This window comes from Canis aureus, chromosome 14 (assembly GCF_053574225.1).
Source record: "Canis aureus isolate CA01 chromosome 14, VMU_Caureus_v.1.0, whole genome shotgun sequence".
Taxonomy (NCBI): domain Eukaryota; kingdom Metazoa; phylum Chordata; class Mammalia; order Carnivora; family Canidae; genus Canis; species Canis aureus.
Window position 1 is genome coordinate 43,496,250 of NC_135624.1, and position 144,179 is coordinate 43,640,428.

Below are 144,179 nucleotides of genomic sequence, written 5' to 3' on the forward strand. Positions count from 1 at the left end.
TCATGCTTTACCTGAGGAGAAGATTGAGTTTTCAGACCTCTCATGGTCCTTCTCATGGTCACTGAAGTCATCCAGGTGATTTAACCTTTGGACATGGCAGTATTATCAGGTACCTAAGAGGAGCCCCGACCTTCTTGACATGTTCTTCCCTATGCCTAGAGTGTAACATCAAAGTCCATAATAATGAATAAATGAAGTTACAATAAATTTTTGCCAGTAGCTTAAGAGAAATAATAGTGAGAGGGCCCACTTTCCCTTCCACCCCTTGGATTCTAGAATCATGCATTTTGAGTATGGAAGAAGAGCAATATCATTCATTGGCCACCAGCTTAGGACACATGACATATGCTATTCGCAGCATCTCAGCTTCACAAGATGTCCAACAGCTGACGCACCTGTCAGTGACTCTTTCCACTCTTTCCACTCTTCTACAGTATTGGCCCCATGGAACAGTAGAAAAACTTACTAATGGGCGCATTGGCTAGTGGACATCTTGTGAAGTGTTGCTCATTGATGCTGGGGTATATGAGAAGAGAAAGAGAATCCCATAAAAAAGCAGCTCATTATCTCAGTTCTTTGTGTACAAAAACGAGTTCCTCGGACAGAGTGGATTGCAAAGGATATGAACATGGCAGCTTGGGTTACTTGAATGGCAGAAAATAATATTTTGCTTCCTATGGATGTTATGAGGACTAGATAAAACAAATGAAGAAACAAACTTGGTTACTCACACATGCTAAATATGGGTTACTCATTATTGTTGATGTTGTGGGAGGGAGAAGGGAGGTCAGATGAAAGAGAGTGAGAGGAGGAGGGAGGGAGATGATACAAGAGGAGGAGAAGGAATAGAAATCTTAAGTATAAAACAAGAGGAGGAGAGGAGAGGAGAGGAGAGGAGAGGAGAGGAGAGGAGAGGAGAGGAGAGGAGAGAGGAGAGGGAAGGGTAGCTTTGGACCTTCAGCAATTAGGCTAAAGTTTATGCAAGGAAGGAGATCTCCAAGATTTTAGTCTGGGGCAGCCCCGGTGGTGCAGCGGTTTAGCGCCGCCTGCAGCCCAGGGCATGATCTGGAGACCCTGGATCGAGTCCCACGTCAGGCTCTCTGCATGGAGCCTGCTTCTCCCTCTGCCTGTGTCTCTGCCTCTCTCTCTCTCTCTGCAGCTCTATGAATAAATAAATAAAATCTTAAAAAAAAAAGATTTTAGTCTGACTGAGTCTTCAGATTCTTTAAACATCGAAAGGCCATTAATTACATTTCATTAGATAACCAATACCTAAAAAACAAGGCTATACAATTCTATAACTTGAGACTGTAAAATAGGAGAACATAGCCAACAATTGAAGTTTAAGCATTCTTTTCTAATTGGACAGAGTCTAGGTGCTGGAAAATATTTGCAGGTCTGAGTGCTGCATGAGTATGTTGGAAGTACTGACAAGGTATAGGGAAAGCCCTTGCAGAGTGGGGTCATTGGTTTGTCTGCTGTAGGAGATCACTGTGGTTCAGGAGTCGGTTAGCAAAGTGCAGTAAATCTAACTGACGTAGACTAACAGATACGCTCATGTGGGATGCTAGAGTAGATGTGAGAATGCTTGCCCTGTGGCTTAGCGCCATAGGACCTCTGAAATCCAGATCGAACTCACATACAGACCTAGAATACTGGATTGATGAATCCTTCAAATAACATATCATTGAATTCAGAAGAAAATCATTTAACAATTAGCTTGGTAGGTAGTGTTTTTATTATTAATTATTTAATTTCTTAAATCTATTTTTTTTTAAATTCATTTATTTATTCATGAGAGAGAGAGAGAGAGAGGCAGAGACACAGGCCGAGGAAGAAGCAGGCTTCCTGCAAGGATCCTGATGCGGGACTTGATCCTGGATCCCAGGATCACGTCCTGGGTGAAAGGTAGATGCTCAACCACTAAGCCACGCAGGCATCCCTATTTCGAATGGAATATATATATGATAATGATATATTATATATAATAATACTATATATAATTAAATATTTATATATAATTATATATGATTATAATATAATTATTAGCATATTCCAGACTTTCTAATCATTTATTTATAAGTCTTATGAACAAAATTAATGATATTCCAAATGAAGTTGAAAAATTCAGTCACACAGTACTTAAATTTAACCTAAAATGCTAAGTTAATAGTTAATAGTGTTTTCTTTTTTTCTATTTCTTTTTTTTCCCTTGAGAAGTCCTAAAGCCCTGAGATATAATTCTAAAGCATTAACTAAAATTACATATTGTTGATTGTGAATGAGTAGACTATCCCCATGCCTATTGGCCAAAAGTGTAAGATCATGAGGTCAAGAGCCCTGCTAACTTCTGGTATGAAAGAAAGAGCCCTTTCCCTTGAATATTGAAACAGGCATCCTCAGTTTGCTAACGTCAATGATGGTAGCAGCTAACAGCTATTAAGTTCTTAGTTCATGCTACATATTTTTATATGTATCACCATAGTTCATTCTAAACAACGCCCCATGGGTTCATACAGCTATGATTACCAATTCACAGAATAGAGAACTGAGCCTGAGACAACTGGAGTCCCCTGCTCAAGAACATCCACCTGAGCTCATGCTCTTAGCCACGATGCACTACTTAGAGACTTCGGAGTAGTCTTAGGGACTCCTGGGTGGCTCAGTCGATTACGTGTCTTGCCTTTGGCTCCTGGGTTCGAGCCCCACATTGGGCTCCCCCCTCAGTGGGGAGCCTGCTTCTCCTTCTCTTGCTCCCCATGCTTGTGCTCTCTCTCTCTGTCAAATAAATAATTAATTTTTAAAAAGCATGCTTACTCAGCTCTGGCTGCATATTTTGAAAAGAATTTCTTATTCTTCCAGGAAATATTTATGAAATGTATTCTTTAGTTATAACAAGTGTACAGGCTGAGAATGCCATGACTTAGCATTGGGGTACGTCCTGGGAACTTGCAAAGACCAGCCTTCCTGAGGCATTTGAGCTTCTTATTTTTGTCAGATATAATATCTCTGCATGCCATATGTGGTTGGGTCATCATATGGGCCAGCTAAGCTATATATTTAGAAAGACACACAGGTTAAAAACGTCAAAGCGTTTCATTAAGATACTTTCATAGTGTCAGATGGTCTGAGGACACTAATACTAAGTTCTGGAAGAGAACTTACTAACCTAAAAGTGTATACGGAAAGATTCTGGGATAGACTGACTTTAGATCCTGGCTTAAGTAGCTGGTTAAGCTGAGCATTAGCAAGCTACTTAAATTCTTGATGTCTAACTTTCCTCATCTGATCAACGTAGATGACGATACTGCTCTCTTCTGTAGGGTTGTTAGAGGATTAAATGGGTCGATATATTTAAAGCACTGTCTTTTGCATGCACAACATATTTTCTCTTAATAGTAACACAAATATTGTAGCCACTTAAGAAGATTCCAGAATTATGAGTGCACTGCAAAAACAAAGCCATTTAAATATTATTAAGTGGTATAAAGACAGGGCTCAGGGGAGCTCGGGAAAGGAGAAACCGAACCGAAGAAATGTGGTAGATGAACAGAAAGGTAAGGTTTGGTTAAAAAAAAAAAGGGAAAAAAAGAAAAAAAGAAGAAGCAGCAGAATTTGATGGAGAAGAAGGCTGTGAGATACTTAGACGTGAACCTGAGTGAAAACCCTCTTTATGACTTCATGTCATGCTGATATTCATGTTACGAGCTGCAGGCACTTTGCCAGTGGGGCCCAACCTCTAAATCATTCTATTACGGTGGCTGGAGTCACACAGCTTCTCCTGCTGAATCTACAAGTTTATGATAGCTTATCTCTGCCCTTTACAGCACACTGTTAATGGGGTCAATTCTTCATGCCGGGCAATACTTTTAGGTCCTCTTAAAAGGATGTCAATCTATCCAAGTTTTATACTCATGGAAGTCTACAAAAATTTATAACTCTTTTCCTCTCGCACTCTACAACTTCATAGCAATCCTACGAAGAGAATAAATGAAGGAAAGAGACAATTTGAATTATGGAAAAACAGGCGGTTGAGGTCCCGTCTTTGTAAAACACACTGCCAATATCTAGTTACATTACATTAGGCTCTGTTACAACAAAATGTTTTAAGAAATCTATTAACTGTTGAATTTAATCCCAATGACTTAAGTGGCGAGTAACATTGCTGCAACAAACATTCAGGAAAGATAAAGTGGCAGAGCCAAGATACCCATCCTCTTTAGTCTCTCATTTTTCTATGATTGCAGCCATTACACTTTTGCTAAAGGGGGATGGAATTAACTGAATAACCTGTATACTGTCCTCCTGTCTCTTATGGATTAGGATCTTGACATATTATTTCTGTAAGAGATTTTCTAGGGAAAATAAGAGAGTAAAAAATAATAATAATAATCTGAAAAATCTTCAAGTTATAGACTTTTGGCAGCAGGGTATAAAAACAAATACCATCACCACTAATATTACTATGAATACTACTACTACTACTACTAACAGCTAACTTTGAAGAGTCCTTGCAATGTACCAATACAGCCCTAAACATCGTGCACAGTTACATAGCAACCTCTTTGGTCGTCACAACAGTCTGATGAGGTGGGAATTTGTATCAACCCCGTTTTTCAGATAAGGGAACAGGAGCACCAAGAGGTCAAATAGCTTACCTTATGGGATCTAGCTAATTGGTGGCAGAGTCAGAATTCGAACTCTGTCTCTTAAGCCCTAAAACCCTTGCTTTTAGAAACCACCACATTTTACTGCCTCTAGAAAATAGGCCTAATCCAGTTAGCGTGTCCTGTGCACCTTGTCGATCGATCCTTTGTCGTGACAATACCCAAGTGGCATTATTAAGTGGCTTCCTGGCATTATTAAGAGCTTCTTGAGGCTAGATCTAGATCTTCCACCTCTGTTTCCAGTATCTTTCGCAGTATCTGGTAAAAAACAAGACATCAACCCGAGCTAATAGGTTGTATAATTGATGTTCTTTCTGTATATAAGGGAGCCTTGCCTTAAATTGTGTGGGGCTTATTTTATCCAGGTATCTTCTCATATGCTACCTCTATGGAGGCAACTTCAAAAACTCTGGGTCACATTGAAAATTAGCCCCCAACACTTTGTTATGATACAGTTAATTCGATTATTCAAGATACGTTCAAAGAAAATCCCTATATAAGCAAATGTCATTAAAACAATCTGAAACTGTAGAGGAGTGGTATTTAATATTCCTTGTATATGGTAGACGTTGTGTTGACCTAATCCTACTTTGATAATCTTAAGGAATAGTTTAAAAATGAAATGCAATATGTAAAAATTAACACCATTAAAGAAACAAAGCTTGGTGCTATCTTATATTTTAAATGTTGTTAAAATGTGATTTACTGATAAGGTACATTAGGAAAATAACAAAATATAATTTCACACAAAATTTTATATGTACATATGTATATAATTATGCGTCTAGAACTAATGTGAGCTGAGAGCTGTTATTTTAATCAAAACTTGCAATTAAAGTCCCTCATACTGCCTAGAAAATCAAAGTTTTATTCCTATACTTTAATTTTCTTCACTAATTGTTTTCTCACTTCAATGATAAATCCATCTTCCAGTTGCCTTGGGATGTAATATTCACTCAATTTTTCTTTCACATAAAAAAACCCCAAGAATTATATTCATACACATATTTAACAATGTCAGTGTATTCATTCTAAACAGCCTTATTTACATAAACCAACTTTCATTACCAGGCCTGGAATACATTCATTCATTCACTCAATTATCCTTTTTATTCTTCATTTATACACTAATTCATTAATCCAGCCATTCAACATTTAATGAGCTTTTTCTGAGGAGACATATTAATAGAAATTAAAATTGTATTAAAAAAGGATCATAAAGATGTGTTTGAAGCAGAGTATGAAATTCAGGTTGTTAGAGTGAAGCCCGAGCATGGAAAATGATCCGTGATGAGGACTGACAGGGACCGAGAGCCATATTACCAAGGACCCTGCAGGCCTTAGTGAAAACTACAAGTATAGTACTGAGTTATAGGAGATACTATTACAAAATTTTCCTCAGAAGAGAATGGCCTGGCCTTTAGTTTCAAAGAATAACTCTAAATGTCGTGTGGGGAATATACTGATTATATATATATATATATATATATATATATATATATATATATATATTTGGCTAGGAAAAACAAGAAACGATTCTGAAGATAATAATAATAGAGCAACAATAAAAATATCGGAAAAAACTACATAGTAAGAAAATCTATGTATATTAACTTGATTATCACCACAGAGTTAGCCAATTCGGGTTTACAAGCATAGCCCTCCACACCACCACGTCTGCCCAAACTTCAGACACCAGCCACAAATGAGGAGGTCTCCAGGGTCACCCTCATTTCTGATCAGCTGATTATAAAGTCAAGAGATCCTATAACCACACTCAGTTTCCATAATTGTTTAAAACAATTCACAGAACTCAGGAAAGTAGTGTCATACTACTCAGGATTCCATTTTTATGATACCCGAAGGATACAAGTCAAAATCAGACAAAGGAAGAGAAACAGAGGGTGGAATCTGACACTGAAAGTTTGCAGACACAAAGCCTAGTTTATGTCGTCAGGGAAGTATTGCCCTCCGGGCGTTCGTGTGTGGTAGCACACACACGGAGTATCGCCAGTTTAAGAAGCTCACCATAAATTCAGTGTCCGGACATTTTATTGAGGCTTTATTATATTAGTTTGATTAATTAAATCACAGTCCACGTGGTGCTTGAGCCCCATGCCTCCCTAGCAGTTAGGCTGGCATCATGGGCCTTGACGTCCCACTGCTACACGCCCATGAATGGTGACGGAGAGCCCTCGCACTGAGATTGTCAGAGGCAGTTGGCCCTCTCTTTAGTTATGCCATTAGCATTAATGATCAGATATGGTTTTATAGGTGCTATATATAATAAAGTCCCTCCTCTAACTCAGGAAATTCCAAGGGTTACTTACTAGGAGCTGGGACAAGGGCCAGATTCCTCTTTTGTTAGGATTAATTCTTGAGGAGGATGGCAATGGTGATGATGATGATGATCCTAGTAACAACAAAAGCAATCCTAATAGCAAATGATTAAAAAGCACTTACTACACACTCAGGAAATTTGCTTGTAGTAACTTGTTTATTTTCATAATAGTCCTATGAGGCTACAGTGTTCACATTACAGCTGAAGAAACTGAGGCCTGGATAAATGAACTTGCCTAAGGCCAAAGATCAAGAAGGTTGTAGACATAGGGTTGAAACTCTACGAAACGGTCCTTAAATCTATGTTTGTTTGTTTTTAAAGATATTTATTTATTTATTTATTTATTCTTTTATTTATTTATTTATGATAGTCACACAGAGAGAGAGAGAGAGAGGCAGAGACATAGGCAGAAGGAGAAGCAGGCTCCATGCACCGGGAGCCTGACGTGGGATTCGATCCCGGGTCTCCAGGATTGCTCCCTGGACCAAAGGCAGGCACCAAACCGCTGCGCCACCCAGGGATCCCTTATTTATTTATTCATGAGAGACACTGAGAGAGAGGCAGAGACACAGGCAGAGGGAGGAGCAGGCTCCCTGCATGGAGCCCGATGGGGGACTCTATCCCAGGACCCCAGGGTTACGCCCTGAGCCCAAGGCAGTCACTCAACTGCTGAGCCACCCAGGTGCCCCTAAATCTATGTTTTTAAGAACATTATGCTGCCTGTCTAAAATTGAATCTGGAAACAGGATGTCAGCATCAGGAGACAGAGCTACATAGGAAATGGGGGCCAAAGGCGCTGACCTTCTAAGATCCTACACTTCTGAGCTACAGAGAATGGTCAAACCATGAAAGAGGCTCTACACTGACTGATGCCAAATGCACGATGATTAAATTCATTTGGATTTTTAATAGTATCTTGATGAGTGTCTTGTGGTCTGGTCAGCTTTCTTTCACACCCCTCAAAACCACTATTTTATATGTTCTCCATACTCCTCTTAATGTGCTCAGATATAGCAATCACAAGCCTGTTTTCCTGATTTAAATAGGAGAAATGAATTCTGTGATCTTTAGATTTTTAAAACAATGCAACTGCTTTTGAAAAGAGTTTGAGATGCCACATTCCAGTCTCATTTGGAAACAGCCAATTTCCAAATTCCTCAGTTTACTAAAAGCAAACTTAGTTTATCTTTTCTAGATTACTCCAGGACCTAAATATGATTGGGGATGGGAGTGGCTGAGAAAGGAGGGAAGATAGAGATTTCAAAGCACTGATTATATAATTCAGAGTTCTACTTCCTATCCTTTATTCCTTGCAATCTGTACACTGTCCCTAGGAAATTTCTCAGATGCTCATAGTTTTAAAAACAAACTTTAGTTTTATTTTTTTTAATATATATATTTTTTTTATTTAGAGAGAGAATGGGGGAGGGGCAGAGGGAGAAAAGAATATTTTTCAAGAAAATTTTTGTCAAAAAATTTTTTAAAGATTGTATTTATTTGAGAGAGAGAGAGAGAATAAAAGAGAGCAAGCATGAGTAGGGTTTGGGGATGAGGAGAAGAGGGAGTGGGGCAAGCAGATTCCCTGCTGTTCAGGGAGCTCAAGTGGGGCTCACCCAGTACCCCGAGATCATGACCTGAGTCAAAGTCGGACCCTTACCTGACTGAGCCCCCCCGCCAAGAAGAGAATCTTAAGCCGACTCTGCACTGAGCATGGAGCCCAAGGCAGAGCTTGATCTCATCACCCTGAGATTACAACCTTGAGATCACAATCTGAGCCAGAACGGAGTCAGATCTCTTGTCAACTGACTGCGCTACCCGGGTGCCCCTAAATGGAAGCTTTAGTTTTAAGGAAAAAGCGACAACTCCTGACACTTATCAGCTGATATTTGTCCTGACCGAAATAACTAGACCACTGTTCCCTACTTTAACATAAACAATTTCATAGAATATCAACATCAAACGAGATCACTGGGTGACTGATGAAATGAGACAAAACTAAGAGCATTTTGTAATCATGCTTGAGTGTGGACAAAAGCTAGAACACTGTGCAATCACAAAAAGGACCAAACACACCCCTTTCTGGGCTAACGGGAGTGACCGCTGCTTCTTTGCCGGTTAGCTCTAGCACCGTTCCATTCCTCCTACCTCGTAGATAGGAACGACTAAGGTACTCAATCATAGACCTACCTTGCTTTCTAAAAGTGCCAGGCCCGGAACATACTCTTTGTACTCTGTCTAAAATTATTGCACACAAGATCTTTTAAAATATAAAACAGAATAAACTTTAAATCTGTAATAACATCACTTTCCAACCCCTAAGTCAAGCCCTTTCTAACGCCCTCTCACTGACGACTCCACATTTCCCGTGGTGCATGGTTTTCTTCACCGCACAAGTCAATGACTCAACCGCATCTGATGACAGATGTGTTTCTTGCGGTCTTTGTCACATTGGCATTGACAGTCTGCTAACCTTCCAGCATTTATCTCTAGTTTAGTATTCTTTTGTAAAAGCCAGAACCATCTATCAACTGTCTACTGTTCAGTCACAAGACTTGTTTCCCAGGTAGTGGATAATTCGTGAATTCCAAACTGAAACATTATATGTCTCCCTCACTTGCATTTTTAGCTTTATTAGTTATTTTCATTAAAGACACTACTTTTCACCAAGCATTTTTTGACTGAGTGTGTTTTATTAGAGCAGGTTTAGGTTCACAACAAAACTCAGGGGATGGTATAATGACTTACCACATATCCCTGGCCACTACACATGTATGACCCCTCCCATTATAACAATGGTGCCCAATAGAGTGGTACATTTGTTACCATTTATTGAACCTACATTGACACAACAAAATCACCCAAAGTTCACAGTTTACATCAGGGTTTGCTCTCAGTGTTATGTATGGGTTTGGACAAACATATAGTGACATATACCCATTATCGTGGCCCACCAAGTTTTTGTTTTGTTTTGTTTTGTTTTGTTTTTTTAAGACAGAATTATTGGAGTCATTTGTTGCTCTCCAGATTGGCACTGAGGAAATCCTCAGTTCCAGGAAAACCAGGAACATTGGATCAACTAAGACTGACTTACACTTGCTAAATATCTCTTGAATATAGATAGTTCCTTTATAGCAAATGCTATCATCTGAGTCCATACCTCTCATATCTCCTCTGTCTCCTAGGAACTTTCTTTCTTTTTTTTTTTTTTTTTTTTTACTTTTCATTACTCAGGCTGAACAAAATAAAGGTGAAATCAAATTTCAGTATTTGTATTTTAGTATCCTTCATTCTCCTCATATGACCTTTAGAATGGCATCCAAAAGCCTCTTCATCTTCGATAACAGCATCAAGTGCTGGCAAACTACAGCCAAATCCAGCCAGGCTGATTTGGTAAATAAAAAGTTTTATTGGAATCCAACCTCATCTATTAATTTAGTTAAAATCTAAGACTGTTCTCAAGCTACAACCATAGAATTAAAAAGACTTCGTGGCACCCTGGCTTTTTATAGAAAATATTTGCTGATCACTACCACTTAAACTGTAGTCCTCAAACTCCTGCCAGTCCATTAAGTGTGATAAGACAAATACAAAAAATTAAGAGGAAAGATCTAGAAACTCACATAGCAATTTGACAGCATAATTTCATGTCTGTTGAATCTAATAATTTTAAAAATAGTAATACTGTAAGATTTTATTTTCGATGTATTTTTTGTATTTATTCATATTCATTGTTTTATTGAAAAATAATTTGTTCCTGAAGGACCGTGGTGCATGTGTGCGTGTGTGTTTGACTATGTGTGCAGAGGGAGAAGGGATGCTCCTTCATATTAGGTAGTTTGAGAAGCATTGCTCTCTGGCTTCTGTTATGTCAGTCTTGTATCATTTCTCCCCCCAGCTTTTGCATTGCAGTATTTCTGGACTTTCTTTTCTTCAGTGGACCATTCTCTTCTTTACTTCCAGATTTCTAATATTTTATTCTCCCTACTAGAATCTCCTAGTCTCCTTCCCACCAAACTTTTAATCTAGCCCAGTACTTTTCAATAGCAACTAAAATATACCTTCTTCATCAATGTTTGTCTTTACCTCACCAACCAACTAATGCAAATTAAGGGAAGATTTCCTTCAATTCATTAAAGTCAAAAGTCAAACAAGTCAAAACAATTCATTAGTACTTTATACATACACCTTAGTAAAAACAATCACACTGAAGATATTCATATGATGACTACTGATTCCTTAGTAGATTGTGGATTTGTAAGTTTGTGAGAGTCAGGCAAAAATTATTTTGTTCATCACTGTCTATCCGGAGTCCTATCATTTAACACATATTCAATAAATATTTAATGAGTAAGTGAGCAGTTGAATAAGTGGAAGGCAAGTTGTGGAGGTTCAGTGTCTGGCCAAGGAAGAAAAGGAAAGGGACACAGACCCTGAGGCTTCTAGGGAAACAATCTTGGGCCGAGGCCATGGAGGATGAAGGTGTGGGAGGGAAATACAAAAACAAAGCCCATGATTGAATGGATGGGTTTAATGGCATAGAATGAAACAGAAACAGTTAACATGAGAGTAAAGAAGGAGGGAGCAGTTGCAATAGTGTTATGTCAGAAGTAACTTTTTTGGATCTCAAAGCATAAAAGCCAAGATATTTGGTTAATACCAACACAGATAAGCATTTACTATGTGCTGGCCACTGTTCTAAGTGCTTTTCACACGTTAATTTACTTAATTATCAAGCAATGCCATGACTAAATATCATTACTCTTTCTGTTTTATAGATGGGAGAATTAAGGCAGAGAAAGGGCAAGTCAAAACAGTTATAGCCAGGGAGCTCTTTCTTCCCACAGGTCTTGTCCCCATCCTTTCATAAACTACCTTTTGCACCAGAAAACAAACAAAAAACAGAGTAAGAGCCATAATTGTTTGAATCAACTATCTGGTCAGATACTTAGTGGGTTCAGACAATGGAAATAACTCTAGTTTTAAATCTTCCCAAATTGACTTCTATTTGGACCTACTTTTTCAAAATAAAACAAAAAGTCTTCACTCCCCTTCAATCCATCAAGTGCTTTCACTTATTTGTTAGACATCATCTGCACCCATGTGCTTTCTGACACCTTCAACGTCTTCATCCAGCTCACAGTCATCCATATTACTGCTCCCCTTGAAGTCCTCTGGGGGTCATTTGTGCCTGCCCACTGGATGTCCCGGTACCCAAAGAGGCGGGGCGAGATGGGTTTTGTATGATCCTTTCACTAACTTGTGATTCTAAATAATTTAAATAGTTTTTAGAACTGTGCTTATTGGTTTTCAAAGGCGTAATTTATTCAATTTATCTAACTTTATGTGCCCACAAATTAATGACACTTCATAATTGTATTAAGATATGCAGACTAAGATATTAATGACAAAATCATAACTAGTTTTGTTAGACCTGTCACATCTAAATCAATAAATATTTCATAGCATTAAAGAGAATCATTTGCTACTCCTCTGTAAATCAATTAATAGTGATTATTTTTATTAAATTAATTGAATTGTTATATTATACAAATATATATGTACATATTACAAACCAGTCAATAATGTTCATGAGAGTATTTCTTTGCCAAATTATTGTAATTTTATTCTCCTTTTGCTTGTTGAATTATTTCATTTGGAATATGGAAAAGATACAGAAAAGTTATGTTAGTCAAGAAAAAGAAGTGTACTTGAGCTTAGAAATTTAGCTATTTAAAATGCTTTCATATCTCCCAAGTGGCAATTAATTCTGATACATTAGAGGAAAAATCCATCTTCACATTTTCAGAAATATCCTTGAAAACAAGTTTAAATTTGGATATCGATTCCTCTAGAAATCCATCCTGTGGTCTTCAGCTGTAGGTTAGCAGTCCATCCTTTGTGCTTTTTCCTAGTTTCCCTTTTAAGGGCATTTATCATACTTGTGCAAGATATTGGTGAGATGTGAGTGTTGCAAGGGAATATTAAGTCACTACTCCTGTGAACAGATTAATTTTGATTCAGATAACATCTATCTCTCCTCAACATGGCCTATGGGGAAATGGCAAACAGAAAACACAGTAGCGGCTTTTTCCTAGCTGACCCTGAGCCACAGTGCCGATGCAGAGCACTATACTGAGCTGAACTGGAAGACAGGCAATAATTCAGAGGCCTGAATGCCCATAGTCTGCTGGAAAGATGAAAGTAAAGAGAAGATTTCTGTCATGGCCCAAGTGAGCTTCAGGTGAAGAAGATTGAAAATAAAGAAGAGGAGAGGTGTCTTGAACATGTCCTAAATGTATTCATTCCTCTCTTGTAGAGTGAACAAAATGTGTTGCGAGATTTCATTTCGCTAGATTTCAAAGATTTGTCCGTGGGAAAGAGACATGGTCCCTGCTCATGGAGCTTAGTCTCCTGGTATTGCTATAGCATGTTTGCATCCACTTAACCTCAAGTTCTCTGAGGACATGATTCACATTTCTCCCGTTCACCAGGCTGCCTCAGCATATGGTGTAGCGCTTCAAACGCAGCAGGTACTCAGGGCACATTTGCCAATTTATCGTGCAGAATATACTGGGTGCTAAGGCCCATGTGCTCATCGTTAATAAAATATTTATGAATATTGGACTAGATTGAGTCTGAGGGAGTCTGCTGCAGATGTAGATAGGTACAGATGTGTCTGTGCAGGAAGTTGCAAATGTAGCAAGACACTCACTCGCCTGGTTTCTCCTCTGTAGTGCTCCCTGGTGGAAAGTCTATTCTCAGGTTTGTGAGCTTTGGCTGGGTAGACAACCTTAGGTTACATACAATAGAATTTTTATGAGGCTGCTTTGCTGCACATGAATATACATTCAAACTATTAACAAGTATAGGTCCTTAGATTCCTGACAAATTTAAAAATTAATTAAACAATGCCAACCAAATAGGATTTGAACTCTCATAAATAGAATCTTGGTCCACATTAATAACAACAAAACCTGAAAAAGTGGAAAAAATTAAAAAAATATATTTTTTCACTTTCGTGACTTCAAAGAATAGATGACTGCAACAAACACAATAGTATTTGATAAGGCATCACTAAAATCATTGAAATACCATCACTCAGAACTCTAATTTAAAGGCATTTTGTTGAACCTTCCACTAAGGTGAAATGGAATGCCACACGTCTACTGTATCCTTCCCAACTTTATTTTCTTTTACGTTGGAAGAATATTGTACTACTCTTGGGTAGTAAGTTGAAGAAGAAGAAGGAGAAGAAGGAGAAGAAGGAGGGGAGTAGGATGACAATGAGGACAAGGATGAGGATGAGCAGAAGAAGGAGGAGGAGGAAGAAGAGAGGAGGTGGAGGAGGAAGAAGAAGAAGAGAGAGAAGGAGGAAGCATCAGGACCCTAGTATGATGGACAGAGGTTGTGAAGTGTCACCTGAAAACATTAGTCTCACTTTCTTTTTCTATAGTACTGGTAAAACCCTTTAAATAACTGAAATATAAGCTGGGAAAAAAAGGAACTCTGGGGAAAGAAATTAATAAAGAAAATCTTTTATCTTGATAGAATGCAAGTACCTACTGTCTAGAGCACAGGAGTAACATGGAACGATTTCCAATCTGTTTCTTGTATAACATACAAAGGCGGAAAAACTAAATGGCCCTATATCTGCTAGTGCCATTTACTGAAAGCAAACTGAAACAAAAGAGGTAAATATTGTTAAAGCAACTTGTTGAAATTCAATAAAGAGTAAAATATGAGTGTTGTCAAAGGGACAATATAATTGAATATGGATTTTAGGTAACTCTTTGACAAACATTTTACTTTTTCTCATATCAGATATTTTAAGTGATAATAAATATGATCATGTGATAAATATCGATCACACAAATATTAAAAATAGGAGACTAAATTTATTGAGAACGCTTCATCTTAAGAAACATATATCTTTATGTTTTTGTCACTCTTGAGTATGCATGGTTTACTTTAGGAAAGATTTTTAAAGGAAGAAAAGATTAGAAGGTAATGAGTGAAATAAAATCGGTTTCTTACATATAGTCTTGCTGCCACAAGAAGGGAACGATACTGCTTCATGTTATTAGCACAGTTTACTTCGTGAGGCACTTCACATTCACAGCCTCACCACAATTTCATGACAAGTAGTGGCCTAATCTTGGAGATAAGGATGGAGAGGCCCAGAGAAATAGTGACCTGTAAGTAGAGCACTTGGTGATGGTGCCCAGAGAAAAACAAAGTGGTGTCTCATTGTGAGAGAGACCAACTAATGGGGTCTCTCAAGATCCCAACTAATTAGCAGTGTATATTGAATGCTCCTTCGTTCCCACAATGTAAAAATACAGCAGACTAACAAAAAAGGTCAGTGTCTATATTCCAATTCACCATCTTCCATCTTCTGCCCTAAGGAAATGAATAGACTTGACGTTTTAAAGCTTTCCTCTTTTCACATGGTACTACAAAATAAATCTCAGAGACATTGAGTCTAGAGAAGTTTCTTATCCTTAAGATCCTCAAGATGTGTTGGAACAAGTCTTACCAAGGGATCAGTGTTTCCCAGACTTTGCTGTCTACCAGAGTGATATGCAGAGCTTAAAAATTCCCAATGCCTTGGTGGCACCTTGTACCAATTAAATAAGAATGTCTGGGGAGAAGAGGCATTAGTACTTTTAAAAGATCCCAATGAAGATAAGTTCGGGAACTACTAAAATGTCTCAAAGAAGTGGTTAATCATACGTGGACCCTGGGTCACCGTCTCTGTCTCTCAGTGTCTTTCAAGTTTCCCTAATGATAAAAGTCATCTCAGACTCTACTGAACAACTGATCACTCCCAACTCCTCTCCTGGAGATTCTGATTTAGAGGGTTTAGGGAGGATACCTAGGAATATGTATTTTTAACAAGAATCGTTCAGTGACTCTTAGCTCAGTGAGGTTTAGGAAACATTAAGAGATGATTATAGTAGAGAACTTATTGGAAGCCAGTACCTCTTCTGAGCAAAAATCCCCACAACTGTTATGCTAATCAGTTGTTACAGGTGCATATTGATCTCAGCAGTTTTAATCCTTTTCCAACCTTCACATTGTGTCCATATCACCCCAGACATCATAGGACATAAGAAAATATTTGATTGGAGCACTTGGGTGGCTCAGTCAGTTAAGCATCTGCCTTCAGCTCAGGTCATGATCCCGGGGTTCTGGGATCGAGCCCCACATTGGGCTCCTTCCTTAGCAGGAGCCTGCTTCTGCCTCTCCTCTCCATTCTGTGTTGCTCTCTCTCTCTCTCTCTCAAATAAACTTAAAAAAAATCTTTAAAAAAGATAATAATTGATTAATGAATGAATAATACTTATACTAATTACATCATTTTTCATCCCGTTCATATTGTGTTGTGCAAAAATTACAGCATATCGTTCACATCTACTCTGTATCCTCAGACAAAAATATTAATAGCATCTTTTACAGTCTTATTTTCAAGAGGAATAAAATGAGAAAACAACTACAATCTCATGAATGGGAAGTTCTTTCTTCAAGGGAAGAAAATTACAGCAATTTTAAGTATCAAAATGCTTTATTACTTGCTTTTTAATAGATGAAAACTTTTGCTACAACTCTCAGGTGTTGTCTTTCAACAGTGTGGCTTCACATTTGCGAAGTTGAAGTTGTGCTTTTATCCAAGCTGTAACTCATAGCAACCTACTGTGCCCAGTGATTCTGCAATAAATAAATTTGCATATAATGATTTCTCTGAATACAAAAACCTTGATTCTCTGTTGTTTTCCAGTTCAATTTCATTACATTCAAAATTGATTTTAATACACTCTATGAATGTGCTAAAATTATCCAGCATTTTAAAAACTCAGGATAGAATGTGTTAAATAAGTCACAGAATTGAAAAGGACCTGAAGAGACATGTTTCCAAAGAAGACATACAAATGGCCAACAAACGCATGAGAAGATGCTCTATATCACTAATCTTCAGGGAAATGCAAATCGAAATCACAATGAGATACCACCTTACATTTGTTAGGATGGCTAGAATCAAAAAGGATGAGAAATAGCAAATGTTGGCAAGAGTGTAGGGAAAACAAACCCTCATGCACTGATAGTAGGAATGCAAATGGGTGCAAGTCCTATGGAAAATAGCATAGAGTTTCCTTAAGAAATTAAAAATAGAATTATCATAGGATCCAGTAATTCCACTCTTGGGTATTTACCCAAAGAAAACAAAAACACTAATTTGAAAAGATCCACACACCTCAATGTTTGCTGCAGCATTATTTACAATAGTCAAGAGATGGAAGCCACCCTGGTGTCCATCTACAGATGAATGGGTAAAGAAGAGGTGATATGTACATATACAATGGAATATTACCCAGCCATAAAAAGAATGAGATCTTGCCATTTGCAACACCATGGATGGGCCCAGAGGACATAAGGTTAGGGGAAATAGTCAGACTGAGAAATACAAATACCATCTAATTTCACTCATAGGAGTAATTTAAGAAACAAAGAAAAAAGAGACAAAACAAACCAGAGACTCTTAAGTACAGAGAATGAACTGATGGTTGCCCGAAGGCGGTGGAGGGGGGAGGGAGATGGTTGACATACATAGATGGGGTTCAGAGTACTCTTAGGATGAGCACTGAGTAATGTAAAATTATTGAATCATTATATCACACACCTGTTATGAATTATTTTTCTTAGTTATATCATGTAATGTATTTCCTATAACTAAAAGCCAAAATTGTCAGTAAGATATTTCGAGAGACTTTTGTTCCAATGGCTTTTGATGAAGAAGGCAGATAACTTTACACGTTGTGTTTCCAATGGTTCATAAAAACAGGAAAATAATCACCAAACTCCAGCAGATGCTCCTGCCAGAGTCCTTTAAATACCTCCGAAGGTGTAAGCCTCTAGGGAGGCATAGACAGTTTCAAGAAGGATGATTGAAAGTGGGGTTGGTGTGATTTTTTTTTTTTTTCAAAGAAGTGCAGCTGTTCTAGGAGTTTCACACACACAAGTGAAAGGAATATTGGCGATGGGTAATTCTCACCTTAAATCTACTGAGAACATCTTCAACGAGGCTACCTGGAATTCAGGGAGAAAGGATTAATATATTTTTCCTGGGCTCCAGGCATGAATCATGAGGAGAGATTGCCACCTGGTGCAGTTTGATTCTTTCCTGTAAAAACACCTGGTTGGGCAGTGGCCTAAAAGTAAATCTGAATGAAGTTGGCTTCTAGTAAACAAAGGGGAGTGGTAGTCCAGGAGAAGGAAACAGGGTCTCCCTCCTGGGGAGTCGCAATCAAGAGAGGGAGGGAGCGGGTGGGGAAGCTCTGTCAGCTTCTCATGCAGAAACAGGCAGATTCCATCCTCAAACAGGTTTGGAGGACATAAAGCCAATTTAGCAATCCAGGCGAGGAAGGGTGTTCAGGCACCAACCCTCATCTCTCTCGGCCAGAGCTGGGCCCAAGAAGAATCGGAGAAAGAATCCTTTTTTTTTTTTTTTTTAATTAAGATTGAAATAGTAAACAAATATTGTAGACTGGGTATTCTAAAGTCTTCATTTAGACTATATTTTAAAACTGGGAATGACCATTGGATTTCCTTTTCCCTCCTTATCACCAATAAATTCATGGAGCCTACTGGGATCTATGTGACAGGAGGGGAGAAATTTCCTCCTCTATAAATTTTCAAAGGAGCATTGGAAAAAAAAATGCAGTCGTATTCTTCTCATTTCACAAATTAGGTACTTTTTGAAAGACAAAAACTAGAAAAATATTTAAAAAGTTGGTAGAATTTATGGGAAGAGTATTATGGAGAATTTTAGCTTTGTATATTATTGCTACTTTTCTAATTATTTTTGTTAACACTTGATTTTCACATGGCTTTGTAATTTTAAAGCGTATGAAGATATTTTTAAAAGGTAGACTAGGTGAGTAGCAAAAGGAATAGAGGGACGTGGTTGTATTTAAGGAACGATTGACTCTATAGCTTCTTCTTTCATGTTTTCCTACCTCAGTTGATAGGAAAATCCATTGACCATCCCAATGAACTCTGTAAGCTCTGCTTTACCCCGTCACTCCATACAACCCATCACCAATTCTTACTGATTGTACCTCCTAATATTCCTTCAAAGAGATTTCTTTCTCCATATTTTTGGTACTTCAGTCCCAGATCAGGCTCAGACCTTCAAATCTCATATTCAGGCTTCGAAATATGTTTCTTGACCGTTCTCCACCATCACTCATGATGTCTTGCCCCTCTCTCCTGTAATCCATCCAAATGTAAAATAAATTTCATAAAAAGAAAATGTGACCAGTGCCATTCTCTAGGTTAGGCCATTTCAGTGGCTCAGTCCAAAGAATAAAGTCCACGCTTGTTAAAATGGCTTCCAATACACCATTGCTTCATAATCATTTGCCAAATAAATGAGCAAACCAATCAACAAATGCATGAAGACGTTAATCTCTGGGTTATACAATACATTCAAAGACATCATTCCTCTTCGAGCATGATGTGGATTCTTGGCAGAGCAAACCTTCTGCGTCCTAATATAATGATCCTCCTAACAATCTGTCTATATATGCTTCTTTCATAATGAAAGAAAACCATTGACAACCTTCTGAATTTTATATACAGAAAATATCATTATGTAGCATATGTTTAAGAGACATAAATATCAAAAAAAGAGACATAAATATCTAATTTATCAATTTGGTGATAATTCTGCTGAGGTTTAATCCATAGAAAATATATACACTGAATATTGTTTTCCAGGGGGACAATTCTCCAGAGCTATTTTTAAGAATTAAGGAGGACTCTCTCTAGTTAAAGTCATTTATTACCACAATTTAATAATTTTAAGCAGTAATCTCTAGGATAACTCTAGGGGGAGTTTCACTTATGTCTTTAAGTAAGAGGCAGCATTCATGATTATGTCTTAATTTTCCTATAAAAATTCTTGCAATGTAGGCTGAATAACCATTCATCAGATCTCTATAAAACTTAAACCAATCCTAAGAGTTATGGTCCCTGAATCAAATTGGCTACACAAATCATTTAAACAAAGAGGTTTCTGGGGGGGAGGGGGGTTAAGATGGTATAAAGTGGTATTTAATATTGAGTAAACTGAGAGATAAAATTGTATTTTTCCTTTCGTACTGATCTGTGGAGTTGTTTTCCATCTAAATATATAACATGCATGATATAGTTCACGTACACTTTTACTTAATTTTTGTTTTATTTGGTTTTGTTTTTATTTGGATAATACAGCCAGGCTGTTCCATAAATAGCCTTTTTTTTTTTTGCTAAGGCCTGGGATGAGTCCACCCTTACCCAGGAGGACTATGTATTTTCTTTGCCAAGACATCGGTTTCCTCCTGACTCCCTGCCCTTTTCTTGAATCTTTTAAAGGAATCTTCTGTTTATTTTATTTGTGACCTCTGAGGGTTTTCAAATTTTCCAATATTTGTCATTTATACTTGACATTTTAGTGTGTAGTTTTAAATTAAACTCTAAGATTGATGAATATTGTTACCCTCCTGGAGAACAATAAAGATTCTTTTTCTTTTTTTTTTGAAAACTTTATTTATTTATTTATTTATTTATTTATTTATTTATTTATTTATTTGAGACACAGAGACAGAGACACAGGCAGAGGGAGAAGCAGGCTCCCTGCAGGGAGCCCAGTGTGGGACTTGATCCCAGGACCCCGGGATCACACCCTGAGCCAAAGGCAGATGCTCAGCTGCTGAACCACCCAGGTGTACCAATAATAAAAATTCTTAAAACACTTTTCCTCTAATAACTTCTTCATTAATGTTAGGTATCCACGATTTAATTCTGTCTTTGTTTTCATGAACTCCACAAATCATTGTGGTTATTCTTAAATTCTTAAACAAAATAGTTTGTTTAGACTTAAGTGTTTGCTTAACACCTGAGGAAAATTTTGCAATTATTTTTCTTTCATGATTATGCTTTTTCTTCAAATATATACTGTAGATATTTCTTTACTGTAATCAATTGGTAGTAAAAGTTTTAAATTTTTGCTCATCCGTACCTGTTTGATTTGACTCTTGTTATAGAATATGCTATAGAATTGTAGGTTGTTGGCAGATATTTTTGTGTAGCACTTTTAAAATAAACCCTACTGTATTCTGGCTTCTAAACCTCTTGTTAAGCCAACTGTTAGTCCAATTTTAATTCCTTTACAGGTAATTTGCCTTATTTCTGGATCCTAAAATTCAGTATCTTTGGTGGCCTCCAACTAACATTCGCCTAAGTGTGGACATATTCACATCTATCTTGCTTGGGATTCATGATTTTCCTGGTTTAGATAATCGGTGTCTTTAGTTAATTATAGGGAAATTATTGGCATATATATTTTAATGTTGTCACATCTCCTCAAGGAATCCTGTGTGGCTTTAGGTCAGAACTTCTAAAGCTATCCTCTGTGTTTTTTAAACCACTTTCTCAAATTTTCCCTCTCTTTGTGTCTCTGGGTCACCTTCTGTGTAATTTTTTTTTTTTTGAAATCTATTATCCAGTTTGTTGGGATCACATTCTTTTTTATCAGCTGTGCCTTACCTATTTTTCATTTTTAGAAATAATATTTGATTTCCTTTAATTTTGTCTTTATTCCTTCTTTTCATTTCTCTAAAGTATATGAAATAATCTTATTCTTAAGTTGTTTTGTCCATTATATTATTTTCTGCCTTTGCTGACCTGATTCTGTAGTCAGTTGATTGTGTTTATTCCTATTTATAAGGGCTTTTTTTTAAATAAGGGCTTTTAATTTTTTTCATTATATTAGAAAAAATTAAGAACTTTCTACTTGTAATTTTTTAAATGAGACTTCTTAAAGGACTGAGTTTAAAATAGTTGCCTCCAGAAAGGATATTTTGGTTGCTGTTTCCCAGACTACTGAGAATAACAACTTCTAATTCTCAAATGTCCTTTTGGCCACATATATTGTATGAATTCTGACCCCAAATTTTTGTTAAGTATAGACTTGTCATTGGGAAATCTTCTGAGAAATTATTTTTGTCGTTCCACTTTACCAGAACCAATGGTGGTATAAGCGTGTACTCCAAGCCACCATCTCCAGTGAGGAATTGTTTTCACTCCAGAAGGTCAATTTATGATGATCCAAGCTTTATACAAAGCTCTCCAACCCAATCTCTCACTGAACTGAGGCCACACAGATTTTGTACACTTTTTTCCCCCAATATATGGTCAAACTCACGTACTCTATAGATGTTCCAGTCAATGCTAACTTGTTTCCCTGTATTAACATTTTGTTATTTTTACTGTTCAAGGAATATTAAATTCACTACAAGAGCTAGAATGGTCTTTGGGATTTAATATTTGACAGAACACAGATAAGGAACATATTAATTTATAGATTGCTGACTGATAGGAAGAAAACATCAAAGATGATGGTTTTTCCTGTCCTATAAAAAAAAATCACTGGTTTTGTTTCTAACCTGGGAATCTTATTCTGACTTTAAAAAAAAAAAAAAAATCCACGTTCACAGCACCCGGGTGGTACTCAGTTCCGTGTCAGACTATTGGTTTCAGCTGGGGTCATGATCTCAGGGTTGTGGAATAGAGGTGTGAGTGGGGCTCTGCCCTCCGTGTGGAGCCTGCTTAATCTCTATCTCCCTCTCCCCATCCCGCCCCACTTGTGCACTCTCTCTCTAAAAAAAAAAAAAAAAAATCATAAATACTGCATTTCAGTGGTTCCTTCATTAATGATGTGAATGCATTTTTATATGTGGTCATCTGAATTTGTATGGGAATCATGTTTTCATCCGTTTGAAAATGATATTTTGACAAAAGCATCCTTTCCATTTCATAACTCAGGAGTTTGTTCTTTGTTTTTTGAGGCAATTACAGTAACATTCTGTTCCATTGCTTCAAGGAGAGAAGACTTACACAACACGACACAAAACAAAAATAATAGCACAACATGTCACTTTGCTTTTTTTTACAGCAGCATTCTCTGGTAACGTTTGTTGATCCTACAACAGTTTATTGACAAACACTTAAAATTTTCCTATCAGAAAAAAGAAAATTATCAAGGAGAAGGACCACACTAAAGAATAACAGAGCTCAGTGCTTTTGCTAGCTTTGAAGTGCAGTGTTTAAGATCACCAGGGTAAGTAGATTAAAGCTATGAACAGAGCCCTGGTTTCCTGATTTCTTTTCAACCATAAATTCATTATAAGGGTTTTTAAATAGTGATTCTGGATTTATCTGAAAGCATAAGACTGTTAAATTTTGAGTTACCTTTCAATATGATTATTCTCTAAAGTAATGTTTTATAACACTACTAAATACAGTATTGGCTCTCTTTCTGAAGAGCGAAGCATCTAATTTTATTTGTGCAATGCTTATGCCTTTCGTAGGAAATATTTTATGTCCACAGTAACTACCATATATTGAAAGATGCTTATTGGTTGCTGCTCTTGCTACATTAAAAAAATATTCCTGTGAGTCAGCTTTCTGGTCTACTAAAAGCCAATGCTTTGGATATTGAAATGTTTATGACACTAAATGGGGTATTTTGCTGCAACTGATTAGATCAATGCATCTGTTGCAGGTTTTAGATCATCTTCTTTATGACAGATTTATTGAACAGCTCAAGAAACTTGGTATGAGGACACTTGAATGCATCGATTCAACTGGAAAGTAAAGTGTGAAGTTGCAAGCCTTAATTCTGATGGCATTTAAATAGGAAATGAAACTCTTAAAAATACGTAGGAAGAACGAAATTTTAAAACTTCTATTAGCTACCACATAATTTGCTATATTTGTTTAGGCAAGTGTAGGAGCGATATAGTGGCTCACCGAGATTTGATTTTATTACTTAGATGATTATACTTGAGCTTCATTTAAATTTCTTTCTCTGCACTTTGTAACTTTCTGTCACATGAACTTTGTATTACTATCTATGCTTTTCCGTGTCTGTACTAATTCTAGTTTTCCACAAAAATATTTGGCCATATTTTATTATCCTAATTTGTTTTACCCTTCAGTTTCCATAGTCTATAAATATTTTAGTTTAGCATAATACGTATCCTATACTGATGTAAGCCATTCTAGCTTCTTTGAATGTCTGACTCAAAGACAAAATAGAAAGGAAATCAAATAAAGATTAGTGCCTATGAAGCATTTTTATTTGAGCTAAAGACATCAACCTCATAGTAGTAATAAAAGCTCTTCATGATTAGATTTAAGAGTACAAATGTGATTACTTGCCAAAGTGTGATTCCCAAGCAAGCAGTGCTTGACACTCACTTTTGGCTCATTACCAAAAACCATAAGAACAAGGCATAAACTAAACATTTTGGAAAGGCTTAGTGGGGTCAAGGTCAAAAAGGTTTCTACAGGTAACTTCTTGGAATAGCAATGAAAAGAGATTAGAGAAGCAATGAATAAAAAGGAGCATAACTGCAATTGTAGCGTGACTACCACTTTGTATTTAATCTCCTAGAATTTTAGGCTCCTTCTGTCTCTCTTGTCAGGGGCCGTAGAATAAGGCTTAAAGAAGCTGTGTTGAGACTGGCTGGCTTTGAGGCACTGCCCCATGACTTACTGCCCGTGAGACACTGAGCATGTTACCTAATCTTTCTCTCCTTATTTTCTTCATCCTTAACGTCGTGAAACTATTACGCACCCTGCAGAGTTACATGAGAATTAAATGAGGTATTAGGTATTTGCTAGTTATCAGGGGCTGTTTGCCAAGTATTTCTGGTTTTCTCTCCTTCTGGGAACATAATAGGATTGACTTTCCTGGTCTCTTCCTGATTGTCATGGGCTATATAACTTTTGCAGAGGCACTGTTACCTCTAGGCCAGAACATATCATTGCTCATACAAGCCCCAACATATTTTCCTTTGCCATGGAAACAGACAATATTTTTATTTTTTTTTATTTTTTATTTTTTTGCAATGGACAATATTTAAGGTGGTTACTGTTCTGTTATTCTTCGTCCTTGAGTGACCATAACAACTGAGGGCCCCTTGAAAACTCATGATGAACATGCAAAATAGATGAATGACAAACTTCTGCTGAGTTAAGCATCCAAGTTTTCTTACTTTTTATCACCAGGTAAACTTCTCCTACCATGACTAATAGGACTATTGATAGCTAAAAGTGTGTGATCCCATTGAAAAACCCTAAATGTGGCATTGACATAGGGACTTGTTAGCAGGTAGTGAAGAAACAATTATCAGATGCTAGAAGGGTGGAGAGCCTTCTTCTGCAGCGCAAAATCTCTTAAAATTGGTTTCCACAATAACGTGGAGAGGATACAATGTCCCTAATGAGAACAAAGTTTTAAGGAAAGAAGTTGAAAAATAGCATATTTTAGACACTGTTGGTTATATTTGACAAGGCATTACAGCATGGAAAGAAAAAAAAAAAGCACAATTTGACAGAGACTAAAGAGAATAGAGAGAGCCCAGAAATATGGAGACTTGCAATAGTCAGAGGCAAGACCAGAGACTCCTTATCATCCACTTGTTAACAGTAAACTGAGAATTCTTTTGAAAAATTGAGACCAATTAGATATCGTTCATTTTACAGGAATCAAATCAAAGTACGAGTAGCTCTCTCATTGTTAGAATCCCTAGTTACGTTAAAGCCCCTTCCCAAAATTCTTTCAGTTAAACGAAATGGCTGGGGAAGGGATGAGGGAGACAAAGTATCTGCAATTAATTTGGAAGTAACTACCATTGTGGCTTCTGGAACAAGGAGGAATGAAATGTGTGACCCCTGTTTAAGTTTTGTACAATTTGTGCTATAAGGGAAATCATAAACCTGGGCTAAAAAGAATTATTTGTTCAAGACATAAAACAACATAAAACAATCCTTCTACAACATAAAACAATCCTTGGGTTCCCAACTTTCTAGGCATAGAAACTAGGCCCAGAAAGTTGCACAGCCCCCTAGAATAGCTTAATCTCCAACACTGTAGATGTGGTAAGGGAGTGGAAGACTTGCATTGGAAACAGAATTTTTCCAAGGTCGTCATAAACAAAAGAGTGAGATGCCCATCCCAGAAATAATACTAAGAGTACAGTTGAGAAATAGTCTACACCTCAAGGGTAGGGAGTCTTCACAATATCTGCCCAAATTTTTTAATTCCTGTAACCAAAACCTGCTGTGTCTTCATTTTTATCCTTCCAGATAGTATTCTTTGGAGTTATCCTGTCCTTCTACAACAGCGGTAGATGGTTTTGAAATTGCTCTCGAGGATCCCTGCCCTATTGATACTCATGCCCTTGTAGATTCCTCTCTCCCAATTGATACTCATGCCCTTGTAAATTCCTCTCCCCCTGACTGATGACCGCCTTCTAATAAATAGAAGATGGAAAAAGTATTTGGATATTAATTCCAACATTAGATTATAAAAGAACGAGACTTCCATCTTGTTTGTGCTTTCTCTTGTCTTTTCACTTGTTAATTTACACTACTATATATATATGTGTGTAATTTTAATAATCTTAAAGGTTGATAGAATCAACCAGCACTTTTTCTGAACTAAAAGCTTAAGCATCATCTCTCAACTGCTACTCACATGCTAGCTTTATTGAAGTCAGATGCCATGTTTATAGCTACTGTACAAAGCTCTACGTGGTAGGGAGTCAATGGAGATTACCATCCAACAGCTTGAAGGAAAACAAGACCCTTGGTCCAATGACCCAAAATGAATGAATGTTTCCAACAATCCCTGGGTGAACGTGAAAGTCATCCTGTCACTAATGAAACCTTGAAGGCTGTGTCTTGCTTGAGACATTGGAGCTCATAAGACTCTGAGCTAGAGAACCCGGTTAACTCATTCCCAGATTCTGGACTCACAGAAACTCACAATGAGATAATAACATTAAGTTTTTAGTAGTTTGTCATTCAGCAATAGATAACTGATAGATTTTGTATAGCAGGTGTGTAAAAGGCAGATTAATGATCTTTTAAATCACTATGTTTTCAAATCATGACATGCTCCATCTAGACTTCTCACGGAAACAAGTGATCATTTCTCAGAAGTGCTAAACTTTCAATACAGTTTCATTTTTGAGTGAAAATTACACTGTTAGTAAGAAAAGGAATAAAATAAACAATAAGAAGAGAGGACTCTGGTAATCAATAGATCCATTAACCAAATATTTTTAGTTCTTTCTTCTTCTAGGTGCAAGGCTGAACTACTTCTGATTCTAGACATCTATAGAGAGATAATGAAGCTATAAGACACTTGAAACACAGAATTTCTTTTCCTTTATGGTTCCTATTTAGCAAAATACCAATCTATACCTGAAATTTAATAATTTTTAAATAAATTTCATACAAAACTATTCTAAATGGAAATATAAAATTGTACAATTACTTTGGAGGAGATTGAACAATTTAGTAAAGATAATCCCCAAAGACCCAAACAATCCAGCTTCTAGATACCTATAGTTTGTTCCTGTTTTGAAGATAATTGGCCCCTGACAAATCTCCCATAGAAAAAAAATCTAAATAAAAAACCCAATGACCATTTTATTAAATACTTAAGAAAGTATTCATATGGTACAGAATTTCACACACTTAACAACAACAAATATACAAAAACACAAAAATCCACCAAGTATTACAAATTTTGCAGATAATCACTGATAGAAGTTAACAAAGAATAATTTGATAAGATGATATAATGCACCAAGTTCTAACTAAACAATTGCATTAATAAATCATGTGATTACCCTCAATTGCTCTATTCAGCTGTATTAAAAGTGAATTGAATCAAAATTGTTTCTTAAAAATTTAAAGACATGACTCATACCTCAAAGTTACATAATTTTTAAAACTTTTATGGAGTAAAAATCTTACAAGGGAAAAAAATCCTGTTTTGTGGGTCTCTTATAAATGTTTCTTTTGTTTTCTATTTCATTTCTATTTCTATTTCATATTCCACCCATCTTATAAAACCCTTCAATTTTGCTTAGGTATAATTTACTTCTCTTTTCTATATTTTTCATTTTAATGAAAAATGCCTTTTAAATGCATTTTAGGTCATGAATTTAAAGATTTACTGGTTAAGCTGCATTCAGTATGTTTTGATAGGTAGTGCTTCATTAACATTCATCTAAAAATATTTTGCATTTCTTGTTGTTATCTTCTCAAATCCCATAGTTATTGTAAGGTGTGTTTTTTTCCCATTAAAACAAAAATGTTTAAGTATGTTTCATGCTTATGTTAAATATAATTTAAAATATATTTTTATGGCTGCTGTTTAATTGTCAAAAAACTCATATGTGTGATGAAATTATTTGAAGTTTTATTGAATTTTAACCTAAACCTTAAGGAATCCATTTATACTTAAACATCATATGTAGTCTCTATGTGCTGCTAACATGCATACATTTATCCATGTGTACATATGCAACTACACATATATCCCCCCATATTTCACAGTTTTACTGGTATTTGCTGCATGATATATTCATTTCTGATAAAAATGTGTCAAAATATGTCATTATATGGCATTCTTAATTTCATTTGTTCTTCCATAACTTCCTACTTTATATATTTGAGGCTTTTTTTTGCAAAATACATATAAAATATTTACTTATAAATACCATTTCTGAATTTCTCCTTTTATTGCTATGTATCCTTTTGCACACATTTGTGATCATTGTATGATATATGTTATTTTTATCGCTAATTTACCTTATTTAGTAAAAGTTTGCCAGGCATATTTTAAGCCCATTTATATGAATAATTTAGTGTCATTTATTAAGTCTGTTTTAATAGAACATATAGATATATAAGTAGACTTACTTAGCAAAATGTATAACCTATGTATTTTATTGGAGTTTTTTGTTCTGCTTATGTTGATCGTGTGTGTGGCAGTCATGGTGGTTGCTGGAAGAGAAATTGCTTTGGGTAACATAGTTGACTGGTAACTCCCAAGTGCTACATGTCAGGAACTACTTTGGGATTCACTTCATTACTCTTCCTCTAGACTGGTCCCAGTCAATGACTGCATGTGGTACTGTGTACTATTGTGAGGCCATCTCTGTTCAACAGAGAACCACTACAATGGACAACTCTTTCTGGAAGGTTCACTAAGGCCCTGGTCAAGACTTTTTCAGAAGTACCTTATAATCTATCTCTTTTCCAACATTATCCTCCTTTCACATGTTTTGGTCTTCAAACTAAAGACTTTCCTCTTATTCTTCACAGCAATTTCATAAGTAAATCTCTTGTATGTCTAATCTTATTTAGGAATCAGCTTTTTACATGATGCAAACTGACAGGTGATACAGGTGCATGGAGACTTATTTTTACCTCCTAGCTTGTGCTTTTTAAACCTATTATTTATTTGCTTGCTTATTTCACCCTTTCCCACTTCTGGATGGATTGATAACGTTTTCTATATTACATATATTTTCTACCTGTATTGAAAAGCTATGACAAAGACTGCTATTTTCTCCTAATTTCTGTTCTTCTATTCTTTAATAGTAGTGTAAACTACAATTTTTATCTGGCTGTGTAATATACCCACTAAAGAGACAAAAGAAGAAAGAAAGGAAAAAAGAAGGAAAGAAAGAAAGAAAGAAAGAAAGAAGAAAGAAAGAAAGAAAGAAAGAAAGAAAGAAAGAAAGAAAGAGAAAGAGAAAGAAAAATACATTTCTCAGCTCCCTCTAAATTAGAAGTGACCTTGTGACTGTATGCTGAGTAAAAGGATATTACTAAAAGTAGTAGTGAAAATTACCCTCTCCATGACCCAGAAGAAAATAGAATGAACAAACTGAAATGAAAAGACAATAATCTTAAATTACAAAGATGCTGACTAGGGCAGCCAGGGTGGCTCAGCGGTTTAGCGCCGCCTTCAGCCCAGGGAGTGATCCTGGAGACCCAGAGTCAAGTCCCACATTGGGCTCCCTGCATGGAACCTGCTGCTCACTCTGTGTCTCTGCCTCTCTCTCTCTCTGCATGTCTCACATGAATAAATAAATACAATCTTCAAAAAAAAGATGCTGTCCTAGATAAATATGAATTAAAAGGACAATAAAATCACAATATCTAAAATAAAATCCTGAAAAGAAATGAATAGCAGAAAATAACACGCACATTTTGTCAAATGCAAGGTAGACAACAAATCTGAGAATTGAAACCTTTAAAACTCAGAAGAGTGGTAGATAGAAAGCATAAGAATAAGATAATAGCTGTAAAAAAAAAGAGAATAAAAAGTGGCTACTTCGCCTAAGAAGTATAGGTATTCACCTACAGATAAAGCCACAACTCAGAAAAGAAAAAGAAAATGATACTATGTTTCTAGAAAAGTATTTTGAACTAAAATTTGAATATTTGAATAGGAAGTATTTTCTGCAACATCATTTGATAATGTGATATGTCTATGGATTGCCTAAAACATTTTTGATTTTAAAAAAGGAGAAATAAAACTATCTTCAAGATAAACATCAATGTGAAATAAAATTTCTATGACTAGATATTGGAAGATGATGAAACATATACTGCATAATTGAAAAGGAGAAAAAATTTGACTCAAGAGTTTTTTATCTAGCCAGATTGTATATTTCACTTGCAAAAGCCATTTTAAGAACAATCAGATATGATATAGCTCACACCTATGTAACCTCCTTGGAAAAAAAATCATTATATATATGTATATATACATATATATAATGATGCAATCCAGAATGCAAAGGAAAGAAAACCAAACCAAGATCATAAGAAATGAACACAGGGCCAGAAATCGCAGGCACTTAATTTTGAATATTCATTTACATCTAAGAAATTTTTATAGCTACAAAGTTGATAATATCAAAGCCCAGAAGTCAGAAGTGGGAGAAAATACAAGTTGCCTGATATACCAAAGAGATATTAAAAGACTCTTGATGATTTTCAGGAAAACGTAGTCTGAAAATATACCTTGGAAATCTTATAGTCCATTAATCTATTCAATCAAACAATACTAATGTATATTTATTATGTTCTTATTAAATGCCAAATAATGTTCAGTTGCTAGAAAGACCAACATAAATAATATCAGTTTCATGCACTCAAAAATTTCACAGTTCAGTGAAGAAACTGACATAAGCAAGTTAATTATAAAGCAGGATATAAATAAGCACAGGAACTAGGGAACACCGACGAAGAACACAGAGCTTTTTTTGAAGGTGTCTGGGGAACTGAGATTGTAGTAAACAAAATTGAAAAAAACATTTACAAAATAAACATAAGTTAAGCCAATGTCGGTAGTGAGCAAAGTAAAATTCCAGGTAAAAGGTATAATAAAAAAATACATAGAAGCAGGAAAGAGCATGGTAGAGAAAACAAAATGAAATTGTTGATTCTAAATGGTCAAGGGCAGAGTAGCTAGAAATTAAAATGGAGAGGATAATCAGTGGAAGGTCTTGCATTTTTTTTCTTTATAATGTCCATTATCACAATTCTGCATAGATCTAATGGAATAAGACAGTTCACAAATTAAAACACGTTGGCAAGAAAACAATAAGCATAATAAAAGATGACAGAAGTAAGCCTGAATACATCAACTCAGAAAAAAAAAAAAAAAAACACTCAAATACGTTAAAATGCCAAAATGGGTTAGCAAATACAATCTAACTTCAGACTGTATAGAAAGCATAGCTAAAACAAAGTATTGTGGAAGCATAAACAAAGAATGAGTGAACAGGAAGATATCAAGGAAATGGTGACACAGCAAGAGTGGAAACGTTATTTTTAGATGTAATAGAGAATATATGTGAATAGACTAAAGAGTCAAAATCAGCCCTTGGAACAAGTGAAATATGTAAAGGAAACTTGAGAAAGAAAATTATGGATGAAAATTAAAAGTAAGAACTAAAAAATAATCAACAGGAAGCAATAGATAACTCTAAAAACTATTATCACAGACCCATACTCTATGATAATCATTTTCCTCAAATTTTAATTATGAAAAAAAAAACTAGAAAAACACAAATTACTTGGAGGTCAGGAATAAATACACAAATATACCCATTTATGCTTGTTACTTATAATTCTATCTTAAAAATTTTGAATATCAAAATGAATTGATGGAATGATGAAAAATTATGTCATGAATCCTTAATGTCCAAATCTATATCTCAAGACAGACCTCACTCCACGAATAACAGATCCAATTGCCCACTAGGGAATTCCTTTTACATTCCCAGAAGCAATTCAGATCCTATTTGTTCAAGATGAATTTGTTCCCTTCTTGTCCCTACACATCACTCCCACCCAAGCTCAGTTCCCTTCCCCCGTTAAACACAAAACTGTCCTTGTTTTACTCACTGAAGAGAATATCACTGACAGATGTTCTGTGCACTTGGTTTTAAGGGAGGAATTGCATCTCATCACTATTTTACCAATAGTGGCTGTCATAATTGACCGATATATTAGAAAAGTTTTTGCTCAAAACTTAGGTTAACTATTAGAAGGAATTTAAAATGGTAAAAACTTTTTTTTTCTGAAATTTTGACACTTGACTAACAAAAAAAAATGTACGCATCCTAAATATACCATAATATAATAAATGTGACGACTCAAATATGCTATAACTAGATGTGAAACCTTACATTGCTATCAATAATCACATATTAAAGCCCTTGCTGCCATGTATTGCCAAGTTTAAAGAAAAAAGGATGTTTAAATATATTTATTTGTATGTGTATAAGAATTATTCTTATGATTGTACATGTTTCTCCTGCTGTCTGAACATAAAGTGTCTCTATGAAACCTTTCATAAGGCAAAAAAGAGCATAAAGCAAAGAAGCAATCACCATGAATCTGTAATGGAAGCTTTTTTGGGCATTCCCAGACCCCAAAAATAATCTCTCATAGGCTTTTCTGATACCTTAGGATACATCTTGTTAATAGATGTGTAAAAGGAATGAAGGTAAAGCACAGATGTTCACAGACACAGTTCGAAGTTAGGGTGGCTTGCTGATGAGATGCTGAGTGTAGGTCCAGGGGAAGGACCTGGCGGGGTGTTCTCACACTCAGGGTCTGCGCTGCCTCTGTAACAGTCAGTCCTCTGCAAAACACGCTGCAAAATAGATGTTGAATACGATTTTACTTTTCACTTTTTTTCATAAAAGCAAAAATCCCCCTTTGGACTTTTTAGTTAGCGAAAATAGATACTAATAATATAGGTCTTTTGTAATCATGAAGTGGCTTATTGTAAAGTTTCCAAAAAAGGGGGGGGGGGCTGTATTAAACAAATTCTGAGTTCTGACAATGTGCCAGACATTGATGTGTGAGACCCAGAACCCACCCTTGGCTTCAGGCTCCACTGGGTATCACTTCTTAGCTTTGCGATGATTTGTTAAGGAAATGAATGATATTTACATTTAAACTCATTTTTATGCCTGCATGATTGAAACCTGAGTCCTCTTGAAATAGTTCTTACTACTTTAGCATTTGGGCGACAGAATGAGTCTGCGTCCTGATTGAATATTGATAGACTCATATAGTCTTAGATCATTCTTCATTCAAATCAGATTGACTGAGGTTGAATCCATTTGCCACCACCCTCTAGATCTGAGCCTTGTACAAGTTCTTTCCTCTCAGCTTCTTTCCTCTTCAGAAAATAAAGGACTAAATAAATTTATATTAGTGGAATCATAGGATTTTTTAATGAAATCATGTGAGTAGTCACTCCATCACCTATTACATCATGAATTCTCAGATTATATTATTTTCAAGACTTATTAACTCTTAGAAGAAGTGCGGTGGAAAGAATGGAATAATGAGGAGAAACAGGCAGGAAGTATGGATGAACTTTGGAAATAACTTTGAGGCACATGGAGTATTGGATTCCGCGGTTGGGGGATTGGGGACGACATTACCAAAAATTCCTTAGAGCAGATGGATTTGGCTTTGGCCTTAAAGACAGGATTTTGCTCTGTGAAAGAGTGGAAAACGGGCATTTTCAGGCACAAGTATCGTTTTTGTGGATACAGCTATGGCTAGATCATATGCCCATGTGGGGGAATGTTTTATTTTAAAAAGGTGGTTTTATGAATCTTTTTGGTTTAAAAAAGACAATGTTTATGGTATTGTTAGTGGAGGTATTGGCTTTTCTTTATTTTTAAGGTTTCTCTTCTTGCCTCCCCTTTTCCCTTTCTTTCTCCACCCCCCCTCCCCTGCCCCCTTGCCCTAAACTAAGGCTAAGTCAGTTAGCCTAAGACTAAGACTGTCCTCTAAATTAGCCGGGGCCTGGATGCATCAGGTTAAAAACAGACAGATTAATTCACCTGGTTTGTAGTGCTGCAGTTTAAATTTATGCTCAAAACTCTTGTGGGTATGGAATGTGTGACGAGTTTTTAGCAATATAATTTAAAAGATTTGGTAAATAGTTCTTGCTCAGGTCTCATAGCCCTTGAATGCCTGGTCACTCCGGATTAGTCCTGACAAAAACTTTGACAGCATCTTAAGGAAAGGACCCCAGGGCTCTCCCTCCCTCTGGTACAGTCTAAGAGAGGTAGCCTTGTTTAGAAACAAGAACACTTGCAGAATTGTCATTTCTCCCATTGTGAGATGAAGCACATTCTTTTTAAGGGAAATTTTCACCTTCCATACAATGGCACTCCTCCAACTTCAGCTTCTTCTCCATCTGGGGCTGTGCCTTCTTGCAATGGATGAAATGACCCTGGAATCATTTGCATGTTTGGGACGGGAGGCAGCCTCCATCGTGGTGTCCCATGGCCCTTGCCTCCCGATACTCATGTCCTTGTCTAATACCCTCCCGTTGAGTGTGGACTGGATTTACTGACTGCCTGCTGCCAAACAAAATGTGGAAGTTATGGGACGTCATTTCTGTGATTAGGATATTAACAAGATCATGGTCTCCGTTTTTTGGGCATCTAACTGAAAGTGAAAGGAATGGGGCAAGAAAAAGGCCTGGTCCCATCATGGTAGGTAGGAGAAGTAAAATCCCTGAAGAGTGGAGAGCAGAGACAGGGGCAGGCAGCACTGTTACTTCAGGAGTAGGTTTAATTCTGAGCATCTAAATGTGGAAGACGATAAAAAAAAAAGTATCTTAATTTACATTTTGTATACTTGCACGTCCTATGAGTGATGTAGTCTCTCGCCATTTAAAAAGTCAATATATTAGCTTTTGTAAACCTTAGTTCTCTCATCTGTAGAATGGGGATCACATTGGCTGAACCCACCGTAAGATTTTTGTGAGGATCAGGTTAAGCAACGTGTGAAGAAACACATGGCACACTCAAGACTGATATGGAAATTCATCTGAAGCTCAATAATGGACAATGTGTTGTGCTAGGTAATGTTTATTGGATTATTTCCAGTCTGCTTACCTCAATTTCCATACAAGGCAATTTCAAATACCCTGTTCCAACTTTGCCTTCATCGTGTCTTGGTTAGTAAAGTTAAATTTAATTCCATTTGCTTCTGTGTTAGAAGTGCAACCTTATCTTTATCCCTGTGTGGAAGTTCATATTAATATGTAATGCCTGGTAGCTCAAAACTCACAGCTATATGAAAGGCTGGAAATCTTTAATTTCGTTCTAGACCTTGATGCTATATTGATGCCAGGGCTGTATGCCAGCCAACTGTGACAATTATTTCTGTTTAATTTTCTAATTTCAGTCAGGACTACTTAGCTTGCCAATGAAGTCCATCAGTGTCAGAAGCCAAAGCAGTTACTTATGAGCAGTAATAGCTTGTAATAGTTGCTTTAATGCCCGGGGGGAAGTAAAAGCTTCTATGGGCTCTTCAATAATTAATACAGATTTATTTATGAATTTACTAAAGCAAAAAACACATGGGGCCTAGAAGAGGGGTTGGCACATGGTAGGTACCAAAATGTTTGTTGACAACATATGGGAATAAATAAATAACTGAAAGCTAGGGCATCTACATGCATTATTTTCTAAATGGGACTCTCTTTTTTTTTTAAGATTTATTTATTTATTTGGGAGAGACAGAGAGAGAGAGAGACAGCTTGTGAGCAAGGGAGGGGCAGAGGAAGAGAGAGAGGGAGTTTGAAGCAGACTCTTCACTGAGCACAGAGCCTGGCATGGAGCTCGATCTCACAGTCTGAGATCACGACCTGACCCAAAACCAAGAGTCAGATGCTCAACTGACTGAGTCACCCAGGTGCCCCTAAACTGGGATTTTCTTGAGTCAAAGAGAGATCTATCAGTGAAAGTGACATAAACAGATCCAAGGTGAAACAGGATGTAAATTCATGCTCATAAATATGGTACTTTCTGTAGTCCATGCCTTTTAGTCATCAGATAACTGTGCTTTATGAAACCCAAATAATTAAATAATATGGACTATTCCCTTTAGAGCTAGTGGTTACTCTGAGAACTCAAAAATTGACAGGTAAGAAAAAGATGTGGGAAACAGTATGGAGGTTCCTTGAAAAGTCAAAAATAGAGCGACAGTATGATCCAGTAATATTCCACTACTGGGCATTTTCCCAGAGAAAACAAGAAAATTAATTCAAAAAGATATATGCACTCCTCTGTTCCCTGCAGCATTATTTTTAATAGCCAAGAAATGGGGACGGCTCAAGTGTCCATTAATAAATGAATGGATAAAGAAGATGTGGTACATATATGTTCTTTTAATATTAGCCATTAAAAGAAAAATGAAATTTTCATATTTGCCATGACAAATGTCATGGGTATACCTAGAGAATATAATGCTAAATGAAATAAGTCAAACAAGGAAGGACAAGTACCATATGATTTCACTTATATGTGGAATCTAAAAAACAAAACAAAACAAAAAAACACACAGGCTCTTCAACACAGAAAACCTGGTGGCTATCAGAGGGGTGATGGGTGGGGATTTGGGTGAAAGAAAGAGAATTGAGAGGTACAAGCTTCCATTTACAAAATAAGTCACAGAGATGAAAAGTACAGGGCAGGAATTGACATTTATGATTTTCAGGTGTTCCGGCTTTCAAAGGTAGCTCTAAATTTATTATGTAGAACAACATGATGATCATCATTGTATGAAATGAAAAAAAAATTTTTTTTGAAAGATTTTTTTAAATTTATTTATGAGAGAGAGAGAGGCAGAGACACAGAGAGAGAAGCAGGCTCCATGCACGGAGCCCAATGTGGGACTGGATCCCAGGACCCTGGGATCACGCCCTGGGCTGAAGGCAGACACTGAACCGCTGAGCCACCCAGGGACCCCTGAAATAAAAGTTTACCTGAGTAAATTGAAAGATCAAATTGGCTTTATTCAATGATTTGTGAACCAGGCAGGATCCTATCTAACAAATAGAAAGGAGCTTCATCAAGCTGCAGAAGAGGAAAGGCTTTTAATGGCAGAAGGGGAGCACACAAAAAAGGAAATTATTAGCACAGAATGCATTGTTTTAGACAAGGTTGCCCTCCCAAAAAGGAAGGAAAGAGATATATCAGTAGATTACCCCCCAGGGCTGACTAGGAAATTTGGGGTTGGCTGATTCAAAACCACATTTCTGGGAGTAGTTGAAGCTGCAATTAGGTTACATAGTAAGTCTTGGTGGGCTTTAGCATCAGTGACTCCATTTGGGACTGCCGTCTCCTTTTTAACAATTGTAACTGAACATCATTGAAAATATCTAAAATTCAACTTAAAAACAATTTATAGAGAACTCGACTTCAAATCTTTGGGCAGTGCACGCTCACGGGATGAGTGAAGCATAAATCTTCAAAGCCATCTAAACGTTTTGCACATTTTCATGATTAGTTAAATCAATTTGAATATAGGTTTCCAGGGGCTTGGTAATCAAATTATTCAAAGAAACAACTGTTCCAGATAAAAAAGAAAATTTAATCTTCCACTACAGATGTTTATTTGGGGTCTTTCCTGATCAATAAATTTCATTCCAGGAGAAATAATACACCCTAATTAGTGCTAATCCTTATTTTCTTTTTAAAATATTGCTCTTGTTACACAATTTATACATTTGATGGGTAAATTTGCAACTGAAAGTTAGAGGGCTGTGTTGATTTGGGGTTGAACAATTTGCGGAATACAGTTATTTCGTGACCATTTTGGTAAACTGCAGCCAGGATATTACCTAATTATGGAGCAGTCCGAAACTCTGCTCCTAGAGGGGAAGGAAATATGGCACCGTGGGCCTTTAAATCCTGAGGCTCTACAACTAAAATCACTGGCACTATTGAAATAGGCAGTGGAAATTCCACCACCTGCCACTTCATGCTTACAATTTCAAGTGGTTTCCATATTTTAATTATGAAAGGCAAGTACACGTAGAATTATCAGTGACATTAAAATCTTATTTTGTATAATCAGCTGCGATCACAGTTTAATGATACTTTCCTCCTACAGCAAATATGACTTTTTTTTTCAAAGTCTCGATTCCATCTCAGTTCAACGGACGTTTCTATTGCTGCCCACCTTACTTTTGCTTTTTGACGTCATACCTTTAATACAAAGGGACATTAAACATCTTTCCAGAGCAACTTATCCTACTCATCACATTTTAATTATCCAATTCCTTTGTTTTGTAACAGGCAGACTGTACTGCTCACGCTTATTGCAGTCGAGGTATCCCCACACTAATATTTCCTCGGAGTGTTATCTTCTATGGTACAGAGGAGCTCAAACTTGGAGTTATTTGCGGGCCCTGAAAATTCTTTCTTGAATTTTCTTTTTTTTTTTTTTTTTAGATTTTATTTATTTATTCATGAGAAGAACATAGAGAGAGAGAGAGAGAGGCAGAGACACAGGGAGAGGGAGAAGCAGGCTCCATGCAGGGAGCCTGACGTGGGACCCAATCCCGGGACCCTGGGGTCACGCCCTGGGCCGAAGGTGGTAGCGCTAAACCGCTCAGCGACCCAGGCTGCCCTCCTTCCTGAATTAAACATGCCTCAATGGAGTTACTGATATTGAAGGTGTATTGATGATTTCAAAGTACTGTCTTCATTTTAAACTAAGTCAACAACAAAAATCAGCTGGGCAACTCCTCTAGTTAAGGCCTTATTTGGCACTTACAAATTAGGTGCTATTTGAAACATTTTATGTACTAAACCATTGGGTGACAAACTACATCTCAGGAAGCCAACCCAACCCCACTGCTTGTTGCTTGTTTTTGTAAATAAAGTTTTATTGGGACATAAGCACCCCATCAGTTTTCATACAGTCTATTGCGGCTTTTACACTGCAGTAACGGGGTTGCCTCGCTGCCACAGAGACCCCAGGTCTAAGGAAGCCCAAAATATTCACCATTTGGTGCATTGCAGGAGTTTGCCATTAGAACTTTTGATCTCCTGGGCATCGCTCTCACCCGAATTTCTGTTTTAAAGATGAAGAAAATGGGCTGATGGGAGGTTAAGTAACCTGTCCAAGGTCAGACGCTGCTAGGAAATGGGGAAGCAGGGTTCGACCCAGGCAACTGGCTCTGCAGTCCCCATTCTCAACTCCCCTGACCTGCGCCTCAGCGGGGAATTGTGTTTGCTGCCTATGAAGGAGCAATTATTCAAACTTATTTCTGTCAACAGAAATTGGGCATTGACAGTGTTCTCCCCAACATATCAAATGCCTTGCCAAAGTGAGCTGATACAGAGCCTAAGGTTCAACCTCTGGTCACTTTCTGTTTGTAGAGATTTCAGACAGTAAAATCCCCCCCTCCCCTTTGTACTACAATGCAGAACTTCTCCTAGGGAGTCTGAAGAACTTGATATGAATGTTATGTATGGCGTGGAGTTGGCCAAAGACAAATAACAACAAATAAAGAGATTATAGAGGGATTCTGCGTCCTCAGATGTGTTCTTGTCTGTCCTCTACAGCAGTCACAGGAGGCATTTGGAAAATGACGCTGATTAGAGGAGATAAGAGAGCATTCTGTCATCAGGACCAGAGTTTTAGATAATGACTATCACTTTTTTGGGGGCGGGGGGGGGCTTTATCACTATTAAAACCATTCATCCAGACTCAATCCCTTTGGAAAATTAAAATTTTGCACTAATCAGAGCAGGTTTCCTGCAGCTGCCAGTGCATGATGGACTCCCCAATAACAGGCGGACGGATGTTCTTTTTCACACTTGGAGCAGGGTTCCCATGGCAACACTCCCTATCTGCACTCAAATGAAACTTCTCTTTTTCCCTTCAAGATTTTTTTCCCTTTTCTTCTCCTTACCTACCTTTTTTTTTTTTTTTTTTTGTCAATTAAAAATAAGTACCTTGATCTTTGAGAGGCTAACACCCCAGCTCCCCATTTGCCCCAGAGGATGTCTAGAGGGAAAGCAATACAGGCGCCCACACACAGGGACACGCACGACATTTCACTGGACGCTGACCCTCATCTTTATGACATTGCACGAGGAACAGTCAGAACTAGCTGTGGGCTGGGAGGATGACTGCGAGGGTTCAGACTTGATTCGGAATGAGCAACCTGGCCCAAGGTGGGGCCTGTGGGTTTTGCAAGCAGGCAGCAACAGTCTAGGGATTCTGCGGCCTGAGGGTGACACAGGTCATGGGGGCTGCGCTGCGAGCTTGCTGTGCTCTGCACAGCGGTTCATGTGTCGCCAAAGCAGAGGTCCTGGGGGCAGGGCCTGGCCTCTCCTAAAGGCCTGAGCCACTTCTGGTGAACATCAAGCTCCCTGGAAGAAATCCAGGCCATGGTGGATTTGCCAGCATGGGTTTCCCTAGAAAGTAATCAAGAGAAAAAAAAAAGAGAGAGAGAGAAAATAAAGACAAAGAGAGAGGGGGGAGTTAGCTGATGGATGGAGAAGTTAGGCCTTGCGGATACCAACCACAATGAATAAACCACAACCAAACGTGGCGGCGTGGGCCTTTCCGTGGGTGGCTGCCCACCGGGCCCTCCTGCCACTGGCTGCCCACCCGGGCCTGTGCAGTCTCTGCTACTTGGCAGAGCTCACTTCCATCTTCCAACATGTGTGTTTCTTTTCTTCTCTATTATCATTATTATATTTATTGAGAATGCACTTGTGGAGACACTGGCTAATGATAAACATGGAGCTTCGATTCTGCATGGCTTTGAATATTTTCTGAGGATTCACGTCTGCTGCATCACCCCACCGAGGCATGGTTGCAGGAATCTCACGGTGATACTGGGATCTTTTATCTACCGTGTGGGAAGCGCTGGGTGGCGGCTGCAGAGGCCTCTAGACCAGCAGCTTGAGCCGTGGAAGCCCCGGCGAGGTAGCAGGGCCCACCCTGATGCCCCGGCTGAACGCGGGCCCAGGGGAGGACCCAGCTCAAGACAGCCACACACCCTAGCTGCCCAAGGGGTTACCTGGTACCATAAAAGGAAATTCCATACGTTTCCATCCACCCCCTCCCTATGCAATCCCCCTTGAACTGGATCCCCACCCCGGCCGGCCTCAAGGCCAGCTATCTCTGGTTGTCCCCCCTTTGGCTTCTTCACATCACATTCAACAACCTTCCAGCTCCTTGCTTCTGCCCCAGGCGAAGTCTTGCACCCCCTGGGCTGCAGATCCCCATCAGATGGGGAGACCTCATCAGGCGCCAGATTGTCCTGGGAGCAGGGGCTCCTCGGTGGCTGTGAGCTTGAAGGAATCAGTGGTACAGATGGGGGGAGGGGGGGCGTGCGTTGTGCACACGCTGTCTCCTGTCCTCTTTGCTGCCCACCAATGAGATGGATATTTGGCCCATTTTATAGATAAAGAAACAGATGCTGAAGAAGATAGAAGTACCTTGTATCCTCAGGAAGCTGCTGGAAATAGACTGCAGCTTAGAGGATTTCAGGTATTTTAGTGAGGGGGCGTCCGGGGGCTCCGTCGGTGAAGCGCCTGCCTTGGGTTCAGGCCATGACCTCGAGGTGGGACCCAGTCCTGCATCCCGCTCCTTGCCCGGCGGGGGCCCTGCTTCTCCCTTGGCATCAGCCTGCTGCTCCCCCTGCCTAGGTTCTCTCTCTCTCTCTCTCTCTCTCTCTCTGTCAAATAAATAAATGAAATCTTTAAAAATATATATTTTAGTGCAGGGACTCCTTACAGAGGTGTGAGAAGAATCAAAAAACTTAAGTTCCCATTAACTGGCAGAAGCAGGCAGGCAGTTGGAGCCCTGGGCGCGGCCTGGTCAGGCTGCTCCTGGAGAACAGGCCCCGCGGTCTCGCGACGGCCGCGGTGGGGACCGGGTGCTGCCTACTTGCAGGCTGGCGAAGGGTGGGCCCCAGTGACAGCACCCGCTCCTGTCCTATGGGAACCGGGGGGCCCAGTGCGTGACAGCAGGGGCGACAGCCCACAGCGGCCACCACGGGCAGGGGCAGGCCAGGAGCCTGGGCCCAGCTCGTGCAGCCCGTGGCCTGACGTGGCGGCCTGCACCTGCCGAAGGAGCTTCCCCAGGCGGCGACCTGCACCTGCTGAAGGAGCTCCCCAAGGCGGCCTGCACCCGCCGAAGGAGCCTCCCGAGGCGGCAGACTGCACCTGTTGGTGCAGGTGCTTCCAGAGGCGCCCAGGACTCAGGGCCCATTAGACGACGATCAGGAGCTCTTCCCAGGGTAGTGGCCCCTCAGCCTCCGCCCCCGGCCCCCAAACTGTTCCCAAACACCAGGGGCCTGCACCCTCTGCCCTCCACCCGGCAGGTGCACAATGGCCCCTCCTCTCCCCCTGGGCCTGTGCCCCAGCTTTACCCAAACCACCATTTAGCACCAAAGATGTGCCAAGAATTCCTGCTTGGCCTTCGCCTTCGAATCTGACATCTTTCCCCCTTCAGCTCACCATGAACTCTTCCTCCCGGCTCTCTCCCTTTCCCTCCCGACGGGCGGTGGTGTCCCCGGGGCGGTGGGGGTGGGGTGGGGGGGTAGGGACACCTGTGGGGGGACCCGGGGCGGGGAGGCCACTGGGGGGACCGGGGCGCAGAGAGCAAGGACACCTGCACCCAGGCTGGGGGCGCTGCTATCCTGGGGTGTAAGCTTGGGCCCCACAGGACGGATGGAGGTTTCTTAAAAGTCAAATCCTTAGGGCAACCGAGGAAAGCAGCAAGGTCAAAGTACCGACATCCGTCTTTGGAAAAGGGTCCAAATCTTGTCCTGGAGGCCTGAGCCCCACCCGCGCTCTTTCCCCTGAGGGCCTCAAGGAGCGGAGCCTTGGGTAGGCACGCAGGCGGCCTGCGCTTCTCTCCCTCATCCCTAAGCGGGTGCGCCCACTAGCAGGGGGCCCAGAAGAGGGCACACGGAGGCTTGGAGGGGCAGAGGCCGGCTGGGGGCAAGGAAGTCACTACAAAGGAAAGGAAAAGGCGTGTTTCAGAAAAGGTCGCCTTCCCCTGGGGTGCCCTCCTTCTCCTCCTGGGGATGGAGTCCCTGGGCCTAACCTGGGAGTCGAGGCTGGCGCTGCCATTCGTGTGGGTGTTGTGCTCGGTGGAGCCCCACTGGGGGCCTCCCGCTGGGGCCTGCTGCTTCTTTTCACCAACAGTCTTAAATATATACCAACCCAGCCCCCAAATTTGTGAGATCAAAAGAAATTTTTTATTTTTTCCTTTTTTTTTAAAGATAGATAGATTGATTTGAGAGCGAGAGAGCGCGAGCACAAGCAGGGGGAGTACAGGCAGAGAAGCAGGCTCCCTGATGCAGGGAGCCTGAGGTGGGGCTGGATCCCAGGACCCTGGGGTCACGACCTGAGCTGAAGGCAGGTGCTTCACCCACTGAGCCACCCAGGTGCCCCGAAAGACACTTTTCTAAACCCTTTATATAGGTAGAAATAAAATTATGTGCTGTTCAACCGCACAAGAATAAAGACAGAATTCTCTTTCTATGCTCTGTAGAGAGGATGCTATTATTGAAATCCCCTCCATATGAAAAGTGTGCAGGAGGGATAATGTAAGGGAGAAACACTGAAGACACAGTTAACACAAAAATATGCTTTTACTCCCCCCCTATAGTTGGTGATATTTGTGGCATTTGTCGTGAACATTTCTTTAAGAATTTGTCCTGTGTCCAATTTAGTGATTCAAGGTTTCGTTTTATTTTATTCTTTTTTATTTTTTTAAAATTTTTATATTTATTTATTTATTTATTTATTTATTTATTTTTGATTCAAGGTTTCCACGCAACACCTGATGTTCGTCACGGCCAGTGCCCTCGTTAGTCCCCATCACCTACCTCACCAACCCCCCCCCCCTTGCCCTCTGGTAGCCATCAGTTTGTTCACAAGGAAATGTTGACTCACTGACTTGTATATTTGAAGCTCCTATGACTGTACGTTAACTAACTGGAATTTATATAAATACTAAAACAAACAAATGCATTGCAATCGGAAGCTTATGGACGTGTAGAATTTTTGTAGAGAAAGTGTTCTTCAGAGCAAACCCATAAAACATTTTAATTTTTTGAATAATAATAATAAAAAAGACCCCGTCCTCTGTGTTCTTAAAATGCATGACTTAGTGTGGTTTCAATGTGAATCAGTACTTGCTTTCTTACCTGATTTTGTGCATATAGTTTTGTATTCTTCTTCTTTGAGGGGTTACTCACAGTTTCAGGCCTCTGCGGACATGAGGCACCCCTCCTCCTGAGCGAGCCCACACGGAACAGAGGGACCCGAGGGTCACAGGAGGACGTGAACGGTGACCAAGAGTGAGAAAGACACAAGGCCAAGCCTATCATCCAAGGTCACGACGCCACGGAAGAGTGAGGTCAGGGGTCAGACCCCAAAGTCCCTGATCCTAGAGCACTTGCTCTCTCCTCCCATCTCCCTAGAGCTCCAGGAGAATAGAGAAAAATCACTGGGACTGGCGGGGGGTGGGTGGGAGGGTGCGATTTAGATGGTCCTCCTTTCGGTTGGTCTCAAAATGGTAACATCCGATCGTTAGTTTTAGAGCCTATGAGAGGTAGTAAGATTTGGAGGATCATGAATTTAAAAAATGAAGTTATCAGTGTCTTTTAATCTCGGAACAATTATTTTTTATTCATTGTATGATCCGCATGGCTAATAGCTCGTTTCTGAAATAATTGGTTAACTGTAAACAAATCCTACGTTTTGAGGCTATTACTGATTAATAAAGGGGGATGATTATTTTCAAAGACATTCTTTGACGTAGCCTGGGTTTAAAAAAACGAGTCTAAGAAATGTTCAGAGTAGAATAAAATAAAAATAAATTACCAGTCGAGGTTTATTGTTGTCCTTCCCCTGTCTGAGAGCAGCACCGCATCCTGACACTGGTTCTCAGGCAAGCTACATCGTGCTTTCAAGATCTTAAATTCAGGTACCACGGAACATCGCCTCCAGCTGTATATTCTGAAACACGCAGGATATTCCTCTCATGTCATGACTGGAAAAAATGCACATACTCTATGGATGAATTTCTGTGGATCTTATTTCCTTATTTGGGGCGTCTCCTTGGAGATAGTGATCTTTGGCACTGTAAAAAAGATAAATAAATAAAAGTAAGGCTAAGGAGAGCCAAAAGGAACATCTGCTAATGGCTCACGTGCCTGAATTCAGCGGCTGGATTATGCCCGTGATAAGGGTCATCACTTCCTGAGCCGTGAGAACTCCTACTTCACCTGCATGCATTTAGCTCCGTTATCAACCCAGGACGTATAAATCGCATTTACAGCTACAATAGCAACTGAAGCAAAATGATGATTGTACCTAAAACAGTACAACCAGGGATCACCATGGTTCTGAAGGTCCTATGGAAAGGAAATAAGGCGAATTAGGCTATTCGTGTCTATCTGGATGGTCTTCTAGAGGATCCCATACCCTTTCACATTTCATGGACCCCCACATGAGCCACGAACAATAGGAAGGCGTCACAGATGCTTCACACACCTGGCAAAGACGTCTTCTTTTGCCCTCCTATCCATCCTCCTTTTCCTTCCCTAGTATTAGAAACTTTGCATTTTAGCTAAACACACAGCTGCCCCAGAACAAAGCCAATGCGTCTCAGACTACATCGCAGCCACGCAGCTGCCCTTGGAAATATGTTCTTATCAATGAATGAGCTGTGAGTGGAGCTGATGTACGCACTTGGCAGAGGTCAGAAAGGAGCCCCTCATGTCAAGCAGGGGCCTGTGTCAGCCAATGACGCAAGCGGTTAAGGTACTGCAGCTAGGAGTCCAGAACCAGCTGACATTCCAGGATTTGGTGTCGCCTCAAGTACCAGGTTCTTGGCCATGCTTCTTCGAAGAATGAAGAGGGAGCCCAGATGAAGAGTGGTGGGCACCAAAGCAAAGTTCATTGAGCTCCTAGAGACGGAGGGGAGTCCAGGAGGGTTGCCCTATGAGCTTCCAAGTGTAGGGACTTCAGTGGGGTCTTTTGTGGAACTCTTAAGCCACCAGGATGTGCTGAGTCAGGCCAATCAGGGCTTTGGTCACATCTCTGTCTACCTATTGGGTTAATGTCCATGTGCTGATGGTCCTTTTTCGCTGACATCTGGGCGCTGAGGTCCTAACTGCTCCTTTTCTGTGACAGTGACAGATGCTTTGTGGTTAGTTTTCTTGTTTTAGGGATCTCTGGGTGGCTCAGCAGTTTAGCATCTGCCTTCAACCCAGGGCATGATCCTGGAGACCCAGGATCAAGTCCCACATCAGGCTCCCTGCATGGAGTCTGCTTCTCCCTCTGCCTGTGTCTCTGCCTCTCTCTCTCTCTCTCTCTCTGTGTCTCTCATAAAAAAAAAAAATGTTAAAAAAATTCTCATTTTAGGATGTTTTGCCAAAGTCATTTCTGCACAGGCTGCAAAGCAGAAGGCCAGGGTGGTCCTGTCCAAGCTGTGGTGCAGGATGTCCATGCTGTTTGATCTCAACTGTCCCAACTCCATGCTTCCTTGTTGGGAACCCGGGCCCTGACTGCCTAACTGTGCAACCAGCTCCTAACACTGACGCCCTACAATTGGTTAGGGGAAAAACCAGAGCACAACTTGGACAGGGGTTCGAGCCCAATTAAATCCCTTTAAAAAGGAGAGGATTTGGCCAGCCAACCGTCAGGCTCTTGAGACCTGACCCTTCTGTGTCTGACCACTTAAAAAACGCAACTGCCGCTGAAGGCTCTGCTCCATCCACCTCCAAATGGAACCAAGGTCCTTCACTGCTTGAACGTAAGAAGCAGCAAGTGCCAAGAGCTGACCCGGACCAGACGGAGGTCTTATCTCGACTGTGCACCCATAGACTGACTTCGGATCTGGGTCATTAACTCCCTGCACCCTCCTGTCATCTTGTTTGTTGTGTGGCTTGTCCTCTGTCCCATTGCGTGTGCTGTGTAAGAGGCCGAGCTTAACCACACGGGGAAATGTCATTGCATTTGGAATCCTGGCCCTGCTTTATAATTGTGACTTGACTTTGCTTTATGACTGAATAGAGCTGACACTGTGGAAAGACACAGGTCGTGCTGTGGGTCTCCACAGTGCACTCATGACACATCTTCTCCATCTTGACTTCTTGACTTGACTTCTTGGAGCTTCTCTACTGAATTTAGTAGTGATCCACCTTAGACCATGTAGACAAGACCTTCGTTTGAAGAAGGGCAGAAAATGGAATGCACTTGGGACCCTATCACATCAAGCCTGGATTACATAACTTTAGGCTATTAGGTAAAAAAGAAGTGAGCTTTTCTCTTGTAAATTAATCCATTATTTGTTATATTTGATATAGCAGCAGAATCTATATTCTATTAAAAAAAACTTTCATGATTCTGGTTAAACACTTTCAAAAATATGTATTTCTACTCTTCTCAGAAAGGGACTTCCTTTAAAATCCCCATTCCTACTTAATCAATTATTCTAAACCTCTTGTAATCAAAACAGGGGATCTCTACTGTGCATGACTCCTAGATGTCTCTCTAATTATAATATGGAAGTAAAATAGTTAGTTAACAACTCTGAGTTGCTTACTATGTGATAGGTACTATGCTAGTTACTTCAAACCTATGAACACATTCAGTCCACACAGCAATCCTGTGATAGAAAAGCTATAATTATCTTCATTACAAATCTTTTGACCAAGATCACATAGCTTGTAAGTATTTGAACCAATATTCAAATCCAAAGAGTTGAAGCCTGAAGACGCCAGATCTTACAGACTCTTTAAGGGCCAACTGTGTACATTCCTCTCACCTTTATATTCAGCTTGAGTGAAGTCAGGTTCGTTACTCAATATGTGTCATGGTGGGAATATTTATATCTCAGAAATCGGGAAATGTAACAAATCAGAGGTGTTTTGTTTCTTGGTTTCCTTTGGAGAACTGCAAACCACTTATTTAAAAAAGCAGAAAAAATCGTCTAAAATTTTATATTCAAAAATGATCATATTCTGGCTGGAGATACTAACATCTGAGTATAATTACAGCACAGGATAATATAAGAATATTATAAAAATTATACAGAATTGAGGGAACAATTTAGTTTAAGTACGCCGGAAAAAAAAAAAAAAAAAAAAAAAAAGACAACGGAAAAGTGGCATCTGAGCTAGACTTTAGTTCAAATATGATGAAGAGCTGGTATTAAATTTTCTGTGTGATTGTGATAGAATGATTGAATATAAGGGAAATCTTCAATTCTGTTTGTTCTTACATATTAAGATGTGTGACAAACTTAACTTTCCACTTAAGAGAGTGGTTATCTGTGCTTTATACGTATCGAGTACCTTGATAAGGTTTCTTGCTCATAAATATCTTCATCACTTCCTGATAGTTTCAACTTTAAAGATTAATTTCTAGAGTACTGAAGATTCCTCTTATTAAAATGCAAATATATCTGGAAGTCATTTTAATAGAACATCTTATCAGTTATTGGTTCTGAAGCTCTGACTGATTGGTAGTCCACAGAACTAGCCTCCTTGACCCTGGACTGTAAATTCAAGATAATCAGCACTTTAGAAATAATCATGACCTTGGTTTAGTATGGAAAGGGAAACTTCAATCAATACTTTAATGTCTCACCTTTTTTTTTGGTCTCATTTCTAATCACTAATTCAAAGTACTTAAGTCCAATGGCATTTCTCCTTGTCAAGCTTACATAGAACAGTTTATACATTCGGTAATGAAGTAAATTCCATAGCAACAATATGTATTTTAGACTTCATATATTTTGTGTTTACCTGATTAATAAGTTAGTTTTCAGTGATGACACTCAGTCTTGATATTTCTTAATATTTACCTGAAATACACGGCCAGTAGATTGTTATCATGTTTTGCTTTGACCGGTCTTACTCTGATTGCCATGTTTCCTTCCGCTGGTCTGTGACTTGGATCTTATTTCTGTTAGCTTGCTGAAAGTTGAAAAGTTGATTCCTAGCTTGCTGACCTGAGCGTCTGTACATTGCCTACTTCTGAATTTGCCATTACCATGGTCCTTCAACTCTTGGGACATACTCATTCTTTGCTGGACTTTCCAGAGGGTAATTTATCCACTTCTCAGCAGTCATCAAACCAGTGAGACCTACCCTCCATCATGTCTTGATTCCTCCTCTACCCTAAAGCTAGTTTTGTGCCTTGGGGCTGGAAGCTGAGTGGCAATTTCAATTTCTTAGCTAAGAAGACCTCCCGTTTTAGTTTTCCCCAGTGCCTACTCAAACCTAAAAAAAAAACATGATATTGGTCAAAGATGCCAGGTAGAGGGAATAAACAGGACAAGTGAATGGGATGGTGATACAGGCAGCAAAAGAATGGAAGTGGAAAGAACTCTTGAAAGCAAAGACCATTTCCTACTTCAAAATTTTGCCTGGTCCTACATTCTGCCGAAAGTACTTTGGAATAATCTGCAGCATGCTGTTTTCTAGATGTTAAACAGCTTCCTCTCACTAGTATGACGGAGGGATGAACAAATATGGACAAATGCCTCTTACCAATGGAGCTGTGCAAGTGTGAAATTGGCCACCTTATACACATAAATGTCATAGCAATATACAGCCTCTCAGTTATTGTGCCTGCATGGTCCAAGAGATACTTGACTTGGGGCTTTTGGTCCAGTGGGCAAAAGCCACTTAAACATTTTGTATTTCAGGTAAATTACTGTAATACCCCAATTCACCTTTTTTTTTTTTTTTAATAGGACTAAAATGAATGAATATGCGCTATTTTTCAATTTGTCTTTTGGTGCAGTCAGAATGGGTTGACTGCCTATGAAATAATTTTTTAGATTCACTAAAAAATGAAAATAAATTTCATAGCAATGGCCTATTGTACACCTTTGCAAGTTTTTATTTTGATGGATCAGAATATTGAACTTTAGAATATTGAGTGGCATTTGCCATTTGCCTCACTGAAAGAGAATAAAATTTGTAATTTTTTTTTCAATCTACTTGTCCTTTATGACATTAAACAATATTTTAAGGGCCAAGAAGTATTTTCAGCTTCAACTTTTTAGGAGACAATAGCAAAGAAGAGAAATTGTTTAACTAGTTTTGTTTCATGTTTGAATGTTTTGAATAGTTTTCCCTGCATTTGTTCAATTTTATGCATCTACCAAATTTTATTCATCCACTTGCCTATTTACGGATACCCAGCTGATTTTAAATCTCAACTACTGAAATTTCATGACAATGGATAGCCTTTTATGAACAACCTCAGAGACCCAGGCAAAATTCCCTCTGGCACCCATACTGAGGAGTAGCCTTGGTAAAATGATAAAATTTACAAATACTTGATTTCCCTAAATGGTGATAGATTTCATTATATAAAAGCTTCACTCTATTGCACTCTTGCCAGCACTACATAAGATTCCCATTATCCCACATTTTTACCAATAATTGGTATTATCAACCATTTAAAACAACTTTTTTTTTTAATCTTTTGCCGATCTGATCGGTAAAGAGTCCTTTCTGTTAATTTTAGTTTTTCTTTCTCTAATTACTAGTAAGGCTAGTCATGTGGATTTCTCCATCTAAAATTTCTGTTTTCTTAAAATTTCTGTTTTCTTAATATTTTATTTCTCCATTTGTACTATATTTATTTCTGTCATTTTGGTTGTTATTGTCGATTTACAGGAGCTCTTTGTATATTTTAAATATTCCATCAATGTTTAGTTATCAAGATATTTTTTATTTATCAAAATATTTCTCTCCCAATCTGTCAGTCACTTTCTATGAGTTTGATGTGCTAGAAATAATTGCTGCTATAGTTTGAATATTTATGTCCCCTCAATATTATTTTGAGATCCTAACCTCCAAAGAAGATGGGATTAGTAAGTGGGGCATTTGGAAGCTGCTTAGGTCCTGAAGGTGGAGCCCTCATGAAGGGGATGAGTGCTCTTTTAAAGAGAACCCAGAGAGTGTGTAAGCCCCTTCCATGATGTGAGGACACGCAGGAAGGCCAGTTATGAACCATTAAGAAGGCCGTCACCAGAAAGCAACCGTGTGAGTGCCTTGACCGTGGACTCCTCAGCCTTAGAACTGTGAGAAATTAGTTTCTCTTTATAAGCCACTCAACTTGTTGTATTTTGTTAGCAGTCCAGACAGATGGAAACATTTGTCTTTGTGGACCTTTGCTGATGTCTTCTGTGAAAGCATGTTGACCTGACCTGTCATACAGGTTACTTTTAGTAGCAGAGAAGCAGAAGCTACAGAAAAAGCACCAGAAGGAGAGGTTGAGAAAGAAAAGCCAGAGACAAGTTAGTTCAGAAGCAAAGAAGTAGATTCACTAAAGGAAGGATGGTACATGAAGAGGTGCGTGAGGCTGACTGCCTGACCACAGGCTCATAGGTGGTGTTAGGAGTTAGTTGGACAGTTAGGGTGTCAAGGCCAGGTCCCCAGCAAGGAAATGTGGAGTCAGGGCAGCTCCAATAAACCAGCACTGACATCCTGTTTTGCAGTTTAGAGAGGACCACACTAGTACCCAGCTTTGCAGCCTTTGCAGATACGACTTCTGCAGAACAGCCTAAAATAAGAAAATTAACCATAAAGTACCTGTCACTCTTATAGGCAAGGGGCAGTTAAGACCTCAGATCCCAGATGTCAGCAAAAAAGAACTATCAGCACTTGGACATTAACCTAATAGGTAGACAGATATGTGACCAAAGCCCTGATTGGCACGACTCAGCACACCCTGATGGCTTAAGGAAACTTTACCTGTTCATTCTTCGAAGAGGTGTGATCAAGAACCTGGGCACAAAGGGGACACACATTGCCACTGGATCACTGGAGTTTCTACTTGATATGAATACCCGTGAGTGAGGTTACACTTCTTGAATCTGCTGAATGAATCTCTTGTTTTCTAGCTTTTCTATGATTTACAATAAGATATCAACAGAAGTAACCAAAATCTGTATCTCTTCTTTATAATTTGAAGGAAGTGAAGTACAAAACTCTACACCCCAGAGCTATGTCTCCACCACCACACAACAGGCGTGTTTTATGTGACACGATACACTCCTTTATAATTGTTAGAACCTTCAGGAGAATTCAAGACCAAAAGAAATCGACTTTGATGGGCTCAGAAAAGTGAATTAGCCAATTAGAATGCATTAGTATGTTTCTCAGAATTTAATTCTCAATCAACTATATAATATCAGACCTATGTAATACAGCAGATTGTTTTCTTCTTTTTAGGAATTTGCATAGGATTTCTGGCAATCAATTTTAAGGTTCTATCCTTATATCCAAGGACGTGACACTCATAGCAATCATAAATACAAAATTGCAGCTGGCAGTGGAGTCTATTATGTGCCACAGACTCTCTTAGAACAATTGTTTATTAACACATTTGATAGAGTGGAGGCAAAGCAATAGCTTGCAGTGTGATTTTTTAAATCCAGAATCTTCTACTTACGTTTAAACTTAATGAACTCTTTGGAACTAATTGACTTATATCACTAAACATCACATCATAATGACAGCCTCATTGGAATAGACTCTCTACAGAAAGTTGTTTCAGACTTCCCAAGGCATCTTTGGAGCTATCAGTAGTCACAAATTCAGTTTAAATGGAACTTAGTTATTGAACAACATCAACAACAACAACAACAACAACAACAAAATATATATAGCTAAAAAATAAACCTTGTCAGATAGTTCACATTTGAAGAAGAGTTTATGAATCAAAGTAAACACGATTTTTTAAAACTAATATTGAAAAGTCAGTTGGCTACACCCATGCTTTTGGCACAAGACTCTAATATTTATGAAAGCTACTAGAGCATTGTGAATATGAAGTAGCACCAAGATCCAGATCCTGCAGCTCCTTATGTCCCTAATATCTTGGGGTTAGGGGAAGGCCTTTGTACAAGTGGCTTTGACAGTTCGGAGGCTATAACAGAAGATCATAAATTGGAGCACTTAAATAGAAATTTATTTCTCAGTTCTGGAGGTTGGTAAGTCCTAGGTCAAGGTGCCAGCAGATCCAGCATCTGGTGAGAACACTCTGAGTTGGGAGAGCTGTCTTCTTATTTTAATTTCACATGGTGGAAAGAAAGATTCTTTCTTTTCTTTCTTTCTTTCTTTCTCTTTCTTTCTTTCTTTCTTTCTTTCTTTCTTTCTTTCTTTCTTCTTTCTTTTCTTCTTTCTTCTTTCTTTCTTTTCTTCTTTCTTTTCTTTCTTTCTTTCTTTCTTTCTTTCTTTCTTTCTTTCTTTCTTTCTTTCCTTCCTTCCTTCCTTCCTTCCTTCTTTTCTTTCTTCTTCTTAAGACAGAATCACATTTTATTTTTATTTTTTTTAATTTTAATTCTCATCTCTTTCATTTATTATCAGAACATCAATCCCACTCAGAAGGGCTCCACCTAATTACTTCTCAAGGGCCTTACCTCTTAATATCATTACACTAGCAGTTAGTATCCAATCTATTAATTTTGGTGTTGGAGGCAACACAAACATTCAGTTCATGCAATAGAGCTAATTATCAGATGACCATCAATGATGCTACTGCAGATGCCCAAATTATATTAGTTCATTGAAAAATAGAGTTAATCATATACAATTCCATATACTATTTCCCTGGAGATCCTGATTGATTCAAGATGTTTAATATGCTCTATTAGTAAGATTAGTAAGATAATTGAGTGGTAAAAGAAAAATATATACAATATAAACCACCAATGTTTTGCACTACTTTATCCATGCTTCTCTTATTCTCCCCACTGAGTTAAAACACTACTCATCGATGTAAAAGAAAGAAACAAATTAAACATTTTGTAGAGACACTTCAATATTATACATATATATAAGAAACATCAGTTTCCTTTAAAAAGTTATTTAAAGCTAAGGTCCTTCATTACCAGAGAAAGGACATATTTTAGGATTCGAATTCTCAGCATGAGAAGGCTGCCCAAATGTCCAATACTTATTGGTGTGCAGGTGCAGCTTTAACTGTTCCATACCAGAGTGGTTCTCACAACTGGTGCTCCTCACTTTAGTGTGTTTGTATGATACTGACTCAGGAAATGGTAGATGTTATTGAAAGACTGACTGCTTAGTCTAATGAAGAATAGCCTTATATACAAAGCAAAACAAAAATCATCAGACCAGCTCTTGTGCTGTTATTTGAGTCAAGATCAAAGATAAGGCAAAGATTAAATATGTCCTTGGGTCATCAGCAAAACCTAAGAACTAACTTTTTAAAAAATTATGTGAACAAGGGTTCTTTTTTCTTCACAACCTCGCCAACATTTCTTATTTCTTGTCTTTTGATTCCAGCCACTCTGACAGGTGTCAGGTATCATCTCATTGTGGCTTTGATTTGCATTTCCTTGGTGATTAGTGATGTTGAACATCTTTTCACGTGTCTGTTGGCAAATTGTATGTCTTCTTTGTAAAACACCATGGAGGTTCCTCAAAAAAGTAAATCTCCTCCCCTTTAAAAAAAGAATTGATAATTTATATTTTATTTCAGTTATATTATAGGATTTTCCAGGAATTATTTATAATAATGCCTTAGCTAAAAGATTTTTATTGTGATGTTATTAAAAAGTCCAGAAGAGATTTTAGTTCCTATGAGAATAGTTGTTATAATTTGTTCAGATTTTTAAAAATCTTTTCATGGAGCAAAGCAATGAAGACTTAAAATTTCATATTAAATATTCTCATCTGTCCTAAAAAAAAAATTATGATTGTGCCAGAGTCCTCAAGATAATATGAATTGATTTTAATCTGAAATGTTTACTGTGCTTATCCTGGCTCACTTTGCCACGTATGTGTTATTGGGCACTATCTTAGGCACCGTATGACAACAGGACCATTAGATTGCCAAATACATACAGGAAGGAAAGGAGTAATGTTACATTCTAAAATTCCTATACTATCTACTTTATAAACAATATTGTAATAATCTCTCAGGGTGGCTAAAATATTTAGTTTAAGAAGCTGTGATTCTAGGGACACCTGGGTGGCTCAGTGATTGAGCGTCTGCCTTTAGCTCAGGGCGTGACCCCAGGATCCCAGGATCGAGTCCCCCATTGGCCTCCCCACAGGGAGCCTGCTCCTTCAACTGCCTGTGTCTCTGTGTCTCTCTCTGTGTCTCTCATGAATAAATAAAATCTGAAAAAAAAAGTTGTGATTCTTTTTATACAACAGATCTCTTTTAATGCAGCAGATGTTTGCTTCTTTTTAGAAATTTGCATAGAATTTCAAATTTGAGCCACCCAGGCTCTCAGAAGTTGTGATTCTAGGGAGCTCTGGAATGTACATCTCATTTTCCCTCTTGAACAAAAGTCTAGTTTTGGTTCCCCCACCCCTTCTTGATCCCAGTTGAAAAATGATAAGGAATCAGAGTGAAGTCCTTCAGTAATTTTTATCAGTAAGAAACTATTATGCTGAAACATTCATATGCTGCCTTCTTACCATTGCCACAAGTGCCACAATGTATTTGTAATCAGATAAAGTTGGGACGTGTGTCATTCATTACTGCATTTGTATTGGGCATCTACATTAGATGGGTGATAGGAATAAACAGTGGCCAAAAACTTGCTCTATTTCTATCCTGGAATAATTGAAAATGCAGTGGGAGAGTATCCTGGAATGAATATTGTTTCCCCCAGATTTATGTCAAAACAGATGTGAATTTATTTGGAAGTAGGATCTTTGCAGATGCAATTGGTGAAAATGAGGTCATACTGGATTATAGTGAGCCCTAAGTTCCACCAGTAGTGTCCTTATGAGAAGGCTATGTGAAGATACATAGCAAAGAAGGTCATGTGATAATGGAGGCAATAAAGTGGTACATCTACACACCAATGGATGCCAAAGGTTGCCAGCAATGCACATCAAGTTAGGAGAGAAGCATGGAGCAATGTTATGGACTAGATATTTCTATATCCCCTCATAATTCATATGTTGAAATCCTAACCCCCAATGAGATAGTATTTGGAAGAGGGTCTTGGGGAAGTAATTAGGTTTAGATAAGGTCATGGAAGTGTCATCCAAATGACAAGAGCATTGTTTTTATAAGAAGAGAAAGGCATTAGTCTTCCTATCATGTGAGGCTATAGCAAGAAGATCACAGTCTGCAAAAAAGGAAGAGTATTCTCACTAGACAAGAGGTTGGCCAGCTCCTTGAACTTAAACTTTGTAGCCTCCAGAACTGTGAGAAATACATTTCTGTTGTTTAAATCACCTTTTATGATATTCTGTTGTAACTGTCCTAACCAAGACAGACACTGGCACTGAGAAGTGAGTGTCTGTTTGAAAGCAGAAAATGTGAAAGCAGCTTTGAAAAAGGGTAATGAGTAGAAGCTGGAAAAAAAATTGAGATGCATGCTAGGAAAAGCTGAGATTGCCATGGAGTGACTTTTAAAAGTGACTCTGATGAGAGTTTTTTTCTAAGGAGGTGTTGTAGGAGTGGCTTGGTTCCTAGTAAAATGCAAGAAGAAGGAAAGGAATTGAAGAAGGAACTGTTCAACAAAGAATGAGAACTTAGAGATTTGGAAAATTTGTATCCAATCCATATTGCAAGAAATTCTTATTTGCAAGGATTTGCAAAATCTTGCAGAGAAAGCATTCTCTCTCTCTCTCTCTCTCTCTTTAAAGATTTATTTACTTATTTGAGAGAGAGCAAGAGCATGAGCTGGAGAGGCAAAGGGAGAGGAAGAAAGAATCTCAAGCAGACTGCACCAAGTGGCAGGATGCAGGGCTCCATCTCACGACCCTGAGATCACAGCCCTGAGATCATGCCTTGAGCCAAAACCAAGAGCTTAAGGCTTAACAGAACTATGCCACCCAGGTGCCCCAAGAAAGCATATTCTGACGAGAGCATCAAGGGTGTGGCTGTGCAAACATTTAGGGGATTAGTATGGATGTGACCCACGAATGTCATGAGCAACCCTAGCAGGAATGGAAAGGTATTGAACTGAATGGAAAGGTATTGAGATAGATTGAAAGAAGGCTGTCACACTTAGACTTTCCAGGACAAGGTGCTAAGATTATTGTTAGGAGTTAGTTGGATAGGTAGTCAGAGCCAGAGCCTCCAGCAAGAAAATACGGAGTCAGGACAGCTAAAATAAAATAGCACCAACATCCTGTTTCATAGCTAAGGCAGGACTGCACTAGTATTCTCTTTTGCAGCCTTTGCAGAAATGACTTCTACGAAACGTCCTAAAATAAGATACTTAAACACAGAAGCATATGTCACTCTCACAGACAAGGGGCAGTTAAGACTTCAGCCCCCAGATGTCAGAAAAATTACATATATTATTTTCAATAATCTCTAGGCTCATATTTTATGTAGAATTGCAATATTTTAAAATAGTAATTCTCAATTATCTCTTTTATTGCTTCTTATTTCAGTGACACAACCAGAATGACACAAATCAATGAAAAAATAGAAAATGAAAAAAAAAAAATAGAAAATGATGAGACTATAGACAAATTTTTAAAGTTCTAGGCTAGCTCTAAAACCCATGTAACTTATTTAGATGATATGTTTGAATATTAAACGTGCAAAAATTGCCTGATTTATTTTCAATTTGGTGTCTAATTTCAATTGAGAAAAATAGTGCCAGAGAAACTTTATGAGTTAGCTATAATTATCTAATTTATTTTATTAGCTGAATATGACTGTGGAAAATTTAAATAAGACACTTAAAATAGTTACTCTAAAAATATAACAAATTAGCATGACAAATAGCTTTTCTACAGCTAGGCAGGGTGGCTGCCAGAAGGACTTCCTTTCCTGTAGAAGGATTTTCCCAAGAAGTTGTTCGTTTCCAACTAAATTCTGTGCATTTGAGCAAACTTTGGTTGTTTTTCATCAATAAAAACAGACATGTATACTTTATTTCAAATTGTCACAGTCTCATGGTTTCCTAATTGATGTATTTTAGTTTATAGAAGCAGTAGAAATAAAGTCGGAAGAAGGTCAACTTTTTCTCACTCTTGGTTAAGAAATTACTGAGACTTGTTAGTTTTTCTGTGACTTGAAGGTATTCAATCCCATGGGGTTAAGGCCACATTTATTAAAATTGATTTTTATGAATAAAAAAAATTAAATAGGGCATAAATCCAAACATTTTCAGAGATCTTTCAAAAAATAAAAAGAAAAAGAAAGAAGAGCTAAGAAAGACACATACAAAAGGTAAGGAATAATAGATAAATCCACCTAAAATAGAGGTCTACAAGAAAACTGGAGAACAGAGAACACGAGATAATTTAATATCATAAATTTATATTATATATAAATAGGGAAAAATATAATCAAATCCATCAGAGCCATCTCCAGAGCCCATTATGAGCACAGACTCAAGTGGAGTCTTGGTGAAAAGAAAAGGCAAAAGTCTAATATATAACAGATAAATACATCTCAGCAAGAGAACAGCTTGCCATGCACTGGGAAATACTGGGATCACAATCAAGAACTGATAGATCAAAGGACCAGCTTCTGAGAAATCCAAAGGCAAGTTCTTGAAGCGCACAAGAACAGAAGCAGCATGTTGCTTGGAATGAGGAGACCAGGATAGGACTTGGATGCTGTATCCCTTTGATATGTAAAGAACAGTTATTAAATAATAGAAATTAAGATTAAGAAAGGAAATTCAATTACAAGGTTAGAAGGTGTACCAACCTTCCTAAAGAAAGGTGCCCTTGAATAAAACAACCACAACAAAAAGCTAGTCATTTACTAGCTTAAGTTGGGTTTCCTAGATGAAATGGGCCCAAATGAGAATCCCTGTGCAAGTGAGATGTGAAATGAGTGGTCCCAGGATAAACTGGAAGGAAAAAGCTTCAGAGCACTGGAAGGAGACAGGAAGAAAAGCATGATCAGGAAGGGGAAGATGTTAAGCAAGGCTGTAGTTTCAAGTGATGTTCATATTCATCCCATCCTACAGGAACTCTGGTGCATAAATGAACCATAAACTTATTGTATCCCTTGAGGGTACTGGTTTGCTTGCTGTAGGTCTTCACAGATCGGTCATTGGGTTAGCACGGGGAAATGGCAATTTCCAGGTGATACAGCTCCAGTTATCCGAGAGCAAGCCCCTTGGAGAAATTTGAAAGTGTGAGGTATAAGCAGCAATACCCACAGCGCCTAAGGGAGGATGCACCCAATCAGCAAAGAGATTCTATGATATCTAAGCAGAGCACCGAGAATGGCTACTGCAGCCAAATCCCTGACCACTCTCTACATAAAAGTGTATTGAGACATTTGAATATAAACAGGAAGTAAAAACTAATAGAAGATAGATCGAAATATTTTAGCTGATGAAAATGCTTTCCATCAAACAACAAAAAGCAGAAGAAAACTATGACCACAACACTTGAATAGAATTAAATATCGTTTATCAGGCACTTACAGATAAGAAAAAGTAATTGAACACATGAATCAAAGTTTATAACATAAGTGGAAAAAACCCTCAGAATCTGTGAAATGAGAGCCCATTTAGACTCAGGAAAAGAAATGGGAGAAAGAGAAAAAGTAACTTTAGAAAAATTAAATTATAAGGTGTCAGAATAAAATACATTTGACTGAAGATATAATAATGAAAAATTACATGAAAATATCTCTGAGAACAAAATGAAATAAATAAAAAGGTGAAAAGATTCAGACAAGGCAATTGATGCAGAGAACAGGAAAGACAGTCTGTTGTACATATAATTTTAGTTCTTAAAAAGCAAAAATAATGAGGCAGATGTAATACTTAAAACTTTAGTTCACAAAAAAATTCTGGAAATAAATGACTCAATTTGAAAAATCACCATATACCTGAGACAAAAATGTACTAGAACAGAAAGTTATGAGAAACAGACTAATAAAACTATTAGACTTCAAACATTAAGAAAAAAAATTGACCAAGTTGCAAAAGAAAGGACACTGGATTTTCTTCAACTTCTCAGTCATATTTTAAAAGCAACCAAATGTGGGCCAAGGATTTTATAGTGAGCTACGTTGTTCTTAAAGTATCAAGTACATAGGAAAATAGCTTTAAATATACAAGAGCTCAAGGAAGACTGTCTCAGGAGGCATTCCTAGGAGGAGGAATCGCTGTTAGAGGAGAAGCTTTATTCAAACAAGAGATTATCAAACACCACAAAAGACAAAGAAGTAGACTTGGACAAATGAAGATATAATTTTAATTTAAGTACGTTGATTTCACATCACGAAATGCCAAAATAATAAATAAATTTCACGTCACAAAATGCCAAATAAATTTGGAATGGGTTTTGCTTCAGAGCTAGAAAAGTGTATTCTAAAGTTTAAATTTAAAAAATAAATAAATAAATAAATAAATAAATAATAACATGCTACTAGCATAACACAGAAGGAACTGGGGGAAAAAGAAGCATTGAAAGAGCTCTGTCCATAGAATTAGTAGATTTTGAACATATTATAAATCCTCAATTTAAAAAAACAAAGTGTAGGGGCACCTGGGTGGCTCAGTGGTTTAGCATCTACCTTTGGTTCAAGTCGTGATCCTGGGGTCATGGGATAGAGTGTCCCTTAAAATATGGGAAACACAAAATCGCACTGTGATCATCTTTCCCAGCTACTAGATTGGACACAGATTGGCAATACCCTGTGAGGAAACAGGGACTCTCTTACACTGATGGGACTTTAAAATAGTGTCTTTCTTTGGAGGGACGTTCAGCAGCATATAGCATTAAGTATGTAAGTATTTATCCATTTACTCAACAATTCTGCTTCTAGGAATTGAATTCCATCAGTTTAAAGCAACAAGAAACTAAAACGACAAACATTATGTATAATGTTAATCATTTTGAAATTAGTTATAATAGCAAAAATGCTGAGAATATCCTTAATTCTCATGCGGAGAGCAGCTGACTCATCTGTCCTTTCTGTACGTCCTTTTGTCCACAATGGCGTACTATGTGTCTTTATTTTATTTATTTATTTATCTACTTACTTATTTACTTATTTATTTTTCTATGTATCTTTTAAAAAGAAAAGAAATATGAATATTTTGTGTTTGTGTGTGTGAAGAGAGAGAGAGAGAGAGAGAGAGAGTTTAATGGTTTAGAATAATGGATTTAGCAGATTTTGACAGACCAGAGATGATAGATTAAATAGATGATAATAGATTGAAGATAGATATACAGATAGGCAGGCAGGTGAATAAATGGATAGACACATGAGTGAATAGATCTATACATCTATATCTATATTTATTTTGATATCTAGAAGGGTGACCAAATGGGCAAAACATGAACCACTGGTGAACCTCAGCAAAAGGTCTAGGCGTATTAGTTGTATTTACTTCAAATCACATGAAACTGCAGATATTTGAGCAGTTTTAACCTATAAAAATAGCAGTTCCATAGAGTTCAGCCGAGGCAGAAGGGATGCTCCTATACTTTTCACCTAGTCCACTGATGTTTTTGTAAATTAAAAACAGTCTTATATGCTTCACCTACCCAATTCTTTCAACTTTTCCACAAACAAAATGTTGCAGACCTTAACAAAAATGCATTTTTCTCAAAAGGTCTGAATATCCTTAACTCTATGGGGGGGAAATAAAGAGGGAAGGGAATCACAGTTGTAAAGGACGGGCTTTGTCCTATGAGTCCTTCGAGCCCTTACCTTGATGTATAAAGGGATGATTCAAAGGAATTAAGGGACATGGGTAAGTTTCTATACTTTGAAAAGTTTATGCAGCTAATAAGTGACAGGAAACTCTTCCCATAGAATCATGAATAGAACACGGTTCTCTATTAATTTTTGTTTGTGGACTGGAAATTAAAGGGCTTGATGATAGAAACCTAAAGCTGAAATGACGTTGGGAAATTTCCGCAGTCATGGACAACCCAACCTGTAACGGCAATCATCTAAATTTTTCTAAATGCGTTCCAAATTCATTTTATGCAGTTTAACTTTTCATCTATTGATCTTAGATTATATCTCACATATTTCTAATATTGAAAGCAAGTCCTTAACTGATGCGTTGTTCTGGGTGAAAAGTGCTCTGGTGCATCCTCACTGGCCGTCTGCTTTCCCGGCCCTTCTTCCTCACTTCACACCTAGGATCCTCAAAGTACACGTCATTGGCCTCTAGTCGGAGAACGGCAGTCTGCTGATCAAACACTCAGTGTCATTTACCATCTGGCAAATTCTTCCATGGCTTACAAAGTACAGTTTCTTTTCTTGTCATCAATTTCTCAGTGTCAGAACTAGATCTTCTAGGAATGGGGAAAAAATATTGCCGTTCGCACGGAATCTCAAGTGTCAAACAGAGAATGTACATTTCAGCCTATTTACCAAACTTGTAAAGTTTTGAGATTCTGGAAATTCTCTTTTAATGTACAGGTGGCTAACTGGTGGGTGGTGCAGTAGGAAAAAGAACAGAAAGAGAAAAGCAAGGTCGTACCATCCAGAACCCAACCCAGACCTTCAGCACTTTCTCCGCATGGTTGGGGTTACTAGAATCTAATAGGTTATATCTAAGGTTGTAAAAAGCCTTACTCAGATAAAAACCCTTACTCTTTTTAACGTTGTTTATATTTAAAAAGCAGAGTATGGCCGGAGATCTATTTCAAATGCAGTAAGCTTCATACTGATTTTGATGTGTCTTGAAGTTGAAAATGATATGCACATTGAGAATCTGCAACTGGCATGTTAATGTTGCATCAGCCAACATGGGCACTCATGATGCAGAGACGCAGGCAAGGGTCAAGACTGGGAAGAAACGTCCTTGCACAAAGCCTTAAAGTCATGGCTCCGGGTAACATGGAGAAAGTTGAGGTAGAGAGACATACAAAAACCTGAATATTATCTTCTTGTAAAGGAACATCCTGGGATGAGGAGGGATTGATCTGAATTTAAAGTTCCTTGCAGAGTGACGGAAGAGGTATTTGATGCATCAAGACATTCTAAGGGAACAGTTGCTCTAAGATAAGTTACAGACTCATGAAAACACAACCATTTCATCCCAGGTGGTTAAAAGGACCCTAGTTCTTGGCTGTGCAGCCAACATGGGCAGTCCCTTGTCTTTAGGAAGCCACTTTTCTCTTGCAGCACATGATTGCTCTAGAGAAGCCTTCGGGAAGTCATGGCTGGTTGCGCGGATCGCTTTGTTATCTGCAGATTTGGGGCTTTTGTGGAGTTCTGGCCTTTTGTCATCATTTGTGTTTGTTTGGCTGCTTTCGGGGCCGGCCCATTGCTGTCTGCCAGGCCCGGTGTTGACAGTGCTCCCTGGCGTTACTCATGTTGGCTGCAGAGTTCACGTTCTCACATATAAGGGTTCTTCTTCCAGGGTAAGACTTGCAACAGCCATGACTAGTTCCTAAAGTATTAAATATGCAAGACTTGAAATTTTAAGGTGATCCATTGACATTAGTTATCAGGAATAGTATTTTTTTTTTAGAAAAGAAACATCAGAACCGACACAATTTTTGTTCCTCTTCAGTTGCTTCCACTGAGTGATAAGGGGATTGTCGGTCCTGGAGAGTCAGCAGCTCTGTGGGAGCAGTCGAGAGGGCCAGGGGAAGCTCTAGTTTTAGGTTCTAAAGAAGCAGCTTCCTTCCTGAGGCATCTCTTATACCCCCAGGAAGCTCCTAAAGTGCTCTTCCTCCTCCAGACCATCGCCCTGGTCGGTGCCCCTGCTCTCCTCATCTCTTAACAGAACTATAGTTCCTCGGGAGCCCAGCTCACACCATGTAGTTGCATCCCTGAGAGATAGAACCTAGACATGTTAATTAATATGAGCTTGGCAATGGACAACCGTTTGATGACTTAACAAGACATTTCAGTACCCTTGTAAAACATTTGATTAGGTCCACAGTTTTCTAAATTACAAGGTAAATGGTCATGCTTTTGAAGAATCCAGAAGAGCTCTATCTTCCTTGCTTTTGTTTCCTATTTCCCTCTATGCCCTGAATACGTGTGAACTTTCAGAAAAAGTTATATTTTCCTTGCGTCACGTGGATATTCTTATTAGAACTTATAATTAAATACCTCTTCGGCTTTGTAGCTAAAGGAGCTTGAAGCCATGTAGCAGTGTACCCAATTTCCATTAAGTTGTCTTGCTCACAGCTTTTAATATAAACAGAGTAACATATTTTCCTCCGGCAATTTGAATGAGTTTTCTTCAATTTACAACTTCAAGAACCTGTATATGAAATTCATATATGACCTGCTTGCTAGTCTGCCATAAATCCAGAGTTTTCTAAGCAATTTAGATTTTATTTTACTTGACAACTAAATTTTATTTTAATTTTAAAAGGTGTTAGCGAGGCTGTTTGACTACTCTTCAAAAAATTTTATGCATGCAAGATGTTATGATTATCCATATTAAGGGAACAAGTTCACCAAGATACCATATTCTTGGTATCCAATTAAATTAAAAACAAAACAAAACATGTTTTATACTTTCATTTCTTTCATAAAAGAGAGTTCTAAGGAAATACTATTTGGAGCTAGCTTATATTAAGGATAAAAATATATCCACAAATTATTTTAAAGTTTCATTTACAAATGTGAAGATTTTATTGAATTCTATGTAAAACTTGAAGATCTGCCTACTATTACAAATCGCTTAAACATGTTTATTGAATGCCTACTATGCAAATCATAAAAGTACTAATTCTTACAAGTGTAATTTTTTCTGACAACTAATAAAAAAACTGAATGTTTTTGTGTTTTATTTATTTTAAAATAGAATGTCCTGGAATATGAAAACCAAAATTTATTTTGTAATATATTATTCATATAAGCAATCGATTAGACACTTATCCTTTAAAATTGAATAAAATATTTATAGCATACTTGGTTCAAAATGTTTTATAAATACATAGATAAATATGTCTTAGAAAAATATTAGGGTAATACTAATGGAAATAAATCTTACGTGGACCTATTTCCAGGAAATGTTTCAAAAGACCAAGTAGTTGAATAATTTGCCCATGGATGTCTTTATCATTTAGTATCTTTCCTTTTTTCCTCCTTGGTAAGTCAGCTGCCAGTCCCAGGTTAAGATTGAGAAAAACAATCTCCTGGGAGTCCTTGGGTGTTGAGTATATTGGTCTCACTCACAGACATATCTGAAAATTAAGGCAAACTTTCTCTCTTCCCTGCTTGCTGAAATGAAAGGCTAGACAACTTCAAAGTACATGTCTACTTTCCTTTCCAGGCAATCAAGAGGAACATCTTTGTGAAGATTATGCTGCATTTCCCAACCTTGGATTATTTGATAAATCTATGAAAATTGTATACATTTAGAAGATTTTTCAAAGCTTAGCATAAAGTATCAAGATGCTTCATAAAACACAGTATCTTCCTTAAGCACAAAATGCTAAAAGTGATGAAATTACAATGGACTCTGGGATAAGGCTGCACAAAAGATGGAGATAAGCTCAACAATATCACCCTCTAAGTAGTTTCCTCTGCTTATAATTCAAGTTTTTTTCTTCTTTTTTTAAATTATGAAATTATTATTCATAATAATAACAATATTTAATGAAATATGAAAGTTAGTATATCTGGAGTTCATTATAACATTTTGGAAATTTCTCTGGGTTACTTTTAGCCTGTTACATGCTTATTTCCACAGTGGAAGATTTCATGTAGACAGTCAGGCTTCCACCTAAAGATCTAAGGACTGATCGTTCCCATTACTGCCAATGCAGAATGCTGAAATAAATTATTTTTATTTAAGATGGAAGTAGCAAAGTTTTAGACCATATGACAAAGTTCAAAATGTACGGTGGTATCACAATTAACTCCAGCCTAGCTACTAGGCTGGATAGAGTGTTGTTCAAAAAAGCAGTAAATATGACTCTAGAAGTGAGTGTGAGAATTAAAGAAAAAAAATTATAGAGAAAGAGTATGCAAGAAAATCCCCCCTCCATTAAAACTGCTCTTGAATATCTTTTCTTCCACTCTGACTTTCATCTTTAGGCTGACACAAAAGTATCAGTAACTTTAGGTTACCACAAAAGTTTTTTTTTTTTAAGTTTTATTTATTTATTTGAGAAAGAGACAGAGAGAGAGAAAGAGTGAGTAGGAGGGAGAGGGAGAGAGAATCTGAAGCAGACCCAGAGCTGAACACAGAGCCCTACAAGGGGTTTGATCTCACTACCTTGAGATCATGACCTGTGCAGAAACCAAAAGTTGGATGCTTAACAAACTGAACCAGATGCCCCAAAATATTTCTTTAATATTTGCTTTAAATGAAGTCACACAAGGTTTCTTTTTTCTTTTCTTTCTTTCTCCTTTCTTTCTCCTTTCTTTTTTTTCTTTCTTTCTTTCTTCTTTCTTTCTTTCTTCTTTCTTTCTTTCTTTCTTTCTTTCTTTCTTTCTTTCTTTCTTTCCTTCCTTCCTTCCTTCCTTCCTTCCTTCCTTCTTTTTTCTTTCTTTCTTTCTCTCTTCTTTCCTTTTTTTAACATAAGGGACATAAAACTCAAAAAAGTCAAATAATTTGACAAATATATTTTATGAAATATTCATTTAAATTATCACCATCTCATAAAAACCAGCTCTCTTGAGTTTGTAAGAAATATCATGAGTATTTTTTACCACTGGAAAAACAGGGTACAACTGAAGATTAAATAAATATTTGTCAGTCACACTATTTTCTTCATCTTTGGTACTGGGATATTATTGTAATCTATCACAGGGTCTGTACAAGTCACTCTTTTGCAGTGGAATTGAGAATGCAAAAGAGGAAGTAGAAGGATAAAATAAATAGTTGGAAGAAGAACTTAAAAATATGAGATTACTGCAGGGAAAATCATTCAATTACTTCTTCTAAGGACAAAGAAAAAATAAAATGACATTTGAGATTTAAATCTGAAATTAAGACAATATTGAGTGTTTTTATGGAGCAGAATAATATGCCAAGATGGTGCTTTAAGTCCCTTTCTAAGGATTCCTTAGGAGTGAAAAAGATTGTCAGGCACCTATTTTAGGAATAATTTTGCCTAAGATGCAGGAGATAGACTAAATAACCTCTCAAGGTCCCTTTGTTCCAATCTTTAAATAATTATTTAAATGAAATCAAGAATTAAATGCCTGCTTTGACTTGCAATATCTCGGTGCACTGACCTGGGCTTTGTAACTTAATATCTATGAGTACTAATCTATTTTAACTAGATAGGAACAGAAAAAATGAATTGCAAAACATGTTAATGAGATCAAAGATCTCAATATATCTTGCATGGTTCCAAGACCCAGAGGTCAAAATCCAGAAGGAGGAGGAGTGAAGTGGAGGAGAATGAAAAGGAGGAGCTTCATACAGAGTTGAGCTTTTAAATGCAGATGCTGTGAATGAGGGCTGAACCTAATTATATTTCACTGTGTACGTGATGAAAATGCACCCTTAGTTGAAAACCCTCTTTTCTATGGGTCGTTATAACTGAACAAAGTTACATTTCAACTGAATGAAGATTTTATTTCCTTATTGTGACCTCACAGTAGCCACTTCCAATTATAAAAATTATCGTCTGAATAACAGTGACAACTCATTAAAACTGCCATCCCTACATGAATAAGTACCACTAACTTTTATTCATATCCTTCACATTATCAAATACAGTTTTTTTTTTTAAAGTATAAGATTTCGAGATTCTTCTTTAACCGTCATTCGTATCATAGGCTGATACTAAAAGAGGAATGAAAATTCAGTTTGGGGAGATGAATCTGTAGTAGACACATCAATTTATAATTTCACATTAAAAAATAACGTTGGTGATGCTTCACAATTTGATTCTTAGATTACTCTTCCTTAAATCAAACTGACTTCTCTCTTTTTAACTATTGTGTGAATAGTTCCAATGATAAATTATAACGTAAAAAAATTAAACAGAATATCCAGAAATTGAGAAGTTGTAGGGAGGAGCAGATACCTGAAGAAGCTGTGCACAGAGTATTAAATTGATTTGCCTCTGTTTGCACTCAAGTCAATTTGGTCACCTGTAGGTATGCACATGCGTGCGCCTATACCTGGGACCTAAACACTGTCGTTAAGGATTCTCTTCATAGTGGGGAATCTGGGGGGCTCAGGCGGTTAAGCCTCTGACTCTTGATTTCGGCTCAGGTCATGATCTCAGAGTCTGGAGAGAGAGCCCCACATGGGACACTGACTCAACACGGAGTCTGTTGGATATTCTCTCTCTCTCTCATTCTCTTTCCGCCTCCCCTTTCTGAAAAATTAATATATCAATCTTTCCATAGAATGTTCTCTAAAAGGACAAGGACAACATCCTTAATCCTTTAATCCCTTAATTCTTAATTTCAATTCAACTTCCTAGTTGCCTGCCTGGCAAGAATTCTGCTTTTCTAAAAAAAAAAAAAAAAAAAAAAATTTCCTCTCTCTTCTAAAGCTTCCAATATCTAAATGTCACGTCATTCCTTCATTTCTACTGTTCCCTAGACCTGCACTATTCACATCTACATCTCTTGCCTTCATTTTCTTTTGCATAAACAGATTTCTACATTCTTGTAGCTTGAATCTGCTAGCTGATAGTTTGCTCTGGGCCAGAAACTGTTCCGAAGCCTTACGTGTATTATCTTAATATTCGCAGCAAGTGTACTATTTTTCATCTATGGCTGAGAAAACTGAGAGGCAATAGTGTTTATTTAAGTAACTGGGGTGAGGTTACCAGCTTGCAAGTGGAGGAGCCAGGATGGAACCGTGGCTGAGTCGAATTCCTTGCTCCACGGCTCATGGCCCTCCTACCACCTCCTTCGAGAGCAATGCAAACACAGTTTCAGTAGAAGGGTCGAAAGCTCAAATTTGGCAAATGACTGGCCGTGAGTTGTAACTGTGAATCTGGAAGAGAACAAAGTTAATTTCCTGGATTTGAATCAAAACCACCGAGCTGGCAAATCTAGGATAATGCTTTCACAGGTTGCTCTCAACCTCTCTTCTCAAGATCTCCTTTGTTATTATTTTCACCATTTTCTGCTCAGTGGTCACCGTTTCCGATATGTCTCTCTTTGCCCATCCGCAGTGCTTTATCTCACTTCCTAGACCTTTTAAACCGCTGAATTCTCTCACCTAAAATTCCTGAAGAAGGTGAGATGATTTTAGCTCAGTCTCTGAAATTATTTTTATTATTGTTTTGAGAGTCAGTGAGGCCTGGAGATTAGAACATTGGATTTGAAAGGAAAATCTGTGGATCAAAAAGCTGGATCTGCCATCAAGTGCTGGGTGACATTAGGGAGGTACTTCTTAAAAGGAACTGTCCATCTATAAAGGACAGGGAAAACTAGCCTACTTCACAGGACTGTTATAACTTTCGAATTCGACAGAGCACACAAAAGCCACTAGAATAGTCATAAAGTTTTAGAGCTATTCATATTGGTCTTGTTATCCTGCCATGGGTTATCTGTGCTATGTGATCGTGCTGATATTAATCTGTTTTAATCTTTGTCAAAAACCTACCATCTGAAAATATTGGTTTTTATAAATGTGTTGCATCAGGGTATTTAAAGAATTAAAAATATGTGTAAGCCTGAAGTACTCTCATTGCTGTTTCTTATAATGGGGACAGTAGTGAGATAGTAAGATGGCCTTTAACTCGCTCTCTACGTCTGTGGTTTGTCTAGATGTGGGTTGGCTTACGTCATTTGTTTACTGGAAATATGTGGAAGAGTTGTTAGTTCAGAAACTTAGTTTGGTTTTCAGAAATATGATCTGAAGTTGCAAAAAGCCAAAGTTAAGTGAATTAGCCCACAAATGGTACTATTAGCACGCTTTCCACTATTACGTTGTAGCCCAGGTGGAACAATTAACAACTGCTTCGAACACTTTTACAGGTGTGTTTTATTTATGGGTTATACTCGATCGCAGCTCAGTCACATTACCGTGCTATTCAAGACCAATTATCCTGAGATACAGCGAACTTTTAGACCAAATTGAACCATCTGTTATATATATAAACTCTGAATTCTTCGAAATGTTTTCAGCTCAGAAAAAAAAATGAATGTTTACATTTACTGAAAAATGTTTGTGATTTGCAGCAGTCATTTAAAATCTGTTTCTATCAGGCTGTAGTGTATATGGAGTAAATGCATTCAGGAGTGTGCTCTGCGCTCAAATAATCTTGTTTCTTGGTGGAGGAGTAGTAGAGAGATGTCAGTCCTAAAAGTTTGAGCAATTGGTAAGAACATTGCTATAATCAAGCTCACTTCGAAATTTCTACCAAGACAGACACATAAACAAATACCATGTACGGTGACAACTGTCAAAATTGAGGCAGATCTAAAGAGCCCTGGTGCACAATGGAGGGTAGCATGGGTTTTGGTTGGAGTGGTGAAACAGGAAGCTACTGTTTAGCGCACAATCCAGCAGGCATGTAAGAACACAATCCAGCAGGCATGCAGAAGAGCGTGGTCTTCTGGGAAAGGAAATTAATCTAACGTGGAGGAGATCAAGTAGGACCATGCCAGAGAGTGAGCCTTGTGTTTCTCCCAGGGCTGCCGTTCAATGAGGGAATCCACCCTGTGGCTTCGCTGTACTGATGTTCCTATTTTCTCAGTCCTTCCTATGTGTCTAGAGCTCCAGGAGTCTCTTACTACGATTCTTTCTTTCTTCTTGTCTCCTAGCCTGCAGCCTCTGTTCTTTCCTAACTGATTTCTATCTTTTTAACCACGTCATTATCTTAGCCTAGCATTACATCAATTAAAATCAACTGCCTACCACCCTTCAGTAACCGTTCAGAGATGGTTCTCTGTTGGTGACATCCCATCTATCTCACTTTAGAGTAATGCTTGTCACTCACCTATAGCATCCACCGTACTGTAGACTCTGGGAGGGCAGACATCAGATCGGTCTTGTCCACAATTGCAATCCCGCTATCCTGAATGACGTCAAGCACATACCAAACTCTCAAAACATTAGTTTTAAAATAAATGCTTGTTTATGTTTATCTTTCCAATTGATTCAACTTTACATTCTTCCTTTCATAAAAAATATCTATTTTCTCTCCTCTTGTTTCTTCTGTTTCCATCCTAGTCTGATGGATTTAGCCCACCAAATTCTCATGTCTCATAGCTTAAATTATGTCTTAATTGAGATGTGCATTCAATGCTATGGGACTCTTTCTAAATTACTGTTTATTTGTTCATTTCCTATCCTGATACACATTAACCAATTTCCCTCCATCACGCCAGTGGGAAGGATTTGAATAGAAGCCAAGGAAGATTTTTTTTTCTAATAGTCTTCTGTGAAATACTTCAGGATAATCTTATAAATTCTAAACACACACACATCCTTAAGTTTCAGTAAATGGTCATAAATGAATGAGAATAACATAATCTGCTGTGCCTGCATGTTATATTAGCCATCTCAGGCTTCTGTAATAAAATACCAAAAACTAGGTGGTTTAAACAGCAGATATTTATTTCTCATAGTTCTGGAGGTTATGGAGTCTGAAATCAGGGTGCTAGTGTGGTTGGGTTCTGGTGAAAGCCCTCTTCCTGGCTTGCAGACTCTGCCTTCTTGTTGTAGCCTCACAGAGCAGAGACAGAGAGAATTGTGTTTTTTGTTTGTTTGTTTGTTTTTGTTTTTGTTTCCCTGTAGGGGCACCTATGCCATCATGAGGGCTCCACCGTCACTATCTAATTGCCTCCCAAAGTCTCTGTTTCCAAATACCATCACATTGGGAGCTAGACCTTCAACATATGACTTTTAGAGGGACCCCATTCAGTCCATAGGACATATTTATATAAATCTCATGCGTGTGAACATACATACATATACATGTACTTTTTTCCTATGTTTGTACATTATATTTGTGTTAGTTATGTGTCTAGAACAGTGTGATCAGTGAACCCTTTGGAGTCTCTGATATATATTCAAGGGGTCTGTTGGGTTAAGACTACTTTTATAAGTCAAGTAAGACAATGATGTTTTTTTCCACTTTATCAGCATTTGCACTGATGGCTCAAAAGAATGACCCATAAAAATGCAGATGGTTTAACATGAATCATGACTGTAGTCTTGGTATGAGGAGATGCAATTGAGTCATGACCTGAGGAACTATTTTCTCATAGGGTACCAAAAAGAACAACTGCCATAAACTGGTTAATTACATTTGGGTAACTGAGCAGATATTTTGCCAAAAAGGTATCAATTAAGCCTGTCACTTCAAGGAAAATAACTGACAAGATTTATTGCCAATGATAAAGTTCAAATTTTCAAGCAAGTTAGAATTTTGGAAAACTTCTTTGCATCACCATAAGCCTGACAGCTTCAAGATTTTCTGATGGGTGATTTTATTAATGAATGTGATTTTTTATATTGTTGTAATGAAGTGGGTCAGCAGTTGAAAAACTTGCATAACATATTGAACCAATATTTTCCGATCAATAAGTGATGTAACAAAATCAGACATGGGCACAAAATTCATTCAAAGTGCAAAAATAAAAATAAAACCAACCTGTAAGGAACTACTACAGGTTGAATTTTGGTGCAGTATCGAGGAAAAACACCCATAACATTATTCTCTTTTCTAACAGTATATCAGTAGGGGCAAGATATTATTCGTAGACATCCACCAAAACATATTGAAATACGTTGACCAGAAGGAAATGTAAGTATTAGCTGTCTTGAATTAATTCAGATATTAAAGAGAAATACAGAGATAACATACAGTACTACTCTTCTCAAAAATTTTTTGGTTTGGAAAATGAATTTTTAATAAAAACAGTATACCTACAGGTAATGGGTTTCTTATTGTTATACTTAAATAAATTAATTAACAAGTATATGTTTAAATCTCTCAGTTTTAGTCTCTAAAGCAGAAAATATTGTGAGGTATAAGCCCCAAAATAGAAGTTTTTGAGATACTCATTACTTTTTAAGAGTATAAAGGGTTTTTGTGATCAACATTTAAAGAATCTCTAGAAGAAATTTGACTTTGTGCTAAATCTAACAAACAGAGCACTCATACATTTTATTCCACTGCCAAGAACTGCAGAATTTAACCAAACTCCTGGGGAAAAATGAATAGAATATTCTTGTATTTGCTCATTATCTTAACTGAATGTATTTTATTCTCTCTTTTTTCGCAAATTTTCCAAATCTTTTCTAGCCACTCATGTCTACCATCTGTATTTCTAAAATGTGATCAATATTGCTTTTTGTGTTTGTGTATGTGTATTGGTGCGTGTGTGCATTGTGATTATTAATCCAAACTCTTTCCCAATTTTCACATACTTTACACAATTCATTAGACATTTGGATCTAACTATTGCTGACATTTAAATATTTCAGGGCTCTTGGCCAAAGTTTTCTTAAAACATCAACTTTACTGTTCCTGGAAAATAAAACAGTAGCCTAGCTACTGTTGTTTTTCTTCCTCTTATTCTCTTCCTTACTTTAATAATGCAACCCATCCCTTCTTACCCACAACATGGCAGTGTGCTAACATTGCTAGCCCACTATGAACATGACATTTCCTGCGTCCTATGAAAATTTTTGTAATTTTATATATCTCTACTCATAGATAAAATTGTAAACTTGAGAATCACAAAAAGATAGGAGAGAATAGAGATGATCAGTTTAGCCTTTTCTTTTGCAAAATTGCTTTCCTAGCTTTTCTGTGGCTGGTCTCGTGGTTTTTTTATGCATAAAATTCTTCACATTGTGTTTTCCTACTTTAGTTTCTTTTTTTACTCATTTACCTTCTCCGTCAGAAGATTTTTGGACCATAGATTACATCTTCTTCCTCATTCAATTCCACATTCTAGTACAGAACCTGGGATGTAGACAGAATTCCATAATTATCACCATATTCCATAAAGAAATGGTGAAACAAGAATTGAATTGGATCATCCAATATCAAAGCCAATATTTTTTTTTTTTTTGCATATTTTTATGGCTTTTATTTCCTGAAACTTTCTTGGGTTCTGTTGGGCTCTTACCAGCCACAGGAAGAACCTGAGAAATGCACATTAAACACATTAATAGGGAGCCCTGGATGGCTCAGCAGTTTAATGCCGCCTTCCACCCAGGCCCTGATCCTGGGGTCCCAGGATCGAGTCTCACGTCGGGCTCCCTGCATGGAGCCTGCTTCTCCCTCTGCCTGTGTCTCTGCCTCTCTTTCTGTATCTCTCATGAATAAGTAAATAAAATCTTTAAAAAACAAAAACACATTAATAGAATCTCAGAAGTCAGATACTATGTGAAGCTCTCTCAGAAAACACACATTGCATTCACCTCTAAGGCCTCTATAAGCTAAACAAAAAATTCCTACTGGATTAACATTCATCTTTTTACTCTTTGCTTTAAATATTGAAATTAGATCTGAATGACCCCCAGTGTTTTTTTCCCCCACAAATTTGCTTGCTGATGCTAAATTAATTGTTGTAAAGCGACTAACAATTTTGTGTGTACCTCTTTCTTATGCCTTTCTAATAGTTGTCTTCTAGGCTTTTTCCCCCTTTTTTCAGGAATATCTGTGAACTCCCAACATAGTCCTTCAACTGACAATTATTAAGATATTCATAGTATGTGAGAATTTTTATACTAATTACTGTGCAAAAATTGGGGAAGAAAGATTGGCACCTCACTTTCCACCAGAGTCCTCAACCTTAGAGTTCCTTTCAAAAACCTTGGAAATTTTAAAATCCTCTGTCCAGTCCATATTTCAGATCAATTAAATTGAAATAGTAGTAGATATAATTCTATGATGAGTATTTTTAAAGTACCCAAGTGATTCTAATGTTCAGTTAAATTTGAGAATCTGGAGGTATGGAAGGAAAGATAAAAATTACCATCTTCTGTTCAATATCTAAGTGGAAATGTAGACTATGGGTTTCAATTCAAGCCTGTCTAGCTTTAGAAATATTACACCTTTCTGCCACTCAGAGTGAAAGAGAGAAGTGAGGGACAGAGATACCTATAGTATCAGGTAAAAAGCATTAAACTTAGTAAGAGAATAAAAGAAAAAAATATTAAATAGCTGTGTATGCGCTATTGATTTGACTATTTCACAGAAGGCTCATGGTATAGTAAGTTTTTATTTTTGGTGACATACTAAAAGAAGAAGAGAGAAACTAAGGTAAAAACAAAGAAGGGAAATATTTTCATGTATTTATTGACATTTTGAGTAATTCTGTATGGGAAAGAAAAAATAAACTAAATGTGGATTATCTATAAAAGTCGGATCTAGAGACTCTTGGGAGTTAGTTCTGTTCAGGCTGCTGTAATAAAATACCACAGATGGTATTTCTAAACAATGGAAATTTATTTCTCACAATTCTAAAGGCTCAAAGTTCAATAGGGTGTGAACATGGTCGCTTAAAGCGCTCTCTTCAGGCTCAAGACTTCTTATATCCTCATGCAGTAGAAGGGCCTAAGGACTTCTGTTGGGTCTATTAAAAAAAAAAACAAAAAACAAACACTAATACCATTCATGAGGGCCGCAACTGTGTAATCTAATCACCTCCCAAAGACTCCGCCTTCTAACACTATCGCACCGGGCACGAGAATTCCAGCATGTGAATTCTGGGGCAACACAAACATTTAGACCAGAGCATTAGTTGCAGAGATTGGAGATTTCCAGTAGGCCAAAATTCTGCCTTAGAGTAAGGAGAGATGTCAAACTGCCTATATGATTGAAGTCATCTTTAGGGAGGTAATGGGCTAACAGGTGGAATTAGGTGGCAATGAACTGAGAAATGGGGGCAACTTGAGAGGGGGAGGTCTGACGATGAGAGAAGAAATCTACCATTGAAGAAGAGCACATATAAGATGAACTTGACAGTGTTGTGCTATCACAGATGACAAAAGGGAGTGATAATTGGATATTACTTGGTTTGTTGACAAGATAGTGATTTGTAACATTTTGTGATTATTGTAGTATGAGAAAAAAATTGGGGGTGGGAGTTTGACAATATTCTTAGGAATTACTAACTTAAATATTACTAACAAATAATAAGTAGACAATTCTATCAAAAATATTTACTGTCAAGGGAAAATAGAACATGGTAACCTAGTAAGATAGCGTGTTGATGGAAGAAAGTTTTTAGGAATTAAGGAAATCATCTTTATTTTCTTTTATCTCTCCCCCACATACATAATTATGTTCATCTGCAGCCATGTATTATAACCATCACTTTTATCCTCTCTTTGTACACATGAATAGAAACTCTATTTTATTTCCAAAGCAGCTTGGATAAGCCCCATGTTTTTAACTTGCTTGTTTCTATGTAGATTTTCCCAAGTAGGCTATGGACTTTTCAGTACAAGTTCTGTGTTTTATTAACCTCAGCAGCCATAGAAACTCATCAGAGATCAATAAATGCCCAGTGACCTGATTAATTATTTATTATATGTCTTATAATTATTTCAAGTGTTTATTCCAGATAAGTGTTCACCAAAATGGTGAAATGAAAATGAGGAAAGATGCTGTGTTTCTGTTTTTCTATTTAGATGCAAAAAAGTGCCGTGATACAGATTATAAAAGGAATATGGGGTTGGTAGCACTCAAAAACATAAAACAATATTTTTGATAAACTATTTGTCACTTCTAATCTACATTTCAGTGTTCCCTAAGCTACATAATAAATCTAGAGGTTCTATTGCCTTAGATATTGGAACTGCTAACCTTGGTCTCTCAAGAAATGGCATTCTGTAATAAAGCTTTTTTAAAAACATTTTATTTATTTATTCATGAGAGACAGAGAGAGAGGCAGAGACACAGGCAGAGAGAGAAGCAGGCTCCATGCAGGGAGCCTGATGTGGGACTTGATCCCGGGACTCCAGGGTCATACCCTAAGCCGAAGGCAGACGCTTAACCGCTGAGCCACCCAGGCATCCCTAAAGGTTTTTTTTTTTTTTTTTTTGTAAGATTTTATTTATTTATTTTAATGAGAGAGAAAGAGAAAGAGAGAGAGCACAAATGGGAAGGGCAAAAGGAAAGGGAGAGAGAATTTCAAGCAGGACTCCAACATGAGTGGGTAGCCCAACTTGGGGCTCGATTTCATGACCTTGAGGTCATGACCTGAGCCAAAGCCAAGAGTTGGACACAACTGACTGTGCCACAGAGGTGCCCCACAAATAAAAAAAGGTTTCGAAAAGATGATTAAAAAATGCTTACAGATGTTTTAAAAACACACAAAAACACTAATGTAATGCAATGCAGTATTGATTCTGGAAATCTAAAAAACAAACAAACAAAAAAAACAAACCCTGAAGTCTCTTCATGTTGACAAGGTAGCTTCAGGGAGGAGCTGGCTCCAAATGACTTAAACTGGTATTACATTTAACAAGGGGGAGAGAGATCTCTTGGTAGAGATAGATTTGGCAAGAATTTATAAATAACAAGATGACAGACTCCTAGATTGATGAAAGAATACTGGAAATGAGGCAGCAGTGTCATCATCATTTACCATCTGCTCCTCCCCATATGTGGTTGGATGGAACATGACTGAATTGTGATAACTCCCATGAGCATTAAGTCTAGGACACTTGTATGGTCCTTACTTTTAAATATTGTAACTAAGAGAGCAATGGACTCTATGTAGAAGTTTACAATGCACCCATGATCTATTGACTGGGGTTGTTTTTGCATTAATGGAAGAATTTAGAGAAAAATATTATATTTGAGGTAAAATCTATATCCAGCTTTAAAGGCTTCCCTTAGTGACTGGATGTGGACTGTTCTGCACAGGACCACTTACAGTAAAGGTTAGTTGATTAAATACTTTCAAAAGCAAACAACTGATTGAAAGCTTTTCTATGGGCTGGAACAAACTATTCTCATTTCTGTATCCTCAGGACTCCAATTTAAATTAAAATTACAGAAGTCAAATGTAAATATTTGAACAAAACGAAAGTTATGATAACTGTGGTGTTTGAGAAGGAACACTCTTCCCATTATTTTTGCTGCAGGATGTACTAAAGTGATGGGAAAAGTTAGTGATTGTCAGGGCAAATGTTTCTGGAGGTGAAGAATTGTGGGATACAAGATTTATGATCATGGCAGGGCTTGATGACCAGCTGGATGGATACAAGGGGAAAGAAAAGCAGATCATCAAAGAGAAGGCCAAGTTTACTACCACGCAGTAAGCCATTACATGTGATTAAAAAATGATGAGTTGTTCTAGTTTGAAAGCAAAAATATATGGAGTCTGTTTACAAGAAAAAGTCTGTTAAGTCAAAGTGAATGTCGTGCTATCAGGGTGCTGTAACCAGAAGCTGTCTAATGCGATGACAAATGTCATTTGACTTCCTGGGTTCCCAAACTAAGCCCACCCCTTATCAGATGTGTGACCTTGAGAGAGTTGCCTGACCTGTCTTTGATTCAATTTCCTCATTTATAAAAAAAAAACTGTCTGTTCCATTGGCTTGTCAGGATCAAAGTTTTAAAATCCTTGTAATGGATTTACTTGAAAATCTAGCCCAAGGAGGTACCCCACACATATTAACCATTGGAGCATATTCTCATTTTCAGATCAAACTCATGGAGATGTTATTTCCTTTACTTCCTATAATCTTATTTAGTCTTGAGCGTCCACTTTGCTTAAGAGCAGAGTTAAATTAATCTGGCCCGCTGCTTGTAAACTCAGTAATTTCAGTAGAGAATGAGTCTTTGATATTCAAAAACTATCTTCTGTCTTATGGTGGTTTGTGCTGCTGAGGTCAGTCACTCTGTATCTCCCACTCTTAAAAACAAAACAACAACAACAAAAAAACCCTCCATTGCTTCTCTAATGGGACAGATTTAATGTTCTCCACCCAATCCCATTTTGGTAGCAATTAACCAGCTGTGTAAACTCTTCACCAAAAACTCGAGACCCCTTCATGATCACTGGTCTCCATCAGTCCATCACAACCAGAATGATGGGGGCTTTAAAACCTCAAATAATCATCATTCTTCTCCCACTTTAGTACCATGATGGACACATGGCTTCTCAAAGAATCTTGGAACCCCTCCAGGTTATAGCACGGGAATTGAGATAAAAGTCCTGACTGCTCTAGAATTTACCCAAACCGAATCCATGTGAAACCCTTCTTGGGGACATCTGATTATGCCTGTTCCTATTAATCATATCTCTGTCTCTGGGAGGGGAAATCCCTCTTTTTAGAGAAAAAAATCACTTTTGCTTTCTCTTCTCATTGTGGTTGGTAAAAAAAGAGAATCTGATAGACATTCTTTTTCCAATTCTATTTTAAATTTTATGAAAAATCTTGTGATGCAAAAGATGTATGTGCCTCCAGACTTCCTGCCTCAGTACCTTCAGTTTTCATGTTGTTCAAGCCAAAACTCTTGGATTTATCTTATACTTCTTTTCGTTGTCCACCTCTTTTATCCAGTCTGTCACTAAATCTTTTTTTTTTTTCTTTTTCTTCTGAATATACGCAGTATCTGGCTGGTTCTCAACTTTCCATCTTTATACTCTAAACTGTCCCCTATCTTGACCACTACAATGTTTTCTAAACTGTTACCCAACTTCCACTCTAGCATATATTTAGTCAGTTTGCTACCCTGCAATCCCAATCATCTTTTTATTTTTATTTTTTTGAGATTTTATTTATTTATTCATGAGAGACACACAGAGAGAGGCAGAAACACAGGCAGAGGGAGAAGCAGGCTCCATGCAGGGAGCCTGACGTGGGACTCGATCCCAGGACCCCAGGGTCCCGGGATCATGCCCTGAGCCAAAGGTAGACGCTCAACCACCGAGCCACCCTCAATTGAGGCAACCCTCAATCATCTTTTTAAAAGCATGGTCAGGCTGAGTGATGTCCTGGGTCAGACTCCTCAAGTAGCTTCAGATTTTACTAAGAATAATAGTTGAAAATCCCTACTTTACCAGTGTTCTCACAATGGCTGCTCTGTAGACCCTCCCTTTTTCTTATTCAAGTCACACCAATCTTATTGCTGCTTCTTAAACACACCAACTACTAGCTTCTGCACTTGTTGCTGGAAACTTCCTTGTCCAAATAGCTACAAATTTCACCCTTCACATCCTTTAGGTCTTGCTTAAATGCCACCTTATCAAAAAAAGATTGTTTTCAATTTCTTTATAAAATAGAACCTTCTCATTATATTCTTCATCCACTTATTTGGCTTTATATTTCTTCATGGTGGTTATTGCTTCCAGACATGATTTATTGTATGCTTTCTTGTTTATTGTTGTATTCCCTCCACTATGAAAGTTCCCATAGAGAAGGATTTGTGTCTGTTTGCTGACTGCTACATCTCCCCACAGTACAACAGGCACACTTTAGGTTCTTAGCAAATATTTGTTGAGGGAATGAAATGCTCCTTGAATGTCTTACCTCTTAATTTTCAAAACCATTTTTCTGAAACTATAACCATCAAAACAGTTTTCTCATAAAAAATACTGATGGAGTTCTTACAAGCCAAGATACCTTAGTTTTCAAGACACATAAAAGTTTAAAGAAATCTGTTTTAGAAGTTCTAATTACTATTACTTTTAAGATTTAATGAGTTTCTACTTGTCTGGCATAATCTGAGCATTAAATTTAGTGCTAACTCACTAACAACATATGCTATTTTATGGTCTTCTATTCCTGGGACAAATAAATTCTCCAGGGGAAAAAAAAAATGATACCTCTAGACCACTGCAGGAAGGTGTGAAAGGCAAAGTGAAAAAAAAAAAAAAAACAAAAAACAAAAAACAAAACAAAACAAAAAAAACACAAGAAATGAAAGGTTTCTGTACCCTGAGAAGACTGTATGAGATTGAGGAGACTGACCCCTCCAACCTCTCCCCTCCCCACCATTTACTAGAGGAGACTCCAGTTCCTAAGGTCAGCTTTCTACTGCAGGAGAGATGGAAAAAGTGCCAAGGAATGAGCAAGAATGAATCCCTGATGCAGCAGCTTTTGATTAAAAAAAATATATATATATTTTAAATAAAATATATTTAAATAAAAAAATATTTAAATATATTTAAATAAAAAATAATATATATATTTATATATGCTGTATTCTCTCTGAGGGACCTCATACAGTTCTGACTTCTTGCGGTGCATAGAACTTTTAAGGATAAAGGCATATGTTCATTCAGGCGGAAGATTGATGATTACTGGCTGAAAATAAGCATATCTGAAACCATAGGAGTCCACCACTTAAAATATCTAATCAGAAAAAATCCTGGCACTGTCACAGAAGTCCCTAATTAGCTACCGGGTGTTTGAGTCCAGTATCAATGTATAGAGAAGTGACGATCAGTCTACCTGAAAATTTGCTGGTGTTTTATTTCATTAATATATCTCCCGTTATGCTTTAAAGCCAACTTGGTTTCATTTTTTCCCCCTTCTTTGTTAATAAACTGTGATTGTGCCTTGTAATGAATATACCCGTAAACCATCTGGCAGTTGTCTCACGGCTCATTACGTGCTATGGGCCACTCTGAGAAGCTGCCTCAGGTGACATTTTAAACTGGTACATGCAGAGAAAAATCGCTTTTTATTATTGAGATCAAATTTTGGAAAAAGCAGAGCTCTCTCCTTCTTCTTGCCATCAATATCTAAGAGGAAGACGTGGTTAATCAAATGATAGGCCAACCATAGTTCTCATTTGGGGGTTCTGAATGACAATTCTCTGCATGTACATATCTATATGTTTTTACATGAGCCAAGGAGATAATGTTTTACACACTAGGGCTGTTGTGATTTCTAATACAATTTTCATTTCTTAATGATTGATTATTTCCATATTAACCTCATTGTTTTATAGAGTTCTGTGAATATTTCATAGGTACTAGGAACTTGGCATTCTGACAGTCTTCTTGGGATAAAACTGTGCCCTGGAGACCTCATCACCACAGATTTTTGGAGTTGGAGTTTCTTTCCAACACATGCTACCACATTTTCCATTTTTTTTTTAATTTTTATTTATTTATGATAGTCACACAGAGAGAGAGAGAGAGAGGCAGAGACACAGGCAGAGAGAGAAGCAGGCTCCATGCACCGGGAGCCCGACGTGGGATTCGATTCCGGGTCTCCAGGATCGCGCCCTGGGCCAAAGGCAGGCGCCAAACCGCGGCACCACCCAGGGATCCCACATTTTCCATTTTTGATTCAGGTTGTCCACTTTTAATATTGTGCTGTCTCATGTGAATAGTATTTCATTTTGGCAAAATCACAATTAGTGCTCTAAATGGCAATCTGTCATTCTGTTGCTACTTAATGCTAAGTTTACTGTAGGTAGGAAACTGTGTGGAAACTATATTTTCAAAGAATAAATCTTAGAAGGAAAAGTGTTTACAATGCACAAATGAGATATATTGAACTCATGATTCCATTCAGGCAGATTATGTCATAATTCTGCTTCATAGCCATGAGATAGATCCATAATCTGGGAAAATGAAAACTCTGCAAAAAATATGCATGCAAATGATTTTTAATGTTTTCTTCTGATGGAAATGAAGCTTTTAAATTGTTTTGTTATTACCAGACAGCGCATAACTTTGCTTGATTGAGGAAAGGCAGAGAACAGTATTTAAAGAAATGGCTCAGGATATGGACGCCTGGGTGGCTCAGGGATTGAGCCTCTGCCTTTGGCTCAGGGTGGGATCCAGTCCCACGTGGGGCTCCCTGTGAGCAGCCTGCTTCTCCCTCTGCCTGTGTCCCTGCCTCTCTCTCTCTCTCTGTGTGTCTCTCATGAATAAATAAACAAAATATTTTTTAAAAAATGGCTTAGGATAATGAGCATTGAAAATAAATTTTGAAATTTCAGGGAAAGAGATCTTGAAAAAAAAAATTCTCCTAAAATTTAACCAGATGCTTAGAAACACCAACTTAACAAGCTTCTCAGGACACTGTAATACTTGCCAATATACTTCTATTTTGATTTATTTTATGAGACAAAAACCCGAAATAACTATAGTTACAAGAAACAATGGTAGTTTGTTTTGAGCATCATTTTGTAATTGGTTTTTAAAGAGATGTTAAAATATACACCCATGCTGATGCAGAGAGAGAGAGAGAGAGAGAGAAGAGAGGAGAAAGAATATGCATGTCATTAGAAAGATTTGAGTTGGTTAATAATTATTGGAAAATAGTATTCTTGAAGGAATAAGTTACATTAAAAGGGAAAAGACAAGGTGGTTTTTCTCTTGGGGTCAAATGATGCATGGCATTTCTATAGATACATGGAAAATATTCTTTACTGTAATGAGATTTAGTGCAAAAACAAAGCAAAAAAACAAACCCAAAATTCTGGCCTGGGAATCATGAGACCATACAGCACCAGGAGTCAGCCTATGGTACCAGCACATCTACTGTATTGCAATTACTAGGTTGCATTGTGTCTCTATCAGATTCTAAGTTCCTTGAAGGGGGGGGGGAGGTGTATTTATCTTTTTTTTTTTTTTTTTTTTAGATGCAGCACTGAAAGGAAGCACGATGTTAAGTGTTCTTTACTCTCCAAAAATATTTTTATTTTTTTATTTTTTTAAAGGTTTATTTATTTATTCATGACAGGTACACACACACACACAGAGAGAGAGAGAGAGAGAGGCAGAGACACAGACAGAAGGAGAAGCAAGCTCCATGCAGTAGCCTGACATAGGACTCGATCCCGGGTCTCCAGGACCAGGCCCTGGGCTGAAGGCAGCGCTAAACCGCTGAGCCACTCGGGCTGCCCTCTCCAAAAATATTTTAATACTTATTTCCAAAAATCTAATGCTAAATTTGGACAGAAATTCCAAACGTATAACACTGCATTAAAGGGTTTTTATTTTTTATTTTTATCTATTTTTATATTTATTTTTTTAATATTTTATTTATTTATTCATGAGACACACACACACACACAGAGGCAGAGACACAGCAGAGGGAGAAGCAGGCTCCATGCAGGGAGCCTGGTGTGGAACTCAATCCCAGGACCCCAGGGTCATGACCTGAGCCCAAGTCAGGTGCTCAACCCCTGAGCCCCCCAGGGGCTCTGAAGGGTTTCTATTTCTGATGTACTTATGGCTTTGAGACAGTTCATCTCTTGTTTCAAAGAGTAAACATTAAAAGCCAAACACAATTCACAAAATGTCTGACTTTTCACAAACACACAAAATGTCTGACTTAGTTTGTAAGAGCAGTGCAATCTTAGGTGAAGGTTTTATGTGGAGTCTGAGCTTTCTCTTACACTTAAGCTTGCACCTCTTATTGGCCAGCATTAGTCACAGATGGAGCCGTCTACCTGAACACACATGCTGCCAAGGAAGAGGCCCACTGAGAACACGTTTCAAATCCAAGACTCCACAAAAGATTAAGGTACATATCTGTGAATTACAAGGGGGCATCAGAGCAAAGGTGCCCATTTTCTTCAACGTGGTCAAGCAAAAGCATGTGATTGTTATGATCTTCAGTAGTCCAATGGAACAAGGCCCAAACTCAGAAAAAAAATCAGAGCTTTTAAATTATCCTTCATGATTAGCCTTCCAAATAAGATGAGAAGAATTATTTGTAAAGGTATTTTTGAAAAAGAGTATACTGGGTTCCTAAGAAATGGTGGAAAGTGAAAAAAAGTGTGATGGAGTTTTCACATAACTTACAATAATAGTGTTAGAGAAATCACACATCCAATAATTGGATAATCATTATGAAACAAAGCATTCCATAAAGATACTAAATTATTCCAAGATATATTTAAATACAAGATACTTTTGAAGATACTCGTATACAAAGGAAATCTTCAAAATCTCCCACTGGGACATCTACTTTTTTCTCTTTATTATTAAGTGCACATGTTCTTTTTTTTTTTTTTCATGTTCTTAATAAATAGGTAGACTTATGTAGACCAAAGAGATAGACCCCTCCCCCCCCAAAAAAAAAAGAAAATACTGAAATACTGTTCACATACACACAGAATCAAGTTTCCGATAGGCCCAGGTAAATGTCTAGTCTAGTAGATGTTCTAATGATTCTTTCCCACTGGCTGCAGATCGCTGTTAAGAGCTGCTATAAATCCTTATTCTCAGGCATAAAAGCTAATTACTATCATAGGTTAGGAATGAATTTTCCTCTTCCCTCTGTGCCACAGTGGGTTATTATACAATTAGCCACATAAAAGAGATGTCATGCTTTATCTCAAAGCAGTAATTCTTGTCCACAGTGAGAAGCAGCCACATTATCGTTGGTCATTTGTGTTGTGTTGATTCTCTTACTCACAACTCTGCATAATATCTGTGCCTTGATGCAGTAAATTTGATTGGAAAGGATGTCCTGGAAGATAAAAAAGGAATTGCATAAATGAAGATTTCCAACATCAACAGAGGGCACTGCAGAGTACATGGCATGCAACTGGAAGAGTTCACAAATGAGCCACTATTTGGATTGACTCTGTAGGGATGCCTGGGTGGCTCAGTGGTTGAGCGTCTGCCTCAGCTCAGGTCATGATCTGGGGTCCAGTATCAAGTCCCACATCGGGCTCCCCACAGGGAGCCTGCTTCTCCCTTCTCCCTCTGCCTGTGTCTCTGACTCTCTCTGTGTCTCTCATGAATAAACAAATAAAATCTTAGAAAAAAAATAGATTGACTCTGTGACTCAATGTCTCATGTTTGTGTTGAAAAATTCCAAAGCAATATCTTTTTAAATATTGCTTGTGCTTTATTCTTGTTTTCTGCTGCTTCTTAGATTTTAGAACAAAGTATATTAGATCTTTCATCAAGTTGCATATGGCTATTCTACTCTTTCTTTCTTTCTTTTTTCCTCTCCTTCTTTTTTAATGTCCATGCTTCAGTCTAGATATAATCTGTAGTCCTATTTTCAAGTTCAAAAATGTTTTCTGCTCTGTTTAATTACTCTCATCTGTTAATTTATTCATGTCAGCCATTGCATATTTTAGCTCTAGTATTTGAGTTTTTATGGATTCTAATGCTCTGGTGAAATTCCCAATGTTGTCTTTATTTTCTTGAACATATAAATTGGTATTATTTTAATGCTTATGTCTGAAAATTCTCACATCTGGATCAAAATGGGTTTTTTTGATTGTCTACTTTTCCTATTTTCTTTTTGATCCTGTTTCCAGGCATCCCTTGGTAATTTTAGATCACTATATAGGAATTATTGCTATATGGAAATTCTAGATGATATAATCTTTATCAGGGGATTTTCTTTTGGAACATCAATCACATATGGCCAGATTATTTTGTAGCAATCTGAAAGTAAATGATTTGAGGTAGGGTTTTAAATTATTGAGGTTTAATCTATTTCTAATGTGCTTTTACTCCTAGAGTGGATATTGGAGATTGCAATTGACAGCCTGGGGTATTTACCACAGTCCTTTATCTTGGGTGGGCTCTGAACTCACAACTTTATCTCTTCAGCATGGCAAGATTGCCAAGAACTCCCCTTAGCTTCTGATTCTCCATATTCCCTTATACTTGTCTACTTGATCTCTCCTTTTATAGAGAGGTCTTCTTCAAATCTCTAAGTACAAAGAGAATAGAAGAGCAGGATACATGGGCTTCCTAATGCCTAGTTATATTGGTAGACCAGAACTCCAATTTTTGTCTCCTAGTCCCTAGGAGGTTGATAAATATTTTGAGCCATCGATTTCTGCTCAACTTCTGGGCACCGCCTCACTAAAGAATCAGCAAATGCCTTTTCCACCTAATTTTATGACATTTCTCTTCTTTGGAAGAAGAGAATTTGGAATTTGACCACTCGAGTCTTGACTATCCAGGTTTTTCTCTTATGGCTTCAAGCAACAATTTTGTTGTTTTTGTGTTCATATTTCATGCATCATTTATAGTTGCTACTTTCAAAAGGAGATTGGTCTTGTAAAATACAATCTGTCATAGTCAGGAATGGAAGTTGTATAAGCCTCTCTTTAAAAGGTCCTAAATAAGACTTTTGATTAAAAAGAAGTATAAACAGAAAAATTCAAAATGGAGGGAGCATGAGAAAAATGGGTAAGCAATTACTGGGAAAAAAAAAGAGGTAAAAAGGAAGAATGGCTTTAAAAATAGTTTACAAAGAAATCAAACTGAGATTTTGTGTGTTTGCTTTGGGTAAAAAAAAAAAAAAAAAAAAAAAAAATCCAGTTAAAAACGTAAGTACTTGTAAGATGTTTTGCAATCCAGTCAAGTAAAACAGATTGATTTTTATCTGTAAATTGTTATTGACTGTGAAAATCAGGTAGCTTCTGTTGTTAGAAATCAGAACACAGTGAACTAGACTGAATAAATGTGTTGCCTAGTAAACTTGGTTGGTGCTAAATTGCATTCAACTAGTGAATAGTTTAATGATTTTTTTTCCCCTAAGAAGTGAACATGTTAGTATGTCTCAAATGGTCTGTTTTACTCAGTCGAATTTGTAGGCAGAGAGCTTACATGCCTCACAAAAAGATAAGAGAAGCCATAAAAGTGATGAGGCAAAACAGATATCCAAATGGCAAACGTGATCTAATTTATCTGTGAACATTTAACTGAAATTAATTCTTAAGTGATTGATCATATTTTGTGACAGCAACTGTAACTGTCTCTACGCATGAGTTAGAGTCAGTCATTGTGGGGATTATAAAGATGATCAATGACTTGGCTTTCTGACAAATCAAATCACAAATGCATTAAAATTCCCTGTGCCCTTCATGAAATACCTACCCGTGAACATGCAAGGCATTTGGAATTGTCAGGTATAATTCACATATTGATTTTAATGTAACTCTCTGAAACACTGTCAACCAATGCTTATTAGGTCCCCTCTGACTATGTGACCAATTAGCAGTGTGAACATGTGGAAAATGTACACATCTGTCAGGAAAGGCTTCTTCCACTCTTGGAAGGGAAGATAGCGAGGTTTATAAAGTCATCTGCTGAACATAATTGATCAAACACATAAAATGTCTCTGGCATTTGGTGAAGACAAAGATCACAGAGACACAAACCACTCAACCCTTCTCTCAAGGGAATTATAATATAGTTGAGCAGCAGATAAATAAGTCATCATAAAGGATAGGATGTGATAAACCCTATTCATTTATTACCTCAACAAATCTTTTTTTGAGCAATTTTGTGTACTAGGTTTATGGGAATGAAATCCGAGCTAGTAAGTCAATAATTTATAAACATGAGCTACAGTAAATCTGAGAGTCATTTGCAAAGTTTGCTACAAGATTTATGAGGATAGACGTTTAAAAGAAATTGTGGGTTTACAAAGAGATTCTCTGTAGGGAAGGAAGTGCTACCTCAAATAAGTGACGATTGAGGTGATGGGATTCTCCAGGCAGAGAAGAGAGCAAAATTAGAGGGCGGTGGTTTTTCGTTGTTGTTGTTGTTGTTGTTGTTGTTGTTGTTGTTGTTTTGAGCGTGGTGGTTTAATCCATGACAATGTTGCAGAACCACCTTCCCTGTATGATTAGGGTTGGACACAAAGAGATTCAAATGAGCTTTGCAAGGTACAAGGGAAACAGAGGCCATTACCTGAAGAGGGACGCAAACCCCCATGTGCTGCCAGGGCTTGGCTCATCCTTGTAGATCCACTGTCTTCTCTCACTGGTGTACATAGACCCACAGCTCCTTCACCTGCTCTCTTTCTTCAGCTTCTCCAAGTCCTGGGCCAGACAGAGGTGGGACTCTGGGATGAAGAGTTCCTGAATTATTGGACTTAGAGGCAAGTTCTTATCTGTCCTGGAGGACACCGGTTTATTTTCAACACTTCTCGTTTGTCTTTGATTTTTTTTTTTTTTGAATTCAGTCTCACTTAGAGATATTTTCCCTGACAGTCTAACTACTGACCAAAGTAACTTCAGACCCACGATGAGGTGCAGAAACAATCCATTGCACTGACTTCTTCACTATTCTTCACTAGTCTTCCTTCCTGGTCTCTGGTTAGTGACTTTTCTCTGATGCTCCAATCATCTCCTTCTAGAACTTTACTTCACCAACCCTCCTCACCATTGTGAGAATCCTAATCCTTATAATAAATGCTTCATTTCATGTTACTTCACAGTTGTTCTTGTTCCCCGATGGAATCCTAATGTTTACAATAAAGATTTTTTTTAATAGCTTCATCCAGCAACTATACATAGATGATGGGACTGAAAGAAAAAAAAAATAATGTGGAGAGTAGCAGAAATTGAAACCAGAAAAAGATCCTATTCAGATCAATTTTAGAATATAGAATGCATGGCTAGGTTTCTCAAAATCTCACTTGCTGCTAGTGAAAATGGATTATAGTGTCTAGATCGAAGACAGAAAAAAAAAACAAATAGGTTAAATTATTATGTATTTAAGAGGATAATGCTAAAAATCTGTACACAGGTATTAGGGGTGGAAGGCAAGAGAAGGATCAGAAGTAAATACAAATGATTTTTCTTTTTAAGTTAACATATAGTGTATTATTAGTTTCAGGGGTAGAATTTAGTGATGCATCAGCTGCATACAACACCCAGTGCTCATTACATCAGGTGTCCTCCTTCATGCCCATCACCCAGTTACCATATCTCCCCCCCACATCTAACCTCCAGCGACCCTCAGTTTGTTCCCTACAGTTAAGAGTCTCTTATGGTTTGCCTCGCTCTCTGTTTTTATTTTATTTTTCCTTCCCTTTTCCTATGGTCATCTGTTTTGCTTCTTAAATTCCACATAGGAATGAAATCATATGGTACCTGTCTTTCTCTGACTGATTTCATTTAGCATTAAAAAGAATGAAATCTTGCCATTTGTAATGAAGTAGATGGAAATAGAGGGTAGTATGCTAAGAACAAATGAGTCTCAATAAATGCTTTAAATAATATTTGTGTTCCTTCCTGTCATTAGTCTTTGCATTAACAAAGGTTTTCCAAACCTAGGTCCTTAGCTCTGTTGTTCAAACCATCTACAAATCAGAGTACTTGAAGAGTCTGTAAAAGAATAAAGAAGCACACAAGTGAAAGTTTCAGAAAGCATTACAAAGTGAAGGTAAGTATTGTTTATAAAATGTGCTGTGTGTAGATGGATACGTGTATATATACGAAATAAAAAATATTTCTTAATATGTTGGTCAAGAACATTTGAAATTCTCTAGTTTATGGGAACCCAAATATGGAGAGCTCCTCATGAACTGGCCCCGAATTTTCATTGTGGGAATTTGAGGTGGATCTCAACAAAAATCAAGGGAAAAATGGAGAAAAGAGCTATAGTGTAATACACATTGCTGTCTTTATATTTAAATGAAAACAAAGGACAACTATTGTTAGTTTTTCTATTCTCAAAAATTGTTTAAATTACTGCTTCTACCTTTGGACATTTGTTAATCATGCCATGTTTCCTTATATGAAAAAGTAATAACAGCCTTTAAAAATTAAAAGAGTAATGTGCTTGTTTTCAAGCCAAATCCCAAGTCTTCCAAGTTTATCCTCATATTTTTACTTCTGGATACACGGTTCGAGCAATCAATAAAATCAGAATTATTTACCTCTATTTTCGTGAGAGTTTTTGCCGATTTCTTTCCCTTTGCTGACTTGAAAAGCAGCCATTTTCAATATAGCTAATGGTTACTCCAGTATGTTCACAGATGGTTGTAATGCAATATATACTGAACTAGAGTTGAAAAGAATTTAAATTTTAATAGTGAACAGTAGTTCACTATTCTAGTAGTTCTATATCCCTGCAGTAATCAAGGTGAATAAATACTATCTTCAGTAGTTAATACATGTGAATCTATTAATAATGACAGATAATGACATTGATTACAAGTGGTGTTTATGCTGAACTTCTTCCATTGGCCCTTCCTGATCCACTTTTCCACCTTCTCCTCCCACACAGTGCCATGAGGTAGATGAGTGTTATGGTAGGAGTATACACTGAATGAAGAAGTCTCCCTTGCTTTCTGGCTTCCACTTGGGTTTGATCAATGGTGGCATGTGCAGGAGGGTGGAAGGTGGAAGGAAAGTGAGGTATGATATATTTACTGCAGACTTTTTGCCTGCTACATTAGCTTCACTCCACCAAAGTCTACAACTTTCATAGAGCAGATTTCTCTGATTTCTTTCTCTCTAGGCTTTGGAAACCATTCCCTTCCTGTGTCCCCTTCTGATAGGGGTTGGAAATATCTCCACTTAGACCTAGTCCTGTGGTACTGAATTTTTCCAAATTGGTTTCCTAAAATCTGGTCCACACCTTTATAAACAGTCCTTGAATACAATCTACTCAAATTATCCAGTCTGTGTGTGCTGTTTCCTGACATACATAGATTTCCCTTTTTCCAAAAGTTATTTCATGCAAAATATTGGAAATTGAGAAAGTTAGACATATTGGCTTATCAACAGCAATTAGGAGCCACTACTTTTTATTTATTTATTCAAATACAACTAATTGACCACATATTTACAAAGCACTAATGAGTTGATTTAAAAAAAAAAAAAAAGAGGTCCCTGTCCTCAGGGACTTTACATTCTAACTGAAGAGATGGACATTAGGTGAATGATTGGAAAATTAATTAATCATTTAAGTACTTTTATAATAATTGCTAAATAATTGCTAACTTGTACAATCATGTAAAAGAGGGATCTAACAAATTATTAGGTAAGGGGAAGAATGGGAATTTTTGTTGCTGGTTTTGTTTTGTTTCTAAATATTTAAAATGGAGTCTAAAGGGCAAATCTGAATTTTCTAAGTAAAGAAAGAAAATATGAGGAGAAAAAAACATTCAGAGGAGAAGAATTAGCCTCTGTTATGTTCCTGAAATGATTAGAAGTCTCATATTTTCAAAGAATGAAATGAACACAATTGAGTGAGGTCCTGTGGAGGAGAGAATGGTTAAAGTCTTCTATTAGAGGCATGGGCTGGTTCATGCAGACATATAGGAAATATTAAGGATTTGAGGTTTTTAAAAAATGAAAACAACTGAAAGGTTATAGGCTGTGCTTGATCTAATAACCAAGTGTTTAAAAATGGTATCATTGAATGCCCTGTGGGAAGCAGCGGAGAATGAAGTGGCAGAAAGTGAGGAGAGTATGATTACTTGGAAGGGAATGTTAGACATCTGCAAAAGGGATGATGCCAGCTTTAGTGTAATAAAAAGTGATGCAGAGACACATCCGTTGGGTCTTATGGAAGCAGATCCTGAGAGATACCAGGAGTGCAAGAACCTCTGAAAAATACAAAGGGAAAGAGGAATCAGAATTAGGTATGGGGAACCTTCAGATCCTAATGCGTATAATGAACATTTGAAAGGATGCCAACCTAGTCCACCCTCTCTAGTTCTGAAAGTCGTCCTCAGCAATAATCCTACGGAAACCTCTGCCCAGCTTTCACGGTTGGCCATAAAATACACTGTGCTCCTTTCTTTTAGTTTTCATGAGATGGATCTGTGTCTTCTTGCAGCAAACCACTTATGTGTGTGTGCACATATATGTAATGCCTCATATGTACAAAAGATAACATAAGATTTCATAATTTTGAGAAAATGATAAGAAGAATCCAAATTTTATATTTGTTATTTCCTTACTTTTCTTTTTAATTTCTCTTGCCTCCAGCTCCCCACTGTGGCAAGCTCCATTGCAGTGAACCCACTAAATTTTCCTCCTTTTCGGAACTACAAAACATATAGTCTTGCGCGATTTCTTGGCCTATGATACAGAAATACTTAATTTCACAAAAGAACTGCCAACTACATTCTAGAATGGCTATACTATCTGTTAGTAAACTGTTTAGGTTTGCTTTTACAAATGAATTAATTCTCAATATCCTTTCTAATCTGCTTTTTGCACTCTATATGTTTTTTTTAAGCTTTACCCATGTTTATGTGTGACAAAAGTTCATTTATTGCCATAGCTCCGTATCATTTCATTCTATAATATATCACAATTTATTAATCTATTCTTCAGTAGATGAGCTGAAGAATATCAGTTTCTCCCTTTATTTTTATATTATAAACAATACTTTGAATCTATTGATCTGTTTGTGGGAAATTGACACCTTTACTTTGAGTCTCCTTAATGTCTTTCAGTAAAATTTTATAACGTGTCTCCACCTCCTTTAATCATATGGAGGTTGAATACTTGATTTATTTCCTTTGCATATTCATACACTTTACATATTAAACTGCTTTTTTAACATCAGTATCTACTTGTAAGTTTATCATAATACCAAACAGAGGAGTATCCCAAACTCTATGGGGAAAAAAGTCGGAAAATCACCTAAATTAGTGACATATTCTTTTGATTAATTGCTGGCATAAATGAGACATTTTTTCTGTTCCCACCATCTCCACACTTTTGATCATCTCCCCTCCAGCTCTGTAAGGTGACTTATCTATTTAAACCAGGCAGTATCCTTATGTCACAAAGCACAACTGAATCTATTTTGCTGTGCTTATCTGCTTTGACCTGGGTAATTTCCATCACAGGATGATCTGATCTGAAAAGATATTCAACTATGTGAGATTTAGATATCTTCTGCTCCTCAGAAATGAACCCTCAGAAGCCCAGAACTCAAGAGAATTTGCAGCATTCTATATCACTGAGCATGAGAAGAGAGAGAAAGACAGATAGACAGAGAAACAGAGAGAGAGGGAGAGATTGAGATTTATGCTTATTTGCAGTAAAGGACATTTGTAGAATAGCCCACACACAACTTTTGCTACATCAACATGTATTACGCTGGAGGGGAGGTGCATGGAAGGATGGGGTATCTGGGTGATGGGCGTTAAGGAGGACAGGTAATGTAATGAATCTGATATTCAACTGATGAATCACCTAACTCTACCCTTGAAACTAATAATACACTAGATGTTAACTAAATTGAGTTTAAATTTAAAAAATTAAAAATAAATTTAAAAGCACATATTACAATGTAAATCATCTTTAATAAATATTGAACTGAGTGGCTCTCCATGTGCATGCATGCATGCAAAAGAAAAGCTCTTTTGTATATGTAAAGCCAGGCTGAACAACCAACAGATGGTTTGGACAAATGTCTCTTCATTACCTGAAATTTTCCACTGTGGGATGAAACAAGGATTTTATCCACATTTTACTCCATGCACAGCTCTATACTTTCTCATTTGTGTTATTTTAAGATTAGATTTAGAATGCAAATTCGGGAAGGGGTATCTAAGAGGATTTCCTGGTCTGTAATCATTAGAATATTCTCTCTCTATAAAAGTTGACTTGGAACTCTAGGTCCTCTTCTGCACAGGTGATTTACTTCTTTACATCAAAGGATTGAAGCAACACTCTTAAAGTAACTAAAAATACCCTTTTTATACTGGTAGTCTTTTTGACTAAGCATGTTTTTTGTTTTTCTGCATGATTCTAAAAACAAATATTAACTACTATATAAATGTCGATCAGTAATACTTCATGATATTCCCTTTTAAAACGTGTATGGTTTGGCAGGCATGATTTAGATATTTTCTTTGATTTTTGTTGTTTTAAATCAGTGTTTTAAGGTGGCAAAGTCAAAAAATAAAGGACCAGTATAGTTCTCTTCCCTACCTCTTCCCATGGTCCCCATGACTTAATAAAGGGACAAGCAGAGATAATAAATAAAATAAATTTAAAAAGTGGAAAAGCAACAAACAGATTGAGGAAAAAAACAAACTGTATTTAGTTTTATGGCCTTCCCATAGAAATTTCTCAATTCCCATTCTCACTCCCAAGGCCTGCATGTGACCATCACTGTCAGTGAGTTGGGTCTCCTCTCTTCTTTAAATATTATTCAAGTGTAAAATTTGGTATATACTCAAATTCCCTCAACTCTATTGCATTTGCAGATCCAACACGGCCCCTGCTGCGTGAAATAAAAAAAAAGATGTGTTTGATTCCATATTCTATTACTTAATGGATAGATAATTTTGAAATTCAAGGAAGTTTCACTTTAAATTAGTTAACATCTGCCATTCACTATTACGTACCTTACACATATTATCTCATGTAATTCTTAAAAAAACTTCATCATGAATTTACATGTCGTAAGTGAGGTAGCTAAGATTTTGAGAGTGTTCATTCTGGGTAGTAAAATATTTCTTTAACAGGCTCACAGGAAATGAGCTACCAGAATGGTGCTGATGCACTGGTTTTGGTTGATGCTCACTTAAATTTGACATGAGATATGCTCAGTCTGTTGGCTACTAAAAGTCCCCTGCCTTGTCATGGCCTTCAGCCATATGTGTGGACCTGAGTTTTAACACTTTCCCATGTTATAGATAACCACAATGTCATCTCCATCTTCAATACCTAGAAGCAGTAGGGTTCATGATAGGTATCGTTTACCATGCACCCACCACCTCCTTCCCATTTGCTTTCAAGGTAGTGATCCTAACTTCTCTATGGGCTACTTTGTACCGAGCATTGGCCTTCTGGGTGAACCTAACTGGGATTGGCCAAAACTATCTTCTCTAAGGTTTCCTAAATCCATTCCAGGAAGGGAGGTTTGATGCAAAGGTTTTGAAAACCCTCGAAGGATATGGGTTCAGCCATTCCCAAAAATTTGACTGACATTTGAAACCAAACCCATGGAAGGATTGGGTGACCATTCTGAATACCATTTCGGGGCAGGGTGGTACACACAAGGGAATGCCTATTGTTAGTGATGTGGAATCGAAGATGGCAGTCAACATCAACAGTTCAAGGCCTAGGAATGTAGTGATTAGAGTCTATAAAGTTCAAGAGAGTACACAGTTGAATAATGTGCTATGTTTACAGTATTACATTCCCAATAGAAAATTTTACATGACCAGAAATGAATTCTCATTTACATTTCCATACATTATCTAGGTAAGATTTGGATTTGAGAGAGTGATTAGATGCCAATAATCATGAGTCATATGATGGATGATGGATGATGCAGCGTCATGAGTAAGGATGTAATCAGCATTAAATAAAAGGCATTGAGAAACTGCACAGAGGAGAAGACCCAATTGTTGCAATACAAATGGCTTCTGACAGCATTGAGAGCAATTACAGCATTGCCGTGTTTTTTTTTTTTTTTTCCTCATGGCTGGAGATATAAAGTTAGTTAGAAATATTGCATTTGAAAGTAAAAACCATGAAAAAATGGTTCCAAGTCATGAACAGGAGGTGAAAGTACTTTGATGCTATGAACAATTTTTATGTATACTAACTGGAAAATAAACAAATACATAAGTACCTCTTTTCCAACCGTTATTCTAAATCATCATAAATATGGGCCATGATGTTGTAAATTTTTTTTTAAGAGGGAAAAAGACAAAGAGTAGAGAGTGGGGAGAGAGAGTGAGAAAGAGAGAGAGAGAGAGAGAGAGAGAGAGAGAGGGAGAGAGAATGCTAAGCAGGCTCCATTCCTGGTGCAGAGTCCAAAACAGGGCTTGATTTCACAACTCTGAAATCATGACCTGAGCCAAAATTAAGAGTCCAACATGTGGGGCACCTGGATGGCTCAGTCAGTTAAATGTCTGCCTTTTGCTCAGGTCATGATCCTAGAGTCCCTCCAGTTCCCTGCTCAGTGGAGAGCCTGCCATCTCCTTCTCCCTCTGCTGCTCCCCCTGCTGATTCTTTCTCTCTGAAAAATAAATAAATAAAATCTTGAAAAAAAAAAAAAAAGAGGTCCAACACTCAACCTACTGAGCCACCCAGGCACCCCAATGTTGTAAATCTTTTCAAACCAAATTGTTTATATAGAAAGGACTCTGCAAAAATACGTGACTGGGATCTGCATACCCCATGGGAGATCTTGGTCAAGACAGTAGTGAAACGCACCACCATTGAACAAGTAAAAGCAGAAGCAGAGATGGGCTCTCCTACCTGCTTCAACCCTTCCTCAATTCCTTCTTCCCTTCTTGCTGGAGGATTCCCAGAGACTCACTAAGGCTCCAATGAGAATGGGAGAAAAACAACACATCTTTCATTATCAAAATTATTTCTAATCAAGGTAGAGGAACGGTATAAATTAGGACTTTCCCTTCAATTAATTAAAGTAACGAAACAATTATTACATATGACTGGATCATTGGAAACTTTGAAAACATATTTCTGTATTGATGTTTAAAACTCAAGCAGTAAGAAAAAAATTACTTCATGGTTTTGGTTAATGTGGAAGGCATATTCGTTATGTTACTTTTGCAATTCATAAATTAATAATTGCAAATATTTTTATTTAACCAATACAGGTTTACTTGTTAGTTTTAATGATATTGCCTTATTTCAATTTTAAAACTAGAGTTTGGGATCCCTGGGTGGCTCAGCAGTTTAGCGCCTGCCTTCCGCCCAGGGCGTGATCCTGGAGGCCCGGAATCGAGTCCCATGTCGGTCTTCCTGCATGGAGCCTGCTTCTCCCTCTGCCTGTGTCTCTGCCTCTCTCTCTCTGTATGTCTATAGTGAATAAATAAATAAATCTTTAAAAAATATATAAATAAAAAAATAAAACTAGAGTTTGATCCTTGAAAAATTAAAAAAAATATCAAAAATAGAAAAATAAGTTGCCTCAGTCTTACCTACCAAGTGTTATTATGAATAATTTATTATTGAATTTTATTTGACACTTGATTCTATGCATTATATGGGTGCCCTTTAAAAAGTAAATGTAAGTGAAGTAGCAATTGAAATGTTGTACCAAATGATGCAATTGGATTCTCTTTAAGACTATGGTAAATGACATTTTTCAGATATAAATCATAAACAATCAATAAATAATCAAACATTCTAAGAAATTCCAATGGATCTCCAAATATTTAGGCAAAGGTTACTTTTAACTTAAATAATTTTAATTTCTCTGTAAATAGATTTCACAAAGTACAGTGTTTCATTTATTTGAAAATGCATGGCCATGAAATCAAGCAATAGTTACATTTTCTTCCAAACTTAAACAAATCAACCAAATTTACCTAAATTTTATATCAGACTACTCAGTGTAAAGATGTGAAAAAAATAAAAATTAAAATAATTTTTTAATGATTTATACACAAATTTTTGACTTTATTCATGCAACTACTTAAATTGCCAGCGATTTCCCATATGTATAAAAATCAATGAACAAATCTAATACTAATTAATCAAACACCTCCAAAATTAGTTCATACTTTTTAGGTACACTTTGTTCACTATTCATACATTATCTATTACCACAAATATGTAAAAGAAATAATTGTATATAAATCTCTTCTTTCTACCAATAGGTGGCACTGAAAATGTGTATATTTCCACAAAAAAGTGTGTTCACCCCTATGTTGCAGATTCTTTCTTCCTATAATGTAGCTTCAGCTGTGGTTTGAATGAAGAACACCCATCTACCATAAAATTACTCTGATATGAGCATGAGGAGTTCTATTATGCAAATAGGATGTAAAATGTTTATAATGATGGACCATTACATCGAGGATATTTTACTGGTATTATAAAATTTACATTTTGCTCAACCAAAATTGTATTATGTTTAGCAAAATCAATATCACATTTTTCTCTGTTATTTCATTATTCTTATTTGGTAAAATTGTCACTTCCATTTTAGTCTGGGGTGTTGTTTACCTGAGTAAACAATACATGCGGAAGAATTTTGCAAAATTTGGAAGCATTTTAGATTTGCTTAGACTGCTTATAAATATATCCTCTGATTTGTAATGGTTAATATAACTAGGAGCAAATATCTGAGTATTTGTATTTGCATTACTTTTATTAGTAGTGCTCTTCATTTTTCCCATGTGTATATAGTTAAAATGCCTCACCTCCATTTCAACAGAATTCTGTTATCTCGGTCATTTAGAATTCTTTTAAATCTAGTTCATTCAGGAGGTTCATTTCAACAACTCATTGGGAAAAAAACCAAAAGCCTTATGACATTCATTCTGCATTTTTAACAGCAGTTTTATTAAAATGATTTATTGCCATAAGACAAATCCTAATGATATTCCTATTTTAAAACTGTATTTTATTCTGGGCCTGGTTGGTGTGATTTATTCACATTTCCTAAGAAAATCTGAACCACTGTGTTGCTGCAGCTATTATGTAGCAAATGTGTTTTACATTATAATAATAAACATACATTTTTCATACCCGAACTCTCCAATAATCAGATATTCTTGAGTAGTTTCAGTGTTTTTATTAGATCCCAGTGAAGTCTCATTATCTTGTACAATATGTCTGAACTATGCTTCCCCAGATCCCTACTATTTTCAGCTTTTTAAGCCTGTGTGGGAAAATAAACTTACCTGACATGGGGGCTTTATTTAATTATATTTCCATTGTCTCATCTATGATCAGAGATCACTCAACATGAAACACTTTTCTTCCTCCTCTTTGTTATTAGAATTTAGCTTACTCTTATTTTTCTGAGCTGCCAACACCTTATTTCTTGCTGCCCTCCACCATCCACGACTACTTGTAGAAAATACCGCACACACATTAGCTCCACCCCACATCAGTTCCTTCCTTGATCACTCTCTTCTCTTGAAAGCACTATGCTTGGCTTGAATGTTTTTAGGGTTCACAGAATAAGGGAGACAAAACCTTAATCCTTATCAGTGACAAAACAAGCTTAAAGAGAAGATATTTGTTACTTCAACCTGAAAATGCAGGAAAGGATTCATAGTCAAACAGGGATCCATCAAGGATCGTGTGGTAACCAGGTTCCAAGGTGGCCCCCATTGATTTGCTTCTTGGAGTTCATCCTCTTGCATAGTTCTCTTCCACATTGCACCAGAGCTGGTCTGTGGGACCAGCAGTGAACAACAAAAGTGATGGCATGTCACTTTTAAAATCAGGTTATCCGAAAGGTGTGACTTCTGCTCGAGGTACTCTGTTTCTGTTTCACCACATCAGGTATCATGTCATACAAATTCCACTCGGGGAAGAAGCGGGGTCTCCAGTCAACAGCCCATGGAGAGTTAAAGCCTACTGAAAAACCATGTGAGTGAGTATTTATTTATTTATTTATTTATTTATTTATTTATTTTTCACGTGGATGAGTTTAAAAGCGGATCTTGCAGCCCCAGTTGAGCCTCATGAGAGACACTAAAACTGAAACGTCAGCTAAGGCACTTCTGAGTTCTTGACACATAGAAACTAGAGGAAATAACTAGATGTTGTTTCAAGCTAAGTTTGGGAGTCGTTTGTTATGTGGCAAGAGGTAACTAATAAGGATCTCAAATGATATTATCAGACCTCTCTCAGAATTTCTCTGTGCTTGTGTCTGATGACATCAACTACAGGTGAAAATGGAAATGGTGCAACCTTGAAGTTTCTCTTTGTCATATGGATTCTAGATCAGTGATCCACAAAGGTCAACCAGGGCCACCTGTTTTGGGCGAATAAAGCTTTATTGGACCACAGTCACTTCAAATTGTTTACATTTTGTCCATTTTACTGTTTTCCTGCTACAGTTGTAGGAGATGAGTAGTTAAGATAGAGGCCAAATGGCTCCTGAAGCCTAAACCCCTGTCCCACATGGTGGGCAGTATACACTTTGGCTTCCATCCTTCCAGATTAGCAGTGACTGCAGAAAGAAAAGAATAAAAAAAATCATAAATTGTTAAAAACAAAACTTTAAGAGAGGACTCTAACTTACTGGTCTTGAGTCATGAGCCTTTGTGCCAATTTTGTAAGTAGGTGGGAATGTTACTCCAATCAATTAAGCCTAGGTCATGTGACTATTCCTGCTTTTAGAGGAGTCAGAGGAGATGTACTCCAGTCAGTGTACAATTTTCAAAAGGGGAAAAAAAAAAGGATTTTGTTACTAGAACAAATATATTAGTATCTAGGTGTACCTGATGGGAGTGGGGAAGTTGAATGCAATACTCACATAAAAACACAACAGAAATACACACAATAGAAATTATAGAAAAATAGCCACTGGGGCTCCTGGGTGGCTCAACCGGTTAAGTGTCTGCCTTCAGTTCAGGTCATGATCCCAGGATCCTGGGATTGCAACCCACAATGGACTCCCTGCTCAGTGGGGAGTCTGCTTCTTCCTCTCCCTCTGCCCCTTTCTGCCACCCCACCCCCCCACGGACTTGCTCGCTCGCTCTCTCTCTCTCTCACACTCTCTCTCTCTCTTTGTCAAATAAATAAAATCCTTTACAAGAGAAAGAAAAATAGCCTCTTAAATGAAAACGACAAAGTAACAGGGATTTCAGAAATATTCCAAAGAATCATGGTCTTTATCCCTAAAGACTGCATCAAATTCCCTTTCCTAGTAGAAAAAGATCTCCTGTTGTTTCTTTTTATTCCTGAGGATGGAAGTCACATTGCCCACCCCCTTGCTCTTAGGTACAGTTAGGGTGGGGAACAATAGGTATTAACTCTAGGCTATGCAAGTCTCATATAGGTCATATGTAAGTTGGGTAAACTTCATGCACTGCTCCACCCTATTCACATTCAATCCTTGAATAATTATAGTGATTTCAGATTCTTGTGCACACTTTGGCAATTTCTCATGTGAGATGCAAGTAAAAACTGTGAGATAAATATTTTATTGACATAGTGTCTCTGGTCTCCCAGGCAAGTGCTAATTGGGGTTTATCCTCTCAGGAAAATCTAACCATTTACCAACCTACGATCTCGTCCGATTACTGGCACATGATATGGGCTCATTATTTCTTAAGAAAATGAAAAACTCACACATATAAATTAGATGAAAACAGCAAAAACAAGGACTTAGGAATTAGACCTAAATCTTTATTTTACCATTTACTAGCTGTGACACCTTATATAAGCTAATTGACCTTCTGAATTTGATTTTTCTTCTTTGTAATACTGGATCTGGCAGTGGATACTTTACCAAATGTTTTGATTCCATAAATCAAAGTGCATAATACATACTAAGATTCTATAGTGCCAAGTTGTTTGTTTCCTACAATTCAACCATCTTATATAGGAACTTGAATGTTACATTCCTATTTTATAAGTAAGACACACCAAAGTTTAAACAGAATAGTGGTATGTACCTACTAGAAAAATATACCATTAAGGCTTTGAGTTTTGTAAAAAAAAAAAAAAAAAAAAGAAAAAGAGTTTAATTTTCTTTTATTATTTTTTAATATTTTATTTATTTATTCATGAGAGACAGAGACATAGGCAGAGAGAGAAGCAGGCTCCCTCTGGGGAGCCCTATGTAAGACTCGATCCAGGGACCCCAAGATCATGACCTGAGCCAACGGCAGATGGCAGATGCTCAACCACTGAACCACCCAGGTACCCCTAATTTTCTTTATATAAAATATTCACCTCCCTGATTAAGTTGATGGAACTCTATCAGTTAATTCTGTCTCAGCTGGGTTAATTATGGCCAAAATTTCAAGCTACTATTTATTCATTAGTTAATCTTTGACCTAATGCTGGCTTCTTTACTCTGTAGAGACATAAGGTGATTTAGTCACTATGAGGACAATTGTTTTCCGTCATCTTAATTTTACCCTTACCATGGTTGACAGTAGATTGTCCTCTGCCACCATATTCTGGATTCCAATGACCAGTTGTCTCTTGCAGCATTACATTTTGTAACAGCATTCAATTTATCCCTGGGACGCAAGGGTGGCTCAACACTCGTAAAACAATCAACATGATAGATCACATCAATAAAAGAAAAGGCAAGAACTGTATGATCCTCTCAATAGATGCAGAGAAAGCATTTGACAAAATACAGCATCCTTTCCTGATCAAAACTCTTCAGAGTGTAGGGATAGAGGGAACGTTCCTCAGCATTTTAAAAGCCATCTACACAAAGCCCACAGCAGATATCATTCTCGATGGGGAAACACTGGGCGCCTTTCCCGTAAGATCAGGAACAAGACAGGGATGTCCACTCTCACCACTGCTACTCAACAAGGTACTGGAAGTCCTAGGCTCAGCAATCAGACAACAAAAAGAAATAAAAGGCCCTCAAACTGGCAAAGAAGTCAAACTCTCCCTCTTTGCAGATGACATGATACTGTACATAGAGAACCCAAAAGGGGGCAGCCCGAGTGGCTCAGTGGTTTAGCACCACTTTCAGCCCAGGGCATGACCCCTGGGGTCCTGGGATCGAGTCCCACCTCGGGCTCCCTGCATGAAGCCTGCTTCTCCCTCTGTCTGTGTGTGTGTGTCTCTCTCTCTCTGTGTCTCTCCTTCATAAATAAATAAAATATTTTTAAAAAAGAAAAAAAAGAAAACCCAAAAGTCTCCACCCCAAGATTGCTAGAACTCATACAGCAATTCGGCAGTGTGGCAGGATACAAAGTCACTGCCCAGAAATCGGTGGCATTTCTATACACTAACAATGAGACTGAAGAAAGAGAAATTAAGGAGTCAATCCCATTTACAATTGCGCCCCAAACCATAAGGTACCTAGGAACAAACCTAACCAAAGAGATGTAACAGCATTAATATATAATGTAGTAGAGGAGTCTCTCTTATTGCTAAAGAAAAATGAAACAAAACATATGCTTCATTTTTTTTTGTGCAGTAGGAACAAAAAAGGAGGAGAAATGAAACCCCCACTTTCAGTTTTCATAGTATTTGATGAAATGTTCACATGTTCAATTTGATTCTTACATATTCTCTTTGGTTTTCTTCTTTCTTTCCTAGGCTCCTGATCTCTCCCTTTTTTGGCCTTCATTTGCCCTCCCTGGCTCGTGTTCTTGACTCTTGAATTTTCCTCCTTTATGATTCTCAGCGAAGAGCTCTTCTAAGAAAGCTCATTACTTGTTTTTTTTTTTTAATAATAAATTTATTTTTTATTGGTGTTCAATTTGCCAACATACAGAATAACACCCAGTGGTCATCCCGTCAAGCTCATTATTTTGGTAACTCTCTATGCTGATCGAGCCACAAGAAATTCTGGAACTCACATCTCTCTCTTCTTTCCTATTGTTCTTCTCTCTCTCTCTCTCTCTCTCTCTATATATATATATATATACACACACATATATATACATATTACATATATATATACATATATATATATATACATATATAATTACTTATTCTTAGAACTAGTATCTCTGAGAATATAAACATCTGCAGAACTTACTGTCTCAATTGACATGATTTTACTATTCTACTATCTTTATCGACGTAACTACTTTTCCAGAAAATTTCTTGGCTAAGAAGAGAATGTTCCTTATGGTGTTATTATTCGTTCTAGGAAAAATCTGAAAGACCTATCCACTTTTCATTGGAAAGCTTGAAGGGCAGTTTAAATGCTGATCCCCTGATCCCTTGTTGCAACATCCCTACCTTCCCGTGTCCACCAGTCATGAGTTATTATATCACGATTCTTACCCAGTCCTGGCAGAGCTCTGAACTCCCTCACTCCATTCTCCATTCTCGAATTGAAAGATTCACCTTAAGCTAATTTTTAAAATTTCATAAATATGCCAGTGTTGCCCTTTTTCCTCTAGGATGCTACTAAGACCGTGAGGCATTGCTCTCCCTTACCACAGCAAGCAGTAAACTCACCTTGGTCTTGTCAACATGTTGTTTTGGTGAAGTTTGGGGAATCCAGCACCCCACATATCTAAAATCAAATGTGTATCTCTGCTCCTCTTTACTCTTTACCATAATTATACTAACGGAAGATTTGACTTCATTAAGACTTCTTGGCTTGTTTCATGGATTTGAAGTAGTGAACTTGTATGTCTATACTTAAAATAATACCAGCTCACAGTTATTAAATTTATCCTTTTCCAAGTACAAGGTTAAAAATCTTAGTTTGATTAAAAATTTATATGTTTAATTAGTTTTTTCTTTATATTGGTATGCTATAATGTTCTATTTAAATCCCATATTGATTATTAACATTGATCTCAACATTCACCAATAACCAGATAGAAAAGCTACCATCTTAACCATCTTTCTTTTCCCAACCACCTTCAGATCCTAGCATTTCTATTTTGAAAGTATAATTTTGACCTCTTTCCAACTTCATAACAGCTTCAATAAATTTTACCCTAAGTAGTTTTGATAAGTTCTTTATCTCTGTTCTCTGGCTTTAAAATGGTTCTTAACAATATTAATGCCACAAATGAGGTGGTCTTTTAGATGTCAGTTAACTTTAGCTCCAATGCATAAAGTCACAAAAATAATCAGAAGGATAATAAGAACAAACATAACTTTATTGGGAATAGCAAAATAGATTCAGATGCTATTACTATCAGGAGAAGTGTATGAGTAGTACCTGGCCCATGATGAAATTTCAATAAGTGTTTGTGGAATAAATACATGGAATTAATTTGTAAAAATAAAAAATGTATAGCTCTTCTGCTATACATTGCTCACTCCAAATCAACAGATTCTTTTCTTCCTTGTCAAGAAAACCCACAATAAGCATAAAATATCATGACCAGAAATAAAGGTTTTTACTTGCAGTTGGTTGTCATGTGACCAAGACCCATTCAAGAACATGCAGATGAAAAAAAATAATAATAATAAAAAAATAAAATAAATTAAAAAAAAAAAGAACATGCAGATGGATATGTTACTGGGGAATATGGGAAGCTTCCTTATACATAGACTTTTTTCTAAAAATAAAATACCCTAAAAAACAATAAAGCTTAAGCTTCAGGACCCCTCATTCACTGGATTTCTCTGTAAATTACATATTTGTAAATAAATTTTCAAATTATCCTGATTTGAGTGTACCATTACTTCCTATCAGAATCCCAACTGACACTATACTTTTGAAACATAACTTGTCATTCGTAATATCTTTCCTTTAGATTTAGTTCTGAATTAAACTATCTACTTTAATCTGAAAGGTCATTGCTTACAATTTAGCCCTAGTTTATGATTTTATGACTTTTCAGATTCTTTTTATGCTTGGTGAACATGAAATTTTTTCTGCCTATTATGTTTGAATCTTTTGGCAATTTTGCCCATTTGATCTTATTAGAGACATCAGGTGGATTATTTTTTAACCAACTGAATGATATAAGTATCTGAGCATTCCAATAAAAATTACCAATAAGAATATGTTCTAAACCTAACAAATATAATAATAAACATATAATAATAAATATACTATAGATGTATAATACACAAGTTAGTATAAATATAAGTGTAGTAATATATCATGTTAATTAATAATAAAATGCAACCAATTAGCATGAGCACATATCATAGTGCAATATTTTTTAAATGATACCTGTTATAACAGGTATGTGATTACAGCAGTGATGAGAGTAAACCACAGAAATATTTAATTAAATATTTAGAAAAACATTCATGAGGGAAATCCACTGCTTCAGAATTAGGTTATTTCCACACTGAACAATTCATCAATGAGATTGATAAATTGCTGAGTAAGATAAAGTAGAATGTGTATGCGGCACCTGCAACACGCCGTAATTAAAAGATGCCAGGGAAATTAAAAATAGAGTACTTGCCCTGAGGACGTTAAAACCTAGTTAAGACGAAATTGGTAACATTCTTAAATAAGATCGAATCTGAATTATAGTATATGAAAAAGGCTATTACAGATTGATAGATACTAACCATATCAGTATAAAGAAATAAAATTTAGGAAGAAGACTGAAAGAATTTATAGCAAATGAATGGGAGCAAAGATGTGAGAAAAATTTGTTTTGTAGTAAAAGAAGCAATTAAACACCATTAATTCATTTGCAAATTTAAAAAAAAATGAGTTTGATCTGCTTTAAGTATACATATTGAAGGGACACTTTCTAAGTTTAAATAATGGACAAGAGATACTAGCATTAGTAGATACAGAAAATTTGAAGTTTATTTCTCTGGAAGGTTTTTATCTGGAACTTACTGATTATTCAAAAAATATTGAATGGAAATTTTCTAACTCCTTTGCAGCATATAAATCAAAACAAATTTTGTTTTTTCTTTGCAAGATGTTCTAACAATTTACTTATTTTATGAAGGTATTTATTATGAAAAGTTTTGTTCCCGAAATCCAGATCCTCTCCTTCTAGATAGATCATAAGTCTTGGCATCATTTAATTTAACATTTAAGCTAGATTAGAATACATGTGCCATTGTTTATATTGGAAATCATATTTTTCACTACAATAATGCAATTATATTCAATACTTGCAATGAGATTCCATGCTGAGTATAAACTTAGCTTATCACAAAGGTATGATTTAACAGATGCCCAATACCAGAAAACCTGAAAGCATACAAAGGAATAAACAGTTCTCACAGGTAATACAGCAAAGCATTTTCATTTTACGAAAAATTCTAGTTATAATCTGGACTCCATCGCTACACTTATTTTAAATTACTGGTATTATCACAGCTTTCAATTTTGGTTAAAACAATCTTGCAAGTAATCATCAAGGCCCAACATACAAATTTCTCATGAAATCACGGTAAACATATGAGAAACTGTGTCTTAAGAAGAAAACACCAGTATTTTTTTTCTCACCTCCTTTTCCTCTCTTTCTTTCTTTATTCCTTTTTCTTTCTTTCTTTCTTTCCTTCTTTCTTTCCTTCTTTCTTTCCTTCTTTCTTTCTTCTTTCTTTCTTTCTTTCTTTCTTTCTTTCTTTCTTTCTTCTTTCTTTCTTTCTTTCTTTCTTTCTTTCTCTCTTTCTCTCTTCTTTCTTTCTTTCTTTCTTTCTTTCTTTCTTTCTTTCTTTCTTTCTTTCCTCTTCTTTTTTCTTTCTTTCCTTCTTTCATTGTTGTTCTCAAAAGAGGCAATAAATACAGTGGAAACAAACTGGGAGGGGACATTGAGAAATGGGTATGAGTCCCTGTCCTGCCTCAATTTAATATTTGGTTTGACTCCAATCAATTAACTTTTCTGCACCCCATTTTCCATATCTATAAAATTACGGGATTGGAGTAGGTTCTACTGAAGTTTTCCTCTATATCTAAAAGTATGTGATTCTAACATAAGCATTTTTAAAATATTAGCTAATCTTTGAAAAGTATGTATACACACATCATTGCCAGTTATACTATGTAATTAGCAGACAAGCCACTTTAGATTCCAGTCTTTAAAAAGAAAGAAACTTAATTAAAAAAAAAAAAAACAGTACTTAGTTGAGGTACAATTTACATACTATAAAATGCACACATCTTAAGTGTTCAGAATGATGAAGCATATGTATGCCTTTGTATTAAAATCTCCCAAATTATTTCCTTCATCCTAAAAATTTCCTGGCATCCTTTTCCAGTCAACCCCTCCCTCTATCCACCGCTCCAGATGCAAGCATTTTCACACTACTCTGATTAGTATCACCGTAAATATTTGGTCTGCTCGTGAGCTCCATATATAAGAGATCATACAGTATATACATTTTTGTCTTCTTTCCTTGGCTGATCATAATGTTCCTGACATTCCTCCATATTGTTAGGCATATCAGTGCATTGTTCCTTTTGTGTTGGTGAACAATAATAACCCATTTAATAAATATTACATAGTTTGTAAATCCAAACTACTGATTGAAAGACATTTGGGTTGTTTGCACTTTGAGTTATTACAACTAATGCTGCAATGGAAATACATTTACAGGTCTCATTGTGGACATATGCTTTATTTTTCTTGGGTAGATACACAAGAAAGGAATGGCGAAGTAATAGAAGAGTATATTTACCTTAGAAACTACCAAAGTACTTTTACAAAATGGCTGAACAATTTTGCATTTCCACTAACAATGGGCAAAAATTCCAGTTGCTCTATCATCTCACCAATTTTGTGTTTTATCCATTTGGATGTTACATAGTCTTAAGTTGCATGTCCGTGATGACTAATGATTTTAGATCGCTTTTCATATATTTGATAGTCACTCATAACTATTTCTTTGTGAATTGCTTGTGCAACTCATTTTATCAAGTTGACAAATTGATTACTAAAAATATACTAATCAAGGCACCACTAAGAAATGAAGGAGCAAGCCACAGATGAAAGAGTCAGCAGTACATATGTTACATATAGCAATACATGTATGTAAAAAAAACCCCACTTTAATCCAGAATACATAAATAATTACTAAGGTGAAATAGGTAAACAACACAATTTTTTAAATGTGTAGATTCTAGTCCTCTAGAATATACTTTTGGGTAGCCTTTCACATGGAAATAGGAGCTTGGGGATTAAAAGATTAGATTGAAAATACAAAAATGCTTGTCTTATTTCTATAGTCGGTATTTTAGATACTCATTCCATCCCTCATAAATTATCTGAAAATAAACATATTAACAAACATGCAAATATCAAATATTTTCTCATGTGAGGCTTACATTTTCATTTTTGTCATATCTTTCAAAGAAGCAAAAGATTTTAATTTTGACAAAGTTCACTTTATCAATAAGTTGCCTTTTGTGGGGAGTTTTTATTTTAAGCAAGCTTTATTTACCTTAAATCGGTAGAGGTTTTTTTGTCTAGACTTTCAGGTTTTGTTTTGTTTTTATGGCAGAAGGTATACTCCTTCCCATGATTTCTACAGTAATTTGTTGCTATTCGAAAGTTTACTTTTTATGTGGCATCTGGATATTTCAGCTGATGCCTTTCTTAGCGTCTGCAGTGTACCATGCTGTCCTGATGGTCACAATGGCCTGGGTAGAAACTTGTGGTTAAGTGGCTATATTTTTTTCTAGTGTAAAAATATATTTATATTTATAATGTAGAGAAAATAGAATCAAATTTATAAAAAGTGCTACAAAGCGTATAGAGCCTCCAAAGATATTTCTAAGGACAGAGCTGCATGGGAATCCATTTAGCTCTATCCTACGAAGGCATTAATTACTAGGAGTTTAGATTTAAGACTCGATCCATTTCTTCTGTCTGCTAGGTCTTGAAGTGTCTTTCTCTTAAAATCCATTTAGCTGTTGTTTAAACTTCAACTTGAATTTTACTTCCTCCTAGTAGTCTGCTTCTCTCTGTCGGGCTGAGGAGCTCATGACCTTATGATGCTGGCATATATCAGATGCCTCTATCATATTCAGGACTTCTCCATCTTAGGAATCTTGCCTACTTAACTTTACAGTGGGGAGGCTTTAACTGACTCTTGGGAATACCTTTTCTTTCAGATGAGAAACATAGGTTCCCAGGTAGTACTGCTGGCGTATCATATCATCTGTAAGTCAAATTTAGTTCTATCTTTTCTTTTCTTTTTTATTTTTAGTCTTTTATTATGAAAAATTTCAAAAACACACCAAGAGCAGAGAATGGTATGATCAACTGCATTCACACATAACCCAGCCTCCACAATTATTAACAGATGGCCAATTTTATATTATCAATATATACCCTCCTATTGCTCTACCTCTCCACTGAATTAGTTTAAAACCAAACCTAGCCCCCATATCATTTCATCCATAATACTGTAGTATGTACCTATAAAAATGGGAACTTGTTTTAACCTATCATTATCACACCAAAATATTTTATAATAATAATTCTTGATATAATAAATATGTACACATTATAACAACCCACATTATAGCAGAATTGGTTTATATGAAAAATAAGGGTATTTGGAACATCTGTTTCTTTAAAAAGTTTTGAAAAACATGTGTTTACCTTTGCTATGAATTTTATATGACTTTACTGTATTCAATTTAAGATCTTGGGGTTAATATTTTAACATTCTAAATATATTTTTATTTCATAAGGTGAATTCTATATAACTAAAATGAATTGAAAGCCAATCTAATTTTATGTAGGTTTGTAGTCATATGAATCTTTCTTTCAGTGTTAACACTACTTGTTAACAGGGCTTTCAAAATAACTATATTCACTTGGAATCTGAGTAAAGAGGATGTTATTAAAGTCATTCTGCAGAAAGGAAACTGAGATTCAGAGAAATATTTGATGAGAGTCATAAATGGAGGAATTAGTATCTGAATCTGATATTTGGGCTTTTTCTAGTAGACAATGATAGATTTTTCTTACATAACTATACTAGGAATATTAAATCCAGGGTTTCTACTATATCAGCCATGGTACCAAGTAACATCACATGGAAATTTGTAATTGCCATAACTTCAAAGGTAGCCATTCTGTGATGAAAGCAAGATTCTTCACTATCATTCTTTACCTTCTAGTATTTATTTTTCTTAAAAGTAGGCACTAAAGAGATGTTAGCAACTTAGCTTAGCAACTAAAAGTCTAACAACCTAAATAGTACTAATGTCTGAGGTGATGAGTGCATCCTTTTCCTCACCATGAAATGTTTGCACTGACTTCAGAATCAACTGATGTACCTTCCAGGAGTTCCCAAATCCTCTCAATTATATTTCTTCAGTATGTTATGAATGCATCCTCCATTTCCCTAAATTTATTCAATTATATATTAAGAAACAACTAAATACAAAGGAAAATGATGTGCATACAAAGATGGCATAGCATTAGGTGGTATACAAGATGGTTAAGCATTTTCATGGTCTTCAAGAGAGTTTACAAAGGAAGTTTAAAAGAAAGATACACAAATGAATACCGTAAAAAGTAAAAGAAAATAAAAGAAATAGTCTTAAGAAAGACACAAAGAGGGGTGCCTAGGCCGCTCAGAGGTTGAGCATCTGCCTTCAGCTCAGGGCGTGATCCCAGGGTCCTGGGATTGAGTCCCACATCGGGCTCCTGGCATGGAGCCTGTTTCTCCCTCTGCCTATGTCTCTGCATCTCTGTCTGTGTCTCTTATGAATAAATAAAATCTATAAAAAAGAAAGGAAGACCCGAATAAAGTAATGTGAGAATTAAAGAAGCCCTAAAACTTCTAGAAGAGAGTAGAACAGAGGTATACAAGTGTGGAGAGATGCTCTGTAAAACTCAGAGTTACACATGGAGAGACCAGAGTTGAAGAGGTGAATTATCAGCATGTAAGAAAAAAAAAAAAAACAAAAAAAAACATGTACTTCTCTCTCCCACCCTTACCTGGCTCTCAAGTCAGTCTCCATCTCTCTACTTCCTCCACAGGGTCTTTGACATAAGTAGAGTGTCTGCCGTCATGCTCAATAACTGTGATCGTAAATGGCACTATTAACCTATTTACACTTTATGCACAATGAGGCTGAGTGTCAACCTATTCAGGAAGGTTCATGAATTAACAGCAAGTCCTTTCATTGGTTTTCTATCACAATTACTGCTTTGTGGCTCTCTTCCTGTATCACAGCTATAAAAGCAAGTCCTACTTCATAAGATATTTCAATCTGCATTACAATTCCAATATCTTCATGAAGTTCAGTGTCTATGGATATAGTGTAATCTTTGAAAATTGTGGAGAGAATCATGTCAGCACAGACTTCATTTCTTGAGGTTAATTAATGGATTAATGTGGAATTTTAACTGATGCAAAAAAATTGCTCAAATAGAATTGGCAAAGGAACTGAATAGGTGGTATTATTACTTTACATTCTTTGTAGAAAACTATGATCCGACATTCTAGGAAATCTCCAACTCTAAAGTAGAGGAGCTCCTTACCCCTGGCCAAATAGTCTGAGCATTATTCTATCTTCACTTCCTCATCTGGATGGCTCTTTAAGTAACTGTGCCAATATTCATGCTATATAACACCATAGACATAGTACCCACACATGCAAACAGGTAACAGAATTCACTTGAGGCTTCTAAATAGTTTAACTAAGTGTAACCTGATACTTAGCACAAATATTTTCTGTTATTGGGACTTCAGTTTTATTAACAAGATTAAAATTTAGAGGGATTAGTTAATTCTGAGGCAAATAAAATGTTTGCTTCTTTGTAGAGTTTATTTTAATTTGCCATTATTTTAATTTAATAGTTTCGTCATGTAGTATTTGATAGAATAACCAGCAGTGAATATTAAAACTATGACACTTTTAAATGAATGATAAATCTTTAATTGAAGAATTACAATAATAAAGCTCAGTATTCATGATATTGGATTAATTCAGAACTCATGTTGCAAATACAAAAGAATATTTTCCTTATAATCAGATTCTTTTCAGAGTTTTTTTTTGGTTTTGTTTTGTTTAATTCTATTAAAAAAGTCTTAATTACTTTACATTTTAATTAAAAGAGCCACTTTGCTTTTTCTTCATGGGGAATTCAAATGGTAGAACATAAATGCCATTATTAAACATTTGTCCCAAAAATGATGATTCTCTAAGTACTTGCTTTGGTCACCTGGAGAAATATTAAATTAGATAGCTTATGATGGAGTCACTTTATGTGACCTAAATTTAAATTTTCTGTTTTCTGTACCAAAAGGAAAATAAAATTTAATTGGGCTAATAAAGAATATTAAAAATTGAAGACTCTTCTTAAAATTATAATTATGCCTATTAGTAAGCTTTCCATATGAATACACCAGAAAAAATAGGACTTGGTATTGAGAAGATGAAGACTTGGAAGTGGGTAAAATTGAGCACTATTGACTTAGAAAAGTTACATTTGAGAAGTGATTTCAGGGTTTGAGAAGAGCTTTTATCCTCCGCCAAAAAAATCTCAAATATTACTGCTAAAATGTTGAATCTGGACCAAATATGAGGAAAAAGTGAAACAAATAGTTTTTAAATTTATGCAATGTACTACTTTAACTCAGAGAATAAAATAATTCTAAGAGAAATAGAAAATTCGAAGATCAATCCTAGTGGTTCACAGCTGCTCAGGAAAGAGGAAATTAGGAATATCAGAATGACCCCAATAAGCATTTTCTGAATCATACGTACACTATTTTTTCTTAAGCCCCTTCTCTCCACTTGACAACCATTGTTCCAGTCCAACCGTGTGACATTTAATTCTCATTATAGAACACCTGCCAAATTTTAACTTCTTTCTCATTAATTATCCAACAAATATACCCAGTCAAGTTTCGACAACTCTAAAAACTTTCTCTAAGGCCAACTGAAATCTTTATGCTTCTGTCTTTGGCATAGTTCTATCATGTGGAACCATCGACTATGACTTACTCCACTTCCATTACAATACCCTTACGCTTGAAACTACCTGTTCTCTATGCCTTCTCAACTAAAGTTCTACTTTACATTTATGTTCAAGAAATTGTTAGACAAATCACTAATGAGTGTACAAGAGAAGCTTGAATGCTTATTTTTGGGGTGAGGAGATTCTCCTGTTGGTATTAAGAAGAAAGATAAGGTGATGATGTCAGAATTTAAATGCTAGCCTGAGTGTACCATTAGTCTGGCTCAGTACAGCCATTCTCCTACATTTATATGCTAAAGTAAAATATAAGTCGCCATATGATAGAGAATTCAACCTAAAAGAGGTGTCAGTATTAATTATTAACAGAGTTGCTGAGACAGCTATGTCAGTCACAATCTGTTAGCATAAAGGAATGATCTGCTTGTTACAGCAGTGGCTCCTAGGAAAGCATGAGGATTTTAAAGACATGCTCAGGAGTGCCTGAATGGCTCAGTTGGTTAAGCCTTGCCTTTTTTCTGGTCAGGTCATGATCCTAGGACCCTGGGATGGAGCCTGGAGGCAGGATGCCTGCCCAGTGGGGAGTCTTCTTCTCCCTCTGCCCTTTCCCCCTGCTGGTGCTCTCTCTCTCTCTCTCAAATAAATGAATAAAATCTTAGAAGAAGAAAGAAAAGAGAAAGAAAGAAGAGAAAGAAAGAAAAAGAAAGAAGAAAGAAAGAAAGAAAGAAAGAAAGAAAGAAAGAAAGAAAGAAAGAAAGAGCCCAGTTTCTCCATATCAAACAAGGAAAAGTTTACAACTTAAGAAATATATGAGTAATATATACAGTTATGTAGGATACTCAATATTCCTTAAAGTATTTTTATTTGTAGTGCTAGAAACAGAAAACATATTTTGAGGGGTTACATACATATAATAGGAAAATAAGCTTACCATTATATAAAAATGCAGCTTTAACTAAAAAAATTTAATTATGTAAAAATATATTTGTACATGTGAAAAATATATATTTAGAAATATAATAAATATTTAAAATTATACACATGCACATTCCTCTAGTCTTTATTAGAATAAGAGTTAAAAAAAATCAACTATTCATTACATATTCCTTAGTGGTTTATTCCTGTAAAGGTTTTCTAATTTTATGAGTACCGATGTCATTTAAAATCTCTTTCACAATGCTGTCAGTGTTACCTTTCAAATCATGAACTGGAAAATGTTACTACTTTGGGGGAAATAAAGAGATGTGAGAGTTTCCTATCCCATTACCTAAAGCACAAAATCTCTGGCATGCACTCACTATAGCATGGGAAGCATTTTGTTTGTTTGTTTTTTTAATATTTTATCTATTTATTCATGAGAGACAAAGAGAGAGGCAGAGACACAGGCAGAGGGAGAAGCAGGCTCCATGCAGGGAGCCTGATGCGGGACTCGATCCTGGGACCCCAGGATTAAGCCCTGAGAGGAAGTCAGATGCTCAACCACTGAGCCCCCAAGGCATCCCAGCATGGGAAGCATTTTGTAATTCCTCTTCCAGAGTCATCTGCATGCTTCTGTCATGTTGGCTGCTCTAAGAATCCACTGCCTCTTCCTGAAACATACTCTTCCCTTTGGCTCCACGTAACTCATGCTCATGCTTTTGAGACCCCATTCAAACCATCTCCTCTTGGGTAAAAGCTTTCCTACCTTTCCCTAAGCATCAGCAGCCCTGCTGTTCCCTGATCCCATAGATTCCACTAGTCACATATTGTTATTAATAGTATGATTATATTTCCCACCAGGCTGAGATTTTTTTTTTTTTTTTTTTTTTAAGAGGAAAGAATGTGTGCCATTTATCTTTGTTCTCCATGTCCGGCAGGTTGCCTGATATTTGTTAGGAACTGGACTTGAAGATTTTTATCTTGGCACCTAATCTTATCTTTGTCTTTAAACTAACTCTTTAATTTTAATCAAGACCTTTAACACTTTTGGTCTTTGAGTATCATGTTGATGGGCATGGCATGTGCACCTTCAGTCAGTAAGAAGACAATAAACTATAAGAGAAATAGTAGAGAATTTGGAGTAAACTAATTTATTAAGTTAGATCACTATTATCCCAGTTATCTCTGGTACAAAAGTGATTAGTAATTACTACATTATGGGCTTATGGTAAGGATTGAATGAGGTAAGGCATATAAAAAAGTATCTGTCTTAGGCTTGAGTTCATGGCTCCTAAAATATCTTAGGAACTGTAATAATCTATGGATTAAAGAAAATCTTTTAAAAACATTTCTAAGTACAAAAAAAGTGATTATTTTCTCACAGTCAGTGTTTTATCAAGTGAAAATGAGCTTAAGATGAAGTTTCTCAAAGCAAAGCAGTAAAAATAACAAACTGCTGAAAGGGTTGGCTCTTGAGAAAGTGTTGGAAGTATTAACTAGAGTTGCATAAAATTTGGATCTAGTGGGGGTGTTACTAACAGCCACCAGAATTTAGAAGATATATGTAAGGAAAAGAGAAGAAAATTTTATTAAATGTTTTACATTGGCATACAAACTATAGGCCAGGAGAAATTAAAAAAAAAATCCTATGATGTGAGAATTGAAAATGTAGACTAGATGTAGCATCATTGCCATGTGGTGCTGGTATTATAGCAGAGGAAAATCAAAGAAAAATAATTTTTATCCAGAGCTGTTTTTTTTTTTTTTTTTTTTTTTTATTAAGCCATTATTATAGAAAGTGAGATCTGGATTTCAAAATTCTAGTAGAGTAAATTTAAAGGATGAATTAAAAAAATATTTTTTAATTAAACTGCATATAGAATATTGTGCATTGCTTATAGAATTTGCCAATTAACTCTAAAAAAATCAGTCCCTTGATCTTAATAACAATTTTTTTTAGGTTTCACCTTTTTGAAAAATCAAAAATTCTACTGACTTTGTTTCCATTAGAAACTATATTTGAACTATATTTCAGCAATATATTTGAATATGAAGTATCTTCTAAAATCAATAATTTGACAATGGTGATTGGAGTCCTCTTGTTCTCTAATGAAATTTATTTAGAAGACATAAGCTGTTATTTTTCATGTCTTTATTTTAAAAATCATAAACATTTGGGATGCCTGGGTGGCTCAGCAGTTGAGTGCCTGCCCTTGGCTCAGGGCGTGACCCAGGGTCCCAGGATTGAGTCCCTCATCGGGCTCCCTGCATGGAACCTGCTTCTCCCTCTGTCTGTGTCTCTGCCTCTTTCTCTCTGTCTCTCATGAATAATAAATAAAATCTTTAAAAAATAGAATAAAAATAAAATAATAAAATAATAAAATAAAATAAAATAAAATAAAATAAAATAAAATAAAATAAAATAAAATAAAATATAAAATAAAATAAAATAAAATAAAATAAAATAAAATAAAATAAAATAAAATAAAAATGGTAAATGTTTATGTCCCAAATTTGGGATTATGGGAATAGTGATTGTGTACCTCAGTTTCTGTGTGTATGTGAGTAAACAGTCCCCCACCCCAACACACACAAACAGCACATACACATTTTATTCGCTTCCATATATATTATGTCACTGAGTAATCTGGTTACTGAAAAATAGAATAAATTGATTAAGCATTCATTTTGGCTCTGCTGGTCTACTGAAAGTGTGTAATAGTGAGATATTACCTATTAAGTCTTATAAATTCACAACTAAATTAAATTTCCTGTCTTCCTTTCAGTTCTACCACCAAATTCCAGAGTCTCAAGCCAAAGGATAGTCATACTGATAAGAGAAATTTTAAAAATATCCTCCTTGTTTAAGTTATGAAAATCATTTCCTAGATCAAAATAGATCTAGTTTAAGTGGCTTTATGTATAAAAGCTTAAAGATTATATTTAAATCTATGAAAAGGAACTCACTCCGAATGATTTCTACATAATGAGGTAATTTAGAAATTGAAAAAGTAATGCAGACTTCCTAATGACTTGGTCAGCAAAGTGCTGACCTTAACAATCCCGGTACATTGTGGTGATAACAGAAGTTGACAGGCTCAGGACACACGTGTTTGAAAAATGCTGTGGTACTTTTTGTCTTTTGTTTCTGTCTTTTGTTAACTATTTGGTACTTAATTTGCAAGGAAGTTCCCACCATAAAGATTGATGACCTTTTTGACAACTTGTTTGAGAAAATGTATGTTAGAGTCTTGAAAAGTACAAAGTTCTAGACAAAAGTCGCGCACTACCACGAGCAGCCTGTAGCAATGGCTGACTGGGATCTGATTTCAATTTGATCACCTCATGACTGTGTGACCTTCAATGGGCGCTCAGCTTTCCCTGAGGCTTTGACTTCTCATTAATCCAGCAGTAAAATAATACCTCTTGTATTTTCTTCCTAGAGCTATGAAGAAAAAAAGAGTGCTTGAGGAGAATATAACATTTAAGAGCATAACACTCTGTTCTTTGCTATCACACTAAAGATAATAAAAATCTACATTATGAGGACTATCTAGGTGGACTGTTAAGCTTGACACCCATAAACAAAAGACGTGAGTTCTAATTATGCCTCCTGAATTAATTAATTGGTTGGCCTTGGAAAACCTACTTAATTTCTCTGAGTTCCCTTTATTTCTTTTGTTAAAGCAAATGAGAAGGTAATACTTTGATCGTGACAAGGAACTGGCAATAAGATTCTCTTCAAATTAAAATTGCATGTTTTAGCAATGAAAACTTTCATTCTAGACTTCTTGGAGATAGTAGATAAAAATCTCAATAATAATAGTTCATTGTCTATAATAATAATAATTAAAATTCATCGAGTTCCTATGTTTTCCAGAAAACATTTTATGTGTGTTATTTCATTTAATCTCTTTTTTAAAAAGGTTTTTAAAAATGTATGTATTTTAAAGAGAGAGAGAGAGGGTGTGCATGGGGGTGAAGAGGGGCAGAGGGAGAAGAGAATCTTAAGCAGACTCCATACTGTGGACCCTGACTTGGGTCTCGACCTCATGACCCTGAGATCAAGACCTGAGCTGAAACCAAGAGTTGGACGCTAAACCGGCTGAACCACTCAGGTGCCCCTTTGATTATCTTTACAAAGTCCTCTGAAAGATACTCAGTATCATTTTACACTAGGGAAACTGAATTTTGAAATTTTAATAATATCATCAAAGTCATAAACTAGTGCTAAGTTTGAGATTTAAACCCAGGATGAAAAATAAATAAATAAACAAACAAACAAACAAACAAACCCAGGATGATTCTAAAGCCCAGATCTTTCATCTTCATGCTACAATCTTTTGAATATAATAAATGTAATATACTTATAAATAATTTATAAATATTTTTAGAGACATAAATATAATGAAGAATGTCAGTTTGAGTCTGCTAAAGGAAAGTGGTAATACGATATATATACATATATATTTCAAAGAACAAATGTATATGTGTATAAATTTCATAAAAAACTTAGTCAATGTCTATAGGATGCAACAGTTGTGTCACACTTGGTGATATTTCTCTGTTCATACTTTACTCTTGCCCAAAATACAGAATATGGACTTTAAACCGCAAACAGGGTTATCTCACTCAGTTATGTGACACATCAGCCTATGTGTCCAGTCATCTCACCGAGAGGCCTGTGGACATCTCTGCCAAAACAATCATTTATTGGAAAAGATGTATTAGAATACTATGGAGTGAAGGAAACAAAATCAATTTAGGCCTGAAATTGTTCTAACTGAGAATCTTACCCCTCAAAATTTTAAGTAGATATAGATCTATTCCTCCATAAATTGGAAATGTTTCTGGTTTCCTTTATAGCATCTCTTCTCTATTCCTTAATTTAGAAGGAGAATTAAATTGGAAGACACTTCTGAGACCTATGGCAGATTGTACTTTCCAATATGGCAGCAATGACATCTTTCGTCCCTCATGTTCATCTGCAATATGATCTTGTCTCTTTGCAAAACGCAATGATGGGAACATGGGCAGAAAAACTGTTAAATATGTTATGTGTTCAGTGTTTGAGCCATTGGGTGAGGCTATAGTGGATCACAGTTTACTTTTTCCTTGACACTCTGAGACTTGACTCTACTGAAAACATTTTCTAGTAGAATAAGCAAAGCAATCACGGAGAACTGGTTGCTGCCAAAAGTTGGTCTAAGAGGGGTCTTGAAAAGTTTTCACCTCCCACATCCAGCTGGAGCAAGAACAAGGACATTTTTTACTTTGGAAACAGGAGCAGGAGTTAAGAGGGAGGAGCAACTGGTGCCCCTTCTGCCTCTTCTTTTTATCCACAAGCTCAAAATTGTGGGCTTCTCTCATTTTTTTTTTCTTTTCAATGTCTGTGGTTTGAAAAATAAATGCTTCATTTAGTTTAACTATGTAGATAAGCTGAAAAAACGAAGACACATTCTTGAAAATTATTTTAATTCAGGAGCCATAGATTTTATTTGCTGCTGTTCTAATTTGTTCTGTTACAGATATATGACATATCTAGTAAATGTTTGTGGACAACTTTGCTAGCCAGGCATTGTGTTAGGTAGTTATGAATCAGAAAGACCTGATCCTGGGGTGCCCGGCTGGCTCAGTAGGTAAAGCATGAAATGCTTGATCTGGGGGTTGTGAGTTTGAGCCCTATGCGAGTGCAGATATTACATATAAAAATAAATGAAAGACCTGATCCTACCTTCATGTGGCAGATATTTGAGCAAGAAGGTAAACATAAAGTTAAATTCAAACTATGATTTGTGGAGCATCTGGGTGGCTCAGTCGGTTAAGTGACTGACTCTTGATTTTGGGTTAGGTTATGATCACAGAGATGGAGTTCCCATGTCAGGCTCCACACACTGGGCATGGAACTTGCTTAAGATTTTCTCTGCCCCTCTCCCCAACTCTTAATAAAAAAAATAATAAAAATTAAATAAATAAATAAATAAATAAATAAATAAATAAATAAATAAAATTATGATTCGCATTTGGAAGAAAAGACTGGGTTCTATTAGAGTGTATAGTGGAGTGCCATAACCTAAACTGAAGTTTGGAGAAAATTTTTTTAATCATAGGGACATACAATCAGAGAGAAAAGGGATCAGTGGGTGTTTATAGGGTCAGGTTGAGGAAAAGAGGACCAGAAGAATTTCAGTCCAAGGAAGAGCATGTGCAAAGGTCTTTCAGTGGAAAGAAACGGGACACATTAAAGCAACTGGAAATGTTCTAAGAAAACTGTGAGATGGGCTGGGGGGGGGGCAGGCAAAAAAGGTGAGCAATGAGGCTAGAGAGAGAGGTAAGAGCATGCCCTGCAGGGATATTAGGCCTCCTTAAGGATCCTGCACTTTACTTGAAATGCACGGAGAAGCCACTAAAGGTTTTTACAGAGGAAAAATGTTAAAACCACGTCTAGTGTCTGCTGGTTTGTTTATTTTGTGTTTTAATGATCAGGGCAGCTGCACTATGGATAGAGGATTGAGAGAGGCAAGAGAAAATGCTCAAAACCACCTGAGGAGGTTTTTCAGACAAAGGTGGGTGATGATGGTGGCTTTGATTAGGGTGCAGGGAAGATGGGTGAGGCTAAAGACTATGTAGAGAATTAAAAAGACTTTATAACAGATTGGCTGATAGGGCAGAGAGGTATCGTGGTGCTTCACATCAATCCCAGGTCATTTTCCTGGAGGTCAGAGCCTTTTCCTGAGACAAGGTATCCACAAGTTTTGTGCATTACTGACTTTGAGATACCCAAGGAGAGATCATGATGGGGGTACAAATTTGATGGCCACTTTCAAATAAGTGTTTCTTCTGTGCTACAAAACATATGCTTTATAACAGAGAAGAGGCTGAATAAGTAAGATACGATTTAAAGAGGATTTAAACCAAAGCTTGTGTTGGGACGATTGAGTGGCTCAGTGGTTGAGCGTCTGCCTTCAGCTCAGGCCGTGACCCCTGGGTCCTGGGATCGACTCCCGCATTGGGATCCCCGCAGGGAGCCTGCTTCTCCCTCTGCCTCTCTCTCTGTGACTCTCATGAATAAATAAATAAAATCTTAAAAAAAAAAAAGTTAGCTCAGCCAAGTGTGTGATATTGTGATCTATCACTGGAGAAATTATTATGGATTTGCTTGGCTGAACTGAAATGCCTAGATGGTCCTTCCTATCTTCATTATGGATCCAAGGGCTCTCCACGTTGTGTTCACTCTGGCCTCTTAGAGACAAACTCTGCTCTATCTCCTTGAACACTTCTTGATGCGCAATGGAATATATTCTCCTCTGAAGGTCTTTTTTAAAAAGATAATAATTTACAACTAGTGCAGCCTTTACAATTTCAAATGGGCTTTTCCAACTTGACCAAACATAAAACATATGCAAAATGCTAGTTATTTTAAACCCAAGGCTTACAGTAATAATAAGTGATCACTTCATCTCCACTTGATTAATGAGCCCAGGCTTGTACATCCATAATGATGAATAATTATGCTCCATCTTTCTAAGCTAATTCTCACAGGAGAGTCAGAGTTATGTTAAACTGTTAACCTTCTTGTGGTAGCAAGTGGGGTATCTTTCTTGCCTTCTCCTGAATTAATAGGGGTATTTCCCTCTAGTGTTTAAAAGGACATTAAAGCATGACTTTGATGTAGATATGATAGGGATGGAGAAGATGATTTGCATTCCCATTTGGTATCTGTAGTCACTTCTTTTCAGCTGGTGCTCCTCGTGCAGGTGGTTTTAAGTGACATTATTGCAACTGGAGAGAAATGAGGAACCCACACTTTAATGATTTTCAAGAATCTTAACTTAGAATCAGAATTAAAATCTTGAAGCTTTTTCTATGCTGAACGAAAAGTGTTTCTGTTTCAATGCAATTTTTTTTTTATAATTTTGCCTAGGTTTGTATTTTTTGAGTGTTACCACAATCATGACATTTCCTTATTTTCCTGTCCTGTATAACTCTGTCTTCATATAATTTCAGTGTATTTATTCTTTTTTTAAATTTTTTTATTGAGGTATAAGTGACATACAATATTATATTAGTTTCAGGTGTCCATCATAATGATTCGCTATTTGGATAAGTTGTGAAATAATCACCATAATATGTCTAGTTAACATCCATCACCACTCATAGTTATAAATTATTTTTTCTTGTGATGGCCACTTTTAAGACTTACTCTCTTAGAAACTTTTAAATTTGGAATAATGCATTATTAACCATAGCTCCTCTACTGTACATCACATCTTTATCCATGACTTTTTTATTATATTCCTGCAAGTTTGCACCTTTTTTACCTTTTGACTACCTTCACCCGTTTTGCCTGCCACCCACCCTGCTGGCAACCATCAATCTGTTCTCTGCATCTACGAACTTATGTGTTTGTTTAGGATTCTGCATATAAGTGAGATAGCATGGTATTTATCTTTCTTTGTCTGATTCATTTCACTTAGCATAATGCCCTTGAGGTCTATCCATGTGTTCCAAAGGACAAAATTTCATTAGTTTTTATGGTTAAATAAAATTCATATATGTGTATATATATGCCACGTTTTTTATCCATTTATTCATCACTGAACACTTCGGCTGTTTCTATATCTTGTCATATAAGCAAAGAATGTGACAGTGAGCATATCATTTTGAATTAATATTTTTGTTTTTTCAGATATATACTCAGAAATGGAATTATTGGATCATATGGTAGTTCTGTTCTTAATTTTTTGAGGAACCTCCATACTGTTTTCCATGGTTGCACAGTTACTTTCCCACCAACAGCGCATGAGGAGGCCCTTTTCTCCTCATCCTCACCAACACTTGCTATTTATTATTTTTTGATAATAGCCATTTTATTTTTTAAAAGATTTTATTTATTTATTCATGAGAGACAGAGAGAGGCAGAGACACAGGCAGAGGGAGAAGCAGCTCCCTGTGGGGTACCGATCCCAGAGTACCAATGTGGGACTCAATCTCAGAATCCCAGGATCACAACCTGAGCCCAAGGCAGACACTCAACCACTGAGCCACCCAGGGGTCCCCTCATTATGGTTTTGATTTGTATTTCCCTATGGTTAGTGATGTTGAGCATCTTTTCATGTAACTGTTGGCTTTCTGTATGTCTTCTGTGGAAAATGTCTATTCAGATCCTTTGCCTATTTTTTAATTGGATTGTTCGGTCTTTGCTATTGAGTTATGAGTTATTTGTATATTTTGGATATTAACTCCTTGTGAAACATAGGATTTGCACATATTTTCTCCCATTCAGTAGCTTGCCTTTTCACTTTGTTGATGGCTTCCTTTGCTGGGAAGAAGCTTTTCAGTCTGATATAGTCCCACTTGCTTGTTTTTACTTCTGTTGCTTTCACTTTTTGTGTCAAATAAAAAATATATATATATAGTCAAGAACTATGTCAATGAGCTTACCACCTACCTTTTTTTTCTAGGAATTTTATGATTTCAGGTATTACATTCAAGTCTTCCAACCATTTTGAGTTAATTTTTTGGTCAGAAGATCCAGTTTCATTCATTGGCGTGTGACTATTCAGTATTTCCAGCAGCATTTATTTATTAAAGAGACCATCCTTTCCTCATTGTATATTCTTGGTTCCTTTGTCATAAATAAATTGACCATATATGCATGAATTTATTCCTGGATTTCTACTCTGTTCCATTGATCTATGTGTTTATATTTATGTCAGTACTATATTGTTTTGATTACTATAGGTTTATATTACAGTCTGAAATCAGGGAGCATGATAACTCCATTTTTGTTTTTCCTCAAGATTGCTTTAGCTATTAGGGGTATTTTGTAGTTCACACAAGATTTAGGATTTTTTGCTCTATTTCTATGAAAAAATGCTAGTGGAATTCTGATAAGGATTTCATTAATCTGTAGATTGCTTTGGGTAGTATGAATATTTTAATATTATTAATTCTTTCCAAAAGCATGTATTGGAATATGAAATATCTTCCTATATATTTGTATCTTTTTCAAATTTCTTTTAACAATGTCATAGTTTTCAGTGTACAGATCTTTCACCTCTGTGGTTAAATTTATTCCTAGGTATTCTCAGGCATTCCTTTCAATGCACTTATAAATGGGATTATTTTCTTGATTTATTTTTCTAATAGTTTGTCATTAGTGTATAGAAACACAAAAGATTTCTATTTATTGGTTTCATAAACTGCAACTTTACTGAATTCATTTATTAGCTCTAAAAGTTTTGTTGGTGGAGCCTTTAGGGATACCTACAAACCAAGAAACAGACTCTTAACTATAGAGAACAAACTGATGTTTATTTGAAAGGAGGGGTGGGAAATAGGTTAAATAGGTAATAGAGGTTAAGGAGTTCCCTCATGTGATGAGCACCAGGTAATGTAAGCAATTCTTGAATCGCTATATTGTACACCTGAAATTAATAATGTATATTAACTAACTGGAATTAAAATAAAAACTTTAAAAAATAGTGGCAGTTTTGCTCATTTTTGTCTCCCCAATAACTATCATAGACATTGAGTCAGTTGGTGCTCAATAATTATGTGTTGACTATGTATATTGAATTCTCAAATAACCCCATGTAGGAGTCATTACTTGCCCTGCTTGATTCATGGAGAAACGGAGTCTTAGTGAGTTTTAGCTCACTTATTGAGTTTTAGCTCACAAACAATGATGAGAGCCCTAGAACTGGTTAGACTTCAAAGGACCCTTTTCTGATTACCATGCTTGTCTTTAGTTTTTCTTTGACTCTAGAGTCCAGTATATATCACACTAAATATTTAAAAGTCCTGAAAACAGCTTTAGAATAAATGTTTGTTCACATGTAACTCATTCTATATTTTAAGTTTGCAATGTAATTATCAATTTTATTTATTTATATATATATATATATATACATATATCCCCCTGGACTTGGACTTGAAGCATTGTTTGTCATTATCTTAAGGAATCTGTATTGTCAGTGATTATTTACTTTGAAATAGAAACAATGAAATTTGATATTTCCCAAAAAGTTGTTTTCCTCAAATTGATACATTTCAGTTAAAGAGAGAGGTTTTTTTTAAGAATAGATATTTTCTTTATATATATACTTTATAAGTTTTTCCTACTTACCTCTCCAAGAAAATCCAAATAGTGCTATGTAGCATATCAAAGCCTAAATTATTTGAGTACTCAAGTCTATCTTCCCAAGGAAAGCAATATATCACCCACACAAGAAGGCCATCATTTTGACAAATGGTTTAACCAAAAAGAAATAGTATAGAAGATGTCCTCTCAGTATTCACATCATTTACAGACACATAAACCAATATGCTTAGCATGTGTCTCTCCCCACCTTTGCTCTCACTCACATACATATATGTGCCATTATTAGAGGAGGTACTAACCCCCTTTGTTTATAGAGGTGCTGGAAAACCTAATTGTTTTTTTTTCTGCAAAGTGTTTATTTTTTAAAATGTATGAATAATTTTCAGGGAGCCTAAGTTCAATGTTGTTTTTGTTTTCGTAAAGTTACCAACAGACCATAATGCTTGCTAAAATGATTCTACTCCCAAATGAAGAAAGATTGAGGATTACAGAAAGATGATGCTTTGCACATCCATCAATCACAAACTCTTCTTCAACTTGAAAATTTCATAGGATCTAATTTCAATAGAGCAGTGTTACTGAAGCATGCAGTTTTGTGATTTTTAGCTAAGGGGCTTTGGGAGAGAAGCCCAGTCTACATCCTTCACCAAACAGGGCTTGTGTATTTTTTTCTTCAAGAGAAGCTACCTACTAGTCCTTTACAACTTTTTTTTTTTATATCACTTATTTCCCACTTGGTAAGACCATAACATTTTTGTACAATCTCAGAAAGAAAAAAAATGGACTCCTAGCAACAGGGTTCTCTTTTGAAATGCATGTATTCCCCACTTCTCTCCACAAAAGACACAGTATGTCTTACATATAATACAAAAGATAAAATGAATGGGGTTTGCAATTTAGGTTAAAGGAAGGTAAATTTAAGAATACAATATGGCTGAGAATCAGATCAGCACAGAGAATTAGAGAATTCATATCTGGTGATCCTCAACAATCGTTAAAAGTGGGTCCCAAATATGCTTCACAGTACTTCACAGATTGACGTTTAGGAAAAATGTCTTCTTTTTCCAGTTTCCAGCAATTCCGACCATCTGTATGGAATGTGGTAGGTGGAATTCTGAGGTAAAATTCTTAGACCCCCATGTATTCAAAACGTCTCTTGTTTATTCAATTCAACATTAATCTGGATGTTACTGTGAAAAGATTTCCTGGATGAAATTAAGGTCCCAAATCAGCTAACATTAGGATAGGTAGATCGTGGGTGAACCTAACCTAATCACACAAGCCCTTTAAATCTGAGTCTAAGGGTTAGGAAAAAAAAAAAAAAGAAGAAGAAGAAGTCAGAGATTCAATGTGTGAGATGGACTCAGTAAGAGGGAGGTTCTCAGTAGCCAGCTCTGAATACGGAGAGGATTACATGGTCAAGAGATGCAAATTGTAGGAACTTAAAAAGGCAGATAGTCCACGAGGAATTGGGTGGGGGCTACCAGAAGCTAGTGAACAAATGTTGCTTTAAACTGCTAATTTGGGGGTAATTTGTTTCACAACAATAAAAACCAAATAGGCTGCACAACTTTTGGAGCACAAGAAAACCTACTTGTTCTTGTAGTGCAAGGTACATATCATTGTTTTTGACAAGAAACAAAAAAACACAAAAAAACAAAATCAAAACAGAATCTTATTTCCAGGGTTTTCTTTATTTCATATGAATCCCAAGTTGGACATGTCTCCCCTTAGATTCTTCAACTTTCTGAACAGGATGTTAATTCGATTGACTTTCACATACACAACATTCTGCCTTTAAAGACAAGCATGATAAATCTATATTTAGAGACTTTTGAAAACAGAAACTTCTGACTCCCAGCATTCCACAAACAATAAATTGAAAGAAACAGTACTCCTGAAGATTGCCTGAAATCTTGACCATGCGTCTCTGCTTCTGGATGCTTTTAAGGAGCCCCCAAATTAAGCTTAACATTCATTCACAAAATAGCCTGACTAGATAATTATTAACCTTCCACAACGAAGAATTACTTTTAATAAACTGTGCTTTTGCCTCTAGTTGTTTTATCACTGGGACAATTTCAGCATCAATTTTTTTTTCCCCTTTTGTGCTCTGTACATCAACCTTCAAGGACCTATGTTGACAGAAGTTTATCCATCTGCAATTCTTGGCTTTCAAGGATTCCCTGGGCATCAGGATATAGCCAACAGATTGGGGAAAATGGAGCATGAAGATGAGAATGGAGGTTTTAGGGCCCAGTCTTGAACCGCCATACCTCATTTCTGCTCACATTTATTGGTCAGACCTCAGTCCCCTGTTGATACCTTACTGCAAGAGCAGCTGAGAAGTGAAGGCTTGCTTCGTACCACATGAGTAAAGAGGAAAAAAATGAGCTTCATAATTAACCAGTCTCCGTTTACCTATTGAAAATGATAATGACCCTTTTTTCTCACTCAAATATATATATATATATTTAATTTGCCCTAATTTTGTCTTTTATTTCCTTTCACCTCATTGTATTATGCATAGCTTTTAAGTAGCTTTAAGTTTTTTTGAATGAAGTATGATATGAATCAAACATCAAACTGTAGGTTAGAAGATGAGAATGGTACTTATTTCACAGGCTTTATGTGAATATTTAATGAATTACATATGTAATTCAAAGAATAGTGCCTAATAGAAAATAGAGAAAATGATGACTTTCTTAATTTTGTTGGTATTAGTTATGGTGACATAAAATATATAAGTGACTGCTTAGAAGAAAAACAGATTTTCCTAGAGTTCTAAGACATTATGTTTCTTCTAGGTTATCATAAAGTATGTATGGTGCTCTTGGCAACAAGAGATGTGAATAGAGTCCTTATTCACAACATCTTCCATTAGACACAGACTTAACGCTCATTTCATTGGAACCAATATTAATTAGGAACCAAGCTATGAGGCCCAGGTTTTTCATATTCTAGCTTTATTTTATTTTATTATTTTATTTTATTTTATTTTATTTTATTTTATTTTTTATTTTATTTTAAGTTTTATTTAATTTTTTTCTACTTTGATTTTAGGATTGCATTTTGGATGTCTACAGATGTGAATCCCTTCAGGTATCTAACATTAAATCAATTCTCACAACTAGAATTTTGATGAGCTAAGTAACTAAGAATTCAAGGTTTTCTTTTCCTTTTTTCTTTTTTAATTTAATTATTTATTATTCTTATTATTTTAATTTTAGATTTATTTATTTATTTGAGAGAGAAAGAGAGAGAGAGAGAGAGTGCAGGCATGTGCCCAAGTTGGCAGAAGGGGAGAGGAAGAAAATCTTTCAAGCCCACTCCCCACTGAGCTCGGAGCCCCAGGCAGGGCTGGATCTCAGGATCTACCCTTGAGGTCCTGCCCCGTGCCAAAGCCAAGAGGCTATCACTTAACTAACAGCTACCCAGGTGCCCCTGTAAAGATATGATTTAAATTACTTTAAGTCCCTGATCCATGGTATTTAAGCTCAAGATTGACATAAAATCAATTAGCAAGGGAAAGTCAGTTTGTAACCAAGTTATGTATGGCCTTATTGCCAACTGCAATTTGATACACAGCACCTCCTCACTAGTATGTTATAACATTCTCATGGCTATTTCTATTCCAAGGAAGATTATAAAAAAACTTTAAGTTCACTTTATAGAGTGCAGGGAGAAAACAAGAAGTAAATGTCCTCCACAAACCCACAAAAGAAAATTTTAGGCAAGTAAGACAAACTCTCCCTATAGAGGGAAGGGCTGGGGCAAAATTGAGAAGTAACATGGAAAAATAAATGTATTTATAGTTATGATAAAGACATAAATATCCCCAAATATTTTTATTATATTAATTTTGCTGGTTAAACATAACACTTTCCATAAGTACTTATCTGATGATTTTAAAGGTTTGATGTTGAAGAGTAGTTGCAATTATTTAATACATATTACATAAGGGTGTAAACTTTCTGCATATCTGATGTTTTATTGTTATATAAATATATGAGCAAGTAAACTACTCCACTATTTTATCTCTAATGATTCATGTCTTTTGGCTAAATTCTCCCAGAGGAGATACTAAAGTGTTTATGCTAAAATGCTTTATTACCATGTCATCCAAGAATATTGGATTTCATTCTGAATATTAAAGTTTATACCAAGTTCAGGCAAATAGAAAAACTTAAACTCCACTGTAATTGTTATTACAGTTGACCCTTGAATAACAACATGAGTTTGAATTGCATGGGTTCACTTATACATGGATTTTTTTTTTCAATAAATACACGACAGTATTATAAATGTATTTTCTCCTTCTTGAGATTTTTTACATAACATTTTCTTTTCTCTGGTTTACTTAATTGTGTGAATACAGAATACAACACATATGACATATAAAATAGGTGTTTGGAAGACATCTTAGCAGTTTATTACAAAATTAAGCATATTCTTACCACACAATCCAGCAATCACACTCTTTAGTATTTACTCAAATGAAATGATAACATGTTCACACAAAAACCTACATGTGGATGTTTATAGCAGCTTTATTCATAATTACCCAAACTTGGAAGCAACAAGAAGTCTTTCAGGAGGTGAACAGAAAAACTATGGTGCATTCATAAAATGAAATATTATTCTGCAATAAAACGAAATGGCCTATCAAACCACAAAGAGACATAGAAGAAGCTTAAGTGCATATTACTATGTGGAAAAAGCCAATATGAAAAGTCTACTATTGTCTGATCCCAACAATACAACACTATGGAAAAAGCAAAACTGTGGAGAGAGTAAAAAAAAAAAAAAAGATTAGTGGTTGTCAGGGATTGGGGGAGGAAGGGATGAACAGGGCAGTGAAATAAATCTATAGGGCAGTGAAACTCTTCTGTGTGATACTATAATGGTGAATGTAGGCCACTATATATTTGTCCAAACACTTAGAATGGGTAACACCAAGCATGAATCGTAATGTGAACTATGGATTCTGGGTAATAATGATGGGTCCATGTTGGTTCATCCATCATAAATAACAAACATACCACTCTGGTGGGGGATGCTAATGGTTGGGGGAGGTGTGGTAGAGGTGCAGGGAATATTGTATGTAGGATCGCTCTGCTCTTTCCACATGATTTTGCTGAAATCTGCTAAAAAAAAAAAAAGAATCTGTGTTGAAAAGGTCAATTTGACTCTTTAGAAAAAAAATCGCTGCGGCCAATCCATATATTTCCTATATTAAAGACATTGCCTTTATATCTTTGATGAATCGTTTGATGACAATTCAAAGAAATTGGAGTAATTTATAATAGTTCCAAGATAAAAAACACTTTGCATTTAGAATCAACAAATAGTATATAAATATCCATGATTTTAATTTCTATTTGGTTTTCTTTTCAATTCAGTTGTAGATAAGAAACCAAAGTGGTATTGGAAAAGATAACAAGAAAGGTACAATGAAGTTGAAATACTTTAATGGAGGTTGACTCTCAATATCCCAGAAGATGCTCACTGTGAGCACACTGTGATATCATGAAATGATAGATACATTCTATGTATAGAAAATACTGATGCAGGAATCTCATTTGTGTGAATAAAGAATGCAGATACAACACATTCTATGAACCTTTAAGTTCAGAAATATTCTAGCAAGTTTCTCCTTTATACTAATTCAGAAAATCAGAGCTACAAATAGGCATCAAGTCTAAAAAGCCTGCTTTTTTTTTTTTAATTTTTATTTATTTATGATAGTCACACAGAGAGAGAGAGAGAGGCAGAGACATAGGCAGAGGGAGAAGCAGGCTCCATGCACCGGTAGCCCGACGTGGGATTCGATCCCGGGTCTCCAGGATCGCGCCTTGGGCCAAAGGCAGGTGCCATACCACTGCGCCACCCAGGGATCCCTAAAAAGCCTGCTTAAACCAGTGATTCCAGTCTTTATATTTCTCTTACTGAGATACATTTAGGTCACACTTAGAATGGAACTGTGGGTTGCACGGTCTTGGAGAATTTGCTTAACTTTACCTCTTCTCTTTCACTGATTCTTATACTTGAGCCCTTAGGTCAATGAGTCACTGATCTTTAGTTCTGTGATAAATACTTCTTCGACAAAATTTAATGTGTATTTGAAATGTAGTTCTGCTTTGCTCTGTTTCAAGACTATTCAAATATGTATTGTTATAATAATAGAATTATATTTGTTGAACACTTTTACTTGTGTCAGACACTATTTTGAATACTTGTATGCATTTTCCCATTTAATCCTAACGACAATCAGGCAAGATAGATACTGTTATTTTCTTTATTATGTAGGTGGGAGAGTATTTGAGTAATTTGTCCAAGGTCACTCAGTTGGTAAATTCTAAGACTCCGAGTTCCCCAATGCAACTATTTTAATCATCACACTGACTCTTAAGTCACTATACCACATTGCCTCTTAAAAATAACCTTGATGACTAGAATAGGTCAATAAATAAGATAGGCAACTCTAAAATAAATTCCTCATGAAGGAAGTGATAGTAATGAATTTAAAGAAGATTAATCCAAGGTAACAGAGTTATTCTTTTAAGTATGAGGAGATTGGTATGGGGATCCCTGGGTGACTCAGTGGTTTGGCACCTACCTTTGGCTCAGGGTGTGATCCTAGAGTTCCGGGATCGAGTCTCACATCAGGCTCCTGGCATCCTGGCATGGAGCCTGCTTCTCCCTCTGCATGCGCTTCTCTGTGTATGTGTGTCTTTCATGAATAAATGAATAACATCTTATAAAAAAAAGTATGAGGAGATTGGTAAATTATTAGTGAAATGAAATATCAAAGGAGGGGACTAATGCACATTTTAGAACCTTTGTTGAAACATTAATTAAATAAGAAACTTGAGAGTCAATTATATTTTAAACTCTATGCATTGTTATTTCTTATAAATAATAATGATTCTGTCAAATTTACTGTTCAGGAATTTATTTGAAAAGTTGAGTTAAAAGCACCAAAAGCGAGATCTTCCATTTAATGGAACTCACACATATACATACACTTTTTGGAAAAAAGATACCCAGGTTCTCTAACTTTTACATTCTTCATAATTATTTTGTTTAATTGCTATAAACACGTGTTGAATACATTCCTAGTAACTGAATTATTTTTTGCTCTAGTTTAGTTTAAAGAATGCCAAATATTCCAATAATGTCATTAAACATGTGCTTGTTTAACTCATTAAAACAAGAGAAACCCATATCCATCTAATTAAATATTTTAGAGTAGACACACACAAGTTACTGTCTCACATTGTTTAAGAAGGCTAATGCAAACAAGTAAAAACAGAGAAAAGTATGCAATTTCACAGTCCAATTAAGAATTGAGATAAAAACAAAACAAAACAAAACAAAACAAAAAAAGAATTGAGATCAAGAAAGACTAATACATTAGACTTACACTACTCTTAAACTAATGATGATAAATGTTGTAACAATTGTCATGACACTAATCCAAGTGCTCAAACTATTATTCTTCCAGAGGTAATTACCTGATTCTAATGATCTATTTCCCAGATATGTATGGGAACTCTGTCAGTGTGGAAACATACCTCAAATCTGACTGCCTCTTTAAGTGTTAGAAATATAATGCAGTTTGCACTACAATACTGACTTCCTTCCGTTATCCTATGTTATATCCACTATCATATAGAGACTTGTAGATTATTACCATCCAGTAAATCTGGAGAGTTGTTAATCTTTGAGTCCTTATTAGTCTATTTAGTATGATCCACAAGTAAATCAAAATTGCCTTTTCTATAGCAATCTCTTAATCTCCTCCATTGGCAGCCATTTATTGAGCCAGGATGGAGATGTACTTCTGCATTAATAATAACCCTTGCTTTGCCTGTTGCAGGACTTTTATTTTAAACAAGCATCATGTTTTTTTCTAGCATGACTGAGTTTTTCTGATATGATTCCAGAGAAGAGAATTCATGTTTATAAGAAACGTGTAGAAAGTGAGCTATGGCCTCATCTCAGTATTTTATTAGTGGTTTAAATCATGTTATCTACATTTCTGCAACTGAACACTACTTTTCTATTCATTCTCTTAACACTTTCTCATTCAAGTAAGAGATATTAAAGTCAGAAATACTCCACATATCAATTTTTGACTTTAATTGTGTTCTGAATTTCTACATGGCACATTTCTTACATGTAAATGGAAGGAATAGCATGAGGATATTTGCAGAAATGATTGAGACATTATTTACCATCCACAATATGGTACCTCCTGGGCATTGATATGATTAATCTTCATCACCTGCTAATAAATTACATTATTTTTTTGCATTTTAAGGATGAAATTATAGAAATGCAGAAAGGTGAGATATGGACATGAAACCATATAAGTAATGAATTTAGAACCAGTGGTTTTATCATCATAAAAATGGCAAAAATAATCCAGGCCATTACCAACAGACATGGGGGAGAAGCAAGTAGAGAAAATAATCATTTCTCCTAGATACAGGCTTCAAAATGATATCTATTCAATACCCATTACAACTTTGCTGGGAATTCTTCATGAAGATAAAAAGGAATTGAACTCACTGTGTTTGGACGTCTGTTGGCATCTCAGCATCATTTCCACAGCCTTCTCTGTGCTCCTCTTCATTATAGGGATGGGAGAGCAGAAAACTACATTTTCATACTGTCTTACTAGAAAAATTCCTACTTATATGTGGTCATGAAAAGACTCCGATGAGCTATGGAAGGAGGAAGAAAAGCAGGAACCATTCTTCAGGCGGTGCACGAACTCCAGAAGACACAGGATTCTGCTGCACTTTGGGGCATTGTTCTGGAAATCAGCGTGCTCAGGAACGTAGGCAGTGGAGCTGTTCCAAAATGTCTATAGTTTGCTTGTTCCTTGGAAGCTAGCAGATAACTTCAAAGCTAGCTGCAGAGTTTCCCATCTTTTCAACCATTTTTAAGTGCTTATTTTAAAATCCCTTCCTTTTTGAAATATCTCCAGCTGATTATTTTTTCTGACCAACCCAAATACACGTAGTGAGGTATTTAATGAAGGTTAGCAAAGGATGTTTTTTATGCATCATCACTTTTACAAATCAATGAGTCCTTGCTGGGGGCCCCAGCTGGCCCCCAGGCTTCCTTTGAATGTGAGAAGCTATTCAAGTCGGAATTAAAATACTTATTTTAAATTTATCTTTCTCCTCATTCAAAGCCTGGATTTGTTAAGCAAGGTGCTCCTTTACACTGTCTGTTCCTGATGACCTAGAACTTTTAATTGCCTGGTCACGTGTAACACAGTGTGGCAACCTGCATCTGATAGATTAGAAAGACTCACGTCCAGTGTCCACCAGACAAAACGTCAATGGCCTTAGGTCCATATTTCCAATGCATTTTATGCAGAGACACTGAGTTACAGATACCTGGGATCTCACCAACTGATCTGACAGGGGCACAAAAGTAATAATGTATTAGAGATCTAGTATTTGGGTCTCATTTCTGTCCCTGAAAGTGAAAAGCACCATTTGAGTTATTGATCCTGGAAAAAAAAAAGTGGTTTTGTAACTTTCTCACGGTGAGAAAGTTTGCTTTATCACGGTGCACTGAGAGTAGAAATCCCCAAATAGCTTTTCGGAATAGCCTCTTCTAAAAGAAAAGGGAGATATGAATTATAAAAACCTCTTCCTTGTAAAAGTTACAGTTTCTCCTATTGATCTTTCTGAGTATTTTCAACTAAGAAGTGTAAGGAGTAGAAAATGAGTTCTGGAAAGATGTAGTGTACCCCAGCATAAACTGTCCCCAAACAGACATTTGTGTAAAGATGAAACAAAACAACACAACTAAAAAATAGCAACAAAAAAATCCCCAGCATCACTGAAAATAAAATGTGTTCAGAGATCTTATTCCCCTGGCCAAAGTATTAGTACTGGATCATTTTCAAGTATCTCCATCGATAAGTTCAAACTGCACTTTCCTAGTTGTAGATTAAAAAAAAAAAAAAATTACCCAACAAAGTTAGGGGCGCCTGTAGAGCTTAGACGGTTGAGGGTCTGACCCTTAATTTCAGCTTCGGTGGTGATCTTGGGGTCATGATATGGAGCCCCAGCACGCTAGATGTGAAGTGTGCTTGAAATTCTCTTTCCCTTTCCCTTTGCACCTCTTTCCACTTGCACGCAATAAATAAATAAATAAATAAATAAATAAATAAATAAATAAATAAAACCAATAATATTAGGCTGCACATTCTGAAATTAATTTTGAGAAATTCAACTTGGTATAATCAAAATTGTCTTTCATAATGGCAAAAATTTTATTAAGACATGAGTTAAAACAATTTAAGCAAAAACTAAAACTGTTGGCTTCTTTTTTCTTTTCTTTTTTCTTTCTTTCTTTCTTTCTTTCTTTCTTTCTTTCTTTCTTTCTTTCTTTCTTCTTTCTTTCTTTCTTCTTTTCTTTCTTTCTTCCTTTCTTTCTTCCTTTCTTTCTTTCTCTTTCTTTCTTTCTTTCTTTCTTTCTTTCTTTCTTTCTTTCTTTCTTCTTCCTTCCTTCCTTCCTTCCTTCCTTCCTTTCTTTCTTTCTTTCTTTCTTTCTTTCTTTCTTTCTTTCTTTCTTTCTCTTTCTTTCTTTCTTTCTTTTCTTTCTTCTTTCTTCTTTCTTTCTTTCTTTTTTTTTTTTTTTTTACTAAAGTAACCAGTGGCAATTATGTCAACCGGCATTTGTTGGACACTTGTGGCCTTCTGGGTATTTCACATGACTCATCCCATGTAGTACTCATGGCAGGCCTGTGAAACACTAATAATTTTATTTATTTTTTATTTTTTATTTTTTTATTTTTTTATTTATGATAGTCACAGAGAGAGAGAGAGAGAGGCAGAGACACAGGCAGAGGGAGAAGCAGGCTCCATGTACCGGGAGCCCGACGTGGGATTCGATCCCGGGTCTCCAGGATTGCGCCCTGGGCCAAAGGCAGGCGCCAAACCGCTGCGCCACCCAGGGATCCCACTAATAATTTAATGACTATTTCACAGTAGGGAAAAACTGAGACATAGAGAGGTAAAGTATTTGCTCAGGATCATACATCTATTAAGAAAATGCAGAATTAAAAACTGGAGAATATGACAAAGAGTTTCCATTAGGAACCATTACAATATATTGCTACCCACTAGATTTGTAATATCAGCCAGTTCTCTCCTTATTTGCAGTTATTGGAGGAGCGATGATAAACCATATCAATGCAGTAAAGATTTATTGAGCATTTACTAAATGCAAGAAATTTTACCAGATGTTGATGATAAAACTTAGATGTTTACTATCCAATTATATTATTGTCAATCCATTTCATCTCTCAACCCGTAACCCAAGTTATGATTATAACTTCCATATTATAGGCTCATAAAATGAGACTGTGCTTCCTAGACATATTTAATTTTCTAGCCAAATAGAATATCTATTCCAATCCATCTTGCATTACTTCCACTTGGCTATAACTAATTAGTCCAGGGCCAGAAAGCTGACATATCTGAGCCAATCAGTGACATTTTCTAGGAATGTAAATTTGGAGTTGGGGGTTCTGACTCTTTGCTGGAGGAGATGACAAGTAGATTCAAGAGACTTGGTGGTACTATTTTCCTGCTTTTATTTAGGACAATAGCCTGTCTAAAGATGAAGGATGAAGCTGACTAGCAGCAAGAAGCAATAGGATACATAGAGAGACTTGGTGGTTTATTTTCAATTGTTTCTGGGATCCAGCTGCATCTCTTTGTCCTTGAATTCTATGAAGCACTCTTATATCCCATAAAAATGATTTTTTCTTTTCTTTTTGCTTTAGCCAGTTCCAGTTGGGTTTCTGTTACTGTAGGTCCAAAAGTTTCTAACTAAAACAGCAGAGAAAATATGACTTTTCAAGCCATACTCACCTGTACTTGTAAGAAGGATTGTACCCAATTTGTGTTTCTGGTAGGCACATTTTAAACATGTGAAAATATAGAGTTAATTCTTTTTTTGCAAAAAGTCAAAATCTATTAACCTTCTGGAAAGAATTCTAATCAGATGTCTTAGAATTCCCTACAAATATCTCCAAACTTGAGACCCAATTTATTTTTCCCTTTCATCTTCCTCTATACCCTCTTACTTAAACTCCAGCTGAAAAAACTTGTCCTCATCACCCAAGACATAAATCCTCTCAATTCGACTGATATTCAGCCGGGGTTAAGTGATATAATGGTTTGGTCAATGTCCGACTGCTAAGTCAATGCTCAGATCATGTCGTTTGGTTAATATTTTATTTTTTTATTTTATTTTATTTTATTTTATTTTATTTTATTTTATTTTATTTTTTTATTATTTTATTTTATTTTATTATTTTATTTATTTATTTATTATTTTATTTTTATTTATTCATGAGAGACACAGAGAGACAGAGAGAGAGGCAGAGACACAGGCAGAGGGAGAAGCAGGCTCCATGCAGTGAGCCTGATGTGAGACTTGATCCCAGGTCTCCAGGATCACATCCTGGGCCAAAGGCAGCGCTAAACCACCAAGCCACCTGGGCTGCCCTGGTTAATATTTTAAATTTCACTTTTAGCTTTTACAAGTCTGACTTGTTACATGTGTCTCCATTGGTCTAGGATGTCCTTCTCTGTCTCAGTGGCAAATTCCCACTCACTCATGCATTCATTCAACAAATATGAAGCACCTATGAGGCATACATTATTTTACTAATTTGGGAAATTAAAGCATGGCTTACTTTTTTAAGAGATCATTTCTCTGTGTGAGGAAGACTCTAGAGGCAAGAATGGGGCAGGGAGACCAGTTGAGGCACTATTGAGACCCTAGTCAACACTTGATGGTATCTAGGACAATTATAGTAGTAATAATGCAGATTGTGAAGAAGAGTATGTTCTAAGATGGTGCCGGAATTATTTGTATTTAAATATCACCTTTTCTACGAAGTTTTCTGTGACTCCTCAAGCAGAGTTATTTGCTCTATCACATGTACTTACGCAATGTGCTATTAGCATTTCTACTCTATCCTTTATCAAATTGTGATGCAATTGAGTTATAGAAGATTGACTTTCCATTCTGACTTTAAACTCTTATAATCGAGGCATCTTAATGTTTTTGCCTTTCTTTCTCATTGGCTAGTACAATGTCTAGTTCATACTAAGCAATTCATCTTTCCCAATAAAGAGCAAGAGAGTGAAATTACCTGGAAATAAACAATATTTCTAAATTAAGAACACAACACACATATTATTTATTTGATTTCTCTGGTGTTAGCAATTCATTCTTAACTAATATGTAGAATTGGTCTAATAATGGTATGGAAAAGCAAGAGTTAATGGAAAATGATTCCTTTCCATGTATCTTTCATATATTATACATATAAAATACATTATACATATAATATAGTATATGTTGTATATAAACATTATACATTTAGATATTATATAAATATTTTATATATATGTATAAAAGGTGATCAAAAATACATTGTTTCTATGGCCAATTTTTCAATGATTGCTGTCCCACTGCATTATATTGGCTGAAGAAAAAACAAAAGAAATCTGGTGAGAAATCTTCTCAGAAAAAAATTCCTGTTGAGTACATGCCTAAATAATTGGTAACCAGAAATCAACATTTTATTCTTTAGTCTTGCTACATTTTGTAGTTCAGATGGGAGTAAGTGGCAGCATAAGGAATTAAGTGAAGCTTATTTACCTTCCCAAATGAGTAATCTACAAAATAGTGTTTATTCTCAAAACCAGTTGCTCCACACAATCAAAATATTGGGTGCACCAGTATGGTAAAGCGACGAAGCATTATAATATGTGGGTGTCTGAGAAGTGGCAGTTTGCTAGTGATATCTACATCCCCCATTATCTAGAAGCTGTGACTTGTTCCTAACTTAGCTCAGCTTGTGACAATGAGGAAAGATGGGCTCCCAGAATTTGGAAAAAGTCATAGGAAAGACAGGGCTGCCAATTTGACCTTTGACCTGTGAGTTTCACCGGAGCACCGGGAGGGGGCTCTTCAGTCCTTCCCCTGTCTTTGGAATGTAGGTTCTGTGCCTTTCCTGCTCCCAGAGGCTGCTCTGAGGACACAGCCTGGACATAGTGAGAGGGTGTTACAAGTACCTGCATGGTATAAGTGACTGAACCCAGTTAAGGCCTCTTTATAGACTTTTAAGATTTGGCGGGTGGGTACACAGACCCATTTGTCTTGCTGCTGCTCAAGACAAGCCTTGTATGTAAACTCTTTTTGCTTATTACAATTACCACCTCCTGAGGCACTTGCGTGGCTCAAGCAGTTACACTCTGATCTCAGCTCAGGTCATGATCTTGGGTTCCTGGGCCTGTGCCACCCCCTCTTCCCCACTCTGCAAGGAGTCTGCTTGAGATTCTCTCTCCCTCCCCTCTTCCCACACCCCGGAGGGGCCTGTTCTTTTCTCTCAGTTTCTACTCTCCACTTACTGGTGCTGGTTTCAGATTATATTCAGCTTGAGAAGGTTGTGAACCAACACCAGAGTTTGAAAAGGGTCATCAAATACAAAGAAAAAATATTAGCAGAAATTATTAAGGCTGAGGTCCAACCAAGCATAAATATCTCCCTGCACCATCCCATGGATCTCACACAAAGCCCCTGGAATGACAACAGAAACAAACTATAAAAAGCCTACTTGTTGCATTCTAATTTCCAACTAATTTGCTATCTGAGATTTACCCTTTTTCCAGAATAAATTGTCTCTAGGCATCAATACATGTCTTAAGAGTACTCTTAATTAAAGAGGTGTCATATAATAGGTAGTTTGGTACAATTTGTAACCTTTGCTTTTTATTTCATCAAACGTCTTGTGTCTTTCGATTGATGTTTTAGAATAGACAGCAAGACATCCCCCCGCATTCCTACTTAGCTGCTACAAAAGGGTTCTTACCCAAAATAATCTTCTGATGCCTATCATTTGTGCAATGCATGTAATTCATTTCTGCATATCAACACAAATTGGCCCAAGACCTAAAAGAAATTATCAAGCTTAATGCAAACCAGGAAGCCATCAGGTAAGCTTTTGAAATGCAAATCAAAATGGTCGTTCCTTGAGCTGATAATAAATCACCTTGCCCTCATATTGGAGATTCGCCAGGTACTAAATGAGGAAGGCTAAAAGATAATTTTTGCTGGAAGATTTCAACACTTTTTCGGAATTATTTTCAACTCTAGTTCCGGGCATCTCCTGTGGTTGTCAGCAAGGGATCTTGAATATAAAACTCACATGTTTGTAAATCCTTTAGAAAGCCACGTAAAGCTCTTTCCATTAACTGTATAATGGAGATATAATATAAAAATTATACTTTTTATTTTAAAATCTACTGCATATAAAAAAGTACTCTATCCACCAATATATGATCACTATTACTATCTAGATGATATAATCCCAGACTTTCCTTGCATATATAGTGTACATATGTATTATCCCCTATAAAAATAAGTTTGTGCAGATATGTCTCCCTTTCTAAAAGTTATGCCACTTTGCTTTTATGAAAGACCTACGTTAGTATTATAACAACTTTTTTCACAAAAACAAAAGTCCTGTTCAGATTTCTTTTGGTTACCCAAAACAGGTACTAATGGAAGTCTTCCGTAAAAGTGAACTGACGTAATAGAAACTTTCAAAAAGCAGGGTGTACTCTTACCATTGAGCCATTTTGGTTTATGAAAACTTTCATGGGAATACTCTACTTTCAGTAGCAGACAAGCCTATACTCTATGTACTGTGTTAAATATGTTATAACTTTAAAGTCAAAAATTGCCATTTTAAAGTTGCATAGTACAAAAATCACATGAAAACCATTAGCTAATTTAGAATAAATTTAAAATATTAATAATTAATACTTGTAAATTGTTTACTAGCATCAGGTACTATTTTAAGCACTGCACACAAGCTACATTTCCCCATTGTGATCTTCACAACACCATAGAGTATATTGTTCCTATTTTAAGAGAAGAACAAACAGGAATTAAAGAATCCTCACCTGCCTAAGGTCAAACAGTAAATGATGGACAAATTTTGCTTTACTCACACACTGCACAGCCAACACAAAATCCAGCACAAAATAGATTTGAATGCAATCCCCAACACCACCGTTCCCTCAAAACAAACAAAAAAAATCTTATTCTCAAATGGCTAGTGAGGGAGAATTATAACATCATTCTTGGCCACAAACTTCCAAGGAAAGAATCACCTAAATTTAGTAACTTTTGACAGTCTCATAAAAAGAGACAAGTACTCCAAAGCTTCAACCAGAGGAAGCTGAAAAATTTTACTAGATGATAAAAACACAAACAATGAAAATATCACACTTTCTAAAGGTCTGCAGAAGTGAACGGTACTGAGCTAGCTTTCTTGCTTTAGTGAGCATTACAGAAACATACCTCCCATGTATTTGAATTATCCAGCATCTGGTTATTAATTGATAATATTGAATGAATATAGCTATAAAAAGCCTGAGTATTAATCCTATGCCAGAAACAATAGGTACATGGTATGCGTGAGAAGTATGAATATCACATGCTGCATTAAATGAGACGGTTTTATTTAATCTCATGGATCCCTGTGAGGTCAGAATTAGTATTCCCATTTTCTGTTTAGGGCTCAATTACTAAAACAGACAAACAACTAAATCTCTTATGCGATCACGAAGATTATTAAAGTCTAGTTTGTTCCAAAATGCTGACTGGTCTCCCCAAAGGTAGAAAACATCCAAATACGTAGAGAACTGTAACATTTCCACTGAGTCTGGCGACTTTATCTGCCTCACAATATTTCAGTTTATTATGAAACACAATAGCCTAATTACATTCATTAATCCACAGAACAAATGTTTGTGAAATACCTACTTATTGAGATCTTTAGCTGAATTGATCAAGAGCCAGAGTCCTATAGCTACTCTGGCAAGTTATATCAAATCTACTTACTTAAAACATCTGTTAGATAAGGAAACACAATTCATAACTGTATCAGTCTGGTGGAGATGCATTTTTGTCAATGAGGCATAAAAGTGATTCCACTTCCACTTAAGGGAATGAAACAGTAGTTTAAAAATAAAAGTAATCTAAAAGGAAAAATCGTCCAGAGTAAATTAATTACTCTGATAGGTTGCTAATTTATCTCCAAATCTTTATATCTTTATAGTTTCGAGAAATGTTTACATTGAAAAATTCCTGTAAGACAAATGAAGATTATTTTACCAACACACAAATATAAATTATATATATATATATTTGAAACACTGTTATAAATCAGAAACTTTTATTCTTATATAACCTGTATATCCATTTAGTTATCTATTACTTATATAAATAAATAAAAATTAGAACATAGAACAATTGTAAAGGAAAGCCAATTTCTATTCCATGATATTCTAAAATAATTAGTCTTTTCCTACTAGTTATCTGTATTAATTCAAAATCTAGAGTGTATAAAACAAACAAGCTGCCTGGAAATGTTAGTGATAGAAATTCTGCTAATGAAAGTTATGCAAGTTTTACTGATGAAAATTTTTCTATTTTGTCAGTAATTTTCCCGATGAAAATTCATTAGTTTCTCTCAAACTCTACAAATAGAACATGATAAACCTCTGACAGATATGAACACTTGGCTCTCTTTAATAGTCCTAGAATTCAATTATCTCATTAGATTTAGTATGTTTTTTTTTTTTCTTTCTATAAGCTCTTCCTTTATTTTAGAGAGAGAGTTTGTTGTTTTGCAGAAAATTTGTGATCACAAATGTTGGCCATGTAAGAGTATTCAAGGCAGGGCTCAGTTTGTTAATGTCTGAAATGACTGTTGTGAGCCAAAAAATACACAACTTCCCTGGGTTCCCATTGTGAAGCTTGCCCTCGCTTACCTCAGCACTGTTCATCACACACCAATGTTCATCGCTTGGAAAACTCATTAGTTAGTAGTAAATTTCCACTAATTTATTATTTATTATTTATTTATTTATTTATTTATTTATTTATTTATTTATTTATTTATATTTTTACTTTCACTCATTTTAAAACACGCATCTGCCATTGACTATACGCACTATCCAGCCTCCACATAGATGATCAAAGCCAGGGTTTAGTTCAAGGACGGTGTGTATGGCTGCTGGTTGAAAAGTCAATGTTCATTATAGATTTTTCTGCTGAAGCATCATTATTTCTGTAA

At 36.6% G+C, this 144,179-nt stretch overlaps 3 long non-coding RNA genes across 3 annotated transcripts; 1 reads left to right on the forward strand and 2 right to left on the reverse strand.

Annotated features, from left to right (window-relative positions):
• Positions 1–32,788: 32,788 nt before the first annotated feature.
• On the reverse strand, positions 32,789–47,240 carry LOC144283579 (uncharacterized). Its single transcript, XR_013352128.1, has 3 exons — positions 45,996–47,240; positions 45,126–45,384; positions 32,789–33,094 (listed from the first exon to the last, which is right to left on the reverse strand). It is a non-coding gene; the product is annotated as an uncharacterized LOC144283579 (long non-coding RNA).
• A 106-nt stretch (positions 47,241–47,346) lies between these two features.
• On the forward strand, positions 47,347–103,819 carry LOC144283581 (uncharacterized). Its single transcript, XR_013352130.1, has 4 exons — positions 47,347–47,553; positions 90,044–90,152; positions 99,968–100,054; positions 103,709–103,819. It is a non-coding gene; the product is annotated as an uncharacterized LOC144283581 (long non-coding RNA).
• Positions 68,894–83,540, reverse strand: LOC144283580 (uncharacterized). Its single transcript, XR_013352129.1, has 4 exons — positions 83,465–83,540; positions 73,956–74,029; positions 71,051–71,128; positions 68,894–69,096 (listed from the first exon to the last, which is right to left on the reverse strand). It is a non-coding gene; the product is annotated as an uncharacterized LOC144283580 (long non-coding RNA).
• Positions 103,820–144,179: the final 40,360 nt, after the last annotated feature.